General features: G+C 33.7%; 2 protein-coding genes and 1 pseudogene across 5 annotated transcripts; 2 read left to right on the forward strand and 1 right to left on the reverse strand.

Annotated features, from left to right (window-relative positions):
- Window positions 1-15,906: 15,906 nt before the first annotated feature.
- On the forward strand, window positions 15,907-69,470 carry NAALAD2 (N-acetylated alpha-linked acidic dipeptidase 2). Of its 2 annotated transcripts, XM_039848342.1 has the most exons (19): window positions 15,908-16,451; window positions 17,133-17,244; window positions 27,087-27,273; window positions 29,589-29,690; window positions 30,357-30,482; window positions 31,678-31,864; window positions 35,030-35,123; window positions 35,532-35,630; window positions 40,283-40,368; window positions 40,651-40,770; window positions 40,871-40,953; window positions 43,206-43,269; window positions 43,839-43,906; window positions 47,795-47,886; window positions 52,155-52,245; window positions 53,802-54,066; window positions 56,170-56,251; window positions 56,456-56,548; window positions 69,223-69,470. In XM_039848342.1, exons 1-19 carry the CDS (start codon window positions 16,370-16,372, stop codon window positions 69,413-69,415), a joined length of 2,226 nt encoding a protein of 741 aa, XP_039704276.1. In that variant the 5' UTR covers window positions 15,908-16,369; the 3' UTR covers window positions 69,416-69,470. The 2 variants fall into 2 exon arrangements, with proteins under 2 accessions (XP_039704277.1, XP_039704276.1); XM_039848343.1 differs by lacking the exon at window positions 29,589-29,690 and having other exon boundaries at window positions 15,907-16,451.
- Window positions 69,471-79,877: 10,407 nt separating this feature from the next.
- On the reverse strand, window positions 79,878-99,951 carry CHORDC1 (cysteine and histidine rich domain containing 1). 3 transcript variants are annotated; one of them, XM_039848345.1, is made up of 11 exons: window positions 99,753-99,951; window positions 96,419-96,468; window positions 93,268-93,324; window positions 92,121-92,278; window positions 90,090-90,193; window positions 89,406-89,461; window positions 85,813-85,883; window positions 84,756-84,861; window positions 83,359-83,478; window positions 82,871-82,933; window positions 79,878-82,614 (listed from the first exon to the last, which is right to left on the reverse strand). In XM_039848345.1, exons 1-11 carry the CDS (start codon window positions 99,814-99,816, stop codon window positions 82,468-82,470), a joined length of 996 nt encoding a protein of 331 aa, XP_039704279.1. In that variant the 5' UTR covers window positions 99,817-99,951; the 3' UTR covers window positions 79,878-82,467. The 3 variants fall into 3 exon arrangements, with proteins under 3 accessions (XP_039704279.1, XP_039704278.1, XP_039704280.1); XM_039848344.1 differs by having other exon boundaries at window positions 89,406-89,464; window positions 99,753-99,950; XM_039848346.1 differs by lacking the exon at window positions 96,419-96,468 and having other exon boundaries at window positions 80,572-82,614; window positions 89,406-89,464; window positions 99,753-99,890.
- Window positions 99,952-118,956: 19,005 nt separating this feature from the next.
- On the forward strand, window positions 118,957-119,075 carry LOC120590598 (uncharacterized; annotated as a pseudogene).
- Window positions 119,076-144,179: the final 25,104 nt, after the last annotated feature.

Here is a 144,179-nt window from a genome sequence, read left to right on the forward strand (position 1 = left end):
TGTAAGTTTCAGGTGTACAGTTTAACAGTAAGGCATATATACATTGAATTGTGTTCACTGCCCATAGTTAGATTTCTTTCTGTCACCACATATTTGACCCCTTCTGTCCCATCTACCTTCCTCCTCCCCTCTTTCCCCTACCCCCTGGTAACCACTAGTCTATTGCCCATGTCCATGAGTTTCTGTTTGTTTGTCCTGTTTTTTTTTTGTTGTTTTTAGGTTCATGTTCCGCATATAAGTGATATCATGTGGTTTTCAACTTTTCCTGTCTGGCTTATTTCGCTTAGCATGATTATCTCGAGGTTCATCCATGTCGCAGTGTTTCATCTCTTCTTATGGCTGAGTAATATTCCATTGTATATATGTACCACAGCTTCTCTTTTTTAAAGATTTTTAAATTTATTTATTTTAGTTAGTTTCAAGTATACAGTACATAGGTTAGAGATCTATATACTTCACAAAACGATCCCTTCAATTGCTCCCTCTCTCCTCTGGTAAAAATTATCTTCTTGACATGTTCAAATAAACTCACACTAGTGATGTAATCACTTCCAGCTGTGTAAATGTAAAAATACAAGAAAATGTGTCATATGCTTACTATTGCTCTGTTACTCCATAATCATAAAGAGAAGATATCATTTTAGTGAATACTTACTGCCCATTCTTTCTATTCAGCATAGAATTGAGTTTCATGATTTAATTGGACAACATTTTTTTAATAAGGGAGTTAAGTGCATTTACTTTTATTAATATGAGAATTTTGTTCAGTTGTATTGTGGTTATAGCATTTTATACTATGTGTTATATGCACGTATTTGTCTTTCACTATCTTGTTTGTATTTGTTGCTTTTGTTTTAGTGTTGAGATATTTAGGAAAGTTGGATTTTTGTTCTAATGGCTACCTGATATAGTTCCCTAGAGTCATCTTTCTTTAGACAAGTCATTGTCTCCGAACTAAGGCAACACTCACTTCCATTCTTTCTTCTCTTTTCATGTTTTCCTTCGTCCCCCAATTTGACATAATACCAAATTAAGTGTTTCCCTCGGTGGTAATAAATATGCCTGTGCGTCTACAAACAAAATTTTGACTCCCAGGCATTAGAGATGAGTCCATCAGTATGCTTATTCTACAAAATACCTTCTCATCCTCCTTTTCTCCCATTTTTCTTAATTCTACTATATCTACGTTATCAGAGCACCTAACAATTATATTCCTTTTTGTCAGCTAGATCCTGCATTTGCTTGTCTTCTTTAAAGTTAAACATATTTCATCCTTACTACCAGCACACTGGTGGAAGGAAGCTTTAAAAAAATACTGGAGGAGAAAACAAATAAACAACCAAAATGTATGTGATGATGAAATAGAAGGGCGAGAGAGCAAATGAGGGAATGGGAATGAATATGTTTATTCTGATCTGGGAGGGGATGACACACCAAGTATTGGCTCTAAGACAGCAGGCCAGGATGGTGGAATATGAACAGGCGGAGTTAATAGCTTTTCATGTGAGGAGGCAAGCACTGTCTCCAATAAAAAGTGAGCACAATCAAGCACTGGCAATGTTTCAGACGAGACTGGGTGCATTCAGGGTGGTATGGCCGTAGGTGATGTTTCAGATTGATGTGTCAACCTGGAGGCAGGAGTTTGAGAGACCTTTTTTAGCACCTATATTCCCAAGAAAATTTTAGATACTATTCACTGAGCAACTGTCTGCCGTGTGACAGATCTGAGAAAGCAGAATGACTGGATTAGTAATATGGGTCAGAAGATTATATATTGAACAAAGATTTCATATTTCACATCCACAGCATCTGATATTTCTGGAACTTAGAAAGTAAAGAAGTTATCTGTGCTTGAACTTGCTGAGATCTGCCTTCTCTTTCCCCTTGAACATATTTAATCTTAACCTTCTCTTTTCTTGGGCCTTGGTGTCCTCGTCGAACTCAACTTTTAATTGACTTCCTAAAGTTTCTCCTCAGGACACGGCTTTGTCCTGAAAGTAGTTAATTTGTTGAATTCATGAAGTACAGATCACTCTTTTATCTGCTTTTGCCATAGGAGTTGAGACCTGGGAAGCCCTTCCTGGCTTCAGCTGCTCTCAGGTTCTGAGCTCTCTGTGCCAAGCAGGAATCCCTGAGTTCGGAGATGGTTATCCATTAGCAACTGATTTCTAAGTTTCTCAGCTCTCAAAGCCTTTGAAAACCCCATGGCCTTTTCTAGCATCCTCCAGAACAGTCAGTTGGTGAGTACCCTGGGTCTTCCGTAGTTTAGTACCACTTGCTCAGTGTGGAGTTCATGGGGACACCTCATCACACTATCTTGTCATAGATGCTGCCTTGTTGTCCTACTTGCTCTGTCAGCTTCTGTATCAGATTTGAAGATATTAAAATTATTTCTGCTATTGCTATTGCAGAAAAATCAGACCGATGAGAAACCAAGGACCACTTGGAGAGCTGGAGAACTCAGGTTTATTATGCCGGCGGTCCCAGAAGAGCTAGCACTCTGATGATCTGGGCCCTGAGCTCAGGGATAACCTTGCTTTTATAGGGCTTATCCGTGCAGTTACAGATGGCATGCACCAATTGGTTAATTTGTCCTCAGCTGGTTACAGAGCGTGGGAGTTGCTATGGGTTACAGGCAGTTAGAGAGAACAAGCAAAAGGGATACATCTGTTATCTAGACAGAGCAAGCAAAGGGGAGGGTGAGTCTTCAGCTGATCTTGAGGTCACCCTGCCCTTCGGCCTATGCAGCAAGCATATTTACAGAAGCAGAACAAAGAGCTGATTATAAAGTTAGCCATTTGAGTGGAAAATTCCTCTTCATTGCTACTAACGTGTTGCAAAGAATCCCTATTAACATATTTAATATGCATATGATTTGAACCTGACATTTGAATTCAAAATTATCTGAGATACAGAAGACAGCCTCCTTGTCTTTCTGTCTTTGTGCATTACAATATTTTTGATAGAGAAAATATGTGAACAGTGTAAATGACCCATTAATCATTAATCATTAACTGAAATACTATGCAACTGTTAAGAATGAAGGAATTAATAAAAACTCACACGGACTAACTATACTAAATTTTTAAAAAGTAATTTATACAGCATGTCCTTAAATAACATCATTTGGTTCAACTTCATTTCATTATATATTGAGGAGGAAAAAAAAATTCATTGTCAGCTGGGGCCACTGTCTGTGTGGAGTTTTCATGTTCTCCCCGTGTCCCCGTGTTTGTATGGGTTTTTTTCTGGGTGCTCCGGTTTCCTCTCATATCCCAAAGATGTGCACATGAGGTGAATTGTGAATTGTCTACGTTGTCCCAGTCTGAGTGAGTGTGTGTAATGGAAGGGCGTCCTGGCTGGATCTTGCTTTGTGCCCTGAGCCATAGGGAGCGTCTTCGGTCACTTAACCTGAACTGGAATAAGTGGGTTGGAAAATCATTATCTTACTTGTTTTTATTAGTCTTTCCTAAATGTATGTACAGCTCACATTTATTTCACTTTTTAATATTACAAGCATTTTGGAAATTTGGTGATGTTTATGTGACTAGGAACTTCAGTTAGACTATGGAAAATTTAATACATCAATTTAAAGTTGCAGTTTCCAAGAACCTATGACAACATTAAAATATATATATATCTATACATGGACATACACTCAAAAAAATGAGTATAGGCATTAAGAAATATCTAGACTGAGTAAATGGTTCTATATTTTAACTTTATGCAATTGTATGTTCTCTGAATATTTTGTATGCTAGAAGCAGGCATTACTATTTACTTTTTAAATTTTGAGGAAATTGGAGAGTCACATGCAGTTGTAAGCTATGATACAGAGAGGTTACTTATGGCCTTCACTCATTTTCCCCAATGGTAGCATCTTGCATAACTATGGTGCATTATCACAACATTGATAAAATTCACAGACCTTATTCAGCTTTCACAAGTTTTATGTGTACTCATTTGTGTGTGTGTTTGTGTGTGTGTACTTTTAAATGTGTAGATTCACGGAACCACCAATATAATCAGGATACAGAACATTTCATCACAAGGATCCCTTACCCTAGTTCTTTATAGCCACAGCCAACTCCCTCATTTTTCCTTCTCGAATACCTGACAAGTACTATTCTGATTTCTGTCTCTACAATTTGGCATTTTGAGAATTTTTAATAAATGGGGTCATATAATATGAAACCTTTTGAGATTGCCTTTTTAAACCCAACATAATTCCCTTGGGATCCACCCAAGTTTTACATATATTTATAGTTCTTTTTTATTACTGAGTAGTATTTCATTGTATAAATATAACATGGTTTGTTTGACCATTCACCCACTGAAGGACATCTCAGTTGTTTCCAGTTCAGGAATATTATGAATGCAACCTATACATATTCATGCATACATTTTTGTATGAACATAAACCCAATTCATATCTCTACGATAAACATCCAAGAGTTCAATTTTCGGGTCATATATTTAGTGCATATTTAGTTTTATAAGAAACAACCATATGCCCTTCCAGAGTTACTGTACAATTTTATATTCCCACCAGCAGTGTATGAGTAATCTAGTTCCTTTGTGTCCTTGCAAGTATTTGGCATTGTCACAATTTTATTTTAGCCATTCTGATAAATGTGCAGTGATAGCTCATTGTGGTTTCAATGGACATTTCTCTAATGACTGATACTGAATATATTTCCCTGTACTTATTTAATATCTATCATTTTCAGTAAAATGTCTATTCATGTCTTTTTGACTATTTTATAAATAGATAGCTTGTTTTATTTACTGTTAAGTTTTGAGAATTTTTTATCTATTCTACATACCAGTCCTTTGTCAGATATATGGTATGCAAATGATTTTCCCCAGTCTGTAGTTTGTCTTTTCATTCTCTACGGGTCTTTCCCAGGGCAAAGTTTTTAAGTTTAATGAAATCCAATTTTATAAATGTTTTCCTTTTCATAGATTGTGCTTTTGCTGTCGGACATAAAAATTACTTGCCTGGCTCCACATTCCAAGGATATCTATCTCTATGTTGTTTTTGTAAAAAAGTTTTATAGCTTTACATTTAATTCTGTGATCCATTTGAGTTAATTTTTGTTTTTTAGCTGTGAATTTATTCAAAGCTCATTTTCATACCTATGGTTATCTAATCGTTCCAGCATTTGTTGAAAAGGTTATCAATTCTCCCTTGAAATGCTTATGTACCCTTAAAAAAAAATCAGTTGAGTATATTTGTGCAGATCCTTTACTTTTTAACAAAATAAAAACTTAACATTCACCAATTATGGAAGACTAATATATTTTTTAAAGGGGATAGTTCTGAAAACAATAAAACACCTTTTCATATCAAATTGGTCAATGTGCATAGCACTATTTCCTTTAAACATATTAAAATTAAAATTTAAATCACTAAAGTCACCTAAAACTGTAAGTAATAAAAATTTATTAAATTGCTTGATTCTATACATTGAATGAGTTCCGAAAGGCCCATTTTAACCAGGAATAAGCAAAAGCTTAGGGTAACCCCAACCCCAGAGATGGAATTGATGCACTACTGCCACCTTGTGGAAATATTTTCCCATTACAGGCTATTAAGAAAAGCAATGAGAGTGTGTAATCCTCGCAAAAGCTATTTTCTGCTTTCTCAATTCCTTAGATATGATAGAACTTTAGAGAGAAATTTTTACTTTCTCAGAAACAGTTGTAGATGTTTTCATGAAGGAACTGTGGCATTTGTGGTAATATATTTTAATAGTTTAATTTGTTAAATAATTTGTGTCAGATAATTCTGATTTAAAACTACAAACCGACCACGTTTTTTAAATTCTTTCTGAGAAAAATAAAAGTTGACTCTAAAAGCTATATGAAAGCTTTTGGCAAGTATGAAACTGGGGCGATCCCAGCCTCCAGGAGGGCTTCCAGACTCATTGTCCTCCCAGCCCTTCGACCTTCCCTTAAACCCTTTTTGCAGATGCAAAAAAAATTTTTTTTCTCCCACCTTCTAATTTATCCTGGCTGAGCTAATAATAAAATGAGACAGATTAACAGGAGAAAGTAAATAAATTTAATAGATATGCATATTTGAAAATGCCATAAGAATATGAGACCTGAGGATACTTGGGCAGTTGAAGCTTATATGCCATCTGGAGCTGAAGAGAAGGGTAGGTTGTGGATTGAGACTTCAAAAGGCAGGAAGGCAAGTCACAGAGATAGAAAAACAAATTTTTGGTAAATGTTTGCTGTACCATCTTTAACAATAGGACAGAGAAAACTTTAATCAAATGGGCCTTGCTAGGTTTCCCCTTGCCTATCACACTTGGTTCAGATTAAACCTACAGTTAGTTACCCATGATGTCTTCCTTCCTCGAGCAGGTCCTCTATCTAAATTCCTTTTAGACAGTTAGGGGGACAGAGTTTTTTTCTGAGTCTTTCTTAAAAATAACTAGCTTAAATAACCAGTATCTCACAAGGTATATATTACTTCCTCTCAATATAAAATGTAAACCGGGTATGAGGTGTTTAGCATTTCAGTTTGTTCACAGGATGAGACAATGAAGATCGAACCATGACAGAACTAGAGAAAGAATGGACTTCAACTTAGAAATGCTAGACATGAAGCTGGTTACAGCAAATCTGAGTCTTCAAGTTGATTCCTCCCATTGTGTAAAAGCAACTCTTTTTCTTTGGCTGTCAAGATCAATCATTCTAGACCAGTGGTTCTCAAACTTTAACATGATCACAATCCATCTAAGTATACACACAGAATACTTAGTTTCTGATTCAGTGGTTCTAGGATTGGCCTGAGAATTTGCACTTCTAACAAGTTGCCAAGTGATATTGATGCTGTTAGTTTGGTGACCTCACCTGAGAAACACGTCCATAGATAATACTCTTAACACATTTTTGTGTCTGTTTTGAGAAGGGGCGGGTAGTCTTGTCAAGTGTGAAAATTATAACACTCCATGGAGATGTGTTTTGGAAATGTAACTATAGGAAAAATAATGTACGTGGATGTTGGGCAGATAAAAGATAGACTATGTGGTTATTTGCTGGCATATTTTATTTTGGTCTAGCATTTGAATCCTTTCTTTCTGGAATATTTCACTCTGTGATTCTTCATGGTTTCAGAACTCTTTCCCTCTAGATGAGCTATAAAGTCTAGACATTTTTTTTTTTTTTATGCTCCTGGAAGCTAGGGCACAGGCTCATGATCAAAGTGTTCTTTTGATAGTGGAGGGGACAGTCTCCAGAGCAAGTACTACCCAATGTCCTGCTCCTACAGCCACACCATACTCACCAACTTGTTCCTGTGACATGGTTTTTGCCATAGTTATGGGTGCCTGGCTACCTTGATTTCTGCCCACTTAAATTTTTTTTTTTAATTTTGAATCTTGCTAGAAATTCTGTGAGCTGCTATTGCTTTTCTGTTCAAGTCAAGTTAGTGTATGTTGCTTGCAAAATCGAATCTGACATATACCAAAGTATTAGCCAGTAATGATGGTTACAGGTAATATGATTGACAGCAGAGCTCTTTTTAAAAAAAAAAAATTAGTATTTTGTTACACTTTACATTGCAGATTAAATTACATTGGACTCATGTTTTTTTCTTTTGGTATAAAAACTAAATTAAACTGAGTATAAATGTCAATGACTTTATATAGCTATAATTTTAGTTATCATGTTTCTGAAAAATTCTTATTGATATTTACCCCTTTAAAATAAACACCAGGAGAATTCTATTTTTATACAGAAAAAATTTGAAAATGTAAAAGAAATAATGGCAAATCAACTTTTAAAGGACAATGGTTTAGAAATATAGAATATAGAATAATCAGCTTCTAAAACATCTGCATTAGAAATCAAATTGTGTAAAATTATTACTTTAAATATGTAAATATTTGCAAATTGGAAATGGAGAAATTTGCAAAATGGTTGATTTACATTTTTTGACTTAAATTGGACAGATTTGGGTAATTGAAGAATGTCCCAACTCTACTTCTAAATACATATGGTGTGTGTATGTATGTGTGTGTATTGTGCTATTTCCACTAATTAAAAGTAGATTGAGTTGGAAGTGAATTGCTTTTTCTCTCTAAAATGAATGGAATCACATGCCATTTAAACTCCTATAGAGAATTTACCATGCAGGCTTTGTGAATAAGGCAGACAGAATTCTTCAAATTTTATGGTCTGAGCCCTGACTTTTCCCTAGTCAGATCGTTTAGTGAAGGCGTGCTTCATGTTGCTCACCAGAAGAGCAGGGAACACTGACTCTCTGCGATTTGACATCATCTAAATACAGGACTTCAAAAATTCAACAAAAGGAATAAGTTGAGAAGAATACTCACTATTAAATTCATTTTCAAACAGTCTATTTAACTATATTTTTATAGGACATGTGGATGAAAAAAGGCATTCTATGGAAAGTAACCTTTCCATAGGGTTAGTCTGATTATATTACAGGGTGGTCTGATTATAAAAATCCTGGACAGATCATAGTAGATAGCCGCACCCCAGCCTTAAGTAAGCTCTGCCCATTATTTCTGTTCATCTAGGTTAACACATCTTTGAAATAAGCCATAACTACCCTCAAGAGAACACATAACTGTCTTGTTATATAACCTTGTTAACTATCCTGTAATCAAATCCCCACTTTGCTTTCTTCCACCTCCATATAATCTTCCTTATGTTCTCTCCTTAATTTTAAGTGCTTAAAAGAAGCCGAAAAATTGTTATTCTCTACAGCATTTGAGATCTTGCTCTCCAGCATATGTCATCAGTTTGGCTCAAATAAACTCTTATAAAATTTTTCTACATGTTTGGATGTTTCTAATGTCAACAGACAAGTACCAATAATATCCATTAGGGTATTCGTAGGAAAACCCTAAGTTCAGAATGTCCTGAGTAGTGTCTGTTGGGATTCTGGTTTAACTCCCCTTTCTTTCTTTGCTCTGTTTATCTTCACACTCTGCCCTGCTTCTGTGTCCTATGATATGCAACTCCTAAGCTGGTGATAATGCTGGGTCAGAGCGGATATACTAATTGCAGAGGTGATTGTAATAAAAGTTTCACTTTAAAATATTTTACTGACTTTTGAAAGGCTTACAAACTTATAAAAAGCTGCAAAGATCATTTCTTTTTCTGGAATGATTGAAGAGTAGGCTGTTGACTTAAGCCCTATTATCTTTGAATATGTTAGTGCATATTTCTTATGAATAAAGACATTCTCCTACTTAACCACAACACATTCATCGAAACTAGGAAATTCATAGGTGCATTGCTATTTAATCCTCAGACCCCATTCAAGATTATCCAGTTATCCTAAGTAGTCACCATAACGAAATTGAATTCAGAATCTCAAATTGCATTTATTTGTCATGTCTCTTTAGTTGCTTTACTCTGAAACAGTTCCTCAGTCTTAATTTTCATGGCCTTGATACTTTTGAAGGTGAAAGGCCAGATATTTTGTAGAACATCTCTTAAAGTGATTTTGTCTGTTTCCTCATGATTGGAAATGGATTATATATCTTTGACAAGAAAATCGCAAAGATGGCACTGTTTTAATTGCATCTGGTCTAGCGGTGCATGATTTCGATGGGCCCACTATCAATAATGTCCATTTAGATCACTTGGTTAAGGCGGAGTCTGCCAGGTTTCCCCATTTTAAAGTTACCTTTTCTCTTTTCACTTAAGTATTTTTGTGGCTTGTTACTTTGAAACTATATGACTAGCTCATTCTTCATTAAACTTTTAAGTTTATTTATTTATATCATTTCAATTTATTCATTTATAACTGTTTCCTCATGATTTCCAATTTTATCCAGTGTTATAATTAATTACAAGCATCATATATTTTGATGTCAAATTGTTCCAAATTCGATCTGAGACAGGGCCTTCAAGTTGCCCTCTCATGTCCTTTTGATATGTCTCCATTATTCTCTGAGCACTTCCTTGATTTTCTGTACAAGATGTTTCAGAGTTATCTTGTATTTTATTTGATGCAACCTTGGAATACACCATTTCTCTGAAGATCCTTGGTCTATTTAGTGGTGAATGATATTTAAAAACCAGGATCTGGGAAATAACTGTGTTCACTTCTATGAAGATGTACTGCTCCCAGGTCCTCTCAGCAGATAAAGCTAGAAAATATATGTATGCGTATGTTCCTTTGTTTGCTTTTGTTAGATTATACCTAAGTGAGATCATATAGTATTTCTTTTTCTGTCTGATTTATTTCACTTAGCATAATGCCTTCAAGGTACATCCATGTCGTCATGATGGCAGGATTTTATTTTTTATCATGGAATAATATACTATTATATATACCTGCCACAATTTCTATATCCATATATCCATTAATGGACACTTAGGCTGTTTCTATATCTTAGCTATTGTAAATAATGCTGCAATGGACACAGGGATGCAGATATCTTTTTGAGTTAGTGTTTTCATTCTCTTTGGATAAATAACCAGAAGTGGAATTGCTGGATTATATGGTAATTCAATTTTTTTATTTTTTGAGTTTTAGTTATAGGTGAAACACTTTTTCTCTCGGGTGAGATGCCATTTGCCAGTGCCTGTAAGTATCCAAAGCAATTTTTAAAGTGAAAGATAAACAGGAATCACCTCACACTAAATTCTATATTTATAGATCAGTTTTAAATTTGGTTTCACCAAAACTAATCAAATAAGAAAAGGTATAAAATTCAGGAAAGCTGATTGTCTCAGTATAGGGTCTCTCTCCTTGGCTGAATTTTGCTGGGATACGGTGTCTTTTTAGACCAATAAATTACATAGAATCTTTCTTCTCTAAGCAATACAGAAAACACAATGTTTTGATATTGAGATGCCAGCTTTATAGTATGTTTGCTCACCACAACTTTTGCCTTTACAAAGATGATGACAAGAATGACCAAGATAATGGTGTTTTATCTTTCTGAATTGAATGGAATTAAGTTTTTAAAATATTTTTGAGGAAAAACTTGTCACAGTGTCTGCAGATGGCTATAATCATTTTCTGATTTTTTTTACACATCTAAAGTCCAGTTTTATTTAGTTGTAGGGCTTTTATCCTATTCTTCAATATGCAAGTTATACTCAAGTTTTTGTTTCAGCTTAAAGGAATTTTTATGAAATATTCTAATAAAATTCTTATTTATGGAAAGAGACTTTGAAGAGAAGTAAGTAAAATGTCTATGTTGGTTAGAGATTTAATTTAGTTGTGGACCTGTGTTATAGGAATTAGGATAGAAGGTTATTAAAATTTTGGTCTTGGTGAAAGCCGGAGAGCATTCATTGAACTGGTTATTTCACATTCCTTGGATCATATCACGGTTCTCTTACTCTTTGTTTTTTCTTTCCTTGATAGTTTCACCCTCTTTCTGTGTACAGAGTCTGCAATAACTTCACCGCTCAATCATTTGAAAACCTCTTTCAATTACTAATAACCTTGCTTGTCTGGGACTAAGAAAAAGAAGGCATTCTTTTTCAAGCTGGTAGTCGTCAAAGCTTGGCAAATGTCAGGCAGCCTTTCTCAGAATAGTCTGAGATTTAGAAGAGAATAAGTGCCGAATTCTAAATATTGGCAAAGCAGTTTAGGGAATAGTAGTGTTGATCTTTATTATGCATAGGCCTTGCAGAACAGGAATTATGTTGCTATTGTTATGAATTATATTGTCCTTGGTCATTCTAGCTGGTCAAGAAGAGCTACCAGTTAAAGAGTCCGATCTCACTGGAGTAAAAACATAAAATAATTTTAGTTTTAATAACCACCTGCAGTTGTAAAATTGTTAAATACCTTTTTCTTACTCTTCTGCCTTGTTAGGGACTCTTGAACCATACTGTGGAAGAAGGCCAGGAACCTTCTTGGCCATTTGCCACTACCAATGCCTCCTCCATCTGTAGACATATGGACTGACTACACTATTGCTAGGAGAGCACAGTCCCACAGCCCTCCCTTGGGGAGTGTCTGGTTCTTTGTGATGCTGGTGGTCGCTGCTGACGTGGGGGTTTCCTGGCCTTTGTGCATTTGACTTGCTTGTGTTTCCTTCCCTCAAAGGGGGAGGCAAGATTCAAAAGCTTAATCAAGTGGGTTTGGTTGAGAAAGCTTTGAGGGATTTCAATAATAACATGATCTGATTGTTACTTCAGGAAGAAAACTCTACAAAGTCAGAGATGGTCTGCACAGGAGCAAGAGTTGGGGCAGAGACCGCTTAAAGGGCTGTTACAGAAGTCGAGATGAGAGATGATTGTGCCTCAGATTGGAGGAATACTGGTGAAGCGACTAAATTCAAGATATATTTTGACTGCAGACACAATAGAATTTACTGGTCAATTGGATGCAAGGTGTGAAAGAAAACAGTGAAGGGCCAGAGGTGCATCCACATCTGCAAAGCAGACATTACAACAACTGCAGAAGGTGGGAGAACTTCTTGGTGCTCAGCTGGGGACAATGATAAGAATAAGAAGCGAATGATGTAATCAGAGGACGGTAGGAACTTCAAAAGAGAATACATAGCAAAATAATGTTGACAGAGCAAAGGTCCATCCTTCCTCTCTGACCCCATGAGTCCCCATGGGACTCATTTCTACTTCTTTATGAAGTGGAAATTTATCTGTTTTTAGGGACAGTGATATCATCAAATGAAAATAGGTGTCAGGTAAGATGGAATAGAATAAAGGCTGTTAGAAGCATAATCAAGAATCTAGAGACTTATTTATAATCCTACAATACTGAAGGTCCATATATAGAGAGACTTTGGATGTAAATAAGGTTAGGGGATGAGAGTTTTGGAAGAAAAATCATGAGAGGCGCCCTGATCCTAGCATTATTAGGTAAAAGCTATCATGGAAAATAGACTGAAGGCACATGTTGATAAGGAATGAGAAATACTGAGCAAGAAAATTTGGTTTAAAGGCCAAATAATAGAACTTACCAGTGCCAAGTTTCCACATGGAATGTTGGCATCATGGTACATATATCCTGTGTTGATAGGAGAGCATGAGTGGGGGTCCTCTCTCTGTTTTACACTTTAACTTGGTGGGTCTTTTCTAATTTATACATTTACTGTTGGGTAGAGTAATTGTGACATCAGAAGGAAATTATCCAATCATGGTTTTCTGCTTTTCTCTTAAAATTTCTTTCACTTATTAGTCTTTTGCCCTTTCTGTCTACACTTGTGTCTTACTTCTCACCTGCTCTATAGGTTATGGTATACTGTACAATGTACTAACATTCTAACATCTTATTTTAAGTTGAAAATGGATTTTTGGCAGTTTTGGGACCTAGGATTTTAAAAATACTCAACTAGAATGTATCTCTTGTCATGAATCTCAGCCATCATAACATCAACCTTTCACTTTTTCAGAAAGTGAACATTGCTGTCTGGATAACCAGATCGTCATGTCACCTTGTGACATCATTAATGGAGTCATGTTTATATCTGTACAGTGACTGTCTAGGTGATCCCTCTCATGAAAGATAAAGCAACATCTTCAAACAAAACATGAAATCTGACACAATTAAACGTTCCTTCTCTATTAAATCTTAACTATCGGTAAGTTCATTAAGGAACTTACGGATTCTGCTTTATTAGAACACATGTCACACTTTGTTTTCAAACCTCGCTGTGACCAATTGATGGGATTTGAACTCTGAAGTTACAAAATTGCCTCTTCTACATGTGAAAAGGGGCGGGGGGAGATTATGTAAGAGCAATTTAACTTTGTGAATGGAGAAAATAGCTCTGGCATGTTAGAGGCTCACTGAACAATGAGTGGATCAAATGTGTTTTATTGAGAGATGGATTTTCTAATACTGGAAGTTCCTTATACATTTTTTCATTTTAAAGGAAAGGTTGGAAGGGGTTGGCATAAATCAACAATGTTGCTCTAAGTGTGCCTGCAAAAAGCAAATATCTTCCAAGATACAAATAATTAGAAACTGATAGCAGCCTTTTGTTATAAGGTTAATTTAAATGAAATAATGGATCTGTATCTGTATTAACAAAAGGCCAAAGACGTACTGAGCCAGCTAACTGGACATTTTACAATGGATTGGCAAGATAAAGATTGTAGATGCCACCTATTGAGGCAGCGACAACCTTCACATTTAAGGTAATACTGCTCCTTCTTAGAAAACTTTACATTTAATTACATATTTAATATTTACGTTCTCATTGTATTATAGGCTTCCTAAAGGCAAAAGTCATATCTTCAAAAATTTTCACAATGTCTAGCATGCTGTAGCCTCTCAATAAATATTGATTTAAGAAAAATCTAATTTTAATTTGGGAAGATTAATCAAGTTGGGAAACTGCTAATCCACTGATTTATTCTAATAATCAAACTTTATAAAATTGAGATAGGAGTAGGAAAAACAAATTTCACAAATAAGTCATTTGAATCACTAGTTTCTACCTTTCTTTTCTGCAACAAACCTTTTTCTAGAGATGATTTCAATCTGCCTTTGGAGAGAAATGTAGTCAATAACCAATGGTCCCGTGGGTAACAGATAGAAAAGGCCAAGGGTCTAGAAATTAATAAATTACATAATCAGTCCTCAAAAGTTATATGTGTAACACCTTTTTGTGTGTATTAACACAAATAACATTTGACATTGTATGTGGCATAGAGAAGACCCCTTATCACCCAGCTGTTAAAGTAGAAACTGGGCTTTTACAGCATACGAATATTTTGAAATCAATGAATTCACTAAAGATATTTGTGTCAAAATTAACTATCAAGGATTCCACAAAGATTTCAAGAGAAAAATCATCAGATACATTCGCAAACAATTATAGTGCAAGAAAAAGAAAGTAGACTCTCTGGCAACTCCTTGGGAGCAAAGTAAAGTAACTTAACTATGTTAATCTAAAATAAAAAGCAACAAGCATTTATTTGATATCCAAAAAAATAGCTATTCAGGAGGCACTAATTCAGGCAGAATTAGTGTTCTAATTAGGGAGTCAAAGCAAAGGGTTTTTAAGAGAAAGAGAAAAGTAACTAATCACAGTAATAGAAGAAAGGAATTTCTACTGGTGCTAATAAGTCGAGAAAGGAATTTTTATTGGTTTGGATAAGCTAAGTTATTCTTTAGCTATAGGTATTGGTGCTAAGTCTAAAAATGTCTTGAACTTTCAGTCCTGTAGTCAGAATGTCTGCTTTGCAAACAGTTGTTTGGAATATCATGTCGCTTTGTCTCAGTCTGAAGGTTATTTTTCCCATTGTAAACATTCCAGAGTTTAAGGGGCAAGACATGTAAGGCAGTTCCTCTGGGATGGCAGCCCCAACTCCATTTTGAAGTGGCTCTATTTATATTATTTTTCACAGCTAAGATCACAAAGGGCCTTGGAGAATGCAGCAACGATTGGAAGTGTAACCACTGATGAACTGTCCCTTTCATAATCCACTCAGTAGGCATTTTTCCTTTGGCTGCAAAACTACTTTTGGTTGGATATGAGGTATTCAATCATGAGTTGCTAAAGATTTCCTCTGGGGTGAAATGGATAGGTGCAGGAATCCTGTTTACAAGGACCACCATTTTGCAAATTTTCTAAACACTTTTTTAAAAGAAACATCTATAAATGTCGGAGCAGGAGGACAGAGAGGGTGACACTTGTTGAGAACCTCCTGTCAGTTATGGAGCGAAGCACGTTCAATGGGTTAATCTTATTAATTTGAACCTACAACATTCTAGTGAGGTAGTGAAAAACCCCAGTCACAGTAGAAGAAACAGGATTACAGCAATTTGGAGGCTTGTTCCATTAAGGGGGAACAAAAGAACTCAATCCTCTATCAGTTTTGATGCTGATGCCTGGTGAAGGAACTCTGGTGTTACAGTGGAGCAGCCAGGACCCTAAATGCTTCCCGACCGTGACCAATTAGAAATCAGGACAGAATACGGTTGCAGCAGAGTAATCTACAAATTAGAAACAACAGGACTTAAATGTACTCTGCAGCTGAAATTCAGCGAGTCCTGGAATGGGAGTGGCAAAGAGGTAGTAAAATAGGTAGAGTGCTTTAGGAAACAAGTAGAGACATTTTCAGTGGCCCCACGCAGACTTTGTCCGGGTTGCTGGAAGAGCAACAGACTGGATCGCCTGCCAACAGGAAGAATGCTCCTTCCGTCTGGAGGGCTTTCTCTCTCCCCTCCAGGCCTCCGGGGGACCGAAGCAGCCAGGAGTTGTTTCATTCGCCTCTGCAGGGACCGGGAGGGCGGAGGCTGGGATTTGCAGAAGGTCAGCGGTGGCCACGCTCCGCGGGAGTCTGGAAGCTCACCGCGTCCCTGAGCGCGCTCTTTCTGTTCAGCTGCTGCCCCGAGGCTCGTTACAGCAGCCTGCGCTCCAAGCTCAGTCGCAAAGAAGCCATGGAGAAGTCCAAGGGCCGACTGTACCTTTGGATGTGCTTGGCTGCAGCGCTGGCGTCTTTCCTGGCAGGATTTTTGGTGGGTAAGTGTCCAAACCCCTTCTCTCTGAGCCCAGTGCTGTCGCTTTTCCGCTCAGAAATCCCGATCCGACTGTGCTGGCTTCACCCTCCCGCTGAGCTCAGTCGGGGTGGAGAACTCCGTGAATTTCAGCCAAACTGGAAACCGAATGGAATGCATTCGGGCCTTCTTAATAAAGTGTGACTGAAATCCAAATTTATTAACTGTTCACTGAGTTCAGGGTACTGATAACCGCTGATGGTAAGACAATTTTGAATTGTCGCAGTCCTCAGAGATGAAAAACGATGGTTTCAGTTCCAAGCATCATTAATGAGTCAAAACTTGCAATTAACATGGGCAGCACTGAAAAAACTTCTCTCCCTTCATCATTTGTTGAATATTTGTGGAATGCTCCCTGTGTGTCAGGTACTGCACTAAGAACTAGACCCAGGGGAGAACAAGAAAGGCAAAGGCCCTTGCCTTGATGGGCAACATGTGGGAAAATGAAAAGAACTTCATATAAAACTTGTTTTAACCACCTCAGAATTACACTACACAGCAGAGTTTGAAGGTTTTTTACATTTAATATGAATATTTTTATAAAGCTCACCATGATTTGTTTCTTAAAGAAGGGCTTGTTTGTTTTGTTTGTTTGTTTGTAGTTTTTATAAAAATCAAAAGCAATCATGTGTGTATTCTTCCCCAGGGTGGTTTATTAAGCCTCTCAAAGAAACGACCACTTCACTGCGCTATCATCAAAGTATACGGTGGAATCTGGTATCCGAGATGAAAGCTGAAAATATTAAATCATTTCTTCGGTAAATTAGTTTTGGATATTTGACCCTAAAAATAAAGTATTTAAAATATTGAAGAGTGAGAAGTGTATCAAAACTGGTGATAGTCTTTGTGTGAAATTATATGATACTATATTCACTTACGGTAGTTTTAAATGACCTTTTAAACTGCTCTTAAGGTAAAATCTATTTTAATGTTGCAGGAGTGTTCCTTTCCTAACTTCGTCTACAGAAAAAAGTATCTGATTGCTTTATGTTTCTTTACAACTTCATGTAACTTTGGGCTGATAATGTTATTCTTTGCTCCCCATGCCTGGATTTAATCAGCAATGTTATGTCAGGAAGACTTACGTTGTAAACTCTGATTTAGAGGAAAGGAGGTTAAAGTTTCAGATTGCCTGCCACAAATTAAACTTCTATCCCAGTTTGCAAATATAAGTAATACAAATAGAAGAAAATGGAAGCAAAAGAGTCAGTGCAAACCCACCAGTCTCTAAGCATGAAAAAGAGTGATATTTGGGGGAGTGATTAAGAACTCGTGTAAGGTAGTCACCATGACATTTATTTCTATATTCAGACTCTTAAAGGAGTGTCATTAGAAATACCTCAGCTTTTTCGAAGTATAATTTACACAAATAAACTGCATCATATATAACCTACATTTTGAGAGTATTGGCAGATGCATACTATACTCAACAAACTATCTTCTCAGTCATACAGAAAATTTACTTTATGCTCTTCGCAGTTTTTTCCTCCCTTCATCCATCCCCCTAGGCAATCAGTTTTATGACACTATGAATTCCTTTACATTTTCTAGGATTTTATATAAATGGAATCATACAGTTATGTGTTCTTTGTGTCCATTTTCACTCAGCATAATGAATTTGGAATTCATCCAGATTGCATATATCAGTAATTTATTGTTTTTTACCCCTGACTAGTATTCTATTGTATGAATATACTACAATGTGTAGTTGATGGGCTTTTGGGTTGTTTCTAGTTTTTGACTAGTGTGAATAAAGCTGCTATGAACACATGTTTACAAGTTTTTGTGTGGACATGTTTTCATTTCTCTTGGAATTGATGATAAATACATTTTCAACTTTTTAAGAAAATGCCAGATTTCAAAAGCGGTTGTATCATTTCCAATTTCTACGGAACATGTGTAAGTGTACCAGTGCTTTGCATTCTGGCCAACACTTAGTATTGTTAGTTGTTTTAATAATAACAATTCTAATGGGTGTATAGTGGCATCTCATTGTGTTTTTAATTTGCATTTTCTTGTTGTTAAGGATCTTTTCCTGTGCTTATGGAACTTTGTATATCTTATAAAGTGTTTACTTAAAAATTTTTCCATTTCTAAATTGTTTTCTTATTGAATTATAGTGTTTATTTATATAGTCTGGATAGAATACCTTCGTCAGACATGTGTTATGAATATTTCATTCTGTGCTATGGCTAGCCTTTCATTTGTTTGTTTGTTTACATAGTGTAGTTTTTGAAAGGCAGGAATTTTTAAGCCCAGTTAACCAATTTTTGTTTTACGTTTAATACTGTGTGCTATCTAACTTTGCCTATGAGAATTTGTGAAGATTTTCTTCTGTTTCCTTTTAGAAGTTTTATAATTTTAGCTTGCACATTTAGGTCTGTGATTCACTTTAAGTTAATTTGTGCATGGTATGAGTTGATGATTTCTTAAATACAAATATTCATTTATTCCCACAACAATTTTGAAAAACCTGTTCTTTTCCAATTGAATTGACTTGGCATCTTTGTTCAAAATCATTTGACCAGAAAATGTGTGGCCTGTTTTTGGATTTTATATTTTCTTCTGATCTCTTGATCTGTATGTCGCAATATCACAATATCTATCTTGTTTAGTGTAGTTTAATAGTAAGTTTGATAATCAGAGTTAACCCTCCAAATTTCTCTTTTTAAAAATTGCTTTGACTATTTTAAGTGATTTGTATTTCCAAATAAATTTTAGAATCAACTTATCCGTTTCTACCAAAAAAAAAAAAAAAAGAAAGAAAGAAAAGAAAAAGAAAAAGCCTGCTGGAATTTCGATTAAAATTGAGTTGAATCTGTAAATGAATTGGGAAGAAGAATAACATCTTTAAAATACTGATGCTCTCAGTCCCTTTATTTATTCATCTTAGGGGATGTTCTACAGTTGAACTTTTCACACTCATTGAAGGACACTGGCATTTTCCCCAGTTTTTGGATATTATAATTAAAGCTGCTAGTAACATTTATATACAGGTTTTATGTGATCACAGGCTTTCATTTCTCTGGGACAAATGCCCAAGAGTGAAAATTGATAGGTTGTACATTTTTAGTTTGAGAAGAATTTGCCAAATGACTTTAGAATATGACTGTATTTTAGATTTTCCATTGGCGTTATCACTATTTTAAATTTTACTCATTCTGACAGATGTATAGCAATATCTCACTGTGATTTTAATTAGCATTCCCGTAATGATTAATTAATAATATTGAACATCTTTTCTGTGCTTATTCATCATCTCTTTAGTGAAATGTCTGTTCATGTGTTTCGCCTATTTTAGTTTTTTTTTCCTTTTGAGCTTTAGAAGTTTTTATATTTTCCAGATACAAGTCTTTTGTTGGCTTTGTGGTGTACAGATATTTTTCCCAGTCTGTTATTTGTCTTTTCATGTATTAATAGGGTCATTTGCAGGTCAAAAATTTTTAATTTTAACGAGGTCGTTTATTGGTTTTTCTTTTTATGGAACATACTTTTGGGTTCATGTCTAAGAACTATGTGACTATCCCTAAATCCCTTTTTTCCTCTCTGCCCCATTCCCAAATTTTATAATTTACATTTTGCATTAAAGTTTGTAATTCATTTAGAGTTAGTTTTTATTTAAGGTATAAGCTTTGGTTGAGGTTCATTCTTCTGCCTGTGGATGTCCAGTTTCTAGCATCATTTGTTGAAATGCTATCCTTCTTCCACTTAATTACTTTTGCATCTTTGTCAAAAATCAGTTTGGATATGTTTTAGTTTTTTTTCTGGGTTTCTATTCTGCCTTGTTGATCTATGTATCTATTCCCTTCAGTACCACACTCTTATTTTTAATTAAATGTATTGGGGTAACATTACTTTATAAAATTATATATGTTTCAGGTGTGTAATTCTATAAAACATCACCTCTATATTGCATTGTGTGTTCACTACCCAAAGATAAATCTCCTTCTTTCGCCATGTATTTGACCCCCTGTACTCTCTTAATTCCCCACCTCCCTCCTCTCCTCTAGTAATCACCATACTGTTGTCCATGAATTTGTTTGTTGCTTTCTGTTTTATATCTCACATATGAGTGAAATCATATGGTTCTTGTCCTTTTCCATCTGACTTATTTCACTTAGCATGATACTCTCAAGATCCATTCATATTGTCAAAAGTGGCAATATTTCATTATATTTTTTATGGCCGAGTAGTATGTCACTGTACATATGTACCACATCTTCTTTATTGAAGGACATTTAGGTTGTTTCCATGTCTCAGCTATTGTGAATGATGCTGCAATGAACATAGGAGTACTGATATCATTACAAATAAGTATTTAAAAATTTTTTGAGTAGATACCCAGAAGAGGATTGCTGGGTCTTGTGGTAGCTCTGTTCTTAATTTTTCAAGAAACCTCCATACTGTTTTCCAAAAGGCTGCACCAATTTACAATCTCACCAGCAGTGAAGAAGGGTTCCTTTTCTCCACATCCTCTCCAACACTTGATATTTCTTATCTTATTGATAGTAGCCATTCTCACAGGTGTGTTGTGGTATCTAATTGTGGTTTTGATTTTCATTTCCATTATAGCTAGTAAAGTTGAGCATCTTTTCATATATCCGTTGGCCATTTGTGTGTCTTTTTTATTTCTCCTTTATATCTAAAGCAGCAGTCCGCAGCCTTTTTTGGCACCAGGGACTGGTGCTCCTATGAGAATCTAATGCCTGCTGATCTGAGGTGGAGCTGAGGCGGCGGCGATGCTAGTACTGGGGAGTGGCTGCAAATACAGTTGAAGCTTCACTGGCTCACCCGCCACTCACTTGCTGTGTGGCCTGGTTCCTAAGAGGCCATGGGCCAGTAGTGGTCCATGGCTTAGTAGTGGTCCATGGCTCAGGGGTTGGGAACCTCTGATCTAAAGGATTGCTTTGCTGAATATATTATTCTTGACTGATGATTTCTCTTTCAACATTCTGAATATTCGATTCTAATATCTCTTAACTTGTAAGGTTTCAGTTTAAAAATTCAATGATAATATAATGATGTTTCCTTTATAGGTTAGTCTTCCCCCCACCCAGCTACCTTGAAAATTCTTTGTCATTAGCTTTTGACAATTTTAATATAATGCGTCTTAAAGAGGTCTTTTGGGATTGAGATAATTAGATGTTTTTGTAGCTTCTTGGATTTGAGGGTTCATCTTTTTACATAGGTTCGGGAAGTTCTCATAGATTGAATAGGCTGTTTTCTTCTACCTCTTTTGGTATACCCATTATTCTTATATTTTTCTTTCTAATGTAGTCATAGTTCTTGTAGACTTAATTTTTTATTAACTCTCAATTCTCTTTTTCTACCCGATTCATTTCTAGATTTTTATTTTTAAGATCATTCTTTTTTCACCTGGTCTGTTGTATTTCCTAAACTCTCTAATTCATTCTTCATCTCATTTGAGTTCTTTAGCTCCAGAATTTCTGTTTGGTTATGTTATGTTTTATAGTTTCCTTCAATCTCTTCAGTAAAGTACTACTTTTATTCCTGAGTTGATTGAAATTCTTGAGCTCATTGAACTGCCTTTCTGAATTTTCTTGTATCTCCTAGAGCCTTTTTAGAACTGCAATCTTGAATTCTATCATTTAAATCACAGTCTTCCATGTCTTTGAGTTTGTTTTCTGGAGACTTTTCATTTTCTTTTTGAGCCACTTTATTAACTTGGTTATCTATGATACTTGATAAATTATTTCTCTGCCTGGGCATTTTAGGGATTTACATTTTTTTAAAATACTGTATTTTGCTTTTAACAGTTTAGCAAGTTGATAAGTAGAGATCTTTCTTTTGTTTTCTAATAGGTGTGATATAGTAACAAGTTTTTGTTTTCTCTTACCTGCACTGCTGGGAATTCCTGGATCTCTGTGGGGTGATGTCACCTTAGCCATTAAAAATGCCTTTTATTCCCCCAAAGAGGTGGGTGTCCCCTCTGTGACTAGATCCTCTGGGTCTCAGGGCACCACCCATCTGTGGTGGAATGTGATGGGGCTCCAGGCCTGTGAGTTTCCGGTGCTGCTTTCCAGCAACCAGAAGCCACCAGTTGCACTGTACTATCTGAGGTGTCAGTTGCTACTACCTGGTTCCACCAGACAGGGGGAGGTATGAGAAGGGGAGGCGGGTTGGCGCATCTGAGACTTTGCTTTTTCCACTCAATTTAGCCACAATGTGTATGGCTGCTCAGCCTGGAATGTTGCTTCTGCCCCTTCTCAACCTGCTGTAATCCCGACACCTCCACCGCTACTGCCTCTGTTGAAGCTGGGCAGGGGCGGTGGAGGAGGAGCTATAGTGGATTTGCATGTCTGTGGCTTTGTTTTTTTCCCTGGTGATGGCAGCCGCTCTGTCCTTCCTCCCCTGCTTGCTCAGATATGTCGTTTTGGATGTCTCAATGCACAAATCTCTTGAACATGTTTATTTGTTAACCAGGGAATCTTTTATTGAATTATAGTTGTCTGACTTTAAGGTGAGAGACCAGAAAGTCTGACATTAACCATGCTGCTAACGTCACTCTGTCCACACTGTCTTGATTATTGAAGCTATATCATAAGCCTTAATGCATAGAATGATTCCTCCCACTTTATTCTTTTAAACAATTATTTTAGCTATTCTACATCCTTTGCATTTATATATAAACTATAAACACATTTATGTCTAGAAAAATCCTTCCAGGGATTTTGATAAGAATTGCATTAATCTTATAAAGCAGTTTGGGGTACTTATCTTTACTATGTCCAGTCTTTCAATTCATGAACATAGGAAGTCTCTCCCATTACTTAGGTCATCTTTTATCTCTTTTATCAACATTTTATAATGTTCTGGATACAGATTCTGTATTTGTATGGTTAGGCTTATATCTAAGTTTTTTATCATTTTTGGGGGGCAAATGTAATTCATATTGTTTTTAATGTTAGTTTCCACGTTTATTGTTACTATGTAGAAACACCATTGGTTTTTGAGTGTTCTTGTGTCCTATGGCCTGTCTAAACTCACATTATGAATGTTTTGCAGATTAATTAAGATTTTCTATGTAGACAATCATGACATACTTAAACAAGGACAATTTCCAAACTGTATGCCCTTTTCCTCTTCTTTTTCTCCTCCTCCTCCTTTTTTTTTTGTACTGACTGGAATTCCAGTACTAAGTTGAATAAAAATGATGAGAGCCAACATCCTTTCCATGTTTCTAAACTTGGGGAAAAGCATTCAGAGTTTTACCATTGTGATATTATCTGTAGATTTCTTATAGATGTTCTTTATCAAGTTAAGAGGTGTCAGAAGCAAAACTTGGTGATGCTCTTGACCAAACATTGAAACTTATATCTGTTTCTTGTAGCACTGCTTTGTTTTAATGTGTAATATAGCATAAAGTGGTAAGTTTCATATGGATAGTTTGCATGATGATTGTCTCTTTGGAGTTGCCTTTTCTTTCTTTTACATCCAACTGAATACAGAAATTGCTTACCAAGAATGATGAGAGAATAAAGGTAGAGTGAAATACATTGAAATAGGAGCCCAATACTTGAATGAAGAGGAGTTACCCACAATTTTCATAGCACCTAGAATATGTAGAAGGTGGTGACTTTTGATATGAGCTTCAAAAGAGTTGTTAGTTTTGAAAGAAGTAAAAGGAAAAATATTTGGAAGAGCCAATGGAGAGTAAGAAGGACTCCTAGCTGATCTTTTAGCCCTGAGATTTGGGAGTGGGGGTGGACATGGGAAATAGAACAGTCTACAGGAGAGCTGGGTTCTCTGAAGAAACCAATTAAGTCAAGGAGGTCAGGCAAATATTCAGAGAAGGGAATAAGGATAGAGAACTGTTGATCAGAGATCTGGAGGATTTATGATCAGTGCAAGAGTCTAGGAGCATAAGGAGGATTCAAGATTGTGTTAAAAGAATTAAGTATAGTGGAAATTCTTTGATTTTTCTTCAGCCATTTTCTTTTTGGCAGAGCCTTAACTGTTGGGTGTTTGCCCTTCTTCAGGAGGGTATGTGTTCAGTAAGGATTATTTTCCTTCCAGTCTGAGGATCTCTTGATGGGTCTATAATCCAATCCTTATACCTCTCTTCCCTCTGGCAATGGTTGGTTTGAGAAGGGGTATATAACCCTATTATGCCTAATGAAATGGGAGGAAAATTCAGTGGATATCATCTATAAAAAGCTTTCCTCTGTTAAAAGAAATGCAAAAGAGGAAATAGCTGTTCTCGTTTGTACTTTTTTGTCCTGAACATCACAGTGTGAATATATATATATATATATTGATATATATATATATATATATATAATGCCTGTAGCATCATATATATATAATACCTGGAGCTATAATGCCCAACATGGACCATAAGGAGAAATTCAGATGTAAAGTCAAGGGTGTTATGCCCTGCTGCTCTTTTTTGGACTTCTGTATTTCATTTCAGTGTGTTCTCTAAAAGATGGGAGGCAAAAGTTCATGGTTAATCTTTCATTTGAATTTAAGGAAATATATATTTTTTCTAATTATAAGACTTTTATCTGCTCACTGTGGAAAATAAAACAATTACAAATGATACACAGTAGGAATTAAATATTTCCAACCTCACTGTTTTTATGCATATGAAAAAACTTTTGTCTATAAAAACATTAATGCTCTTTTTTTATAGATACTTTAAGATATTAAATACCTGTAACCTGCAATTTTTATTTAATATTATAGAAAGGGAAATTTTCACAAAGAAAAAGATGCTTGAGGAGTCCTAATGGATGATTAATAGCTTGCAGGTGGAAAAGACGAATGAATAGAGGTGATAGAGGAAGGTTCAGGTAAATAGGACATTTCTATTTGAGAGACAACCTTGTGCAAAGGCTAACAGGTGGTCACCTCAAGAGAAAAATGAGTATAGAGCAGAGAAGTTTATAAGGAGTGTGGTGGGATGTGAAGCTAAAAATGTTGAAGGGTGGATTAGATGAGAAAGAGTCCCATATGCCATGTTGAAGTATGAAGTTTATAATGCAGGGTGTAGGGAGCCAGAAGATTTTAAGCAATTAAAAAATATGATCAGATGAATGTTTTTAAAACATCACTATTTCTCAAGGTCAAACAACTGACTTTCAGATTCTAGTCTTGGCATTTAATAGTTATGAAATCATGAACAAGTTATTTAAGTACTCTGTTGCCTCATTTTCAAAATAGAGACAATGGAAGAAGAGTCATGAGGATTAAATGAGATAACCCATGTGAAACCACCTGGTCAAGTTCCTGGCATGTAATACGTTTTCAATAAACATTAACTTTCTTTACTGCTGATCTTTTTTGGTAGTCTGATAGTTAACTAAAAATCTAATTTACAAAAGTATTATTGCTCTACTGATAGGGAGAAGAAGTTTGGGAAACTCTTTTAAAATATTACTTCAAAGTGAATCTTTTTAAGAACTATATTTGTGAGATCACTTTGATGCTCCAGATCATTTAAACCAAGAACCAATTGAACATTGCCCAAATTCAATTCAATAAACATGTATTATATAATTCCTGGATAACAGGCAGGAATTAAGCCCTAAGGGATATAAAAATAAAAATTCATGGACTTTAACTTCAATGAGATAAATAAACAAGTGCATACAGTATGATAAGAACAATAGTAGACGTATATGTTAAGTAGACTGCCCAACTGGTGTCTTGCAAAGATTATGATTTTTTTCAAAACTTCTTCATTTACTAATGAGCAGTAGGAAGGTACACTGTTGATATAGAGGCATGACATTCATCCAGGGTGTTTTCTCATACCCAAGCCTTTGCTGATTGTGTTTACCATGGAATGTGTTCTTTTCTGGGGAGCATAATGTGAAAACTGCAGTTATTCATAAATATTTAAAAGCTGGAGTGGGGCAGAAAAATAAAAATTTCTCCTAGTTTTTTTAAGTTCTTCTGGCTGGACTAATAATCAAATTAACATGAGACAGATCAACAGGAGAAAATAACAAAATTTAATACATATGTACACATGGAGTTCCAGTGGAGCCTGATGACAAATCAGGAGTTAAGGTTTATATGCCATCTTGAGCTAAGGAGAAAAGGTGGGGGAGGGGGTTGTGTTTCGAGACTTCAATGGATAAGAAGGCAATTTAGAGGGAGATAGAAAAGCAAATGTTTGCTAAATAAATGTTTGCTGTGCCATCTTTAACAATGGGACATGGAGAGAATTCCTATCAATTAGTTTTGCTAGATTCCTCCCTGCCTATCACACTTAGTTCAGATTAAATTCTAGTTTCAATGATGTCTCCCTTTCTGGAGCAGGTCCTCTATCTAAATTCCTTCTAGGCAATAAGGTGGAAGGTCAAAGGTTTTTTCTGAGACTTTTGTTTGTTGGAAATAACCATCTTAAAATAATCAATGTCCCCAAAGGCACATTTTGAAGAGTGCCAAACTCTGTTCTCTCTCACTGACAAGTCTAGAAATTGGTATCTCTAGATGAGTTTTTTATATCTCTGATATAGAAATGAGAATGTAATGCCTAAAGTATAAATAATGCATCTAAAATAGTTCTTAGGCACATCATCTGAATATAGTAGTCTTTAACTCCACTTGTATTTTATTTTCACTTTAGTTCTTTTACAAAGCTCCCTCATCTGGCAGGAACAGAACAAAATTTATTGCTTGCCAAGAAAATTCAAACCCAGTGGGAGAAATTTGGACTGGATTCGGCCAAGCTGGTTCACTATGATGTTCTCCTATCTTACCCTAATGAGACAAACGCCAACTATATATCAATCATGGATGAACGTGGAATTGAGGTGATGTAAAAGTGTTGGTACTTCTTGTACTTTACAACTCCACCTCTTAATGTGAATTGAAATTTAGAGTCAAATAAAAAGAAACTTGTTAATAATGCAATGAAACTCATATTTTCTAGATAAGTTATTAAGTTACAAACTAATCAGTGTCTAATACAGAGAAAACTTTAATAGTGCAATGAAACTCATATTTCCTAGAAAAGTTAATAAGTTACAAACTACTTATTCAGTGTTTACTATGTGTTAGGCATAGTACTAGGTCATGAGGCCAGAATGAAGAGTAGGACATGGTTCCTTTGCTTAAACAAGGTGAGGCAGACATGGAACACATCATTTCAAACCAGTATGGTAAGTGCTATGAAGAGCATGGTTAGGGTTCTTTACAAAGAAAGGGCCACAGACCAGTGTAGACATAAGAACATTCAAACCTGTAGAGAATCTTTATGAGTTTATTTGAGCCAAACTGATGACATATGCCGGGTTGCAGCTCTTTATGTATTTAAAATTAAGGAAGGAACATAAGGAAAGTTACGTGGAGGTGGGAGAAAGCAAGGTGGGGATTTCATTACAGGATAATTAACAAGGTTATGTGCTCTCTTGAGAGTGGTTACTGCTTATTTCAAAGGTGTGTTAACCTAGATGCACAGAAACAATGGACAGGGTTTGCTTAAGACAAAGATAAACCTTTTACTTAAAAAGTTATATGCCTGGAATGTGACCTGCCCAGCTAGGAATTTATGATTAGAACACCATGTAAGATTATTTTCCACAGAACTCTTTTTTTCATTCATACCAGCCTGGGAGTCAGAGAAGAGTTGATGAGTCATGAAAAATTCTAAAGAATTTATCATGGAAAAGCAAGATAAGAGAATTCTAGGCAGAAGATTTATCATGGAAAAGCAAGATAAGAATTCTAGGCAGAAGATTATATTGGCAAAGGCTTGGAGACATATGCTAGTTTAGTATTATTGAGAGAATTTAAAGATTTTTCTGTATGTAAAGAATATAAAATACAGAATGAGCCATGATAAGAGATAAACTAGTATACAGTTGACCCTTGAACAACATGGGAGTTAGGGGTGTCAACCCTTAACCTATGTATAACTTTGACTTCCCAAAACTTCACTACTAATAGTCTGCTATTGATTGGAAGCTTTACTGATAGCATAAACGTCAAGTAACACACTTTGTTATATGTATTTTACACTGTATTCTTACAATAAAGTATGCTAGAGAAAAGATGTTATTAAGAAAATCAAGATAAAATACATTGAAAATGTATTTATAGAATGTATTTATTGAAAAAAAACTGCATATAAGTAAATGGACTGCACAGTTCAAACTTGTGTTGCTCAAGGGTCCACTGTATATGTTTTGGGGAAAGGTCATAGAAGGGCTATACACCAGTCCTAAGAAACTTAGAATTCAATTTCAGTCAATGGAAACCATTGACAAGTCCTAAGTAATGGAAGTGTGTGTCTAGAGAGGCATTTTAGATAGTTTGGGCAGTCTGTAGATTATACCTGACTAGGCGATGGGTTAAAATTGGAGTCTTAAGACAATAGTCCAGGTAAAAGAAGACAAAGCCCTGAATTAGGATGTTAGCAGGAATGAGGAAGAGGGATAGATTTGAGAAATAGTTAGGAAGCAGTATTGGCAGGATTTGATTAGTGTGATTGCCTGGAGGAAGGAGATGAGGACAGAGTCCTGGTGTCTGGTGTGTGGCTAGCTAGTGATGCTAATAGTGGTAGGGAATGCGGACCCAGAATCAGGCCTGGAGTGAGAGAAGGTAAATTCATATCTTGCTGGTTTTAGTTTGGACGTCCAAGCTGAAATGTGTATCAGGCCCTTAAATATACAAGTCTTGAAAGCTAGGCATTGTAAGCATATGGATAAAATTTTGAGAGTCAATGAAGGAAGAGAATATAAAATGAGGCTAGCAGTATACTGGGGACAAAACATAGAGAAACTTTATTTAAATGCAGTTGAAAAAAGAGGAGCCCAAAAGAAAGCTGAAAGGAATAGTTGGAAAAGGAAGAGAATCATGGGAGTACCACCCTTTGAAGCCTGTTTTTATGCTTCATACGGGAGCTTTTGTTTACCTGAGATTGCATGCATTTATATCAGTTTCTACTATTTTGAAGACAACAATAATGATAAAGCTCTTTTTTGTTGTTGCCAGTGAAATTTATCTGTTTAATAACAGAACCTAGTTTCAAGATGCTTAACCTTAAATGGATACTTGAGGCAAAATACATTATTCTTTAATAACAATGCAGAATATTTCCAACTTCATGTGTTTTGATGCTTGCTAGATTTTCAAAACATCATACCTTGAGCCTCTACCAGATGGATATGAGAATGTTACAGATATTGTACCACCATATAATGCTTTCTCAGCCCAAGGCATGCCAGAGGTAAAATAAAAGACATTTTCTTATTCAACTCTTTAAACCTTCCTTTGTTATATAAAACCTCTGTAGAGGACTAAGCCAAAATTAGGAAGATCATACATCCTGATCCATACTTTGAGGTTCAGTGCTATGTATACTCTACCTAAAAATAATTTAAGAAAAAAGAAAAAAAAAAGGATACCAGAAAAAGAAAGAAAATAAATACATAAAAATCAGACTCTATTGAAGCAGATGCTACTCTTTGAAATACAAAAAAACGTGCCTTTAATTCAGTAAGGGCGGTAGATGTTTTTAGAAGCTTTTTCCTTTGTAGTCTGACTTCAAATTACAGATTTATAGATATGATTTCACAGATCACACCACAGAAATTTAAAAATTAATACCATGGTTGGAAATTAAACATAGCTGGAATTTTAAAATGACTTTTATTTATTCTATTTCCTGTGACTCAGTATACACTGATAATTTCTGTAAAATAAAATACATGGTTTTCTGCATATATTGAAATATTTTCAAACTACTTCCATAGACTCAACATGGATCTATTTCTTAAGCCCAAGCCAGGAAAGATAATTTTTGATGATGCAGTGTCGGGGAGCAAACTTATTCTTTGGTTTTCTCTTTAATTATAGCAGTATTAAGTATTTTTCTCTTTTGTTTTCCCTATAGGGAGATCTTGTATATGTAAACTATGCTCGTACTGAAGATTTTTTCAAACTTGAAAGAGAAATGGGCATCAATTGCACTGGAAAGATTGTTATTGCAAGATACGGGAAAATCTTCAGAGGAAATAAAGTATCGTTATTTATTTTTCTAGAAGGAAGGAGATAAGATATATTCAGTTAATGTAAATGGTCAGCTTGCATCACAGTTTCCAAAACTGATTTCACCATATATATATATGGTGGAAAAAAATATATATATATATGTAGTTATTTCCATGGTTGCACAGAAAATCCTGTTATCTTACCTCACATATCTAGAAAAAATTATTTTAATAATTTTATTACCAAATAAATATTTGCTTTTTTATTTAATATAAGTAAAAGGAAATTTATGTAAACTAAAAAAATAAACTCCCCTGCATTACCCAGCTTCATTGCCCTGACATAGTTAATCTTAATAGCTCTTTCCAGACCTAATTCTATAAAATATGAATGTAAATATATGTCTCTGTACTAATTTTACATATATTATTTTATAAAGAGGGCATCAGTTACTGAATCATAATGGCTGAATCATAATGTATATTATTTCAACATTTTGATGGCATCATCAAATTATCCTTCAAAAAAGTTGTGACAGATTATACTCTCTAATATTATGTAAGAGTGCTTTCTGAATATTGGGATATGTTTTAGTTGATCAAATCTGATGATTATCTATCTTTTCCTGCAGTACTTCTGGTAATGAAAAATTCAGTATCATATAGGATAGATTTTCTTATTTGTGGTCAGTTTGGATTACAAAAATGTTTACAAAAACACTGTGGGCAATTTTTCACATAGAATTTTAAATTAATGTAATTCCACAAATATTGTAGAATGCTTACTCTATAATGTGCCAGATTTTGGAGGATGGATAGCTAAAAGTGATTAACACATGGTCCTACTTCTCAGAAACACTCTCAGTTTAGTAGGGGAGAAAGATATTTAAACAATATATTTTAAAATACTTTTATCCATCCTAAAGCAAAATTTTATACACAATATAGAAGTATAACGAAGGGAGACATTAATTTTGCAGTTTTAGGGTCAATAGGAATGTTTCACAGAAAAGAGGTGATAACTTGTTTGAAGTTATATAGAATAAATGAGAGTTATTAGGTCTACCAAGAGAAATTGCCTTCAAGGCACAGAGAACTAAATGAGTAACAGCATGATAAAAAGCATTGTTTAAATTTCCTAACATTATTAAATTGATTTTCTCTTAGATGAATAAGTCAATCATTTGCCATTTTTACATCATGAGTTGCACATTGCCCCTGCAGGTTAAAAATGCCATGTCAGCAGGAGCCATAGGAATCATCCTGTACTCAGATCCAGCTGACTACTCTGCCCCGGAAGTACAACCATATCCCAAAGGATGGAACCTTCCTGGAAGTGCAGCCCAGAGAGGGAACGTGTTAAATTTGAATGGTGCTGGTGACCCGCTCACTCCAGGCTATCCAGCTAAAGGTAATGGATGAGCCTGCCATGGTCCACCCATTTTTTCAGAAATACTACTTCCCCTTATAGAAGACATAAAAGCAAGCATCTATAGATAACAGTAAAACTGTGTGCAGTTATAATATTTTGGATGACTATTGCTAGGAATTCAGAGATATTTCCCTTGTATTGCTTTAGTTTTAAGTTTTAATGAGTTGTGGACATGGAGAAGGGAAGGTCAGCTCAATTCTCTCTCTAACTTTAGTAGAGGTTCAGAAACACAGAGCCTCATATCAAAGTAATACTGCTCTTACCAAACTAGAATGTGGGGTTTCTGTGATTTTATCCTTCTCTAGATCATACTTTTCTATTTTTAAAAATACCAATGAGTTTTTTGTTATTTAATATGTAAAATGTGAATTTTTTTTGTGTCATTTTATGAAATGTGAAAACCATCTCCATGATCAAGATAATGAACATATCCATTACCCAAAAAAGCTTCCTCTCTTCTCTTTGTAATAGCTCCCTCTCAACCCTTCCTGCCTCTTCCTACGTTCTGCCAATCCCTAGACAACCAATGATCTGCTTTCTGTCAGCATATTTATTTTGAGGTCTATCCATATTGATCTGTGTCAACAGTTCATTCCTTTTTTGCTGAGAAGCATTCCATTGAATAGATATATTACAGCTTGTTTATTCATTTACTTGTTGATGGAAATTTGGATTGTTTTCAGTTTTAGGGCTATTACGCATAAAGCTGCTTTGAATGGTTGTATACAAGTCTCTTTGTATACTTTTATTTTTCTTGAGTACCAACATAGAACTGGAATGGCTTCAATAATATGATAGTGGCATGTTTAACTTTTTAAGACATTTTCAAATTGTTTTTTAAAGTGGTTGTATCATTTTACAGTCCAGCAGCAGTGTAAGAATATTCCAGTTGTGACATCCTTGCCAACATTTAGTATGTCAATCTTTTTTAACAGTATATTCTAATAGAAATGTAAGTTCTCCAAGTTCCAATTCTTTTTCAAGGTTTTTGTGATTATTCTAGGTCAATTCCATGTGAATTTTAGAACCGATTTACCAATTTCCACCGAAAAGCCTCCTGGGAGGTTGAATAGTCTATAGATCGGTTTGGGGAGAATTGATATCTTAAACATACATACATATATACATACATACATACATACATAGCGGCTCTTCAGTTCCCTGAATGTGGTAACAACTCTTGATTTATTTAAGTTTTCTTTAATTTCTCTCAGCATGTTTGAAGTTTCACTTCACAGATCATGCATATCTATTTTCACATTTATCCATAAGCATTTCATAGTTTTATGCTGTCTTAAATTACATTTTAAGTTTCAGTTTCCAATTGTTTATTGCTACTAAGTAGAAATACCATTGTATTTCTAAAGTAAATATATTGATTGTATATCTTGCAAATTTGTTAAACTCATTAATTAGTTCTATTGGGTTTTTGTAGATTCTATCAGTTTTTACGCAGATGATCATGTCACCGGCAAATAAAAACATTTCTTTTGTTTCCAATCTGGATGTCTTTTATTTCTTTTTGTCTTATTGTATTGGCTAATACTTCTAGTATATTACTGAAAAAAGTTGTTAGAGCAGATACCCTTGCCTTGTTCCTGCCCCAAGGAGAAGTCTTTTTCTTTTAAGTATGTTTTTTATAGATTATTTTTGTTCGATTGAGGAAGCTCATTTCTATGCTAATGTGATAAGAGTTTTTATCTTAGCACATATATCTATGAATAATATTGAATTTTATCAAATGCTTTTACTACATCTATTGAAATGATCATAAGTCGTTATTATTTTATTAAGTTGCGCTGATTGATTTTTGAAAATTAAACCAAACTTTCCATTCTAGGATAAACTTCATTTGGTCACAATGCATTATTCTTTCATATATGGTGGGCATATTGTTAGATTTGTGTTAAAATGTTGTTAAGAGTATATCTGTCTTTAGTTATAGGGATATCAGCCTATAGATTTATTGTAATATCTCTGTCTCATTTTGGTATCAGAGTAATATTGGCCTCATGGATTGAGTTAGGAACTATTTTATCTTCCTCATTTTTTATGCAAGAGTTTACAAGAATGGGTTTGGTTTTGTTTATAAATGTTTGGTAGAATTCCCCAGCAAATTCATCTAGGCCTGAAGTTTTCTTTGTAGGAATACTTTTAACTACAAATTCAATTTATTTAATAGATATATGGCTGTTTAGGTTAAGTATTTATTCTTGAGTGAGCTTTGGTAGTTTGTGTCTTTCAAGGATTTTGTCCATTTCATCTAACTTATTGAACTTATGGGTATAGAGTTGTTTATAATATTCTGTTATTTTTTGTTTGTTTGTTTGTAGATACTAGAGTGATATTATCTTCTTTATTTCAGATACTAGCAATTTGTCTTTTTTCTTTTTTCCTGATATCTTGCTAGAGATTTATCAGTTTTATTGATCTTCTCAAAGGACCAGCTTTGCATTTTATTGATAATCTCTATCATTTTTTTTCCTATTTCTTAGATTTCTGCTCTGGTCTTTATTATGTCCCTTTTCTTCTTTTTCCTCATTTACTCTTTGTTCTCTAGTTTCTTAAGGTGGAATCTGATGTCATTTGTTTCTTTTTTCTAAGATAGGTATTTTAGTATTATACAGTTCTGTTTTGGCTAAAAGCCAAAGTCCCAGTGAGATCTTTAAGCCTGACAATATTTTTCAATATTTCTTTAAAGATAATATAGTGTTTGAATAAGATTTTTCATGTATTCCCAAGAGATCATAAATTCCCCTTAAATTTTTTTACAGTTATTTCTAGGTTCAGATTATGGGACACATTTTCCAGACATCTGGTAAATTGAAGCTTCTCTAAGGATTCAAGATATCCTTGAGGAAATAAATATTCCTGTAAAATTCAAGAGAATTATGTGAAATGTCAAAACAAGTTTGAGAATTTATAATACCTATAATTGATTTTATCTTAAAATGTAAATGGTTTAATTTCTTACTGTTGAATTAAATAGACCATATTAGATAAAACTAACACTGACTTTAGTGGAACTTTAAATTTTGTATATAATGTTAAACATATAGCAAATCTGAAATAGTAATAGAAAAAATTTCTTTATACCTTTCGCTCAGATTCTTTGTTTTCATTTTATGCAACTGATTTTTGCAGAATACTCCTTTAGACTTGATGTTGAAGAAGGAGTGGGAATGCCCCAAATCCCTGTACATCCCATTGGCTATAATGATGCAGAAATATTATTACGGTATAGTTTTCTCATTGGATATGAAATTAAGATATTTTGCACTAATGTATTCATTTCCTCTTCTAAAACCAATGTAGTTTTACTAGTAGTAAAGCCTTGTAGCTTAAGCTCCTGAAACAAGAGTAACAGAGCACACCTTTTTTATTTTCCTCACTATTTTGTTTTATTTTAATCCTTAGCTCTTATCACTAACATATGAAATGCTTTGCTTATGTATCTCAGTTATGGCTCTCTCACTAGGTTCTTAGCTTCACAAGTGAGGGGAGTCTTGATAGTACCTGGCACTTGGTAAATGCTCAATAAATATTTGTTAAATGTATGAATGAAATATCTCATTGTCATACTTGATGATTTTTTCTAAGAAATTGTGCTCAGCATTTTTCTGCCATTTTCATTTTCTCTTGCTAGCCATATGGGAGGAACTGCTCCACCAGATGACAACTGGAAGGGAAGTCTGAATGTGGATTATAATATTGGGCCTGGCTTCATAGGGCATGATTCTTTCAGGTAATTTTACATTACTTTAATAGCCTGAAAAAGTTTTATATGTTTAATGGAAAAAATCAAGATAACTGTTCTGCCAAGTATATTTTGCTTATCTTCTTTTTTCTCATTTTTCATAATGAATAAACATCTTATGTCGCTTAAGAAGTACTTAGAGAATGATGTATCGAATTTCTTCCAATAATGGTGCTATAACATTTATTCTATGAAGTCTCAAAAATTACTATACTTGAATTATAGGTTTAACCTTTAACTTCCCTTTTCACTTAAAGTTTTAAAACAGTTTTCATATAACTTTCAAAATGTTACACATGTGGAAACTTGCCAAAATATGGTAGAATGAGAGATGTCCCCAGATCTTTCCCCTTGAAACAACAATAAGCTGAACATCTAGAACGCAACAAAAAAACACCCAAATTGCACACCAGCATGTCTGAGCATGGGATTTGTGCATAAGAGCTATCACAGGTCAGAACTCTGTCAGGCGGTGGACTAGGAGAAACAAAGAAGCTGCCTCTCGCACTCAGAGCTACTTGTAGGAGGAGAAGGAGGGAAGAAGGTACAGCGAGTTACTTGAATAGCCTTGCCTAGGAAAGCTGTGAGCTCCATGCGTCCAGCGGCAGTGCCCAGGCATCAGCGCAGAAGGCAGAGAAAAGGAGACAGTAGAAAAGCAGGGATGGCAGAGATTTTTACTAGCTGCGGTTGCAAAATTGAGGCTGACCTGCAGCCCCCATCTCCCAACCCAGAGGGCCCCTCCCCACATACTCTCCGAGATAGAATGTCATATAGGCCCAGGGGAATCTGAGCAAACGCTACTGAAACTGTCGCTAACACTGACAGGAACTGAGACTGAGAGTAGCGAGTGTGATTAAACATCTATAAGGAAAAAAAAAGACATTATTAAGACTCTATATAAAGCAGAGATCCAAGAGTCTTAGATGCCATCTACTGGAAACCAAAAGAAAAACACCTTATTGCAACAGGCTAGGGACCATTATAAAATAAATCTTCTTTCTGAGAAAAAAAAGCAAAACATACTTCCATTAATACAAATATGAAGAAACAGTCCATTAAACACCATGAACAACCAAGGTGACAAAGCATGTCAGAAAGAAAGAGAAAAATCTCTAGAAAATAAGTTTACAGACATAGAAATATGTGACTTAAATGACAGAGAATTCAGGATGGTACTTCTGGAAAAACTCAGTGAGATCCAAAACGAATCATATCAACAATTTCAGGAACTGAAAAAACCACTAGATGAGCAGAATGAGTTCTTTAGCAAGGAGATTGAAACCCTCAAAAAGAACCAAATAGACCTTCTAGAGATGAAGAACACACTGCAAGAGTTGAAAAATGAAATAACAAGCTTGGAAAATAGAGTCAACCAAACGGAGGAAAGGATCAGTGATATAGAGGACAGAAATCTAGAAATAAATCAGAAGGAAGAAGAGATAAAATGTTACACATGTGAAACACAAGGCTAACTTAAGGTAAAGGAGTAAAAGAAAGAAAGGAGGCAATACTTATTCATCACTTACTATGTGGGGGGGTTAAATGAATTAAAATGGGCAAGCACATAACTATTGTAGGGCTCAATACACTTATCATTTTAATTGTTATTAACACATAGCACTGTTGCAAAGGAGGAGTGATTACAGGGTATGTGTTCATTGAGCTTAATTTTACAGAAAGAGTAAGTTTTCCACTGGATTGAGGCAGGCAAGAAGTGCCAACTAGTGAGATCAGCTTGAACAGAATTGCGAAACAGCATGTCGTTATTAGAACTTTAAGTCATTTTATTTGCCTGAAATGTAGAGAGAAAGGGAAATGTAATACTGATAAATCAGAGAAGATATAACTATTTTTATAAAACCAAAATTATTATATCAGTTTTGTTTGCTGACAGTTTACCTTAACAATGTGATCTTGGATTCTTAGAGTGTTTTTTAGTTTTCGTAATTTATTTTTCATTTCAGAACTTTTACACTATTAGTTCAATTTTCTTATTTTCCAGGAATTTTAGAATTTTTTAAAAATATAAGTGCTTATTTATCTCTATAATTCATTCAGAACAGAGTAACTTTAATATAAGAAATTTTATTGTATAATTTATTAATACCCTCCAGAGGTAGGAAAACATATACAATGAAAGATAAAGGACTTTCTGATTTGCAAACAGAAAACAGAATATATAGTTTCAGTTCTAATATCAGTCACAGTTCAAGAGAAAACTCAAAAACATAAAACTTCTCTGGTCACAATACCAAAAAGCTGTTCACCTTTCACTATTGACACAAAACTCTTAGTTGACTTGAGCTCAAAATAAACAAATACACAAATTAAGAAGATTGCTAACAACCACATTTTCTGTATATCTCATCCCCAAAAGATCTTGATAATTTATTAATCCATTTGCAGAGATTACTAAATTACAAAACATGAGTTCAAATTCCTAACCATTGCTGCCACCAATGGGGAATAATTTATCTACATAAACAAACTAGAAACATAAAACGCATAATCAGTAGGAAAAAAATTAAGTGAAACAGAGAGTCAGTAAAGTTAAAATTTTATTGCTACTTGGGATTTTACTTCTGAGAACCAAAAGAAGAAATGTCTGGGTTTAAGTTGCCCATACCTGGTCTGTGAGATGAATCCATCGTACATCTCAGTGGGATCCAAAAATGATAAAAGGTGATTTTTTTTTTTTAAGTAAAACCATACGTCTTATACAAATACAAAATAAAATGTGTCTAAAATCATATTAATTAATACGAGAAACTGAAAGGAGTTAAAATTAGTTGAAGGGAAAATTGAAAGTTGATACAAAAAATCAGCTCATCAGAAATGGTGAAAAACTGATTTAATAGCAGAACTGATTTCTTCCACACTGGGGGAGGGAAGTCAGTTGAATATTCACTAGACAGATTGTACATTTCAGTGAACATGAGTTATTTGCATTACTATCATGTGTCTACAGATTAAATTCTGTCTCTACAGAGTTGTAAAATCATCTGGCTAAAGACAATGATAGGCAGACAGGCAGGAGAAAGGAAGGAAGAAAGAAAGAACTCTGATGGATGAACTAAGGTCTTTCTCAATTTTTCCTTACAGGAGAATATTCATTTTACAAATACTTATTGAGCATTTACTATACCCCAGGCACCATTCTGGGTACTGGGGCTTCCGCAGAGAACAAAACATTCAAAAATTCCTGCCCTGCAGAGCTTCTATTCTAGAGTTCAGTTTATTGGGAACATGATGAGTTTGAAATCATAATAGGACAAACAAGTAGATATTTAGGCATTTCTGGAGTCAGTGATACTAAAACCTAGAAAGGCATAAGGATTAAAGATGTGGATGAGCTTCTTGGAGAATCTGAGCAGATAGCTTATGTTTATTTTCATTAAAAAATTTTTTAATTAAAAAGTTAAAAAGTATAGATTTTTTGCTTAGCCCTCATTGTTACATTCTTTCATTTTCTTCATTTAATGACATAATATTGATGAATTTGGGTTTCTTACCAATAGGTCTTAGGCTCATATTTTTAGAAACACTATGCTATACAATGTTTCTAATTTTCTGCTATTAAATTTTAGCAGCAGCAAAAATAAATTCTTAATGTCTTAAATGAAAAGACTACCCATTGATTAGTTTTTTCCCAAAGGCACTTTTAGTTGAATATTGCACATGAATTAAATATGCATTTGGAAGCACAATATACTTTTGGAGGGAAAAACCAGAATCTGCACTTAACAATATACAGGTTTTGACAGCTTGGTAGTTCTTCTATTAAAAAATGAACCATATATTAGAAACTGCTGAGATCCCCCTGCCCCCAAGTCCCTGCCAATAGATAAAAGCTTATATTGGTCCCTTGTGAAAAAGAGGCTCAAAATTTTCCATGTCATTTTGGATTCATGAAATGTGAATATTTTTTTTCTCTCTGAGCTTGATTGTATTTTGCCTTGAATTCTAATTTGGTTGATTGTAATTCATGAATGAATATTTAAAAGGCAGGCCCTGATCAGATTCAACAGTGATGGCCTGGAAGTTTCATTATATGGTTGTCATACATTTTAGCAGATGCTTCTCAAATTCCCATTTTAACAATAAAGTTTTATCATGCTTCTTATAGGCAGCAATTAGGCAGCCGTTGAACTGATATACTACTACAATTATCTTGAAAAAAAGTTACTGAATAGCAGCAATTAATGTAAATACAAGAATACATTAAAAATAGGCTTATTTGTTCTTAAATACATAATGAGCTGTCTTCCTTATTTTTGTAATTAAGTATATTTAAAATTTTAGAATACTCAAGACATATTAAATAATATTTTGAATTTAAAATAAATTATCAACAATATAGCTGTAAGGGAGGAAGAATTTAAAATATTGACATTCAGTTTTTAAAATTTTACTTTAAGGGCATGTTTAATACTTAGGAGTAAAATGTCATGATGTCTGCAACTTATTGCAAATGGTTCAACAATATTAACAATTATTGAATTTAAGTGGTAGATATATGGGAATTCATTGAACTATTATAGAGTTTTCTGTACTTTTGAGATTTTTCATAATTAAACACTGGAAGAATTCTGTTAGACATGATGCTCTATGTGAAATAATTTATTCCATTTGAATTCTAGGAAGGTTAAAATGCATGTTCATAACACCAATAAAATTACAAGGATTTATAACGTAATTGGAACTATCAGAGGATCTGTGGAACCTGGTGAGTCACAGAATTTTTAAAAATACTTTGTTTTTACAAAGATTAAAAGAGTAAGAGAAGATAAATTTTAGTCAACAATTGACTTTTTTTTTTCTGGCTGAAAAGAAACAACTAAATTTGAAAACAAAAAGAAAAGTACAGTCTAAAAGAAGACTCTAGATATATAGTGTTTATTTTTTTCTGTGGAGGAAACTCAAGGAAGACGTTTAATTTAAAAACATAAATTGCAAATATTTATAATGCACTCAAAATTGTAGTTCTTTTAAACACATTGTTTTCCAGACAGGTATGTTATTCTGGGAGGTCATCGGGACTCCTGGGTGTTTGGAGGTATTGACCCAACCACTGGGACTGCTGTTTTACAAGAAATCGTTCAGAGTTTTGGAAAGATGATGAGTAGAGGTAAATAATGTTTCTTTGGTAGGTAATGAAAAAAAGTGACTCACTTTTCTTTTATTTTTAGGTAGGTGTACCTAACTATGTATGTTAACAATGCTTACAGGTTGGAGACCTAGAAGAACTATCATTTTTGCCAGCTGGGATGCAGAAGAATTTGGACTTCTGGGTTCCACAGAATGGGCTGAGGTAAATAAGACAAAGAAAGTTATCTTCTTGGTCAACAGGAGAAAAAATATATGTATCTCAGGCTGATCACAAATAGATTCCATTACTTAATATGATTTTAATTTAGAGAAAAAGAGAATTTAAGAACTGGAGTTTGTTTTTACTTTTGCAACAGTTTGGCAAAACAGAATAACCTCTTAAGTACTCAGCTACAAACAAATTTATTTGTTGTCAAAATATTTTAGTTTCTCTTTGTATTAGTTTTAAGTAAGAAAAATGTGTAAGTTCAGAAAATAGTCAAAACCAGCAAGCTGTTTCTGACAAGTGAATTGACTTATCTTCAAACTTATACATATCCCTAGAGTTAATTTTCAAGTTTTTGAAGTTTCCCTGAAATTCTTCTAAGAAAATATAAGATGAGCTCTTAAGATGACTTGACTTTGATTATAATTTCACGTTTACAGATTTATATAAAATTGCAACCCTGGGTATATTTTACCATTCACAAAAGTACCTAAGTGTTTAGTATTAGATGATAATTTAGTACATAGAATTATTTTAGGAAATTGCCTTACTTTAGAGTTTACAAGATTTATTTTTTCTTCAGATATGATTGATTTTCATTTGTGACTGGCTCTTAATGTTTTATCCTTAAGTATCTCTCTTAGGCCACCTTCTTTTTTTTTTCTAGGCCACCTTCTTTCATCTTTTTCCATTAGGCTCTCTGTCAAGTAACTTAAAGCTGTTAAATGTACAAAGTAAGCTCATTTTTATAAAGGCAGACACAGTATTAACACTTATTCTCCCTTCACCATGCTCTATTTATCTTTTATAAGTCCAGATTTTATAATGTTGTTTCAAAGCATGTCATACATTTCTTGACATTGTCTCTAGTTCTTATAATGCTTTCTTCCTGACTCATTTCCTCTTACTTTACTTTAAAATAATATGAATCAAATCAATATGGGGGTAAAATCATGCACACAGTTGTTTATCAGTTATTCTTTGATTCCATTTATATTGCAAAGTTTTATTACATTAGTATTATGAACATGCATTTTTGAAGTAAACTGTTTAGATCAATCTAATTTCATTCATTATGGTTGTTTACTTTTAGAAATACATGATTTCTTGGGAAAACATGTATATATAAATACATGCCTCTGCTTCTATAATTTTAGCAGCTTAAAGATAAAAGGAATCTAAGATATAAAATAATATGCTTTGCATTAATTCAAATACGTATGGGTTGAATGACAATTTCAACACCGTTTTTAGTTTTCTACCAGAATCTTTATCATATTCAACAGCATACTTTCTGTTATAAATAAGTTAAGGAATCTTCCTTATTTCTAATGTAAATCTGTTATAATAGAAACTCTGACTCTATCTATATAGCTGAGACAACTATCATCTGGCCTGTGTGGGCAGATGCAGAGAAGTGGCATTCCTCATTTGTGCCATAAACTCTCACAGCTTTAAATGTTTTTTTCATTAAACAAATTTTTTTCTTTTTTAATAACATATTCTTACAAGGTTGCAAGCTAGAAAGAGAAGTAAAGAATGCTCTTAGCGTATTCCTATGTGTGTGTGATATTAGCCTTTATCTTTCTTGGAGGTGTGTGTGTGTGAGAGAGAGAGAGAGAGGGAAAGAGAGAGAGAGTCAGTCAGTCAGTCAGTCAGTCAGTATAGTGTTTGTCGTAATGTCCTTCCCTCTTCCTCTCTAGTTTTTCCTCTGTCCTCTTCTCCTTTTCTTCATCATATTTTCTCTTAAAAAAATAAACAGAAATTTTCTATTTTTTGCTTTTAAAATGACACATTTATTTGGGTATCCAATATCAATGGATCTCTCAAACTTCAATGTATGCTAAGATTGCCAGGGATACCTTTTAGAAAATACAGATTTCCAGGTTTGTCAGCAAGTCTTATTCAGTAGATCAGGGGTAGGGGCCAGGATCTGGGAGTCTTGATCTTTCATATTCTGGTTCAAGGATTTAAGGACCCACACTTTGAAAATACTTTTTCTCCAGAGTTCCCTGCTATTGCTACAAACAGTAACTACAGCATAATATTTTTCTTTCTTGTTTTAATGGCTTTAATGTTATCAACCAACCAGTTAGCAACATTTTCTCAGAAATTATGGTCCAAGGCATAGGTATTTACTTATAAAGGTATCTGCAACCACTTTCATACTAAATTAATTTGCTTATTTTGTTTACATTCCTACAATTATAAGTACTATGAATTAAGTAACAACTTTGCTTCAACTATAGGAGAATGCAAAAACACTCCAGGAGAGAAGCATTGCTTACATCAACTCAGATTCATCAATAGAAGGTAAATTTTATTTCAAACTGATATTAAACAGTATATCATATTTTAAGTCTGTAAATTCCAACTTATAAACTACCTAAGATTATTCTCTTTCTATAAGATGCCTCAATAATATCTTCGTTTCCTATTTTACCAGAGAAAATCACTATGATTCAAATGAATCAATGATTTATAACTAAGCAATTGATCCTAATTTTTAAGTATATTTACCATATTGGATTACTATTTAAAACTCTAATATTAACCACATTCCTTCTGTATAGATATTAAAAGAATTTGGCTAAAAGATTTTACAATTTACAAATATTTTACAGTTTCATACAGAAATACTTTCTGTATTAGTACAAATTTTGAAATAAGCACACACACACAGAGAAAAGCACAACCTGCAGACTTTCTTTTGAACCTAACATGTGACATTTGTGTCTCTAGGCTTTCACTGTATTTTGATTGAATGATGCCTTCTATTTGAAGTCTATTATATCTTATTTATCATTAGAAAATAAAGTTAGAATTAAACATAGATTGGAATTTCATTTGGAAATATTAAAATACTCTGTTTTACTTTTCAGGCAATTATACTCTCAGAGTTGACTGTACACCCCTTCTTTACCAATTGGTGTATAAACTGACAAAAGAGGTACATAAGTAGATCAGTCTTAATGTTTTCTGATGAATGGATAAGTACATAATACTTGTTTTCTTAGCAGTACTTATTTTTAAACTGATGACAGACATGGCTCATTTGTATAAATAACAAGCCAGAACAAAATCTCTAACACACCATATGACATTACAATGAAGATTGTATTGCTAGTTTCTCTGTTCTAATAATAGTTCTTATTAATAGTTCTTATGTGTACCTTGTAATGTATAGGGTATGTAATTTCACCGGGCAGAGGCATTTTGATATAACAGAAAGAACACTGAGCTGGAATGGAGAAACCTTGGGTTCAAAGATTGCCTTGGCTGCTCATTCATTCATTCAATAAATATTGAGTGATTACTAGATATCAGACCCTATAAAATGAATTCTAGCAGCAACAAAGATAAAATGACAAGGTCACTGAATCCAGATATTTTGTAATCTAGAGAGGATACAGACTTATAAATGAAGAATTATAATTCACTGGAATATTGGATACTATGTACAATGGAGAACAATTATGGACTAGAGAACCTAAAATCTTGGGGTAGCTGAGGAAGTTGGGAAGCATCAGAGGATGTTTATAAAATAATGAGCGCTTGAGCTATAAATGGAAGGATGTTGAAAGTAAGGGAGAAGGCATTCTAAGCAGAGGACATAGTTCTCCCCAAAGATGTGGAGGTATGAAAGAACATATTTCCTGACCTGCAGGTGTAGCTCAATATGCCCTAAATACAAAATGTTCATGGAAAGATGGTAAGAAAGGGGGCATGACAAATAGGCCAAGGAGTTCAGAAACCTGGTGATGGAAAAATTAATGAATCTTTAACGAGCTTGCACATTAGCACGTTTGTTCCTTAGAAAGATCACTCTATCAGTGTAGTGAGCAGGTTAAGCTGTAGCAAGCCTAAAAGCAAAGTGGAAATACTTTCCCATGCTGCTTATCACACAGGAGTATTATAAATACTAGTTATTGATATAGAGTACTCTGAAAACTCTAAAACACTGAGTCTCTAAAAATTATATAATCCACTCATTTTCTGTGAACTTCATTTAGTTCCCTGATATAAAATTTAATTATAAAAATGTTTTTGTCAATTAGGTCTTGCTTAGATGATAGTGTGAATGAAGTAGGTATCACTTTTCTGTAGATGCTATTTCCCAGTCTCTTTTAATCTTGCCCTTTCTCTTTTACTGTCTTTAAAAACTTGTTCTCCCAAATGAGTCTTCCATTATGCACACCGCAACTCTCCTACCATAGAGGGTATCTTATGTCTTTGATCTTTTCATTGGAATGTCCTGTGAGAAAAATCCTACCTAAAAGCAAGCTGTAAAGAAAATCCGTGTTGGGAGAACCCTTCTCAGGATATGCATTTATGCTTTGTGTAGTCCTGCAGAGCTGTCTCTTGCTCATGAGGTCAGGGATAATAAGAATTTCAGGGCCAGTAAGGGAGAAGTTTGGGTCTATGCCCTTTTGTACAAAAGCAGGTGCTTATTTATGGCCATGTGAAAACTCAGTAGAAAAAAAAGACTTTTTCATTCTCCTATGGCAGCTGCCTGATAGAAGCAAGAAAGGGGACCAGGTGTTGATATGGAGGAGAGATAGCAATTATGACAATGCATATAGTTGAGACAGAAAAGTCTCATTTAGGGCTTCCAGGCCAAAGAGACACAGTTCTGGTTAGTGCTAGACCGAGATAGTGTGATTCCAGAAAATAAAGATTTTGCAGGGAATTCAGTCTAAGCTGGATGTAGGAACTGGAGTAGGATTTCAGCTATTACAAATTGGCAGGAGCCAAGTAGAGAGTAGAATCCACTCATCTGACTGGAAATGAGCAGAACACCTCTGCAGCTGCCAAATACTGGCAGGGAAGGGGATGCTTCTATGCAGGGCTACAACTGTTTTTAAGCTGAGGACCTCCTACATGATGATGAAGGAATAACCAACTCTATATGAAGGCCAGAAAAGATATCAGAGGAGATGATGTTTAGATTAAGATGGGTACAATTCCTCCCATTTCCACAAGTGAGAAAACTAAGGTTTAAAGATGAGAAGCAATACACCAAAGATTATAATGCTTTCTGGGTTTCTTAAGTAGGGTCTCCTTGGGTCTGTTTTTGAACAAAGTAGAGCTATAAATTAACTTCAGCCAATATATGTGATAATATGGATCTAAAATAGACATGGTTAGACTCTACAGTCCACAATTTTCCACCCACATGGCGTTGCTTTTCTTAGAGTGTGGAAAGAAAAGTGAAGTTCATAAATATACTTTTTTTCCCTTATGAACTGATTCTTTTTATAAATAAGCTTATTTATTTAAATTAGTTTCAAATATACAGTACATTGGTTAGACATCTATAATGTTCATAAAACGATCCCCCCAATTGCTCCCTTCCTCCCCTGGCCTCCACTTAGCTTTCATATTAATGCTAACTGCATTCCCTCTGCCATGCTCCCCATCCCTGTGCCCAACTATCAGCTACTAATTTGTACTTCTTTAACCCTTCACCCCATTCTCCCAGCCTCCCAAACCCCCCTCTCCTCTGTCTGTCATCAAATTGTTCACTATATTTATGAGTCTGTTTTTGATTAGTTTGTTCTTTTTGTTCCTTAGATACCGTATATGAGTGAAATCATATGGTGTTTATTTTTCTCTGACTTTTTCACTCAGCATAATAACCTCTAGGTCCATCCATGTCATTGCAAATGGTAGGATTTCATTTTTTTTTAATGGCTGAGTAATATTCCATTGTATATATGAACCATAATTTATCCAATCGTCTTGATGGGCATTTAGGTTGCTTCCATATTTTTGCAATTTTACAATTTGCTATTGTACATTGTGCTGCCATGAATATTGGAGTGCATAGATCTTTACAAATTATTGTTTTGGTTTTCTTTGGATATATACCCAGAAGTGCAATTGCTGGGTCAAAAGGTATATCCATTTTTAATTTTTTGAGAAACCTCCATACTATTTTCCATACGGCTGTACCAATTTGCAGTCCCACCAACAATGTATGAAGGTTCCCTTTTCTCCACATCCTCGTCAACACTTACTGTTTTTTGATTTATTGATGATAACCATTCTGACAGGTGTGAAGCAATATCTCATTGTGGTTTTAATTTGCATTTCTCTGATGATTAGTGAACTTGAGTATCTTTTCATATGTTTGTGAGCCATCTGTATTTCCTCTTTAGGGAAGTATCTGTTCAGATCTTCTGCCCATTTTTCATAAATATACTTTTAATAAGGGTAGTAAAAATGTTTATGTATACACAGAAGCTCTTAAAATTCCCAAATAGAAATCTGAGGTTATGCAGTTTTTTAAACTCTTCAAATTCCAACTTTGTTTAAATACAATCAGACTTTCTAAAATAACATTCCTTCTCATCCCACCCACCTTACAAATCCAGGAATTATATTGACAATTTCAAGCTCAGCCTCATAACCTTGATCTGCTGCCCTGAGGCCTCTTTGCAGGTCTTCTTGGATAGAAGAAATTTACTAAAGTAAATATTAAACTAAATTTCCCCCCAGATACTTCTCACCAAAAGAAATTTAAGCTGCCAAACATTGAAGTGATGACATTTATTGCAAATCTGAAACTCTATTTTAAAAGTTTACCAAAATAAGCAGGAAATTTTATCCTAGGTACACGGCAAAATTACCAATAGGCAGGCATCATAAATGAACAAGAATTTGGGCTGGATATTTTTATTCCCATTTGCAAAAGCATATTTTTCTATGAAGAACATGATGAACAAATGTATATATAGTTAGAAGTAGAAGTTGATGTTAACAAGCATATGGTTTTATGTTGGCATAAATTTAGTTGCTTTTGCCACTAAAGTCCCAGTATTTCATTTCTTTCCAGATCTCCAGCCCTGATGATGGTTTCAAGGGTAGATCTCTTTATGAAAGCTGGTTGGAAAAGGACCCTTCATCTGAAAATAAAAATTTTCCTAGGTAAATTACTTGTTTGTATATTTTCTACCATAGAATAAATGATGAACTCCCCTTTGCCCCTTTTTTCTCCAGACATGCAATTCTCAGATGCCTCGTCAACAATGAGTAGTGAAAAGATAATCCTAAAGGATCCCTTTGGCCTTTGATGTGCCCATCAACCAGACAGCCAATCTTAAGTTAGAATTATTTCACCACATTGTTAGAAATTATTTTTCATCCCTGCATAAAATTTCTTTCCAATATGTATTAAATATATTAATAAATAACTTCAAGTGATAATGATGAAGTAAAAAAAGATGGATTATTTGCTTCTAAATTTAATGGACATTATCAACCACAAAATTGTGTCTTTACTTGTAATCAATTTATATTTTACATAAGTATTAATTTTCTATTTGTTCTCATTCATACAATAGCTTTCCTAAATTTACTTTATATTTGTTTTCTATTGCAATACTATTTCTTTTCTTTTTTATTAAGTTTATTGGGGTAACATTGGTTAATACAATTATATAATTTTCAAGTGTACATTATCATTTGACATCTGTATATTCTATTGTGTGTTTATCACCCAAAGTCTAGTTTCCTTCAGATACCATATATTTGATCCCCTTTACCCACTTCACCCTCTCCCTCCTCCCCTATAGTTGACCCCCTTTACCCTGTCTATCTCTTCCTCCTCCCCCACCCCACTAGTAATCACTACTCTATAGTCCTCTGGTAACCACTAGTTTATAGTCCATGTCCGTGAGTCTCTGTTTGTTCTACTCATTTGTTGCTTTTAGGTTTATATCCCACATATAAGTGATATCATGTGATTTTCAACCTTTTCTGTCTGGCTTATTTTGCTTAGCATGATTATCTCGAGGTCTATCCATGTTGTCACAAATGGCAGTATTTCTTATGGCTGAGTAATATTCCATTGTATATATGTACCACAGATTCTTTAGCCAATCATCTATTGTAGGACACTCCATGTCCTGGCCACTGTGACTAATGCTGCTATGAACATCGGTGTGCAAATATCTTTTCGGATATGGGTTTTCAAGTCTTTGGGGTAAATGCCCAGTAGAGGGACTGCTGGATCATATGGTAGATCAATTCTTAGTTTTTTTGAGGAACCTCTATACTGTTTTCCATAGTGGCTGTACCAATTTACAGTCCCACCAGCAGTATATGAGGGTTCCTTTTTCTCTGAATCCTCTCCAACATGTTATTACTTGTCCTGTTGATTATAGCTATTCTAACAAGTGTGAGATGGTATCTCATTGTGGTTTTGATTTGCATTTCCATAATAGCTAGCGAAGTTGAACATCTTTTTATATAGTTGTTGGCCATTTGTATGTCCTCTAGGGAGAAGTGTCTGTTCAGGTCCTCTTGCCTAATTTTTTGATTGGATCATTTGCTCTTTTGTTGTGATTGAGTTGTATGAGTTCTTTGTACATTTTGGATATTAGGCTCTTATCAGAAGCATTGCTTGCAAATATATTTTCCCATTCAGATGGTTGTCTCTTTACCTTGTTGATGATTTCTTTTCCTGAGCAGAAGCTTTTTAGTTTGATGTAGTCCCATTCATTTATCTTAGCTTTTACTTGCCTCGCTTTTGAGGTCAAATTCATAAAATCCTCTTTAAGTCCAAGGTCCTTGAGTTTCGTTCCTATGTTTTCTTCTATGCATTTTGTTGTTTCAGGTCTTATATTCAGGTCCTTAATACCTTTTGAGTTAATTTTGGTGTGTGGTGATAGACAACAATCTAGTTTCATTCTTTTGCAGGTGGTTTTCCAGTTTTCCCAGCACCATCTATTGAAGAGGATTTCCTTTCTCTATTGTATGTTTTTGGCTTTTTTGTCAAAAATTATTTGCCTGTATAAATATGGGTTTACTTCTGAACTCTCGATTCTGTTCCACTGGTCAGTGTGTCTGTTTTGCTGCCTATACCGTGCCATATTGATTACTGTCGCTTCTTAGTATAATTTGAAGTTGGGCAGAGTGATGCTTCCTACCTCGTTCTTTTTTCTCAGGATGGCTTTGGCAGTTCGGGGTCTTTTGTGCTTCCATACAAATCTGATGATTTTTCCTTTCATTTCTTTAAAAAATGCTGATGGGATTTTGATGGGGATTGCATTAAATCTGTATAATGCTTTAGGTAATAAGGTCATTTAAACTGTTGATTCTTCTAATCCAAGAACACAGACTGTCTTTCAATTTCTTTGTATCTTCTTTGATTTAATAGTCTTATAGTTTTCATTATATAGGTCCTTCACTTGTTTCATTAAATTTATTCCTAGATATTTCATTATTTTTGTTGAAATAGCAAAAGGAATTATTTTTTCCACTTCTTTTTCTGACACTTCATTATGAGAGAATAGGAACGCTATGGGTTTTTAAACGTTAATTTGTTAATTGTCTCTGGAGACTTTACTGTATTTGCTTATTGTTTCTAGTAGTGTTCTTGTGGAGTCTTTAGGGTTTTCTATATGGAGAATCATGTCGTCCGCAAATAGTGACAGTTTGAGTTCTTCATTTCCTATATAGATACCTTTTATATCTTTCTCTTGCCTGATTGCACTCGCTAGGACCTCCAATGTTATATCGAATAACAGTGGCGATAGTGGACAGCCTTGCCTTGTTCCTGATCTTAGAGGGAAGGGTTTTAGTTTTTCACCATTAAGTATAATGTTGGCTGAGGGCTTGTCATAGATGGCCTTTATTATGTTAAAGTACTTTCCTTCTATGCTGATTTTGTTAAGTGTTTTGATCATAAATGGATGTTGTATCTTGTCGAAGGCTTTTCTGCATCTATTGATATGATCATATGATTCTTATTTTTTGTTTATGTGGTGTATCACATTAACTATTTGCCTATGTTGAACCACCCTGTGCCTCTGGGATGAAGTCCACTTGATCGTGGTGTATAATCTTTTTAATATGTTTCTGTATTCTGTTTGCTAGTATCTTATTTAGGATTTTTTGCATCTGTGTTCATGAGAGATATCGGTCTGTAGTTTTCTTTTTGGTATCAGAGTAACATTGGCCTCATAAAATGAGTTGGGAAGTATTGCCTCTTCTTCAATTTTTTGGAAGAGTTTGAGGGGAATAGATATTAAATCTTTGAATGTTTGGTAGAATTCACTGGTAAAGCCATCTGGTCCTGGACTTTTTTGGTAGGTTTTTGATGATTGTTTCATTGTCCATACTGCTGATCGATCAATTTAGAGTTTCCAGTTCTTCTTGATTCAGTCTAGGAAAGTTGTACTTTTCTAAGTACTGGTCCATTTCTTCTAGGTTATTAAATTTGGTGTTATATACTTTTTCATAGTATTCTTGTATGACCCATTGTATTTCTGCAGTGTCTGTCATAATTTCCCCTTTCATCCCTGATTTTATTTGTGTCCTCTTTTTTCTTTAGTGAGTCTAGCCAGGGGTTTGTCAATTTTATTAACCTTCTCAAAGAACCAGCTCTTTGTTGCATTAATGCAATACTATTTCTAAAACCAGCTGATAATGGTAGTTTATGGCTTCATTCTACATTGCAAATAAGTCTATGAAAGTTTAAATGTGTTTCCATTATAGAAGTTTTGCATGCTTATTCAAAAAGAAAATTAAAAAATCCAAGGTCTCAATCTCAAAAACACATCTAATAATTTCGAAGTACATAGTTATTTTCTTTATGTATATGTAATTTTATATTCTGCTTTACTGATGTATGATGAACATTTTTCCATGGCATTATATTATTTTATGTGTCTATATATGTGTGTGTGTGTGTATATATATATATATATATATATATATATATATATATATATATATATATATATATATATAGTGGTTTCTTGATTACATGCAAAGGAATGTATTTAGATCTAATTTTGAAATAAGGCACATTTATATTTTTCATAATCTTAAATATAGACTTTCATGGCAATTTTCTTACTAGACTATAATTCTCTGAGGGCAGGGACCATATTTTATTTGTTGTTTCCCCCTCTAAACAAATACTATAAATGCAGAAAATATGGAAGAGAATAGTCACTAGGCTGCTGTCTTTGGTGGCACTGCCAAAATCTGGTTGTAGGCAATGCAGATTTATCACACCAATTTCCAGCAGATGACAGGGAAGTGTCTTGGGCGGGTGGTATACCTTTTCCTAATGCCTATATATGTACCATGAAATTCCTTGCTATTCTTGGATTAGTTGTTCCAACTATTTAACTTCATATTTATTTACGCCTTTTTTTGTGTGTGTATTTATTTTCTATATCTAGAATCAACAAGCTGGGATCTGGAAGTGATTTTGAAGCTTATTTTCAGAGACTAGGAATTGCTTCAGGCAGAGCCCGTTACACTAAGAATAGGGTAAGCCATTTTATTTTTTTGGATGCATAGTAACTCAACCACTATTCTTTTTGATAAGAATTGTCATTTAGTTGTTTGGCACAGGTACCAGATGAACATGTGGCCTGTGAAGAATTTCAGGAATAGAGAGACAGGCTGCATGTCCCTTTGTGGATGGACTAGTTAGTAATTTGGGTTATTTTGTGAATTTTCACTGCCAGCGTCATTCAATGAAGTGGTAGTTGACAGAGCAATGCCAGGGACTTAGCTGGTTATCAGTACCAAGTAGTTTGCATCCTTTTCCTGAGGCAGGCTTTGTTGGAAAAATCTCATTCGTCATCTTGTAGGTTCTGATGTGCTTTTCCTGAGGAAGATGTACAGATAGAGAACATATTTTGGTTATGGGGAGTGCTAGGCTAAGATTTTTTTATTGTTACTAGCTCCTTTTCACATTCCCACTACTGCCCGTTTTCTTTCTTTTTTAAAAAAATTTATTATTCAATTAGAGTTGAAGTTCAATATTATTTCTTCTTTTTAACTTGATACTGTTTTCTGTTCTGCACCGACTGGTCTGCATGATTGCCACTCAAATACATTGAAGATATGCAAGTACTTGCATATGCCAACATATACTATGTTTGCTACAATATAAATTATGTCATAAACCAAACTGAACTCAGATTTGTTTAGATTTTAATAATTTTCAAATCATAATTGCAAAATACCGTCTTGCTTTTATAGAATACATAGCCCTTGTAAATTTGACTATCCAGAATACAACTAAAGCAAGAACAGCTCCAGAGTAACCCAAAATAAATGCATGAATCTGTACACTAATACTCACTACACTTAGTACATAAAAGATGTGCTTCACCTCTTTCAAGGTCTCATTTTTATGCTCTGCCATCATTCTTAACAAAGTTATCTAGTTTCTAAGACAATGCAGATTAAGAGCAGAATACTAGACAGGAGATTGATACAGGGGTTCTTTTAGTGATATTAAAATCAGTAAGAATGATAGCCTTATAGCGATGCAGAAGATAGGTTTGCCTTTCCTAACTTTGTTTTTCACCTAAGTCAAAAAATATTTAAATAGAACACCACCATGTGATAATTTATGTTTCTATAATGGTAGCACTAAATTGTGTAATACAGATTGAATGGTACTTGGAGATGCACCGTCTGAGTAGACAGGGAAGATGCTTAAGAATTTAATCCTTCATCTATATAGGTACTTAGCTGTCCAGAACCTTTCATTCTCAATCAACTGGTAGATAATTTTCAACTCTGCTGATATACAATTGGAGTATAAAGTTCTTAATTTTAATGATCAGAAAAATAAAATTCTCAAGCAGCAGTATTTTGAACGAAGATTACATGAATTATAAAATGAATAATGGTATAATCTTAAATCGCTGAACATTTGTGGTAGTGTTTTAATTAATTTTTTTTTGCTTCAGTGTGATTAATTTGGTGCCATATAGTTGCATTTTTCCCTGCAATCATTTTTATTAGGAAAAATATTGTAATTCAAATATTTAATGTTTGTACTTGGTCTCCCACTTTTTTTTTTTTAGAAAACAGATAAATACAGCAGTTACCCAGTATACCATACAATTTATGAGACATTTGAACTGGTAGAGAATTTTTATGACCCCACATTTAAAATACAACTTTCTGTGGCTCAGTTACGAGGAGCACTGGTTTATGAGCTTGCAGACTCTCCAATCATTCCTTTCAACATTCAAGACTATGCAAAAGCTTTGAAAAACTATGCAACGAGTATTTACAATTTATCCAAGAAACATGACCAACAATTGAGAGACCATGGAGTATCATTTGGTAAGAAATGACTAAGTAGGTACTTTTGATGTTTGTAGGATGGATCCATTTTGCTAAGTTAGTGCTAGACATTGGTTTTCCCTATATTGCTGCCTTTAAAAATAATTTTACTGTTATAAGAACAATACTATAAAAATGTAACAATATTACACAAAATTTGGAGAGAAAACCAATTCTACTACATATATGTATTAAAATTGTTTATTATTGCATGTCTCATAGATGATTTTTTTACAAAATTTTTAAAGCTTTTCTTTGTATATCTGGCCATTTTGTGGTTGCTGTTCTATACTATATCTCCTACAGAACAGGGATGAAATTTAGTATAGTGTAGTAGCATTGAGCATTGGGTCTGGAAGCAAGTTTCCTGGTTCAGATCCTGGCTCTAATATTTTAATCACTATGTGATGTTGGGAAAGTTACTTAACCCCTCTATGTGTTAGTTTTCTTATGAGTTAAATGGTAAAAACATTTCTAAGATTGCTGTGGAGATTCATTTGGTTGACACGTAGAAACAATGAGGACTAACAGTGCTCATAAATGTTACCTACTATTTTATTGTAACCATTTTCTTTTATTCTGAGTATATATTCTTAGTATATGCTACCAAAATTATCAAATATGTACTGTCTACTATGTACCAAGTACTGTGATATTTCCTGGGAGGTATAAGGATGTTTAAGACAGTCATTTGTCCTCAAAGGACTTAAAGTTTCATGTAGAGAAGGAGAAGACAAAATGCAAGGGACAAGTTATTATAGAGATATACACAGAGAGTACTATAGATGCACTAAGGGGCCAGTAATGGTTTTTGAATATCATGTAAGAATTAGTAATCTTCAAAGAGTTATGATAAACAGCAGGTACTAAGATCTAGAAATAAAATGAAACACAGATAATTTAGAAAACTATAATAATGTGATGGGAGAATCTCTGCAATAATGGGGAAAACGGCGATGAAACTAGAGACATAGCAGGGCCTACAATAAGATGGATATTCATCATTCTGTGGCTATCCAGCATCTAGTTCTCTTCCTAAATGCCCCAATTTCCTTTTATCGATTTGTATAAGTCAGGATCCAATTGAGAAACCACACAGTTCCAGTGGAAGGACTCTTTATACGTTTAACTGATCCACCCATTTACTTTAAGGACCTAGTCTGATCTATGCATGCCTTTCTCCTCCATATTGCCAAACTCTTCATCTCTATTCATGAGTCTCCATCAACATTAAACATTCTTATATCTCTTCTATCTTAAAAACATTTCTTCTACTTGATGTGCCCTACTTCCTTCATAATCAAAATTTTTTATTTAGTGCTAGCTAAAAACTGTTTTAATAGAGGACTGAAACAATGATGAATGAATGATCTATACTGTTTTCTGTTCTTTACCTCCCATTAACCAAACCACTGTACTATCTTATGTTCCTACTACTCTACTGAAATTGCTCTTCCCAAATTTTCATTCGCTTGTGTCACTAAATAAATCAGACACATTTCAGTTCTTATCTGTCTTGATTTCTATGCTTCATTTGAAATTTAAAATTACTTCCTCAATACTTTGTCCTTAGCACCCATATCTATTATTGGCTTATCTGATTAGTACAGTTTAAAATCATAACAAAAATTAAAGTGGAAAGAATATCTAGGGCTAAGAAAGACCTTGTTTCTTATATTGAATGTACTTATTACATCGATTGTACCAGAGGTCTTCTAATAATGTTTCACTCAGTATTTCATTATAACAGATAAGATGCCTTAGGAATTTAACTCTTGTGTCTATCAATGAGCTTATGGTAAAACTGGTTTCATTATATGTTGCTTCACTTAGTCGCAGGACCTACTGACATTGAGGACTTACTGTACTTACTAGCAGTGTGAATTATACGACCTAGACTCTTAATAACTAATGTAGCCATTTTCTATTTTATACATTATTTCTTTGTTACGATATTTTTAAATAATTTTCATGGTACTGCAAGAAGACTCGGTAGGAAATGGTTTCAATATCAGCCTGGAATGGGGAGGGCGGGAAAGAGAACCAGATATATGAAGTACTTGTGCTTACTCATTTCTCTTCTGCTTTTCTATTTTTAAAAAGATTCCTTATTTTCTGCTGTGAAAAATTTCTCAGAAGCTGCTTTAGATTTTCATAGAAGACTTACAGAAGTTGATCTTAATAAGTAAGTTTCAAATATAAAGCCTCCTATTGCTTTGAAAAGCAATTTGGTCATTAGAATGAACTATGTATACTCACAAGCATTCAACTCTAAATCATTGCTACTCAAATAATGATCTGCAAACTGGCAACATCAGCTTGTCCTTATTTAATATTTTAAAATATGGTTCCATGATAAGGGTTATAATTATGTTTCTCATTGTCACAGTCCCATTGCAATAAGAATCATGAATGACCAATTGATGCTCCTGGAAAGAGCATTCATCGATCCCCTCGGATTACCAGGGAGGCAGTTCTACAGGTAAGGAAACAACAGGTGTTCCACTAAAGGACACCACATACATCACTAAGATCAAAATCAGCTTACCTGAAGTTGGCTTTAAACTATTTCTATCAAATGAGTGGAAGGTAAATATGCATACTGAGAGTAATGTGGATAAGATACATAACAGTATAATTTATAATACCAGAAAAAGTAATTTTATAGTTTATTGCTTTACTGCAGAGAGGTAAATGATAGCTGAAAAAGGACTTCACAACAAAAATATAAAAGCCATAGAAACTTAAAGGGGATCTCACAGGTCATGTGGTCCAGCCTTCTACATAAATCTTTTCTATAGGATCTCAGAAATGGGCAAACCTCATTTTATTGTTTTGAGCTTCCTATGTTGAATTTTTCACAATTTGAAGGCAAGATGCTCCACTGGCAAAAGGATCATGAAGCTCAGTTTACCGTGTGGCTCGCTTCGCCATGGTGGTCTGGGATTGAACCCACAATATTTCCAAGGCATACCTGGAAGTACTTACCTAGCCTCTAGTGATGGGAAGCTTACTATCTCATGAGGAGGTCCACTCCATTTTCGTAAAGATCTACATAATAGAAAGTTTCATAAAGATCTATTACCCTGTAATTTCCCCCCCACCCCCATTCTTTTGTGCTCTGTAAAGTCAAAGAGAGTAAGTCTAGATCTATTTCCATGTAACATTTTGGGTTTCTAAAAATGGCTGTTTCTCCTAAAGAAATATCCATTTTCTATATGACTTCTTTGTCGTTTCCTTTCAATATCTTACCTGCATGCTTTTGGATAGTCTCCAGTTTTTCAAGGTACCTCTCAAACTGTGGTTTCTTGGTGGAAATTAGAAAGGTCCTAGCATTTAGAATCAGAAAATTTAGTTCATTTCTACATGTGTTACTTAGGGCAAGTCACTTTTAGGTGTTCATCTGAATTAAGATGGTGAAAACTATTTTACAAGGCTGTTTATCAAATAACATACATGAAAAGTTCCATATGTTACCTTATGAATATTAGAGATTAGTATTTTTACCATTTCACTAATTGTAAATATAGGCTTTTAGAGCCCAGCTCTGCTACACACTGCAAAATATAACTTGGGCCAATTATTTAAGCCTCAGGTTCCCCAGCTGTAAATTGAGATTATAACTGCTTTGGTCCACAGGTTTGAAGATTTAAAGTAAGCAGATTTAGTTCAGAAGGATACACTCAGTAAATGGCTAATATGAACAAAAATGTTAATTGATACAAATAAGTCACCAATTAAGTTTACATATATTTTAATCCTCTTGTCTGTTATTAGTTTTATATATATTTATTAGCGAAAAAATCTCATGAAAATAAATTCACTCTATAGAAGCATATAGAAAAGGGACAGTGCCCCTTCAGTATTCTTATATATCCCACACCCAGTGTTAAAATTTGTGTGAAATTTTTAATGCATTTATGGGCACATGTACATATATTATGTATATATTCATGTATATTTACATAAATGAGACCTTATATCATTTTGCAACTTGATTTAAAATTATCAGAGATCTTTCCATGTCTATATACAGTTGATCCTTGAACATGAGTCCACTTATGCATCTTTTTCGATCCACTGTTGGGAGTTTGCAGAATAGCCAAGTGTATGCATTGATCTATGCCATTTCATACAGGGGACTTGAGCATCGTGGATTTGGGTACCGTAGGGGGCTCCAAGAACCAATCCCCTGCAGCTACCGAGGGTAGTTAAGTTTTTGAGGAGTCTAAGTTGTACATGGATTTCTGACTGCGTGGGGAGTAGTGCCTTGAACCTTCCATGTTATTCTAGAGTCAGCTGTATAGTTTTAGTTCTTCTCATCTGCTGCATAGTGTTCCATGGTATGGCTCACATATTTAGTTTTTTTACTCCTGAGTTTTTAGGTTTCTACTATTATGAAAAGTGCTACCATAGGATGTCCCTGTATTTTACTTGAATGTTTAATATCTCTGTAATAAGTAGCTGAGGTTTCAAAGTCAAAGGGTAAACACATTTTAAATTTAACAGTCAAACTGTCCTCTAAAAAGACTGCATTCTGTTTTAAAAATATATTTGGAGTTAACCAAATATTATGTTCTGAAGCCAGGGGAGAGGCGGTTCAAGATTGTGACGTAGGAAGATCCTGAACTCAACCCCTCCCACAGACACATTGAATCCATAGCTACATATGGAACACTTTACTCTGAAAAAGACATGAAAACTAGTAAGCAACTCCACATGGGGCAAATGAGAAAAAGGCCACATGAAGCAGGTAGGAGGTTGAGAGCCAATCTCACCATTAACCCCACCCCCAGTATAATGGCCCATAATCAGGAAGGAACTCACAAACCAGTTGCTTCTCCCTGAGAAGGAAAAGATTCATACCCCAAATCGGGTACCCTAACTATTAAGACCTGCACCTGAGAGATGAACTCTCAAAACATCTGGCTTTAAAATCAATAGGGCTCATATCCACGAGACTCAATGGACTGTAGCAAACAGAAATGGCTCTTCAATGACTCGTTGGACTCACCACAGGGCCCAGTGCAGAAGTGGCCCCTGGAAAAGCACCCAGATTTTATGTGAATGAGATTCATTTGCTAATCTTTAACATTGGCCAGAGAGGCAGGCAACTACTGGGATACTCTGGGCCAAAGGCCACTTTTCACCTCTCCCTTTGCAGAGCACTAGGATCTCCTGGAAGGGAACTTTTATCTGCATCTGGTGCCCTGAGATTTCGACTGCTGCCCTGGAGAATACCTCTTGATGGTTTGGCTCCAGAGGCCAGGGGGATTTGGGTTCCTTGGTCCCACAGGACTATAACAGAGTTCATTCTTGACCTACCATCAGCCCCAAGGTACTACAAACCCCCAGTCTTTCTGAGAAAGCCTACGTGTGGTTGTCCAGGAACTTTGGCCTGAATACAAGTTCCCAGTCTGACACACTTCTAGAAGCCCAGAGTTGGTCTCTGGGAATGGAGGCTGGTGGAAGCTATCTTTGTGCCCTCCTTCTGCCTTGCTCCAGCTTGATGACAGCTCCTAAGAAGGTTATACCCTTATCTGGCACCTCAATTTTTGCAGCTGCTGCCAGGGGAGACTTCTGCCTCACCTGGCTCTGGTGGCCAGAAGGGCTTACACTTGCACGTCCCACAGGTTCTTATAACCGATGTAAGATTGTGTATGAACTATACTTAACCAATGGAGAGAGTTCTTAAACAGCTACCACAGACAGCAGACCCAAAAGCTCAGTGAAAGAGGCATATAAGCTTTTCATCATAGTCATAGCCTGAGGGGCAGGTTTCCAATTAAACATGCATCTAAGGGCGAACTATAAACCTTACCAGACATGTTGGAGGGTTGGCGCTGTCTTCGTGCTTTCCCTCTCCTGTGCTCCAGCATATTATTATCTCTTGGAGAGGGGCTCTTACACTTGTCTGATGCCTTGGTTTTTGAAGCTGCCTCCCACCCCATGCCCCAGTTAAGGAGAGAATCTTAAAAGCACCAAGAGGAAACAACTTGTTACATACATACAAGGGAATCCCCATGAGACTATGAGCAGATTTTTCAGAAGAAATTTTCCAGTCCAGAAGGTAGAAGCACAATATATTCAAAATGCTGGAGGGAAAACAAACCTTCTAACCAAGATACTCTACCCAGCAAGGTTATAATTCAGAACTGGAGAAATAGTTTCTCAGATAAGCAAAAAGCAAAGGAGTTCACCACTAAACTGGCCTTACAAGAAATGTTAAAGGGAGTTCTTAAGGCTGAAAAGGAAAAGGGCTAAATAGTAACAAAACATATAAATGTATAAATCTTATTGGTAAGGCAAATATATAGTAAAGATAGCAAATTAATCACTTATAAGACTAGTATTTGGTTAAAAGACAAAAGTAGTAAAAATAACTATATAATTAAGAGATACTCAAGATAAAAAATGGTAAAATGTGACATCAAAAAACAAAAAACAAAAAATCTGTGAGGGTGGGAGAGTAAATGCTTTCAAATTTAAGTTGTTTGCCACTTAAAATACACTTTTAGAGGTGTAAATATTCATGTGTAAACCTCATGGTAACTACAAAGCAAAAATCTATAGTAGACACACAAATGATAAGAGAGAAATCTAAGCATACCACTAAATAAAGTCATCAAACCACAAAAAAGAAACAGGAACAGGGAAAGGAACAAAAAAGAGAAAGGAACAGGGAAACTATAAAACAGTCGTCAAATAATTAGCAAAATGGCAACTGAGTACATACCATCAATTACTTTAAATGTAAATGGACTAAAATTTTCAAATTGCTGAAAGGATGAAAAAACAAGACCCATGTATACAGTGCCTATGAGAGACTCACTTCAGATGTAAGGACACAGAGACTAAAAGTGAGGGGATAGAAAAAGACATGCCATATAAGTGTAAACTGAAAGAAAATGGAGTAGCTGTACTTATCAGATAAAACAGGGTTTAAGCCAAAAATAAGACACAAAGATGGTCATTATGTAATAAGAGTCACTAACTATATTAAGAAGATATAATGATAAATATACGTGCACTCAACATAGCACCTAAATATATAAAGCAAGTATTAACAGACCTAAGAGAAATAGACAGCATTACAATAGTATGGGACTCGGAGACCACACTTAGAGAAAAGGATAGAGCACCTAAACAGAAAATCAGCAGGAAACATCAGCCTTAAATGACACTTTAGACCAAATGGATCTAAAAGATACATATAGAACATTCTATCCAAAAGCAACAGAAAACATTTTTCTCAAGTGCACGTAAGACATTCTCAAGGAAAGATTGTATATTAGGCCACAAAACAAATTTAACACTTTTAAGAAGGCTGAAATCATATCAAATCTCTTGACCACAATGGTATGGAACTAGAAATCAATTACAAAACTGGAAAATTCACAAATACGGAGATTAGAAAACATGCTACTTATTTAATTTAGCATACCTTTTAGATTCATCCATGTTGTTGCCAATGGCAAGATTTCATTGTTTTATTGTATAATATTCCACTGTGTGGGTATATACATCTTCCTTATACATTTATCTATTGATGGACACCTAGGTTGTTTCCATAGCTTGGCTACTGTAAATAATGCTACAATGCATATATCTTTTCCAATTAGTGTTTTCATTTTCCTTGGATAAATACCTAGAAGTGGAATTGCTGGATTGTATGGTGTATCTATTTTCAGTTTTTTGAGGAATCTTCATACTGTTTTCTAAAGTGACTACTCTAGTTTATAGCCTAACCAACAGTGCACAAGGGTTCCTTTTTTTCCCACATCCTTGCCAGCATCTGTTATCTCTTGTCTTTTTGATGATGGCCATTCTAACAGGCCCGAGGTGATATCTCATTGTGGTATTGATTTGCATTTCCCCGATGATTAGTGATGTTGAGCATCTTTTCATATGTCTGTTGGTCATATCTGTTATGTCTTCTTTGGAGAAATGTCTTTTTTATGCTAAGTGAAATATGTCAGGCAGAGAAAAAGACAAATACTGTATGGGTTCACTTCTAAGTGGAATCTAAAAACAAAACAAAAACATACTCAGAAACTCAGACCATAAGAATGATTACCAGAAGGGAGGGGTGGGAGGATGGGTGAAATGGGGACAGGAATATGGTCAATAATGTAGTAATAAGTTTGCACAGTCACAGATAATTACTAGAATTAGTGATCGTATTGTAAGGTATAAAAATGTCAAAGCACTATATTGTACACCTGAAACTAACATAACTGATATAAGATTGTATACCAACTATACTTAAATAAAAAAATTAAAAAGTAAATAAATATACCACGGGGGAAAATATTTAAAAAAAACATGCTACTGAACAACTGATGGGTCAATGAAGAATTTAAAAGATGAATAAAAAATATTTTGAGATAAATGAAAATAGAAATATAACATGCCAAAATTTATGGGCTGCAGCAAAAGTAGTTCTAAGGGGGAAGTTCAAACTGATAAACGCCCACCTCAAGAAAGAAGAAAAATCTCAACATTATACCACAAGGAACTAGAAAAAAAAATAACAATCAGAACCCAGAGTTATAGAAGGAAACAACAAAGATCAGAGCAGAAACAGAAACTAAAAAAAACAGAAAAGATCGATGAAATTAAGATCTTATTCATTTAAACAAGATAAAAAATACACAGACCTTTAGTTACGTCCAATAGGAAAAAGAGAGGGCTCAATTAAAATCAGAAATGAAAGAAGAGACATTACAGCTGAGACCACAGAAACACAAAGAATCCCAAATTGGACAACCTAAAATAATATAAATTCCTTAAAACATACAAGCTTTCATCACTGAATGAGTAAAAAATGTGACTATACAGATTACCAGTGAGAATGAAAAAGTAATCAAAGTCCACCCAAAAAACAAAAGTCTAGGACCAGACAGCTTCAGTGGTAAATTCTACTAAACATTTAAAGGATTAATACCAATCTTCTCAAACTCTTCCAAAAACAGAAGATGAGTTCCAAACTCATGAGTTCAGCATTACCCTGGTACCCAAACCAGACAAGAACACAAGAAAACAAAATTACAAGCCAATATCCCTGAGCATAGGTGCAAAAATCTACATCAAAATATTAGCAAATCTATTGAGAAAATGCAGAGATGAATATAGCCTATTGTGCAACCATGGTTTCACTTTTCAAGATATCCGAAGCATTTCATTTCTTTCCTGTTTTATTGATATGTAGCTCTGTAAACCTACTTTTGTTGTTTTGATTAATTTTATGAATAAGAATTGGAAATGTTTTCTAAAAAAATATATTAGCAAATCAAATTCAACGATACATGAAAATGATTATCCATCATGGTCAAATGGGATTTATTCCAAGGATGCAAGATGGTTTAACATATGCAAATCAAAATGATGCACATTAACAAGATGAAGGATAAAAAATCATATCATCTCAATAGATGCAGAAAAAAACATTTGATAAAATTCAACATCCATTTATGATAAAAACTCTCAACAAATTGGCAATAGAGAGAACACATGCCAACAAAATAAAGACGATATCTGATAAGCTCATCACTAACATCCCACTCATTGGTGAAATGCTGAAAGCTTTTCCTCTAAGATCAAGAACAAGAAGAATGCCATTCTTGCCACTTTTATTCAACATAGTATTGGATGTCCTAGCCAGACCAATTAGGCAAGAAAAAGAAATAAAAGGCATCCAAATTGGAAAAGAAGAAGTAAAATTGTCACTAATTGTGGATGAAATGATTTTTATATATAGAAAACTCTAAAGACTCTACCAAAAACTGTTAGAATAAAATTCAGTAACATTGCAGGGTCAAAAAAAAAAATCAATATACAAAAACTATTGTGGTTCCTATACACTAACAACAAACTGTCAAAAAGAGGAATGAAGAAAACAATCTCATTTATAATTGCAACAGAATAAAACATGAGAAATAAATTTAACAAAGGAAGTGAAAGACCTGTATGTTGAAAATTACAAAACATTATTCAAAGAAATTGAAGACGACACAAAGAAATGGAAAGATAGTCCATGCTCACAGATTGGAAGAATGAACACTGTTAAAATGTCCATATTACCTAAAGCAATCTACACAATCAATGCAACCTTTATCAAAATCCCAATAACAAAAAAATGCTCACCTTGTATGGAACCACAAAAGAACGTGAATAGCCAAAACCATCCTGAGAAAAAGAACAAAGCCAGAAGTATCACATTCCCTCATTTCAAACTATACTACAAAGCCAGAGTAATCAAAACAGTAGGCCACTGTCAGGAAAACAGACACATAAACCAATGGAACAGAATTTAGAGTTCAGATATAAACTCACACATGGATAACTAATTTACAAAAAAGTAACCACGGGAAGTCTCTTCAATAATTGGCATTGGGAAAACTGGACAGCCACATGTAAAAGAATGAAACTAGAACGCTATCTTATACCATACAGATAAATTAACTCAAAATGAATTAAAGACTCAAATATAAGACCTGAAAACAAAATACACAGAAAAAACATAGGTATTAAACTTCAGTATTACCAAACTTTTTGTAAATTTGATTCCAACAAGGGAAACAAAACTAAACAAATGGGACTACATAAAACTAAAAAGCTTCTGCACAGCAAAGGAAACCATCAACAAAACAAAAAGGCAGGCAACCAAATGGGAGAAGATATTTCCTAATGATACTTAGAGGGTAAATCTAAAATATATAAAGAACTCATACAACAATAAAACCTGATTAAAAATGGGCAAAGGATCTAAAGAGACATTTTTCCTAAGAAGACTTACAGATGGCCAACAGGTCCATAAGATGTTTGACCTCATTAGTTATTAGGGAAATGAAAATCAAAACCATATTGAGATGCTACCTGTCACTTGTTAGAATGGCTTATTTCCAAAAGACAAGGAATAAACAAATGTTAGGATTTGGAAATAAACGGAACATTGCTGGTGGACTTGTGAATTGGTGAAGCCACTATGGAACAGAGAGAGAATAAAGGTTTCTCAAAAAATTAAAAATGGAACTACCACATGACCCAGCAATTCCACTTCTGGGTATTTATCTGAAGTAAATGAAAACACCAATTCAAAAAGATATATGTACCCCTATGTGAACTGCAGCATTATTTACAATAGACAAGATATGGAAACAACCTGTGTCTATCAATGGATGAATGGATAAACAAAATGTGATATTTATTTGTATGTTTACATGTATGAAAGTAGGTAAAGATATAAATACACATAATGGGATATTGTTGAGCTATAAAAAAGAAAGAAATCTTGTCAATCTTGGATGGACACATAGGGCCTTATGCTGAACAAAAGAAGTCAAAGCCACTACCATAAAAAAATCACTTACACATGGGATTAAACAAAAAACCAAGTTCAAGATATAGAGACTGGTGGTTGCCAAAGGCTTTGCGGGGACAGGGTTGCCAATGGGTAAAAGTGGTCAAAAGTTACAAACTCCGAGTTATAAAATAAGTCATGGGGATGTAATGTACAGCGTGGTGACTGTAGATAAAATTGTACTGCATATTTGAAAGTTGCTAAGAGAAAAATCTTAAAAGTTATCACAAGGAAAAAAACTTTTAACTATGTATAGTGACAGATGTAAACTAGACATATCATTTGGAAATATATACAAGTACTGAATCATTATGTTGTATACCTAAAACTGACATTGTTATATTTCAATTATACCTCAATAAAAAATAATTTTAAAACATTTCATAATGTTGTTTCAGTCTGCAGTGGTATGGAATTTTTTTCCTGATTGTAAAGATTAATTAATTAAATACATATTACAAACTCAATTTTCTCAATAACTCCCTAGAGAAATGTAGCTATAATACTAATCCCAGCTACTGAGAATTTTTCATTTCTTTAAATAATAATTTCAAAATTTCCCTCTCATCTGGCAATGTAGATCAGGTTAAAAACAAACTTGTACATTTTTTTTAAAATGTGAGATCAAAAATTTTTGGTACTTGTACTGTGTCAATGCCATTTTCAACTTCTGTTACTTCATGAACTTCAAGAAAAAGAGATGACCAAATTTATAGTTAAATAAAATTTTTCTACCATTTAGACTTGATAAATATTGGATTTAAAAAATCAGTAACCCAATGTGTACACATATATGTATTATATAGGTATATATACATTATATATGTATGTATTATGAAATCATAGTGTTGAGATTCATAATGAATGAATCAGGAAAAATTGCACATAGTTTAAAATGTTTTACTGTGGAATATATTTAAAACATTCACCTTAAAATTCAGAAGTATAAATATAGAGTGAAAAGCATGCTGGAAATTAATTTCTGCAAACTTAAATGAGTTGTGGCTAATACACTGAAATTATTACAACAATCTATTTCTTTCACTATCCTTCACTGAGCACATTTTACACATTCTAATACTACTCGTCATTTTTTTCTCTAAGGAAATTTCCATAAATTGCTTTTTGTAGACAAAATAATAGTGTCATCCAAAGACATCTATTTCATAATATCCAGAACCTCTGAATATGTTAAGTAACATGGCAAAGAGGAATTAAGGTAGCAAATGGAATTCAAGCTGATAATCAGGTGACCTTATGATAGGAAACATTTCCTGGATTAGAGGGGTAGGCCCAATCATGTAATCATAAGGTCCCTTTAAAAGTGCAAGAAAGAGAACAGAAAGTTAGAATGATGCCATATGAACTCACTTTGACCTGCTCTTGCCAATTTTGTAGACAGAAAAATGAGGCAGGCCTACGGAAGCTAGAAATCAAGGAAATGGATTCTCCCCTAAAACCTGCACAAATGTATATGATCCTGCTCATACCTTGATTTTAGCACATTGAGAGTCATGTTAGACTTCTCACAGAACTGCAAGGTTAATAAAATTGTGTTGTTTTAAACCCCTTAGTTTGTGGTAAACTGTTACAAAACAGAAAATACACTTTGTAAAGAGTATTAAATAAAAATTACTTTTCTTGTAAACATCAAATGAAATAAGGTATGCATAAGTGTTTAAAAGCTGCAAAACATTTGATTATGAAAATATGAAAACATTTTCATTATGTGCTGAGGGAAAAGTCGAAAGAAAAAGAGTATTATTGTCTACATGCAGAATGTAGTCTACGGTCTGCTATAGTTCTTGATGCCTCTTGAAAATGTTCATTGTGGAGAGTGATACATTTTCATGATACACTTGAGAACTGGACTAGAGTTTGAATTGTTATGGGGCCAGAACAGTTTTTGGGGTTTGCCATTCATGAAAGGGTATTTGAATTGGTTAAACCTTGTCCGTTGTCAGATTCTTTTAGCTAACTTCTTGCTTTTTTAAGTATAGTGGGTATACATTATTATTAGTTTCAGGTGCACAATATAGTGATTCAACATTTATACACCTTACACATGATCACCACACTAAGTCCAGTAATCTTCTGTCGCCATGCAAACTTACACAATATTATTGATTTATTCCCTTTCACCATTTTCCTCATCTCCCCCACCCTGCTTGCTCCCTTCTGGTCACCACCAGTTTGATCTGTTTGAGTCTGTTTTTATTTTTTTTAGATTCTACATATAAGTGAAACCATACAGTATGTCTTTCTCTGTCTGACTTATTTCACTTATCAGAGTACCCTCTAGGTCTATCCATGTTGTCACGAATGGCAAGATTTTCTGCTTTTATCTGAGAAAATTATAGAAAGGATTTAGCCTTAGAATAGCTAATATTTACTAAATGTCATTTAGTAAATATTAGTAAATATTTAGCATTTACTAAATGTCAACTTATACTGAGTGGTTTCCATCCATTATTTGATTCTCACAACAATCCTTTGAGAAATATTACTCCCACTTAAATATTATTTAACACGGGGTGTTAAATAACCTGTGTGTGTGTCTGGGGGGGGTACATGATAAATATGATAGTACTCTGATTTTAAAACACAGGCATTCTGACTCTAAAACCCACTTAGCCACTACTCTAGGCAGAGCCTATTTACAGTTCTTTTACACACATGGGGCAAGTTGAGAAGTTAAGTAATTTGACAAAGACCACAGAGGTATGCCAGGTCAATGATTCCAACGTTTTACTCCTGTATCAATAATTTTTTATTATACTCCCCCTCTACAATTCTCCAGAACAGGGCAAGTATACCAAGGAATACCTATTACCTATATCTTTAATATCTCAACTCATATATAGGTCACAATATCAATGCTTGTATAATTGTTTTAGTAAGATCCACTTGAGGCCGTATTAAGATTTAAAAGCCAAGAGTGATAAATCTTGATGTACTTTGGGAAATCTAAGTGATCAGCATTATAAATTTCTCTTTGATCATTAATACTGATTTAATTTCTCTTACTGTCTCTTGTATCTTGAAGAAGCTGTAAGATTTGAGCATTAGACCTAATTCCAGATAAGATTGTTTAACAAAGTATGTCCCCTTCTGGAGTACAGTATTGGAGAAAGAATAGCTTGATTTCTTGAGGTATTTAGATGAAGTTGGAAATCTATCTCAAAACCTTCCTTCTATTATCAGAAATTAACTCTCTTTCTGGGCAACCCATATATAACTGTTTCACCTTTACAGAATGGGCTTCATTATCCTTATCACTTACAATATTGTGTGAATACAAACTTCTTTAACTACTGCTTTTTAATGCCTGAAGAGTACTGAGAACAACTGTCATTCTTGAATCTCTAACAGCAGCAATACAAAGAAAAATAATTTTTTCCAATTTCCACTCTCCCTCTCATTAACTATAACCATAAAGCATACATTTTATCACTGTTGATGTCCGGGCAGTTAGACAACTAATGCACACAACTTACAAGAAACTAGTTCCATTCCAACTGAATGTGTTGGCAACATAGGATTCGTGAGACCCTTCTTAAACAAATGAATATAGTAAGCTCCTTTCTTTGCTTAAAATTATACCGTTACATAAGTATCTCAAATCAATTATATATGTCTTCATTTTAGAGTAACAAAAGTGAATGCCTGGAGAAAGAATACCTAATATAACATGTGGTCTAACAAAAGGAAATTAGTATAGAGAAAATGCATACAAAACAAATGTATATTCTTTAGCTCAACTTGCCTTCTTTTATGTTTTTTTTTCCTAATAGGCACATCATCTTTGCTCCAAGTAGGCACAACAAATACGCTGGAGAGTCATTTCCAGGGATCTATGATGCTATGTTTGATATTGAAAATAAAGCAGACCCACATTCAGCCTGGAAAGAAGTAAAGAAACACATTTCTATTGCAGCCTTTACAATTCAAGCAGCAGCAGGGACCCTGAAAGAAGTGGTACAGTAAGATCTCAGCCAAGTGGCTAGTCAATAAAAGTGTTACTGAAAGTCCGAGGATAAAATCCATTTTTTCTTTTATGTTTGATTTTAGACTTCCACCTTGTTCATGTGCAGAGGTTTTTGGTTCTTTAAAAATTCGTAACTTCATCACCAAAGAGTTAATCTAACAAAACAAAACAAAACAAAACAAAACAAAACAAAACAAAACTCCAGTCATGTGGCAGAGGCGAAGAAATTGAAAATTCTCTAAAATAAAATCCAGCAATGAACTTGAACTCTCAGACATTGCTGGTAGAAATGTAAAATGGTATAACCACTTTAGAAAAGTTTAGCAGTTATAAAGTTAAACATATACTTACTTTGACTCCAAAATTACATCTCTAGGTATTTCCTAAAGAGAAGCGAAATGGGATCACAAAAAGACTCTTACATACATGTTCCTAGCACCTTAAAGTGGATGACTTCAACGGATAAATGAATGAATTATGGTATATCCACAATGGAATACTATTCAGCAATAAAAATAAGCCAATACATGTAATATTATTAGCAGATATTGTTGAGGGAAAGAAACCAGACACAAAAGAATATCTAACATATATAGATATATGAAGAGGCAAAACTAATCTATGGCGTTAGAAATCAATTAGATTACTGATTGCCTGGGGCAGAGGGGAGACTGGTTGCAAAGTAAGGGGCAGAGGGGAGACTGGTTGCAAAGAGGCATAAGGAAACTTTCTGAGATAATGGGAGTTTTCTGTATCTTGGTATAAGTGATGGTTATACAGCTGTATACACGTGTCAAACCTCATCAAAGTGTAAACTTAAAATGGGCGAAAGTTAAGCCTCAATAAATTTGATTACACCACCTCCCCCCTCAAAAAAAGAAAAAGAAAAAAAAGTCTGGTCATGAATTGGTATAGCACACCTTCTCTTATAAAAAAATCACTGTGGAATGCAAATTGTAAGGAAAAAGTGAATAATATAAATACTTTTAAAAACTTTACCTCTAATGAATAATGTATAAGTCTGATAGGTGAAGAAAATAGTTGCCACAAATCTTTATACTCTAATCAAGAAGCTATAACAATCGTAAGTATATATGCACTCAACGTTGGAGCACCAAAATAGATTAAGCAAACACTAACACCTAAGGGAGAAAAACAGTATAATAATAGTAGGAGTTTTCAATACCCCACTGTCAGCCATTGATAGATCATCCACACAGAAAATCAATAAAGAAACATTGGAATTGAACCATACTTCTAGAACAAATGGACTGAAAAGACATCTCTGGAACATTTGTCCAACAGCAGAATACATATTCTTAAAAGTGCACTGGAACATTTCCAAGATAGATTATATGACAAGGCATAAATCTCAGCAAATTTAAGACTGAAATAATACCAACTATCTTTTCTTACCACAATGGTAAGAAAATAGAAATCAATAAGAAGAATGCTAGAAAATCTACAAATATGTAAAACTAAACAATACACTTCTGAACAACCAATGGGTCAAAGAAAAAAAATCAAAGAGAAAAGAATAATAAATGGAAATACAACATAACAAATATGGGATTCGGCAAAAGCAGTTCTGAAAGTTTATAGTGATAATTGCATATTAAGAAATTAATTTCAACCTACGTTTATATCTCAAAGAACCAGAAATAAGAAATTAACTAAAGTAAGCAGAAGGAAGGAAACAATAAAGATCAGAGTGGAAATGAATGCAATGGAGACCAGAAAAAAAGATCAACAAATTGAAAGCTGATTCTTTGAAAAGATTGACAAACCTTAAGCAAGACTGAGAAAAAAAAAGAAGACAAAAATTATACTCAAAATTAGAAATGAAAAAGACATAACAATCTACAGAAATACACAGGACTATAAGAAACTATTATGAAAAATTACATGCCAGCAAATTAGATAACATAAAAGAAATGAATAAATTTCTAGAAACCTACTAAGACTGAATCAGAAATAGGAAATTTGAACAGACTAGAAATGAGCAGAGACTGAATCAGTCATCAAAAGCCTCCTAACACAGAAAATCCCAGGAACAATGGCTTTACTGGTGAAGTCTATCATATACTCAAAGAAGTGTTAACATCAATCCTTATCAAACTCTTCCAAAAAGCTGAGGGAGAAATACTTCCAAACTCATTCTATGAGGTCAGCACTGCTCTAATACCAAAGCCAGATAAGGACACCACAAGAAAAATATAGATCAATATCCCTGATGAATACAGATACAAAAATTCTCAACAAAATATTAGCAAACTGAATTCAAAACACACAAAAAAAGATTATACACCATGACCAAGTGGGATTTATTCCAGAAATGCAAAGATGGTTAGATATATGAAAATAAATGTAACATATATTAATAAAATGAAAGATAAAAATCACAGATGCAAAAAAAGCATGTGACAAAATACAATATCCTTTCATGATTTAAACCCTCAGAAGACTGCGCATAGAAGAAACATACCTTAACCTAATAAAGGAAATAAATGACAAACCCACAGCTAACATAATAGTTAACGGAGAAAAACTGAAAGCTTTTTCTCTTCAGAAGATCAGGAACAGGACAAGGACGCCCATTCCCACTACCCTTAGTCGATATAAAACTGGAAGCACCAACTAGAGCAATTCAGCAAGACAATGAAATAACAGGCATCCTTCACAATGAAGATGGAATCTCACCCCTCAAAAAGGATGTTCAAATAGGGAAGGAAGAGGTAAACCTGTCACTATTTGCAGATGCTAATATTCTGTACCTAGAAAATCCTAAAGACTCAACAACAACAACAACAACAACAAAAACTTGAAAATAATCAATGATTTCAGTAAAGTTACAGGATACAAAGTTAACATACAGAAATCAGTTACATTTTATACACTAAGGATGAAACAGCTTAAAAAGAAATAAAACGATCCCATTCACAACAGCAAAAAAATGATAAAATTCTTAGGAATAGATTTAACCAAGGAAGTGAAAGATCTAACAAAAACTACAAGACTGCTGAAAGAAATCAAAGACTACACAATTAAACTGAATAACATCCCATGTTTATGGACTGGAAGATTAGTTATAATGTCCTTCTTACTCAAAGTCATCTATAGAGTTGACGCAATCCCTATCAAAATACCAATGGCATTCTTCAGCAAAATAGAAAAAACAATCCTGAAATCTGCATGGAATCTCGAAAGACCCCCAAACAGCCAAAGCAATCCTGGAGAGAAAGAACAAAACTAGAAGTATCACATATCCTGATTTCAGCCTATATTACAAAGCTACTGTAATAAAAATGGCATAGTATTGGCATAAAAATTGACATTGATGAATGGAATAAAACAGTGCACCCAGAACTGATCCCTGCTTATACAGTCAACTAGTATTTGACAAGGGAGCAAAGAGCAACCAATGGGGGATAGATAGTCTTCTTTAACAAGGCAATGAAGAAACTGCACACCTATCTTCCACCGCGCACAAAAATTAACTTGAAATGGATCAAAGACTTAAACATAAGACCTGATACTATAAAACTTCAGAAGAAAACAGCTTCTCAACAGCCATATGGAACACCAATCCCCATGTTGGAGGTTCCTAAAAAATTTAAAAATAACCATTTCTAGGTATTTGAGGAAAATGAAAACACTATAGAAAAGATATATGCATCTGTGTTCACTGCTGCATTATTTATAATAGCTGAGATATAGAAACAACCTGTCTATCCATAGATGAATTCTAAAGAAAATGTGGTACATGTATACTGGGAGAAATGAGAACATTCTGCCATTTGTGACAACATGGATGCACCTTGAGTATATTATGCTAAGTGAGATAAGTCAAAGACAAGTACTGTATGGAATCACTTATATGTGGAATTTTAAAAAGCCAAAGTTGCAGAACAAAGAATAAAAATGGTGGTTACCAATGGATGGGGGTTGGGAGAACAAGACAGATGTTGTTTAAGGGTACAAATTTACAATGAATAGTAAATAAGCCTTAGAAATACAATGCACAGTATAGTGAATATATACAAAAATACACTATTATTAAGTATTGTAATTATCAAACTTGCTAAGAGACTAGAACTTAATTATCCCAGCTACCAAAAAAGGATAATTATGTAATAAAGGTGCTAATTATCACAATGACAATGACATTAAAATATATAAATGTATCAAATTAACATGTACATGCTAAATTTATACAATGTTGTATGTCAAATATATTTTTAGAAGACAATCTAGGTGCTAGCTTTATCTTAGAGTTCCTAGCACCCAGCACGGCACTGCTTTAAGTCCTCATTAAGCTTCAAACATACACAAATGCACAGAGAACATAAACTCTCCATGTACCCATAACCTAGTTCAAAGAATCATCCCTCAAAAAACAAACAACAAAAAACTTTTCCCCCTAAGCATTTGAGAAGAGTTGAATTAAACTGTTAATCGTTATTCTCCTTTCATGTGATTCCTTGGTCTGTGTCCTGAGAGATTATTTCTCATAAGGATACTTGGGAAATAGCAAAGAAATTATTTTGCTAGTTAGTGCATTACCTGTTACTGACTTTAATTTAAATAAGCCATAAATCCTTATTATAATGCAATAATTTAGTCATTTAAAGAATCTAAGCTTAATAAGTTGTTTAATATAAATGAAAACTAGTAAAAAGCATTTTATATATTTTAAACATTTAAAAAATTTGTTAGAGAAAATTTGACAATGCCAGTATATGTGACAAAGATGTTTATTGCAGCATTTTTTATCATAGTAAAAAAGTAACAAACTAAATATTCATCAATGGAGAATTAACTAACAGTATAATAACAATCATAAAATTGATAAAAACATTTTTCATTCTTATGGTACGTTCTCCATGAGTTGGAAAAACATGGTGATAAAACTGAATGTATACACAAAATGTCGACAGTGCTTATATTGGTGGACTTTTAGATGATTTTTACTCTGTATTTTTCTGTATTGCTTGAATATCTTACATCAGAATATATTCCTTTTATATAAAACTACAATATGGCTCTTTCTATTTTGGAACAGAAAAAAGTACATAAATTTCTGGGATGTAATAAAGTTAACAAATAAAATCTTTTTGTATCTTTGTAATTTATTAGTTTTTCTATTTGTGGGATATAAATAAGACTCTTTTACATATGCATACATAGGCTATTTTAATATTTAGCTTAGAATTTCGAAAATATCAACTGACTCTCAAACTTTCAAGTTTATACATGTAGATGAGAAAAAAGACAACCAATTATCCTACGACTCTTACGTATAGAAATAACTTAACTTTAGTGAGTCTTTTGGTCTTTTTTTCCTCTATCTTTATAATAAACTATATTTGACTTCTTCCAATCTCCAATACTAGTATTCTAAATTCAGGCCAAAAGTACCTTTCACTAAAATGAAGCAAAATCTCCTTTCACATTTTCCCACTGCCTTTCCCATATTGTTTCACAATTATACTACCTTCAGCAAGAATGATTTTGCTAAATTTATCATGCTATGCTCTACTTAAAAACCCTTTAATAGGGACTTCCATTCCCAGGGATGATAGAGTAGGTATTGGCAGGCAATCACTCCAGCTGCAAGTAGAGAAAAAAATGAATGTAAGATATTTTTAAAGATATAAAAAAGCTGTGGAAGCAATGATAACTAGAGGTACTAAAACCCTTAAAGTCCTTCCTAAATAGCAGATAGCACCAACTCTATACATCACTGGGGACATTTCAGTTCTAGGCATGGGCTAGATTAGATTTGGCATGGACTGAGGCATATTACAGGGGGTGAAATCAGCATAGATTCTGATGGCTGTATTAACTATCATGATGTACTGGAAATCTAGAGGAGCCTGAAATCAAGGCTGAGATTTTTTGTTTGCTTAAGGGCTAAAGACAGAAAGATTAGCAAAATTTTCTTAAGAGGAAATCGCCATCTCTCAATTCCAGGTCTTTTCACATCCTAGTCTTTTCTCCATGGAATCCCTTTCCTATTCATCTGGTTAACTCCCACCCTTTTTTTTTTTCCCCCCAAGGCTCTGGTATCTATCCCTCCAAAAATCCATCTATAAAATCTACCAAATATGCTTCCACAGTAATTCTTTACAAGTTTATCTATAGCAGTTTTTATTTAATGACCTCTTTTCCTCTGCTCCTTAGAAGCAGAGGCCTGGGTATTTGGTCAATTATTCCCGGCACACAGGAAGTGCCTAAAGTGTTGTTGAATAAAATGAAATAATTAAGTAGAGGGAATGCTACACTACTGAAGATGCTCACAAATATTTATTAAAAAGATTAATAAAATCAGTAATTTCATACCTACCAACTCAGAAAAATTCCTTTGAGAGAAAAAACTATTAATAAACCTAAAGCTCAGCTAGCCTCAAGATTAGCTGGCAAAGTCTAATAACACGTAAGTACATCATCCATGTACACTAGAGATCTCTTTGGAAGAAGTGTCCTGTAATTTATAACATAAATTTTAAAAATCTTTATAATTTGTTGGGGCATCTTCCCTAACTTTTCACAATTAACTTATCTAGGTTTACATGACTGAAGAGTGAATTTGTTTGCCAAATACACTAATACTTACTTTTAATGCAATGTTCCTTTCATCCTATTACACCAATATGTTAATTGTCTAAGTACGTCCTCCAAATATCTACTTCTACAAATACAGAGACACAGAAAATTGTTCGAGTCCAGATAATAAAGCCAAAGTTATTATTTACATATATAAGACCTTAGAATAAATTGCCTGTGCAGGACAAATTCATTGCCATTGGACTTTTGATTCTGTCTTGCACACTCCATCCTTAATTCCTGTCAATTGCCCATCAGCCCTTTAGAGGTCCTTATCAAAAAAGTTAATGGTTCAATTTACTGCAAAAATTGAAAACAACTTTTCACAGTAAGTCAGGCATTAGGTACTAAGGAAGAAAAGACTAGACAGTAATAAACAAATGACAGTTCCAATTTTAGGTTTTGCAAAGTGACTTAGATTGCCTTCAGTGTCATGGTGAAGAGTTTACGAGCTTTGGAGTCAAAGTCCCTAATTTTAAAATCTAATTTTAGCATCATGTTACCCATGTGATCTAAGTTATGTAGCTTTCCCTTGCCCGTTTGTTTCTCTATCTGTAAAACAGGAATAATAGTCTGTAATCATGCGGGTATTCTAAAGATGAAATGAAAAGCTATTAAAGGCACTTAGCAAAGTCCTTGGCACGTTCTAATTGCCAAGCTATTGAATAAAATATCAGCTATCATTATCTCTGTAGCTCTGAATTATACTACTTCCTAAATTCCTAAGCCTAAATCGCAAACAGAATTTGTGAAGCATCCTAATAGAATCCAGTATATTATAAAGTCCTGTTATTAGACACCCACTTTTCCTGAAGGTTTAAAAATATCTGCCTGTAAAATGAGAATAGAATCTCATCTAAATATCTTCTAATTCTGATTTTCATTATCTTGACAATGGTTTTCTCCCTTAAATTTGTTCCCCTCCTCCACTTCTGACTCCACCTTTTCCTGCTTCTAATTCAACTAGTTTTATTATGGGCAAGGAGGAGTGGGACTACAAGAATCCTTAAGACATCAAAAACAGCCAAGTTGGCTTCTAATACGATGTCCACAGTCTGGGATCAGTCCGTTATTGGAATCCAGCTTTCATTAGTAGGGAACCACTTAAAGTTTTATACACAATTCATTAGTAGGGAACCATTTAAAGTTTTATACACAATTGTAATTATAAGGAACCCATTAATTTTAATAAGCCAAGCTTAATTTATCGAACATTTAAAACCTGTGGATTTGACACAATCTTTACATTTTCCACTACCTTAAGAATATATCATGCTAACTAAAATATTTATACTGAATTTATGTTGTTTTTGTCCATCCAGCCTTTCTTCCCCATTCTTCCGGTAAAAAACTTTTCTTTCTTATCGGGTACTTGTTACAGGTGGTTTAGGTGGCACACACTGCATATTCAGGGTGTAAACCTGAACAATCCTTTATCAGACTTTTTTAATTAGTTTCATGTATACAATACACTGGTTAGACATCTATATAGTTCATTATCCAATGCCTTTGTACTCTTACTGTAGTATATTCAAGGCAGAGACTGTCATCGTTTTTTGAATGAAAGCAAGATGCCTTCAAAAGTTCAGAATGCCATCAACTTTGCATCTTCAAAATCAACTAAATGGTGTATTTGCATTAGTACCTATTTACTTATGATTTCCAAATCCTGAGAGCCAGACAAGGACTCACTATAAGCTTCAGAACTAATAGCCTGGACTACTTCACCTGGATGTTATAGATTCCTTGGACTCAGTTCTCTGTGAAAATCACTTCCTCCAAAACCTTTTTCTATACTATCCTGTTTATGCTCTCCTTTTGTTCCAAAATCTTGGAGTTGTCCTCAAATTTTCACCCTCTAGTCTCTAATTCCTTTTAGTTCAGGATTCTAAATCTCCTTTAATTTATCCCCTTCTCTTTCTACTGCTTGTTTTTCGTGCCCTCACCCTAACTGGTTTTTCTCTTTAAACCACTCCCAATTGCACCTTCTATCAAACTGATCTAAAATGAAATGCAAGCCTTATTTCAAATATATGAAACAACTGCAATGGAAGAAACAAGAGGAAAATGTGCTCAACTGAGTCTAGAAATGAGTAAGAATAAAAGCCAAAAACAAATCAGTAACAACTACATATACATAAGCACTGTACTCTAGTTAATAAATTCGTTTGCCGTGGGAGGTTAATACTTCTGATACTTTATATATGTATACTGGAAATGACAAGTAAATAGATAACAGAAGGCAGAAGCCAGGCTGTTCCCTGTAGGAGTAGGAAGTTACAGATAAGCAAGGAGTAGACACTAGAATGATCTACATTGTAATGTGTTAGTGTCGGAGACATAAGTATGAACTCATGTTTAGCTTAATATAGATACAAATGGCTGCTTACATAAATATTTAGATATGTGTACAGACAGGTTAATATATACACATGTTTCTTTGCTATCAGCTGAGTGTTCCTGCAAGCAAAAATACCTCGGCGGCAATGAGTATACCTAACATCCAGATTATGGTTTCTAACGCCGTTCTCCAATAAAAAAGACCAAGGATTCTTGGAGAAATGGCTGATGGGAACATCTTGAAGTGACAGAAATTTCAAAAAATTTAAAAATCCTTCCCCCCCAAAATACAACAAACCCGCCATGACAGAACAGAGATATGACAAAGAAATACAGGAGCCAAATGAAAGGTCACAATAACCAAAGCTGGAACAATTTGAGAAACAAAATCAAGTAATACTGGATAACTCAAAATATAAAATACTGTTCATATGGACATGATTAAATAGGGACAAGAGGCAAATCCACCAAACACAAAAATTCTAAATTATTTCTGTAGATACACTGCCCTCAAGAGGTGGACTATAATTCCCCACTCCTTTTTGTGTGGGTTGCACATAGTGACTTCTTTCTAAAGAAAGAGAGGAAAAAAGTAACTTTACATTTAAAAAACGGACAAATACTACCTTAGCCAGGTTGACAGTATGCACCCTTGATACCACCAATGAGAATAACACTTTTACCTCTGTAGTTTTCTTAAAATACTAAGTTTAAGCATAGGAAAAACAACAAATTCCATTTGAAGGACATTCTACACAATACCTGACCAGTACTCCTCAAAACTGTTAGGGTTTTGAAGAAAGTCTGAGAAACTGTCAAAACCAAGAGCCCAAGGTGACTAAATGCAAAATGGTATCCTAGAACAGAAAAAAGACAAGTAAAAACTAAGCAACATAAAAATATTTAAGGTTGAAAGTTTTATTTCACTTTAATAGACATTAAAGGTGGCCTAGTAAACTGGAAAACAAAGTCATTAATTAGCATTTAATAAAAACATACTCGTGCTCTTTAGGAAAACTTTTTGAGGGCATTCACAACTAAGAACTATATAAAAACTTAAAATCAAACAATAACTATGTAGAAGAAAAACTGCAAGCCCAGTTATTTCAGGGATAATGCTACATGTATAAAACCCCAGGCACCTACCCTTAGAAGGCAAGCCATGCAATAATTCCAGATGAGTTTAAGGTGTAAGATACTTGGGCAATGAGGAAGCAATCAGCTAAAGAATCAAATTCCCAGTTACCCAATGAACAATTAAATGGTTAAAAAAAAAAAAAAAAAAAAAAAAAAAAACAAAACCTAAAACAAGATGGACTTAGCTTGCATTTTGGAACTGAGGACATAGTGTTATGATATATGCAAAAGAATCAAAACAAATACCAAATATAAATGTTAGATCAAAAAAATTTGCAATGAAACAAAAAAACCTATTACTGTTCTAACAGGTAACTTGAAAGTATCTGGATGCTAAAAATAAGTTAGAGTACATACCCAAATGCCTTAAAACTGACACCAGAGCATTAAAAATTTTTATTGTGGGTATATGCATGACAAGCATTTTCAGACTAGGGAATGTTTTTTGTTTTTTTTTTAAAGCAAGGGGCAGCAGAGCAATAATCCAAAGTCACCTTAAATTATTTGTAAAAATTAAGATTCTCTTTACCCTTATGTGGCTGAAGAATTGGCTAAAGAAAATCAAACAAGTTGTACTTAATAAAAATTTAAAATCTACGGCATAAAATATAAATTCTGACAAATTCTGTCAGGATACAGTTACGAATTACATCATTGACCTATAAGCATTTGTCTGTTAGTTTGATTTCCATTTATATTAATGGTTTATACATTCCTTGCTTAAATTAAAAAAAAAAAAATGCTAGGTCTCAAGAATTACCCTTTAATAGTGTTCCACTAAAAACAGATGGTCAAAATTAATGTTCTATTTTAGTTCATAGTATTGTACCAAGACTTAGCTTTATAAATGTTCTGTGGTCATGTAATATTTTAACATAAAGGGAATATTAATATAGGATATAACGAACTTTGTACTTCTGTTTTGCAACTCTTCTGTAAGTCTAAAATTATCTAAAAATAAGAGGTTGATTTAGCTATCATTAGTTACCAAGTGTATAATAAACCTAGCTTTGACTGCTTTGCTGTAAGTACTCTGAATGCTGAGAAAAACGAAGCATGTTTCTAGAGAAACTTAACAGTTAACCATTTTTTATTTTTTTGACAGACTGATAAAACACATTCTTACCTAATTATAACTATCTATATATATGAGCCAAAGATAAGTATCATTTAGATTTTTTTCTAGGCAACAAACTCAGAGGTTTAATAAGGAAAGAAAGAAAAGGGTCACTAATATAACCAGACTAAATACATAAACTGTATCCAAGAAAAAGGTCAGTGCTTTGTACTTAACTCTTAGGTGTATGTATAATCCACTTGCTTTAAATAATAGTTCAACTGCACATACATACTAAGATACTGCTGAGGGGAAAACAGGCTCAAAAAGAAAACCTCAAGAAAGGGTCTATTAACCATTACCTCAGAGTTAAATCAAGTATCAATCTCTCCCCTGAACAACAGGATTTCATGTCTCAAATGAACTCAGGTTCCTAAATTATGAAAGATAACTTTTAAAAATTTAAATACAACTCAAGTATTATAAACTTATATACTCTATTTGGGTCTAATTTTTACTGCCCCAAATGTCCTGCCATGGTATTTCAGTGTCATGAAAGCCTGGTTGTTGTTGTTTTTACGCCTTTATTTGTAACAGAGCTAAATATTTAATAATTACATAGTTGCATCTAATAGCTATTTGCTAAGGTAGTACAGTGATATATATTAACTCTTTAACACTGTATTCTGCAAATTCTCCTAAGAATTCCACTAATATCAAAAAAAGAAAAACACTCAAGGGGCTTAGGAAATAATCATTTTAATCTATGTAAGCATAATTCATGCCCAAACTTAAGTTCTGCCAGAGTTTTGGCCTTCATAACATTTATTTTTCATTTTCTTTCTGAGCTCTGTACTACCTCAAAGAGTAAGTTACCCTTCAATGGGTTCAATTAGCATAAACAATCTAATTCTGTGGTATTTATTTAATAAAGTACAATAATCAACATTATATCACTTAGAATTGTCAAATTTTTCATGAAAAACCCTCCAAAACATTTAAGCTATTTAACATATAATACAATTATCATAAAGCAAAGTTTAAATATTTAGTTTTCTTATACACTAATGTACTTCCCATAAGCTTTTAAATATAATTTTATATAGTTTTCAATCAGGGAAGCCAGATATATATTTAATTTCTTTACATGTAATTAAAGATTGTAAGAGGGTACAGACTATAATTCAGATACAATTTAGTCATAACACCATACCAAGACCTTATAAATAATCAGGAGATATTTAACATTATTGCTTAGTCTCATAAAATAGGAATTTTAACCAAATTGATACCTCTATACTCTTATTTATAATGTTTTCCTACATCATACTGCTTGGCAAGTAATATAGGTAGATATAATTTTTCATTTCAATTAGTTGTAAACAAATTCTAATTTGTTGATCAATGCATATATTCCTCTTTATCTATTTATACTACCTTAGAATCCTCCTACAGACAGTAACTGACTCAAGTGGAAAAAACACTGCAGAACTCTTCCTTGAAGATTTTCAAGTATTATAGGAACACAAACTTATGAAAAAAACTAATTAAAAATTTGACAGTCCATCTTGCTTTACAATTATGGAATAATAGAGATATAAACAAATGGTACTTATATATTTCTCGCTTAACATATTAAGAAGTACTGTAACTGTTTATGATCTATCTTCTAGCTTCAAGTATAGGACACAACTACAGTTCTACTAGTGAGGAGAAATGAATAATCAATCTTAGGTAACTCAAAAGAAAAGTGGGAGGCACAAAAAGATAATCTGACTTTGGCTTTTAAGAATCTACTGTTGACCCTGAAATGCCAGATTCAACAACAAAACAAAAGATTACAGCAGCAAGCTACATCACCACATATTAAAAATTCTGAAAGAGGCAATAATTTTTATTCCCTCTCAACTCTCATTCTGTTTTATCTTCTTTTTGTTTTTCCTGGTTTTGGGTTGCAGGCAGTTCAAGGCTTGCCCACTGCATAGGTTCAGCTTTTCTCATGGTGATTTCAATCTTTGTTGCAGTCATAGTTACAAAACTTCGCTTTACATCAATCACCTGCAACATATTAAAGAGAATTACAGTAAACCTGGGTGGTTTTATTAGTGTTAGAGGAAAATATTGGTCTTGCTTATGTTTATAATAAAAAACCCAAGTCTCTTAATGCCATTTCTATACCTAGATTTCAACTTTTTGGTAAAAATATAAGCACGTCATATACCTACTTTGCATCAATTACTAAACTTCTTCCTTTTATTGTACAAACAGTATTTTAAATTGTAAGAAAAAACTCTCCTGGATACATGATACTTACACCCCATAATTTAACATTTTGGTGAAATTCCTTCTCTCCTTCGAATACAATGTGTACATTTAACTGAAAAAGATAAAGAAAGTTGAATAATTGATCAAATCCAAACTGAAGGTTTATGACATAAAACAATGATTATATAAAAAGGATACACTGATAAAAATCATTTAAGCTATTTTAATAAACTGCCAATATTGTATTTTATTTGAGAAAACCATAAACGAAAAAGAATTAACCTGAAGTTTCACACTGAGAACTAAGTACCATATTAACTGATAAATCTTCCAGGCTACGATAATTATCTCTGGAATGCTTTAGAAATACCTCTATTATGCAGAAATTTTCATTAAAATAGTTTCTGTGAAAGTAATTTGGAACTATATTTTCAATTGGAAAAAAGATCTTAAAATCAGCTCGAACAAGAACATTACGTCAACATTAAGAATAATGCATAAAGCCAATTTTTACTCAGAGATATTCCGTGTACTTACCAATGTACTATTAGCTACTACTTGACTAAGTTCTGGAAGGGAATTTTTAGCATATACTGAAATGGTGACTTCACCCCCAGTCTGATGCCAGTCATGTCTACACGGAACGACTTTTTTCCCCTGTAATATAAGACAAACTTTATGAATTTACAAAGCGACATATAAACTGACACATATAAGTGAGAAAAAAATTACCATCTGGGAATCTGGGAAAAAAAATAACTGACTATAACCATCTGCTATTGTTATTAATTATTTTCCTCTCATACTATGCAAAAAAAAAAAAAGGGGGGGTGGGAATTTGTGGAAGTAATCTTTTTATTACGATTAGGGAAATAATTATTACCCTACCAGTGGTACATTGCTTTATCAGTAACTACTTGAAAAAGAGACAAATCATGATCACAAAAACATTTCATCAAGGGTTAGATTCTGAAAACTTACATATAACAGAAAACAACAGCCTATTTTTTCGAACTAAATCTTTCAACTTTTGGACCTTGGAGAAATTACAGGGAGACTTCACTTTTGCTTATAAAACTAGTTTTATGGTAGATGCATTATGATAATCTCCAACTATGTGCTATTAAAAAAGCAGAAACTATAAAATACTCAAATATAGAATGAATTCTTAAAGCAATATGAAAATTTACAATTACTTTATAAAAGACACATATACTGAAAAGTTCATTGCCTTGCGGTTAGTAGTGCCAATACAGCACATAAAACTAATTTATTATGAAACACATAAATAATAGCTATCAAACATTTAGCAATAAATTGCTTTCCTTCTCAGAACTTAATGGGATTTGGGGGAATTATCTGTAGAATCCAGTCTTTTTAAAAGTTGTACAGAGAAGCAGAAACTGATATTTTATTTATTTTATTTTTGGTAAATTTTCCTGTGGCAAGCAGAGGTATATAAAACAAGTCTGCAATCCCCCTCATTGGCTACTAGATGACGTCAACCATCTGTAAATGGTTGAATGAAGTTCTAAGTCGGCAAGAGAATCAGAAGTCTAAGTGATCAATAATATCAAATGAGTAAAAAAGTGATTTTTATGAAACAAAAAAATGGGAACAGGCTATGGAATTACAAAAAAATATGCTCTAATTTTGGCAGGCTTAAGTATTTCACAAACACTTATATGGTTGCATCATCAGCATATGTAATGGTTGTTTTGATCAAAGGGCAGGATCTGAGAGACTGACTCAAATTTGTTTTTAGGCCATTCAAAACTTTACTGTGTGAGGAAAGAAAATTGTTTTTGAAAATCTATACTGTGTGAGGGAGAGAAAACTTTTTTCTTTAAATCTAAAGACAGAATACACTCAAATCTTTTAAAAATGACTCAGATGAATACATCCTAATGCATTATTTTGAAAAGGTTACTTACAGCATCCTTTGCAGTCCACAGGTGTTTCCCTGTTGTACAGCCTGCTTGGGCTAAAAATGTATTAAAATCAGAAGTTTTTCTTCTACAACAGCTCCAGTATTTCATCCTTTAAATTAGCAGAGAAAAATTTCAGAAATAAAATCTCACAACCAATTAAGTCCGGAAGTATTATCGTGACAGTGATTCCAAAAAAATATTAAGTGCGAACTTTAGGACCTTAGAAGTGTCTAAGTTATCAAACACTTAAAACTTTAATTATTATCAGAAGACTAGTAATTTTAAAATCAGATGAAATTTATTATAGCAATTTTGGAGCTCCTAAATAAAGATGCTTAAAACCAAACACAAAATTCTGAATCAGCTTTTCACTGATAGCTTGCATTCCACTGTCTTGAAGTTACCAAAAAGTGGTATGACCAAAAATTTAAAATCCTCACATTTGAGTAACCCAGCAAAGTGAGACTAATTCAAACAAACTAAAAAATAATGTTTACACAACCTGTGAAGGTCAGTCCCACAGTAGGTGAAATCCACTATCCCTTGAGAAAAATCTAACCCCGGAAGACAAAAATTATAGTAAACCTTTGGGTTTGACTCCTGAAGAATACTGGAAACAGAGTGGAAGATTTTAACACAGTACCGTGTTTTTACAAACTACAGGGTAATACAGAAGAGAGGCTCTCAACTGAGGGCTGTAGAAAAGTATGAGTTTTCTTGGATGCCAGTGTAGGCATTTTAGTGCTCAGGGTCAAAATTTCTATATGTCCTAAATGTGCAGGACAGTCTTTCAAACAAAATACTACTTAGCCCAACAAAGTATCACATCAAAGTATAATGGAGAAACATGAGGTTTGAACCACAATGGCCACTTAACTGTAATACTATTTCAATTTCTCATGTGTAAAAGAAGATAAAACTCACATTTCTGGATTACTGTAAAGATTATATAACGATGTAAATAAAATATCTAATTACACTGCATGAAAAATAATGTATAAAGGCATATTAACTTTTCTAACTTGTACCATAAAGTTTTTATTAGTCATATATAAGTTACCCTTCATGGAAAATAGGTACTCCAGAATGATATACACAGACTTCTTCTAGACTCTGTAGACCCTGATACGTCTAAAAGAGAAAAAAGAAAAAAATTAGCTTCATATCTCAACGTTACATTTCGCACATTATTTGTAGTATTGATGACCTCTATGAATTATGAAAATGCTCAAGAAATAACAATAATCACTTAGAACATTCATAAATTCACCCTGGGCCATTCTAACAAGGAATGAAAAATGATTCTTTTTTAGATATGTTTACGTTTCAGTTCCCTATGAAAAAAGGCAAACAGAAGAGTAGGCAACAGGATGTATTACGATGCTTTTAGACTTTTGGGCATGAGGTCACATCCGAGCACATTCAGGTATTTAAAATTTACAATATAATATTAAAACCAAGAGATTAGTAATCTCAACAGAAATACAGCATGATTTATGTGCATCGATTCTGTGTGTGCATTATCAATTAATATGGAAAATCTAATAAGCAATTCTGGAAGTTTTAGAGTGATGATTTCTTATCCCTATGAAGGGTAAAATGAGCTGCAGACCTATATATATATCCAGGGTTTGTCTGGAAGATCCGGGCCCACATTGCTGCTGTAGGTGAAGGCTCTACAGATGAATTCACAAAAAGTTATGTTAATATAACACAGATGAGGCCAGTAGTATAATTCTATTTTGGTTATTTATTACAACCACCTACGAGTACAGAAAATAGAATTCTGTACGTTTACTTTTTGTAAATCCAAACTACTGGGGGTGTATATATCCTAAAGATATTCCATAAGCATGTAAACTCAGTATATTAGATTCTGAATTTATCACTGTTGCCTCTCGAACCTACTTGATGGCACCATATCCACTCAGTCTCCCAAAGCAAAACTGTTAAGTCCTCTTCAAATTCTCTTCTTCCTCCACCCATATGTAGTCTATCACAAACCTGTCAATTTGTCTTAAAAATATCTATCAGTTTAATCTGCTAACCTTCTTCATGATCACTAGCAGATTTTAGGCAATGAGACTATACTAAGAGATTCTAATTCATGGCCCTGAAATTAGCAGATTTCTTAAATAGGGCACAGAAAGCACTGGTCGCAAAGGAAAATATGGGTAAATTGGATTTTACTAAAATTAAAAAGCCTCTGTTTATTGAAAGCCATTGTTAGTGAAAATGTATAATGTCTCTTTGATAAAGAACTTGTAGCTAAAAAAATATGAAGAAGTCCTAAAATCAATAAGAAAAAGCCAATTTAAGAGAAAAATAAAAGATTTTGGACATTTCACAAAAGATCCAAATGATCAATAAATATAAAGAAAGTACTAAATTATCATCTGGAAAGTGGGAATTAAAACCACGATGGAAACACTACACATCCACCAGAATGGTTAAAATATAACAGGCTGATATTATAAAGTGATACCAAGGTGTAGAAAAAGGAAACCAGCCTCACAAACTGCTGGTACGAGTGTAAATACAACTACTTTGGGAAACTATATAGACATATCTGTTAAAGCTGGTCATATACACACCCTATAATCCAGCAATTCCATTTCTAGTCACATCTTTAACAGAAATTACACCTGTCCCAAGTCATGTTCAAAAAATGTTTAGTATCATTAATCAAAAAAATTTAAAGAGCAGTAGAAGGGATAAATTGGCATATTCAAGCAATGGTATATTTTAAAGCAATGAAAATGTACAAACTACATGCAACAAAAGTAACTCTTAACAAACATCTTATTAAGGAAAGGAAGATAGACACAAGGATACCTATTCTATGATTCTATTTGCATTAAATTCAAAAACAGGGAAAACTAATCTATGTTGATAAAAAGAAAATGTGGTTACCTTTGGGAGAGAGAGAGTGAGGAGACATATGAAGGGTTCTAGCGCTTTATGAAAATTCCTTGAGCTATAAATCTACATTTGTATACTTTTAAATGTTATATTTCAGTGAAAAAGATTTAAAAATTTCTTTAGTGGCCTCCATAACCCAAAGTAAAGTCTAACTCTTGAGGATTATACAAGTCTTTCAAGATCTGACCCCTACACTTCTCTTTTAATCTCAACTTCACACCAGCAAATTCTGTACCATTATTATTAACAATTTATTGTTTTCTGTATACTACTGCTATCATCTCTGCTTGGGAAATCTTGCCTTTTTGTCTATTTAGAGAATTGTCATTTGTTTTTCAAAATTCATCTGGGATACCTTCTGTTTGATCTTCCTCTACTACCCTACCACTTTACTTGCACTATCGCTCCTATTGCAAGAATTAATCTTTTATCTACTACTTATACCTTATAAATATGATAAACATATGAATACATTTATATTTACATCCCTAAATGGCAACGCAATCTCAAATTTAACATGAGTGAAAACCACAAACCTGCTCCCCCAACCCTGTCTTCTCCTTCTTGGTTAACGGTGCCATCCATTACCTAGACACTGGAGCTATAAGCCCCTTTCCTTCACTTCTGGTTCATTACCAAGTCCTGTTAATATTTCCAAATATCATTCATGCTACATGTATTTGCCATGTGCCAGGCATTGCTCTAAGCATTCAAAATACTGCAAAGAACAAATTCCTTTCTTTGTAAACCTCACATTAAGGAGGAAAAGGAAAGTTAGATGTGACAGATCATAAGCAAAATCAACATGCAAAATAAGTGACAGGTCATAAGGAAGTGCGTGCTAGGAGGAAAGAGAAGAGTAAGAGTGCAAATGCTGAAGGGTATGCAATTTTACATACTGTAGGTAAGAAAAAGCCTCACTGAGATGTCTGATCACCTCCCACATTTAAGTACTTCTCAAAAACATACTCTCCAACTGCCTGGTCTTCTGCAACAGCATACTAGCTGGTTCCTTTTTCCAATTCCACTCCTGCCCCATTATGTTTGCTATTGGCAGCCAAAGCTATATATTTTAAAACCTCTCCTTAAAACGGATAGCTTCCCATTATACTTAGAATAAAGCCCAAACCCCTCATTATGGCTTTTAAGAACCTCCATAATCTTGCCTACCTCTTATCCACTACTTACACACCCTTGCCCAAGCCCGACTAACCTTTCTCTTAATTCCTTGAAAAGATAAGATCTAAAAGCTCTACACATACTACTCCCATATCTACTCCAAGGTTTATAGAACCCATCTGCTACATTCAGATTTTTAACTTAGTGTAAACACTTCAAAAGACCTCTCTGAAATCTTAAATAGCTTCTCCCTATCCTCTTTTCTTCATAACTACGTGAAATCATATTTAATTACCTATTTGTTCTCTCTCTCTCTAAACTAGAATACCAGCTTAGCAAGAGATTTTTGCTTTAATACCACGTCCCCAGCCCTCAATGTGTGACACGTAGTAAGTGCTCAGTAAATGCTGACTGAATTAGAATTATTTATTCCCAAGATTCTATCAGATATGATACTCCTCAGTCTCTTATCCATGTTCATAGCCCTAGCTCACAGCATAGTGCCCAACATGTAATAGGTATGCAAATCTGTGAACTGAGTCAGTAAACTGCAGTTTTTTTCAAAATTAAAGTTTTACTTCCATGACACAACACAAATTTTACAACATATACCTTTGAACACCCTCCATTTTTACATGAGGTCCCAATCTTAATTTCATCACTGTCTTCTTCTGAAACAAAGGGAAAAAAAATCAAATAAGAAACAGTAAAACAGAACTCTTTACTGTAGTGCCATTCTTAAAAGGAAATATTTCCATAAAACAGGCATTTAAAAAAATAATCTAAATGCAAAAACACTGACATTTTAAAATAAGAACGTTTTCTCTGTGTTCCCAGGCAATGTATTTAAAAAGCTATTAAGAAGGCAACTATCATGATTAGGTTTTGCCGATGTACTCAACATGATATATGACATTTCTATTCTATAATACAATACTATATTCAATATCTTAACATTATAAAAGAGAAATGAAAGGATACTTTCCTCCCATGGTATCAGGTAAAGATTAGAAAACACCGAATTTTTTTACCTCATGGACAATGTAACATTTACAATTATTAAAGAAATTTAACTCACTGTTAAAAAGTAATGAATCAAAAGAAAAAATTTAACAAACTCTCATTCTGAATAAGCCACGTAGTCATTCTGTGGTATTACTCGCATTTAGAAAACAAATTAAGTTCTTTACTACAATGTGTTACTTTTTCAAATATACATTCATTAAACTATATGGCTTCTGGTTCTTTTAGATAATTGGTTAATTATACAGAAAAAAATACAAAATAAAACCTTACCTTTCTTATTTTCTTCGTTCCCTGATGATAGTTTAAGTTTATCAAGTGCTTGTTTTAGGGAGGCAGATACTTTCAATTCCAAATTTGACATTGGTTCATCTGGGCTGGAGAATTTTGAGACTTTATTACCATTAATGATATACCAAAATATTCCTTTGTGCTAAAATAAATATACTTAAGAGCCTATTTATGAAGAGCCCAAATACTTGATGAATCAACTTTTTCCCATTAAAAAGTATTTTACAAATAACCGCTATAATGTACTGACATTTCTATGTTTTAACAAAAAAGATTCTGATATTACAATATTAAGTCTTGACTAATCATGCTATTGCCAATACATTAAATTATTAATCAGGGCTAATGGGAAAAAAGTAAAGATTAGGAATCCAAGTTTGTCAAGATGAGTAACTCCAAGGAAGTTATTGTAATTTTACATTCTATGCCTAAGCAAAATGCTGAGTATATAAACAAAAGGCAGTATGTACTAAGTGAATCCACTTAGTGGAGACATTCTACTGGGAGATAATTCACTTTGCGTGAACACTGGTACATACATCTATAAATTCGGATACAACTGTATCGCAGACAATTTTAATGGAGCTAAAAACACAGTAACGACATTTCATAACATGTACAATTTTTTAAGACAGTAAATAAGTATTAAGAATACTAATAAATGCAGCAATAAAAATAGAAACTATAGGTTATTCATTCTACATCCTTAATAAAATAAAACTAATGATGTAGGAGGCATTAACAAAGTACATAAAAAGCTATCTTTGCAATACCACCAAATGAATTTAAGATGTTTCCCTCACTTCCTCTTAAGTGAAACAGTCCATCATTTAAAGAAAATATTAACTCATATTGTCAATTATAGTAGAGTCCACTGTAATACTTAAGAATGAGCTATGTCAGAATTGTCTTTTTCTGATTATTTTTTTCTACCTGCCAAATCAGCCAGCAAGACATCTGATAAAGTCTCTCATAATTACGAATAAGGTGAAGATGGAATAAAATCATGCTATGTAGTTTGGTTAAACAAACAAACCTCAAGATGTCTCTTAGGGTTCTTATTTTGGTTTAGTATTAGTCAATATGTTATAAATTTGTTTAAGTAAGATCAATAAAGAAAAAGTTAGAAAAACCCTAAGTCCACAGAGTGAATAAAATGTCAACAGGGGGCACATATGAAGCCAAAACCCATCTGTTTTTTAATTCTTATATTTCGGTTCTAAAACAATTTGATACTCAAGTGTGACATGAAAAAAACCTGGTATAATAGTGGTACCCAATATGTATGTGTGGAAATGTAAAATTAAATATAATCTAGTTGATCAGAAGGTGAGTATGGAGTCTGTATAATTCTACTGCAAAATAAGCAAAAGGCCTTTTAAAAGTACTTTTAACAGATATACAATTTAAATCAAAAACATAAAAACTTGTCAGTGATAACGAGATTAACAGTTTCCAGGCATCTGAAAACAGATGAGTGACAGACTTGTTCTAACTGGCAAAATATGGACAAAGAAAGAAATAATTTGGCTCAACACACAGGAAAAATTATACACTGATTTAGTAATATAATGGACTACTATAAAAGTAAATTCTTCTTCACTAGAATTATTTGAAAGTAAATATTCTTCTGTCAAGAATGTCCTAGAAGATATTTGAGAAACAGTAGAAGAATGGAAAACAAGACCTCTAAGTTCTTTTTCAACTCAAACTGATTAACCAACAAGGACAACTCCTTTACAGAATTTCACTATGCCACAGTGAAAGATACAAGCCAAGTCATAAGAAGTATGCATGGCTTCCTCACCTAGCCATAATGATGATGATGCAGTGAACAAGTCTGCAATGGATTTTACTGTGTACATGCCCTTAGCTGAGGGGGAATAAAAATGAAAGGCATAGCTAAAATGGTTCAAAAGTTGGTGACCTACACTGACAGCTACAAATGATATTATACAAAATCATAAAAGGAAATACCAGAAACAAATAATATGCAACTGTAAAAAAAAGTACCTTGGCCTCTTTATTGCTTCTACTGGTTTAGGGGCCTGAATGATGTGCTCCTGAAATTTGGGTTTCAATTCAGATAGTTCTTTCTTCTCAGTAGTCTTGACTTCAGGTTTGACTGGCTCAGGTGGCTTTTCATTATTATGTCTACCTTTTGTACAGCCCTGTTAGTGAAAGGTATTAAGAGTTATCCTATCATCTATTTCACATGCCATGAAAAAAATACTATTTTTCAATTCTTTATTAAAAAATCCTCTTTTGTATGTTTTCTCCACTTTTATCACATTATTTTAAGAAACTAAAAACAGGAAAACAAATTTGCTCTATTTGTAAATGAGCTATTACACGAGTAATGCGTTTTAAAAGACTTTTAAAAAATACTTCATAAATATCTACTTAACTATTAAATGTACAGCATAAACTCCCTTTATATGGGAAACAAATTCTGGAGATCTAAGAGAATTCTACAAATCATTTATAAAAAAGGGCCTCAATGTGATCCTCAGTTCGGCTACTTACTGGCTATATGACCTTGAGCAAATTAACCTTTTTAAACCTCAGTTTACTCATCAGTAAATGAAGATAACAGCACTTTGAGAGGATTAAAACAACAAAATTAAGCAACAGAATACTTCGTACATCTGGCAGGTGGCAAATATTCAATAAATGCTAGCTACCTTTTCCGTATTCCACTGATTCATACTTACATTTTAATATCTCTGAAATTGTAAGATCAGTGGCATTTCAATGTTATTTCATTAACAGCTTTAGTTTTCTTTCTTAAGGGTATACAAAAGAATGGTGTACTTCGATAGTATTTTAGATTCAATAAAAATTTATTGTTCCTAATTGAAAATGCATTAAATTGTTGCCTACCCTTTGCTTCTTCTTGATGTTCTTTTACGACTACTAACATCAAGCATAAACCTAAATTGACAAGTCAGTAATTCATATCTTGAAATCTTCATTTCTAAAATATTAAAATTCCTATTTTAATGATTGTAGACAGGAGGTAAGCCCCATTTTAAAAGAAAGGTACTATCTGCAAGGTAACAGGAATTCATCAATAGATGTCCAAAATCAGATCCCTCAAATCTGTAACTCCCAATATGTAATTTTCAGGTGATAATCTAGGAAAAAAATTAATACTTACTACAATGCTTAAAAAATCAGAAAAATCAGTTGTTCTTCTTCTACAGCAAGACCACCCCTATGAAACACAAGAGAATAAAAACTGAAAACTATCTGCATGAGAACCACACGCAGTGAAACAGTCCACTTGCACTAATCTACTTGAATCCAGAAGTGGCTTGAATATATATGTATTTCACAGTTTTGAGGTGTCTGAAAAAAACAATTAACGAATGTTAGAAGTGATGTGTAGTGAGATCTACCTTAAGGAAGCACCTTAAAAGTAAAGAGAAATTGCTTCTGTATTAAAAATAGTACTTGATTTTAGAAAACAATTTATAATTTCTAAAAACAGCCTATATTTTAAAAGACTTAGGAAGTGAAAAATGCAGTAAGTCTGAGATAATTACAATAATTAAGTTTCGAAATGAACTCATTGTAGCTATTCCTCAATAAGCTTTCTACCTATTTTCAGAACAGATTAATTAATGCAGCCGCATAAGCAGTGCGAGACCTTTGAAAGTTAAATGATCTTTTCAGTGAGAAACATAAAAATATAGAAATTGTAATGCGGTGCATAATTTCTGAACAAAATATCAACTGGCCTACCAAAAAATAGCTTTAAGTTGTCATCTATAACTCTAGTGTAGTGCAGAGACTAAGGAAATAAAAAGGCAGTTTCAAGACTTGGGGTGTCTCAAATAGACTAAGGGCTAGCTTTACACATACCTATCTGGGCCTCACTATTTTTCTCAATATACTGCTTGAAGAATTTGGCAGTGATTTTTTTTTTCACAATATGCACTTAAAGGTTTTTTTATGTTCAATGTGCTATAATTCAAATTTTCCTTTATTTTGATTCTTTTATTCTGAATTGAAATATAGATGAAAAGTTACAACAACTAAATATAGGGTTTAATTAGCACTGATAATATAGTCATCAGAAAAGTTATTCTAAACAAGAATTACATCAGGTATTCTGGAGATACTGGGATACATACATAAAACAGACTAATTGTTCCTGAATGCCAAACTGGGATCCATAGTTCTCAGTAAAATGAGAAAAGGAAGGATAATTTTAAGTATGTGTGTGTAAGGTTGCTGACTTTTCTTAAGTAGGATTGTCCTTTTCTCTGAATATGCCTCTTCTAATTTGAACATTAAAGTGTTCTGTCATTTGTTAATGTAATATTTAATGCCTTAATTGGTCAAAAAGAAAACTGGCAACAACAGACACTAGATACTATATCGACGAATTTCATCTGAAATTTACTGGGCTGTGAAATCCAAGAGTCTTGGAAAATCTGGATATTCAAGAAACGTTTATGGAGACAATAATAAGCAAAAGAATTAGAGAACAGAAATACTTAAAAGTAAAATCATTAAGATTAATCAATCTGAGTGATTAACAGTTGTGCAGTAAAAACAGAGAGATGTAGACTAAATGACCAAAAGTTAGTGATCATTACTAACAGCGACAAAAGTGAGAGGCAAAGCTATTTTTGGAATGAGTCCACTTCAGATAATGGTTCACGGCTGCCAATGACATACAAAAATGGAAATATGTTCTAGAAGCCATTGGCATAGAGGTGACATTTAAGGGTAGGAATGAACTAAAATGAGAAAAGAAGCAGCCCAAAGACTGAGCAGTGAAGTCTGATTATGATTTGGAGATAAGAGGAAAACAGCATAGAAAAAGAAGTGTACAAGAAAAATAAGCATAGAATAAAAAGCAGTGCAAGAAAGAGAAAATTCCCCAATCCTGCAAAAATAAATATTCCTACAGAATCACAGTTTCCAACCTCACAAATTTGGAAAAAAGGCTGAAAAGATGAAAGTAGGAGTCAGGTCTCAACTCGCCCCATTGAATATTTGTTTTATTTTCCTGGTTTAGAACCAGACTAACACACTTATCTCCTTGTACATCTTTGTTTATACTTGGCTATCTAACAGTTAAATGTCAAAAAAGTCCATCTACTCCCTGAAAGGTATAATTAGAAACAGTGTGTGTGTGTGTGTGTGTGTGTGTGTGTGTGTTTTGAGATCCTAATAATATAGCGTAACAATATTGGTCTTGCAAGTTTTATTAATTTCAATTATGCATGTATCAGACAGACCGATTTGTCTTATTTCTTTAAAGAGCTACTTCACATATAAATCTCTATACTAGCCTACCCCTTCAAAATGTAATTTGAATGTTTTCTGCAAATTATCCTAAAAGTTTTAAACAGAATTTCATAATTATTAAAGATTATTTACCTAAAATATCCTAATAGCATCTTGCCCAACCATAAAGCAATAAATTTGTCTATCATCTTTGACATTAGAATAAATAATGGAAACTTTCTATTTTAAGGGCATGTATCCCATCAATTAAAATTAGTACCTTACAAAAAAGGGGCACTTTTTCAACAGAATTAACAGTGATCTAAAATGTTTGATATAGTACTTTTATAAAATAAGATATGCTGAAAATCATTCCCTGTAATTTTTTAAAACAAAGGTCAATTATAATAAAAAAAAACTCAAAGGGAACTGACAATATTTAAATATTTAGGACTGTGTTTATGTTCCTAAGAACAAGTAGCAACACCTAAAACCAAGGCAGCCATGCTGCAACATTCTGAGATACACAATGGAAAATGTACCATATTATCATAAATTCTGAAAGATCAACAGAACCGAAACGAAAAACCTGGTCAAACAACATTCTATTATTTCTCTATTTCTCCGGAACATTAATGAAGTACAGCCGGAAAACAGGTGGCATCTCTTTTTCTGTAAACTTACATGTCAGTCTTGAGATGGGCACCATTCTCAAGTGTTTATAATCTTTCCTAAAATTCAGAGCTGCTCTTATTAGACGGCACCTGTCTAATAGACTGAGAGCTTAAGATTCAATACAACTACTTGTATTTCTCCTCAAATTTAGGAAGGTAAAGAAACGTGGAGTAGAGAAAATGAGAACTGAGGTAGAAATAACAATTTTATTAAATAAAATTTCCAGTAATTTGCCTTTAGTGGAGTACTTGATTAAAGCACCCCAAAATGGTCCTTAAGAAAGCAGAAAGTCACGCACTGTGGAAAAAAAAGATGAGACAATAAAGATTTAGTATTATATCTCTAAATTTACTATACAAATATGAAGACAATGAAATATATCAAGTTCCTACCTTTAATGCATCATGAAAGACTGGAACACCTGGGTGGTATATGCAAGCATCTGTTCAAAAACAGAAGAAAAAAATAATACCACTTTATAATAAAGAAATATTATTATTTCCTTCAGGTGTTAACATTAACGCTTTTTCCAAACCCAGGTAATATTTTTCTTTTCCTTAAATATTCACTAATGCTCTAGTTTGATGCATGACACACTGTGCTTAATTTAACACTGAATTAAAATAGTAATAGTTAAAATTCTAATTCAAGAGTGTTAGCTATAAAAATAATACAGAATAGTTCAAGTACAACAAAATAAATTCTATTTCTCTAATCTTTGTAGTAAAATTTGTTTAGTATCAAAACTACAAGCTCCAAGATTCTGGCCATCATCTTTCAATTCTGTTTTTACAAAAATACTATCAAACTTATGTGTTCTCATGTACATTGATCCATAGGTTCCCTAAGAGAGTCCCTAAAAAGATATTTTGGAAGAACAGGTTCAAAATTTTAAAAACTTATGTAATATCTAATTGCTAATTTAACTTTCCTAGACAGGTATCAATTCCTAAATATAAACCTCATTAAAAAGAACTTTAAATTATACTTATTGTTATTCTGTATTTCTTTATACCATCCTCATTATACCATCAATTTTTACTTAATTCGTATAAAAAGAGGCTTTTAAAGTTTGCAATATGAAGTAGTACATTAAACAAAAATAGAAAATAGACATTTATTCACTGAGAGAATCATGAGCTTAGGAAAAAAGGTGAGCCCTCAAACTGCACAATTTTCTTGTAAGGCTACTTTGCTCAACCTTCATGTCTGTTTAGCTTTCAGCTGTCTACAACCCGATTCTTGGTATTGCCTTAAAATGATTAATCTCTGGCACTTAAGGAAATCTTACCCCTGTATTAATAGCCAATATGGTTTCCTTAGTTAGTGACCAGGTGTTACATAGACACTAATGGTGAATGGAAAGTGTCAAGTATTTTCATGACACAGTAAATAAAGAAATAAAGAAGCTATTAATTAGAGATAGTAGTAGAAGGGCTGAAGAAGGAGGTTCAAAGTCAAAATAGAATATGCAGCCGGATATGAAGCTGAGAAGGGAATCAAAGCAGAGAACAGAGTATTTTTAAATACCAAATATTCATAGTCAGAAACATAACATGAATAACGTAAAACGCAGTAAGAAGCATAATCATAATGGTCAGTTTTGGCAGAATGGCAACAGCAGTGAGTCAGGTCTTAACAATACAATTAGTATAAACAAAATCAGAAAATCACTGCTTTCAAAAGTAAGTAACATGCCAGCGAACATTCTCCTCTCTAGCCTTTATCGGGATTAATAGTTTAGCTCAAAGTAATTATTTTATGGGTAAGAAGGTACAAGTTGGAAGCGGTTAACAGCCAAGGGTCTGACCCTGGCTCAAATTCTACCTGTGCCTCTTGGTAGCCATTTCAATTTCCTCATGTATCTGGATTTAATAAAATACTGTTTGTGAAATGGTGCTTTTTCCAGAATAACTAACATATATAAGTTCCTAATCATTTTCCTTTAAACACTATAGCTGTGTTTCAAACTAAAATGTCCTATCAGCTTACAAGGGAGTTTTGTTATTTTTTAGTCAATACACAAGGTCAAATCTCTCCTGTATAAAACTTTCTCCTAAATACGTCCACAGCTTTGCCATTAGCTCTGGCTTCTACTCCCTATCTCCATCTGCTTAACTTTCCATTCAGTCAATCAACTTCTTTGGGATATTTAAGTCTCTAAAATTACCCCCATTTTGCTAAAGCAAATAAACTTTCAGCAACCTTATTAGCGCTCCCAGCTGAATTATCGTACTGTTGAAGACTGTCTACAACTCTGGCTTTCTTGCCCACCCAACCCCCAACCTCTTTCCTAGGTACTGTACCATTTCATACAGAGTTGACTTCCAAAAACTGGCTGTATCTCTTAATTTTACCATGGCATATAACACCCTATAAATAAACATAGTGCCTCATACAACAAAGCACCAGCCTTTTCTCTTTATTACTGGAGTATACACAGACGTACGCTACCGAAAGCAAAGGACTTTAAAAAAGACCCTAATTCCTCGATTATGTCGTCCACTGAAATTTCACAATTTTCCCCTTGAAAAACTTCATATCATAAAAATGTCAATGACAGTAACTAGAATATTGTACAAAGACTGGACATATCTTTTCTTTAGAATTCTGCCAATGGTCTTTACCATTTTAAATGATGTCACAAATTCACCTGTGCGCCAAGATAAATATTTCAGACATCTGAGAGGTGAAAAAGATTTTAAAAGGCATCGAATTTAATCTCTTTCACAACGAGGACCCATGATGCTATCATGTTGAACTTGGCTTTGCTAATAATGCATACTTCATAGGGTTATTGGGAAGATTAAAGTGAAATAATGTAAAGTGATAGACTGGCATGTGGAAAACAGGACAGTAAATGCTAAATTTGCATAAGCGGTGTCAAGTTCCACAATACTCAAATAATCAACTCATTTATCTCATTCAGCAATCAAAATCAAGTTTACTGTTTTTTTTTCTATTTCTCACCTACTTTAGTCACTATCTCACTTTTACATCCTTAACAACACCTTGGTGCTGTGGAGATAATTCAATCATTTTATCCTAAAAATGGCACGGTATTAAAATAGGAAGACCATCGCAAAAATATCCAGCACAAATACCGCTACTAAGTAGAGGATAACGAATGTACCACCCACCGGGACGGGTGTATCACAACAGCGCAAAAATATAGAATGATTTTCCTAACCAAGTACACATTTTAAAAAGTTTGGAAGAGTGGGTCTATCGAACAGGCCGCCAGCCAGCTTTCAGACAAATTCCTATACTAATACAACGGAGACGAACTTAAATACTACGGTAACCCGCCCGCCGCCTACCCCTCCGGCGTCTGTCTCTTGCACACACACACACGATTACAACAAATCATCCGCCACGCGAGGCCAGTAGCTCCCGGCTAACCTCGCTCCCGGGACAGAGCGGCTGGGGACGAAGACGTTCTAGCCCCAGGCGAACGAGCGCGCAGGGCGGCCCGTGGGGAAACACGTGGGCCCCGGCGAGGGCCGGTCCGCGGGTTCGGGACACGGCGGTGGGGGGCCGGATGCCGTTACCGGGGCGCCGCCCAGGCCCTGCGCACACGGGGGCGGCAGCGAGGACGGCCTCGGGGTGACGCCGAGCAGGGGCCGCGCGGCGACGGCCGGAGGTGCCCGGGGCCCCATCGGGCCCCAGGGTGTCCCCGGGATGAGGTGCGGCGCGCAGGGCGGGCTGGCGGCGCTTTTCTCTTACCATCGGAGTTGGTCTCGGGATCGAAGCGCTGACCGCAGCCCCGGTTGTAGCACAGCAGGGCCATTTCCTTCCCTGCCGTTAAGAGTCAGACTCCAACCCCGGGAACCGCAGGAGGCTGCGTCTGCAACAACCGGACTGACGGCCCGGGCTGCAGCTTCCGGAAACGGCCGCCGTCGCTTCAGGAACCTTCGCGAATTTTCCGGTCGCGCAGGCGCAGAGGCGATGAGAAGAGGCGGAGGACGAGCAGGAGGCGGGGCGGTGGCGGGGCCTCTGGGGGGCCGGCGCCGCTGCTGGCGGCCGGGCGCGGAGGGGCATCTTAGGTTCTCGCAGAAGAAAAACCCTAAAGGCAGAACGTGAAGGCGTCCGCGGTGGTGTCGTTCTGTCTCCAGATTTCCTCACGCCTTATTGGCTGTGGGTGTCTGGCGCGGAAGATCCTGCCCTCGCGGCCCCACCTCCCAGCATCCCTCTACTTTGGGGACAGCAGTGTCGATATGTTTGTACCCTGGTTACTTGAGGGTAGTTAAGTGCAGAATCGTACAGAGTTTCCGAATCCTCTGCATAGAAGTTGTGCGGTTAGTGAATGATGAGAGGAATGGTGGACGACTCTCCACGTGTGAGTGTGTCTCCACTGTCTTTATTCGGAAGCACTGAAAAAATGTAAGGCATTAGGAGCAATTTTAATAGCAGTCATTGAGGTCAAGTCACTGTGAAAATGCAAAGCACTTAGAGATCAGAATATCAAAAGTACTGATCAAATACAGTGCTAGAAATGGTCACTACTGCTCTAAGACCTTGGGGTAACCGTTACTATTTCATAATAGCTCCCATTTAATTAGTTTGTCGGTACTTAATTCTCCAATCCTGGAGCCCTTAGGAAGAGTTCGTCAAGTGCATTGTAAAAAGTGTAGTTATACACTAACAGGCGCACTCAAACAAATCTAGCGCTAAATTTCCAAACTTGGGGCATTTGAAATAAACGCAAACGCGTAAACATAAAGCATACAGAACAATCTTAAAAGATCAGTAGTTCGTAAGTAGAAGTACAAAACTATACAGTGTTTTTAGCGATCCCAAGTGTTTCTGAGAGATCGGCTCACAGTCTTCCAATCCCAGTAAAAGACTTACCATTTTCCCATATTTCCCCCCTTTCTTTATATTTAGAAGTGTTAGGTTTTTATGTAGTAATCCCAACATAGACACATACAGTATTGTATCCTCTTATTTAACCTGAGTATTTATTTTGTTTCGTACTCATTATGAATGATGACGTAGTATTCTGTTGAATTAACTGCAATATAACCATTTTCCCTTTAATCTCACCAACTTCATTGTACATAAGCTTCAATAATCAACTTATTGTATGTTGTTTTCTTATTTTAGATTTTCCCTCAGGATAATCATTGAGAAGTGGCAGTACTGGAGTAGACAGCATAAGCCTTTAAAAATAATTTTAAGGTTTTAGAGATGTATATTGTCAATTGTTTCCAAAAGATGATACCAGTATGCAATTTCACTAGCCATGGATTCAAGGAATAGACCATAGGAATATTATTAATCTTACACAGAAGTGGAGAGATGGAGAAGCTTAGAAAGTTTTTATTTGTGGCTAAATCCATTGTCTGAGTATACTAGCATCGCTGCAACATTACTAGGACTATAGGCAAATGGTTGTAATGTTTATTGTCAGTTTTTTTCCAACTATAGCTTTTTAAAATCAGAAACTAATAAATGCTTATAGTAGATAGTTTGAAAATGCAGAAATATATTAAGATCAAAATCCACAATGATTCCACCACCCACCATTAAGTACTGAAACACTAAAATAACTCCTTGATAAATTAATTTCCACTTCTTTTTCCTAGGCATTTATTGGACTACCAGGTACCAGGAATACCACAGACTGAGAAATTTTGTGGTGGTAATATACATAATTTGTATAGTCTTTAGTTCCTGGCCCCTCTCCCAGCAACAGACACGTACTGCAACATAGTATCTTGAGATCATCCCATGTTATAAACACAGAGCTATAGAGTAGTTAATAGTGGAGTTTGGAGTCAGACCAAGATTAAAAAATCCTAGATCTGCAATACAAAGATAAAAAATACTTTTATCATCTCAGGACATCTGTCAGGGCTTCAATTTTCTCTTCTGTAAAATGTAAATAATTTTGTATAGACCATGTAAACTTTACTAGTATTAAAAGCATCTAAATAATTTTAAGGCTCTTAGTACATTGGTTTGATCATTGTACAAGCTCAATAAATGAAAAATATTTTTTCTTTGAAATGTGCTACTGTAATAGTATGACTGGATGGTATTCAATCTTATTGCTACAAATATCAGTATCTTAGACAACAAAAGGCATTTCTGTGTTGCCATCGAAGTGGTTTCCAATATTTTTCTTTTATAAACAATAATATGATCATGAAGACATTAAGAACTATGTACAAGAATGTTCAGAGTAGCATTATTTATAAAAGTCAAAGACTGGAAATACTCCAAATATTAACTAACTATAAAAAAATATGCACAATTGTGGTATAGCCATACAATGTAATAATATACAAAAATGGGAGTGAATGAACTACAAATATGAAATGGATGAATTTCACAACGTTGAGTGAAAAAAGCTAAGAGAAAAAAATACATGCAGTGTAATCCATTTACATAAATTTCAGAAACATGCATAAATAAGTTATTATGTTTAAGAATGCATGCTAACATAATAAAGCCATAAGGAAATATTAAGAAGTTATCATAAATGCCAGTATAAAGGTTAATTTTAAGGATGTCGGAGATATTTCTGAGGTTCTGGCACATTTCATTTTTTTAGATGGTGGATGTTCACTTTATAATGATTCATAAAGCAATGAACTTATTTTATGTACTTTCTATCTTATTATTCCCATATCATAGGAATGCAAGGACTAGATATTTAAGTTGTTGAAATTTCCAGTGGTAACTTAGCTTTTAAATATTATAGCATAAATTTTTATACAAAACATTAGTTTGAATAATCAAATTAGTTGCAGATTGTGGTAGATTGGTTGACTAGACAAACAGCTGAAACTCTAACTTATTTGCTGTGAAGGGCCTTTGGAAACTATATGGAAGTAGATAAACAACCAGTAAATAAATGTACCATTATTAACCTATTATCCCAATCCAGAGACATGGCATAGCCAACAATGAGCAGTCATCTTTCATTTTCCTTCCTGATCGGATGTAAGTCTTGAATCTCATGTAGGGTTACTTATAGACCTGACCCGGACACCTATCTACAGCAGGAAGTCCAATCTCAGGAATTGAAAAGTAATCTTACTTATTTTGATTAGTCATGCCATATTGAACATATACATTTACCGCAATTGTTTCCTCAGATCCCATTAAAATTGTGGTGAAGGAATTAAATAGACAGACAGACAGACAGACAGATCCCTCCTTCCCTCCTACCCTCTCTAGAGAGAGATAGGTATATCTATTTAGCTATATATATGTATATATATCCACAATGACAAAGAAATTTGAATAGGGTACTGCAGCAGACAAATTATATCAGCAAGTTTAGATTTGTTTACTTTTGTCTTTATTTTGGTATTTAGGATGGTTTGTGTTTTTGTTCAAGGGGTTTTTTTTGTATACTAATATCTTTATTTAATTAACTAACTGCTGTACTAATTAAAATAGAACTCTGTCAGAATTTACAAATACTTTTTACATTGAATAACTGAAAATTAAGTTCAGAATTTTTTTTTTTTTTTTGCAGTGGGAAGCCTGTGTTGAAGCAAGAACAAAGTTAGAGAAAAGAAGAAGGTAAAACCTCATCATGGCAGTACATATTTTCTTTTTGCTTCCCTGAACCAATCAAACTTTTAGAAATGTCCTGAACTTATTTCACTCACTATAAATGTCCTATAATAGTATTGCATATTTTGTAAATGAATCTCCCAAAATTTGTTTACTCTTTTTTCTTTAGCTAAAATAGTTAATAGATTTGGATTGCCAAAAACCCTTTAGCTTTTGAAGTTCTTAGTGAATTGCAATTTAAAAAAACATGACAAACAAGAATACATTGAAACTTATCCCCACAAAGCAAGGGAGGAAAAAAAATAAGAGGACTAGATGTGATAATTTTGTATATTAAAAAAATACATTTGTTTATACATTTTAGTATGTGTGTGCACACACACCACACACACACACATACACACACCACACAGTTATCTGGAGTACAACTTTGGTAATGTTACCCATATTTGAATTTCACCATAGGTAGCAATCCCGGTGAATGTAATTTATCAAATTCTCTTATCAAAATTGTAAAGTATGTTTTCTTACAATAAATTCTCATTTATTGTTTTTACTTTTTAAATTTCCACCTAAGATAGTGACCTTACTGTTTTATTAGCTTCAAAAAACGGGAGGTGAGAATCATACACTTTTTATGTCCCATCTCACATTCTTTTGCTCACCATTTTCTCCAGTCATTGTGATGAACTTGAAAACATCTCATTTCATCTGCATCATATACCTTTTGCTGCTCTATAGTCCCAGGCTTCTCTGATGCCAATATGAAAAATGCCTGATAGAGTCGAAGTCAGCCATTCAGATGCTTACCAAACCTGGAGGTGGGCGGAGTAGACATTTACTGGTGCAAATCTTGAACGATTTCTAGGTGAGGACTGGTGGATGAATGCTTCTGATTCTCAAGTGGTCAGGTAGTCTACAACAGGTGTACCCAACGAAGGTCAGTACACTGGTACCCGTCCATGGCCTATTAGGAACCGGGCCTTACAACAGGAGGTGAGTGGCAGGCAAGTGAGCAAAGCTTCATTTGCATTTGCAGCCGCTCCCCAACATTAGCATCACCACCTCAGCTCCACCTCAGATCATCAGGCATTAGATTCTCATAGGAACACCGGTTCCTGGTGCCAAAAAGGCTGGACACCACTGGTCTATAAGGCTTCTTAGAGGAATCGAGTCCCAGCTACTTACCACAGTAATAACATTGCTCAATAATCTATCCTAGGATTCAATTTTCTCCCTTCCCTTCTCTTCCCAGTTATCCAGTCGTCGTCTTTGGAATAACTTCTTAGGATAAACTATCTGTTTACAAGCTTTTGTCTCCTGTTCTGCTTTTGGAGAGGGACCAGGCTGAAACAAATTGAAATATGTTGAAATACATGCATTCTTACTGAATATCTTTTTTAAATTAAAGCTTCAAAAAATGAAATTTATCCTATCTCAGAATTTTATAGACCAAGTTCTCTATTAATAGGAAAAGGGGAGACAATCCTATAGGCTGAAAGTTTGAAGCTGTTGTAGAATAGAAGGAATGATTTGCTTGTGCAATAATTGCTGGTACTTTCTTAAGAGTACATTTTCTTTATTGTCTAAAATGTCAGCTTTTCTAAACAATTTCAATTTTCATTAAGCTTTGGCCCTTTCGATGCTGTACCTGAATGCTAAATGATTTGTTTTGTACAGATTTGAATAAACCAAAATTTAAAAATGTGTTGCCGAATCATTTATTTTTAGCCCACTTTGTTATAATCTTGTAAATACAGAAATAATCGCTAAAACTTTCATTTTCTACAAAATTTCATATGCATGTTTTCAATTTTGGATTATTCTAGACTATATTTTTTCTAAAAAGAAAGCCCATCTTAATGATATTTTCTTCTGTATCTTCCTTCCTTCCAAACAAAAAAACTTATGTAATTTGTCATAGTGGATAACAAAGATGTTTTTAAAGACCATCAGGACATACAAATTCACTTTATACATCCAACTAAAATGTAAGATCTTTAAAGCAGGGGATTTTGTCTCTTTATTCACTATTATCACTATTATATCCTGAATGCTTAGAACAATGTCTGACATAAGATAGGCACTCAATAAATATTTATTGAATACATTGAATGAATGAATTTATATGTACTAAATGGGAAAAGAGCTAAAAGGTGGCAAATTCACAAATTATTACTGAGGTTTTTCTTTAGCTTGTAGAATTTGGAGCAAAACTGAACAAAATATAAAGAAATTAATTTAGAGATATTTATATTACCATTGACAAAACAATATTAAACTCCAGAAAGACAGTGATAAAAAGTCCACATATATGCAAAGTAAGTTTGTATGAAAGCAGCAGAAGGGATACTTTTAAATGTTTAATAATTAAGTTGAAATTTATTTCTTTAAGAAAAAGCTGTGAACTATGGATAACTATGGACTCAGAAAATCTTGCAGTTTAAACATTGTTATAAAATATAATTTTTTTTACCACAAGATGGCAGCAAAGATTTATTTTAGAATCATTAGCTACCTTCAGTCATACCAAATGTAGTACATCTTTAAAAGCTATAGTGTATGTAGTACATCTTTAAAAGCTATAGTGTATGAGGAATGTAGAGGATATATATGTTTTTGATTATTCCTTGGAAGTATCACTTCATCAGAAAGGTTCTACTGGTGCCTAAAGTTTCTATGACTCATTCTACGTGCCTTCTTCCTTTTAAACTCTCCACTTCTATTGCATTTTGTACGCACTCCCAGATTAATCTTAAATTATAAATCCAACTATGTCACATAAAACAAAACAAAACTTTCAATAATTCCCTAAAAGAATAAAGAAAATCCTTTATTCACTCAACCAATTCAGTAACTATATTCTATTTACAAGGTACTGTGATAGACATTAGGAATAGAAACAAATGTATGAAGCTTTCCATTTTGGGAATTATAAACGTGTAAAGATACAACTTCAACAAAGCACTTACATAGAGAAAAGTCTGATTTGAGGACTTTTAAGGCTCAGAAGAAAAATAGGAGTGAGAGATTAGTTCAATCATGGTCACCTGGGTCTGGAATTCAGGTAAAAAAATCTGAGCTTGAGAGCAGTTTGGGAATCATCAACATAAAAGTGTAATTGAAGAGTATATAAATATAATTGGTGAATTATTAACTTCAATTTTAAAATTTCTACATGATATTGTAAAAGTATTGAAAAACTATAGAATTGATTAATGTGGAATTTACCCAGAATATATCTATTGCCTGCTAATATTTTGGTTTATATTTTTTTCAGATTTATCTCACACATACCCACAACTTATGTGTGCATACTCTGAATATTTATAAATACATAAGAGGTCACAAGTGGGGTGATAATACACATCCTGTTTTTGTAACTGCAATTCACTTAACAGATAGTCAAGAAAGGGGAGATGGAGAGGACAACAAATGAGACAGAAAGAAAAGTCAGGATACCTTATGAGAATTGAGAGAATAATGTCACGTATGACAAGAATTGAATTACTTTTAAAAATGGAATAATTTAGTGTCAAATTCTTCAGAGTGATTAAATGAAAAGAGTACTAAGGACAATCGATTGGATTTGGCAATTAGTATCCTGGGTGGTGACCTCTGCCAGAACAGCTTTAGCCTAACAGCTGTGGGACAAAGAGGGATGAGAAGCAAAGAAGGGGTGGCAGTAATAGTGAACTTTTCCTATGAGAAGATTCCTTTGAAAAGACAGGATGTTAGCAGCATAGAAAGGCTGAATAGAGATAGAACACTTATTGATTGGTTTATTTATTTAAAGTAGAGGAAATTAAAGCATGAATATAATTTGTAAAAACAGCCTGGAAGACGAAGGTATCTAAAATGTAAGTAAAATTAGGAATAACTTACAATAAGATTCTGGAAATGGTCAGATGTGGTCAAAGACTAGGTGAAGCATTTGTTTATACATGGAGAGAAGGTTGGGTTTTTCTCCTTTTGAGTCTGGAGGAAATTATGTGAAAATGAGTGTAAGTATAAACAAGTTTTTGGTATGGAGATGGAGAGTTCATATTCAAAGATCTTCACATAATGGTCTCAATCTATTTTTTTATTAATTCACTTCATGTGGCTTATACATGACTCAGATTGAATTACTACTGCTTGCCCCAATATGTGTCACGATTTCCTTACACTTTGTTTACTTCATTCTCTCTTCTCTGATCTCTCATTGTTTAAAGCTTATATATCCTTCGAGGTCTATAACAAATTACAGGTCGTACCTGGAGCCATCCTCACCACATATCTAGTTCAAGTGTAACTTCTCATTACTTGAAACATATAGGTTAACTAGTCAATGTTATCTCCAAAACCAAAACCAGTATAGAATACTGGAAGGAAACAAAGCAAGTGTAAGACGAGTGGGTGGTGGTTTAGAGAAGAACCGTCTAGACCACTCACGGTCTAACAACTTCAGAGAATCTTAGGGGGAGTGGAGCGGATTCTTTGTTTTAATCTGGCTCATTAGTTTTAGAAAACTTATTCAGGTCTCTTAAAATTTAATTCAAACCCCAGCTTTTTGAAAACACAAATTTTACTCTCATTATTAAATATAAAATACACATTAGAGTTGACTGTCAGTAAGGAAATGTTTATTTAACTTTTGTTTCTGTTTAAGTTTCCCAAAGGTAATTCTAAAATTGTGTTAAATTCTCTATATAACGTGTGACTTTTTATCAATATAAAAGAATAAAATTAAGAAAAATAATAATGGCAGTTGGATATTATAACATAATAATCGAAAACAAGTAATGAGGACATCCAGGATTTGGATTAAGAAGACCTGACATTGAGCCCAAATGCATAATCTTGCACATGTCATTTCTCTGGTCCACATGCTTTCTAACCTAAAAATAGGTTAGGAGTATTGATCGAAAAAGTTTTTGTGAAAATGTGTTGCAAACCAAAGACTTGTAAAAGTATTATTAAAGTTTTTTAGAAGCATTTATGTAAAAGTATGTCATGGTTTTTATTTAAGGAGCTTTATTATAATTACACTATATAATGATAAGTTTTACGGCTTTCGATGTCTATATGAACAGCAATTTGGTTCTTATTACTAAGCACAGGTTTGACAATTAAAAGTCCCTAAGCAAATGTTTGTTAAGTAAATTAACAGTGAATAATGGGCTCTATCCTGAACACTATCAAAAAAATTTATTTTAAGCATCAGAAGGTCATTACTACATTCAAAAAATATATAGAATATTTTGATTCGTTTTTAGCTAATGGATATTTAACTTTAGATTTTGATCCTGAGATCATTTTGCCCCTTGTTTATGCATATAAATATTTTAATTAGATTTATTACAAAAATGACTTTTTGTGTATGGATATATATTTAGAGGAAAGATGTCATTATATTGGTTTAATTTGTTGATCACTTTCTCTACACTGTTAGCCACACACAATTTTGCTATTTTCATTTTAAATTTATTTTCATTAATATATTTTTTCTTATAAAGTTTTTAAGATTTGATTCACTGTTTTAGGCTTAAATTGTTATTATTTATAACTCATGCTACTGGGAATTTTCTTTGGTGATCATTCTATCAGATTCAGTGTGCTTGCATCAAATTTTATATGTCATAATGTTACATTTTGAGTTTATTTATTTGCAAATTTTTTGTCTACTTATTTGTACTACTCATACTTATCAAAATTTTAAAGTCTGAAAGTTTATGTGTTAGCTAATCTTAAAAAATCTCTATATACAGAATTATTGTCTTCAGATAGTTTAAGATTAAGCTAATGTCCAGAGCTGATTTCTTATAGTATTAAGCCAATTCTTACTTATTTTTTTAATCATTCTGTGTTTTAGCAATGTTTCTAATTCAATTTTTTACTATATTTATAATATACTTTCCTTAAAGTCTGCAAAATGAGTCAACTTAGCAGATATAATTTAAGTAGACATTAAAAATCACATATTTGGTCAATTATCTGTGGTTCTGAATGAATATTCTTAGGCTTTTCTCCATTTCTTTGAATAGCTATGTCAATACAAATTATTTTATGGGAAATATTATAAAAAATACGTATTAGTTGGTCATGAGATAATTGAATGAGGATTTATAAATATCAAAGCAGAATGTTTAGAGGACTAAAGAGAAATAATATTGTAACATAACACAAATTTTAAATAAATATAGTTTCAGGAAAATGTTCTAATACTAAAATCATGCTGTGAACTATCCTCCCATGGGAAATGTGAACACTTTAGTTATTCAAAACCAGCCTGGAAACAGCGTTTAAAAATATACCTTTGGGAGTAATTTTATACAGTGGTTGAGTCGATTAGGAACCTAATAGGCCTTTACCATATCTACTTGGTATGACAAGTAAAATAGCAACTTTCACATAGTACTCACCATTGGAAAATAGAAATTAAATAATGTGACCAGTGCAAGTAACATGACTCTTTAACCAAAATGCAGTCACAGTTTACTAACCTATCACATAAGAGGAATAATGATGATTTTTCAAAGAATTTTGAAAATAAAAAATGTTATGAAGTGTTGTCAGGCTCTATTAATATTTTTATTCACACATATTACTTCTCCAGAAAAATAATACTATAAGCTGAAAAGTGGAAAAGAAAGGGGACTAACATAATGAAAAGGAAAAAAAAACAAATAGTAGGGAAAGCAGAAAACATCTGTTAAGCACTCACAGGGCATCGGGCTTTAATGGGACCAGTTTAAGGAGTATTTATTTATATTAAAATAAAAAAAAATCCAGATGTTTCTATTTCAAATATGTCAGAGAAGTATGCTCTGTGTTTTGTGAACTCATCTTTTATTGGTAGCATTATCATTTTCAAGATCTCATGTGAAGGATATTTCCTTGATTAAGCTTTTGAATATCTTTTTCTTAATATTTCAGTTCATTTTTCATCATCAAAAGTAAGTGAATATGTTGAAAGACAAGGATGTAAACTACAACTTTGGATATATAATATTTATAGTATCCATATTTATTAAAAAATGAAAGTTCAGGGCTCTTTGAAAACAGCAAAACCCAACTAAATAATGTCTAAATATGTGCATGTTTATGCTAGAGTTGAGCTATGTAAATACGATTTCTTAATTTTTAACAAGAGCTGAGAACATGGGATCATGCTATTCTTTTACATTCATTACTACATAAGACAACAAGAACAATTCAGTGCTCTATTTCAGGCTCTTTACATTAAATAATCCTCACAAAAACTGAGATGGGTACTTTATTATCCCAATTTTTCACATTAGGAAATCAAGGCATAGAGGAGTTAATTGCCTAAATTATCACAGCTGGTAGGTCATAAAGACATATTTAAACCCAAGTCTTCTGAATCCAGAGCTCATGTCTGGAGCTCTGTCTAAAGCATTTTAAAAGAAGCTTATTCCATAGTATTTGTGAGTTATAGAATTTATAAAACAGAGTTGTAATATATTTTGTAGTTCTTGTATAATTAATTTGAAGACATTTTCAGGTAGAAATTGGCTAGCATTATCTTCTCAGTAAGTGTTCTATTATAGCCAAAGGTAAGTCTCTTACTTTCATTCGTAGGTGTCTAGTACAATGTCATTATATAATCCTGTGAATACCTATTGCATATTTGTCGAATAAGTTATACATTAAAATTTCACAGAGAAAGTTGCTCAAAAAAAAAAAAGAGTGGGAGAAATATTTGAAAGCTACTTTTATTCTATGGAAAAGTTTTTTTAAAAATTACTTAAAATTTTTATTTTGAAGTATTGAAGATTCACATCTACTCTAAAAAAAATAACGCTGAGAAGTCCCATGTACCCTTTACCTGGTTTCTGCCCATGGTGACATCCTGTAAAACTATAGTATAAATACTATGATGAGGAAATTGACATTGATGCAATCCACCCATGTTATTCAGATTTCTCCAATTTTACAGTTTACTTATTTGTGTGTGCCTGTGTGTGCATTTAGTTGTATGCAATTTTGTCTCATGTATTAGTGTATATAACTACCATCACAGTCAAGGTATAAAAAAGTTCCATCACTGTAAGTGTACCTATTATACCCTTTTAAAATCTCTTTAATCCCTAGCAACCACTAATTTGGTCTCCATCTCTATACTTTTGTCATTTCTAGAATGTTATGAGTAGAATTTTGTAGTATAAAGCCCTTTAGGATTGCTTTTTTTTCACTCAGACTAATTCCTTAGAGACTTATCCAAGTTGTTGCATTACTTCATTTTTTTTATTGCTGAATAGTATTCCATGGCATGTATGTGCTACAGTTTGTTTAATCTTTCACCCACTGAAGGACATGTGGGTTGTTTCCAGTGTTTCGCTATTATAAACAAAGCTGCTATTAACATCTGCCTACATGTTTTTGCATGAATATAAGTATCCATTTCTCTGGGATAAATGTTTAAGAGTGCAATCACTGAGTCATATGGGAGTTTCATGTTTAGTGTTACAAGAAACTGTCCAAATGTTGCACAGTGGCTGTACTATTTCATATTTTTACCAGCAATGTATGAGTGATCCAGTTTCTCTACATGCTCATCAATATTTGGTATTATTATTTTTAATTTTAGCTCTTCTGATAGGTGTGTAGCAATATCTCATTGTGGTTTTAATTTTCATTTCTCTAATGGTAAATCATGTTGAACATCATTTTATGTGCCATCAATTTATCCTCTTTAATGGTATACAGAGGGCAAGATTTATTTTCCATTTACGTATACTCTTTGGTGAAATGTCTGTTTTTCTCTTGCCTATTTTCTAATTAGATTTTTCTTTATTGTTGAGTTTTGAGAGTTCTTTATGTATAATTCAGATACTTATCATTGGTCTTTTATATATTCTAGATACTAGTTCTTTGTGTGGTTTGCAAGTATTTTCTCCCAGACTGTAGTTCACCTTTCAAATCTCTTATGTCTTTTGTAGAAAAGTTTTTAATTTTGATGAGGTCTAATTTTCAATTTTTCCTTTATAAATTGTGCTTTTAGCATTAAGGATTCTTCCCATTACCTTAGATCCCCAAGATTATTTTTTCTCTAAAAGTTTTACAGTGAAGTTTATGATTCATTTTCAATTAATTTTTAAACTTTTCATAAAATGAGACCTAGCTTGAGTTTTTTTTTTTTTTATAAAAGTTTATCTTTCTTCCATAGAATCATTTTTTTCACCCTTGTATTTGTAAAAATCTGTTGGACATAACTTGTATAGGCCTATTTATTCTTCATTCTATTCCACTGATCTATGTAAACATATTTTAAGATATAGTTAATACCAAGAAAAAGAGGAAATTCTAGAGCAGAGGTCGGCAAATATTTTCTGTAAAGGTTCAGATGGTAAATATTTTTGGCTTTGTAGTCTTTGTCACAACTACTCAACTCTGTTTTTATCAGGCAAAAGCAGCCCTATATAATATATAAATGAATGGGTGTGGCTGTATTTCAATTATACTTTATCTACAAAAATATACAGTAGGTTGGATTTGGCCCATAGGCTGTGGTTTATTAATCTCTCTTCTAGAGAAGAGAGTAATAATTGAGATAAAAATCTAATTGTCTAAAAAGTATTGCATATTTGTAAAATACTGCTAAATTCCTTCCTACACTACAGTTTTTAAAATGCTAATGGTCTTGTTATCATCTTAGTCAATATTTCTCAGTTGAGTAATGTATGAAACCATTTTAAAGGGAAAGCAATTTTGTATATTGTTAATTGTTATTAAATTACTTTTTACTATGGTATTACTTAAATATGTAAAAACAGAAATAAGTATAATTTTCTTTTGTTTATATCTCATGTGTTTATAAGCAAAACTATGAAACGTAAGATAAACATTAACAAAATTAATTTTATGTAATGAATGAATATCTTGTTCAATATAAATACTTTCCTCACGTTGAAAATTATACCAACTCTTTGAAAGCAAAGACTACTTAGTTTGAAATGACTATGTGATGACTCAGTTCTCCGTAACTTTTTTCTACTGAATTACTTTGAATACCTTGTTCATTCAATACATTGATGTGATATTTGGCTGTCACTTGGCAAAACTCATTGGTTATATATAAATGGTTATTTTCTTGTTAGACTCCGACAATTAAAAGCTCTTCCTTTTTATACCATAATAATAAACACAAACTGGGTACCGAATTTATGAAGCAGCTCTTAGGTTTAAGATGGTCTTCAGATGATCCAGAATCTACTTATATTAAATATCAGATAGATTAAATGGTATTAACCTATAAATATGTTAATATAATGTCATTTAGGAAATGCTTACCTTGAATCTTTCTATTTGAAAGCTGGCAGTACAGTCTTTTGTGAAAATAACATCTCTTTAAACATATCTATAGACTTTTAAAAAAATGGGTATGTGTAATTTACCTACAGGTATTTGCTTTGGTATATTTCATTTATTCTGAAGGATTCACATGGAATCATTGTCATCAGAATCTGAATTCAAGGTAGTACTATAATGTTCTAAGATGTAGTATAATGCATTTTTGTATTATTATTTACTGAATACCTACTGCATGCTAGTATTGGAAGTGAAAATTAATGCTTGGTCCCTGCCCTTGAGCAGGGACCAGTTTAAGAAACAAACCAGTCAGGTATAAGAGTAGTATTTTTGAATAACTTCAATAATAATATTAAAAGGACTTAACTTTGATATGTTTTTCAATAAGTGCATTATTACAACTGAGTAAAAAATTGCAAATATGAAATTTAATTAACCCTTTTTCAGTGATGGCTTGATAATTTGGGCTTTTTCTTTTTCTCAGTCTAAGCCATTTAATTGACAGCATATTACTATAATTTTATAATTACTTGTTCTTATAATAAATGACTCATAGAAACTAAGTGCTTATAGATAGTATCTTAATTGCTCCAATAAAAGCTTTGCAGTCTTATTGTTTTTTGAGTGTCTTATTAATTGTTAATGTAACAGTGAAGGTATACAAATATGATTTGTTTGGTTATGATTCTTAGAAAGATATGGCATAGATTTGATCCTTAAAGACGTGGCTTAGTCATTTTAAAACCAAAAATAAAGGTGTCCTGGGGGTAGTATGAATAATCAGAGTGATTAAATTAGAGGGGAAATAGAATGAGTTTCGAGAATATGTGAAAACTTATTGACAAATGTACACTTGCTGCCTAAAGCTATATATTAATATTTTAATTATGCATATGAATAATATGTAGATATATGAAATAAAATGATCTTAAGTTACACAGCTTAAGCAAACAATTGTTCAAAAACATTTACTGATTCTTCGCAATTTTATTAATGTAATCAGCAAATTTTAGTGAGAGCCATTTTAATTTGATTCAGAGATGCCTTGCCTCCACATTGTAACATGTTGAAATTGAGGTACATGGTATAATCCATGTTAAATTTTCAGCCTCAGTGTCAAAACTTTGGTAAAGCATGAAGCTGCCATGTGGTCCTCTCTGCCTGCAAACTTAACTATGTGTAGGCACATATTTATGTAATTGTCAACTCAGATTACTCACAAATTGGTAACCAACAGAAGATTACATTTTAATTTAATTTGAAACAATAATTGCAGCCTAGAATTCATAAAAATTTTTTATTACATTGAGTTGCAACATTGAAATAAAAAGTATTATATTCAGAAGATTATCCATCCCATAAATGTACAAGGTGCAAATTTATTATAAATTGAGCATATATTTGTTGTTGAAGCATTATTTGCAAATTTTAAAGCACCAACTGAGTGATTTACAGTACCTAATTAGAGAAAAAAATGCACAAGAAGATAAAGCTGAATTTTATTTTGTCATTGAGACACTTGAAAAGGATTTCTGGTCATACTCCAGGTAATGCAATTAAAGATAGGAGAAATTGCCAAATCTCTTGGAAAAGATCACAGAATTTTCAAAACTAGTAAAGGTTGTGTGATGATTCATACATCATGAAAATCTACTCAGATACTGAGCATGTGAATTTCAAAGGCTTCCAGCTGGCTTCTAAGAGAAGCTGTTAACTTCCAAGGACACATATAGGAAGAAAAGGAAAACTTGAATTTAACAAAATGGGAAATGCAGATGAAATCTTGATATTCTTTGACATACCCAAAATTACAGTCTATGCTAAATGTGCTTATGCAGTCAGGATCATGAGCATAGAATGTGAAAAGCAATATTTCTCTGTTATGTAACTGCATATGCCTGGAAGTGATTCAAGAGAAGCTCTGGATTTTGAATTATTAAGAACATTCTTATTTCTCCAGGAGAAGGAAGTCTTATTACATAGCTAATATCCAAAGGCCTCTGGACTATAAATAGGATGTCTCACTTGTCTCCAAATCCAGATAGTAATTCCAACAATGAGAGTGAGAATGAGAACAAGAACAAGAGTGAGAGGAATGCTGAGAGTGAAGAGTAAAATGAATAGATGGCTTCCAATACTTGAGAGTCTAACAGAGAAGTCAGCAGAAAAAGGCTGTAAGAATGGAGGCAGAGAGAAGGGAGGAAAATTGCTGGAGTAGTGTTATGGAAGCAAAGCAAAAGTAGCGTTTCAAGAAAGAGAGGGAGATCAACTGTTAAATGCTGCTGAGCTATTGAGTAGGATGAAAACTGAAACATGTTCAGCTTTGAATTTAGTTGCAAGAGCTAACTGAAATTTATGGAAAGTGGTTTTCATGGAGTAGTAAAGCAGAAGACAGATTAGATTGGTCTAAGAAGTTAATGGGAAAAAATGTGGGGACTGAAATTAAATAATTTTTCTGATAAATCTAAATGTGTGGAGGATATGAACTGAAGGAGCACTTGGGGGCGACTTTTTAAAAAAATTAGATGAAGTAATTTAAAGATAAAGTTATAGGGGAATAGAGTAATTCACTGTGATTAAAATTGCAGGTTGTGACTTATTAGTATTTTGTAACATTAATTTAATGAGTGGTGACCAGCATTTAAAAAAAAAAGGAAAAATATTAATGTATCACGCATGGTAAGGTAATCTTATAAAATTTTGTTTGGCTTATTTGCATAAATTGTCTACTGCAATTCACTGAAAGATATTTTGTAGATTTATACATATTTATATATATATTTATATACATATTTATGTATATTATATATTATGTTTACATATAGTACGTATGTATAATATATATATATATATATATATATATATATATATATATATATATTGGGTTGTAATGTAATATATATTTCTGGTTGTGAGTCACAGTAAAAAGAAACCTAAAGCATTAAATGTTAGCATAGATTCTGGAGAATGTGGGAGGGACAGGGATTCAGATTAAATGTAGAGGAATTGGCCTTCAACAGGCAGAGAAACATACTTTTTTATATCAGGAGTGCAGGAGAAGAAGATTGGTACAGATGCAGGTTTCTGACAGATTTAGCAGAAGAGTGTTGAAAAATTGTCTGATGGCTCTAATCACTTTAGTTAAGCACAATGCAATTATCTGCTGAGAGTAAAGACTAGAGAGGGTATCATGGTTTGTAAAGAACAGAGGAATTCTGAAATATTTGTTATAAAAATTAGATCAAAATGACTAGAGAATCATGTATGTTAAGACTGTGGGTTGTTGATTGAATTTTTAGGAATACCAATTCACTTAGGAGCATTCTGCTATCTGAGAATATAATACAGACACAGGTAACAAGAAACGTTGAATTCAGGACTGGGTATTTTTAGCTGGAGGCTTTGAAAGAACAAATGGACAAGAGAGGTTAGTGTATTGGTACCAAAATGAATGAAATGAAAGGTTTTAGAATCAATGAAGTATATAAGAAATTTGATATTTTGGAAAAGAGAGGAGTGGTCAATAGAGATGAAGGATCAAAGAAAGATGAAGAACAGTGAGAGCTGAGTTTCCTTAATAGGCAAATGAGAATTTTCATAAGAGTGCAATGTTGGCGATTTTGAGAGTTCAAATGTTTTTGGTGATTAGTTAAAAGCTTTGGTGGAGATGATGTGAAATATACTATGAATGATAAGAAAGTCAGGAAATCATTAAAATATGATATTGAATGGGTTGTCCAAGTGAACATTGAATTTCCCGAGGTGATGGCATGAATCAAGAAGGAAAGAAATATTCTGATATCAAAATCTTTAATGAATGAGATGAAGTAGCCAGAAAGTCGGTAAATGACAAGACTAAGAAACAAGAGTTTTAAAAAATGGCTGGAAGAGCTTTTATGGAGCAAGGTAACAGTGAGAACTCAAGCCCCACTTCTAACCTATGAGCTACGAAAAAGCGCCACCCTTGCAATCAGTCTCCACAGATTCCATTGCTGGCTTCATCTCTCTGTACTTCTGTGACCTTGAGAAAGTTCTTAACTTCTCTACGCCTCAGTTTCGCATCTATAAAATATAGATAAAAGTATCTACCTCATAGGATTGTTTTAGTAATTAATTTATGTATAGTATAATTATCTATCGTTTACCCTAGAATCTACAGTGTCTAGATTGTCACCATTTGTTAAATGGAGAAGATCCTCTATTCCTTTCAATTTAAGGGATTTACATAATTTTAAGGATTATTATCCTCAGTCTAATATGTGGACTTTGCCTTATAAACATATCATATTGCTTTTAAGAGCCTACAGCTTGATTGAATTTACCATTTTGAATTTGTCTTTCTTATGATACAAAAAATGAAATCGTGATGAGTCACTAAGCACCAATTAATGGTTTTATTGTGCATTAGTATAAATAATTTTATTCTACCTAAATTTAGAACAATTTCAGTGAAGCTTCACACATTTTGTTCTTTGTATTAAGTCCTCAGTGAGGCAGAATATCTGGTTCATCCAAAGTGATGCACTTGAGAAGAGGCAGAGAAGCACGGCAACTTACTGAAGTTCTCCTCACTATATCAGCCCTATATCAGCCCTCCTTGACTTTCTCTTATAGCCCTCAAAATTAACTGAAATTAGTTTCAGAATTGTAAGATACAGTAGCTTCATGAAGAATTCAGAATCTGCAGCATTTATTATTTTTTTTCTGGGAGCAAATGATCAGCTGTAAACCTTTCCTCTGTGCAAACGAATAGACGTTTCAGAAAGTACAATCTTCTGAAAATAATCAAGTACCTTCATAGAGCCATTTGCTTTGATAGACCTAGGGCTTGCAAGTGTCTTTTTTTTTTTTGTAGCAAAAACCATATTAAGCATTTGTAACTTAAGTATCTGCTAAGATTCTTGTTTCGTGATTCACAGTTTATAAAAGGATTCTAATGAATATTGATAGTTCCTATTCTTTGTCTTACACTCTGCCCCTTCTCAGTGTGCTTTGTTAGAGTTCCTTAAGACTTGATCTGGGCCCTGTTAAGTTCTTTGCACTCACTCCTTAACTGTTCTCATTTCAATATATTAATATTTGTGTCTACAGCCATGCCACCCTGAACAAGCCCAATCCTGTCTGATCTCCGAAGCTAAGCAGGGTCGGGCCTGGTTAGTACTTGGTTGGGAGACCACCCAGGAAGACCAGGTGCTGTAGGAGTAAAAAATAAAAAAAAAAAATAAGGGATTGTAAGCTGACAAGGTCCTTGCAATCCGTGAGGTCAAACAAGGGTATTTACATTTATGTTTATATTTCGAATCTCTGTAAGATTCATACTCATATATTCAATTGTCTTCCTGACATATCTACTCAAAAGCGCCAACGGTGTCTCAAATTTAACAAGTTCAAGAACAGATTTAATCATTTCCTTATTCATCAATCCCAGTTTCTCTGTCTTTTCCTCACATTATTTGGCAGCACCATCTATTCACTCTTCCTCATGAAGAATAAGTTGAAGAATTTCTTCTTCATTATTTCCATCTATCCCATTAGGAAGGCCAGTCAAATCCATTTCGAAGATACATTTATAATACCCACTCCTCTCTATCTCCTTTCACCCATCAAAACCAAGTCACCATCATCCTTTTATAGATTACTTTTCTCCTAACCGCACTGATTTCAGTTTTAGTCAAGCTCTTCTTCCCAGAGAAAGAGCAATTCTCTTTCTCAATTATTTGCTCTAGTAAAAGTCTAAAGTGGGGCTTCATGAGCCTGGCCTGAGTCACAAGGGCATCCCAGAACCAAGTACTGTACCAGAGAGAAACATTGCTCTTATTTGTCAAGAGTAGTTATATGTGTCTTCACCCATCTTACCAGTTCTTTTGTGGCTGCTTTTTTATATCCTTAGTTATAGGACTTCTATTCAGCTAGCCTTCGGGTAGCACAGTATTTGCCTGCTCTTCTATCTTGACCAGAAGTCTAATTGGGGTCTTTAATTGAGTGGAGGCAGTGGAAAAGAAGATAAGGAGGTGAATCTTATAGCTATCATGCAGATAGAATTGTTCGAAAATATGTTAAATATTAACCCAATGCCAGTCAAATGATAGAAACAATACATTACAGTTTCATTTTGATTTCTCTAGAATTGACCATACTTAGTAAGGAAAATAAAAATGGACTTAACTAGACCAAAATAAAATAAAGTAAAACTGGGCTCAAGTAAGCCAGTTTCATGACTATATTTCTGCTTGGAAGATTGGGAGTAGGAACCAAAAAATTACACATTATACATAAATAGGTACATTTATGATCTACCTTAGGTTGGACATTGGAAAATTTGGATAAGATATCATGAAAAAAGAATATGAAAGTCAAGGATTTTTGAAAGAGCCTAGCTGAAAGTTAGCCAAGTGGTCAAGACCAAGTTGGCAGATATTAGAGGATGTGATCCTTTGTAAACAAAAAGCATTGTCCATGATTAGAGACATCAGTTACCTGGGCCCCTTAAAAATGCCTTTCTGTGCAGTGTGAGGAAGAGTATTGGAGGAATAATTATGTTTGACTTTGACAAAGCTACAGTTGGTTGATATGAAATGTTTCCCTGCCTTTGTCAACAAACACTACATCCAGAAAAATCAGATTGAGTAAAAAATTGAAAATAGCCTAAGAATGTTTTGAATACATTACTAAATGCAAGATGAAATTCAAACACCATGTAAAAGTACTAGGGGGAAAATAAACCAGCATAATAATAAATGCAGTGACATATTGTAAAGCACTTATTTCCCACTAAAAGAAGATACTCTGTTAGAGACTTAAAGAAATGCTAGTGATCTAGTCTCAGCAAATATTATTGTATTTTTCATTATAGATTATGAAAATTTCATTTACAGAGTATCCAATATTTTGCTTTTTTTCACTGTTCCTCTATATTTACATATTATTATGCTCTAAGAAATAAAAAATCATATTCTAGATAATGTACACTAATGTGAAACAATCATTTTCCATGATTTGTCAATGAGTTTGTGGTTCACATTCTTTCCTCACATATTTACCTATTTCTACCTATCTAAATAAATATTAGATTTTTATAAAAACTTGCCGTGCATATTTCAAATATGTAAATACCTTTAATTTTACATTTTTTCAGATATTGCAAAAATATCCAATTAAAGAAATTGTGCCACTCACAATAGGTACATTTTAAAAAATATCATCAAGCCGATGAACTGATTGAAAAATAGGAAAATACTTTCTTATTAGAATGATTCAGAGCTATACTTTTGATGTGTAGCTTCCAGACAGAAAAGGAGGGAAGCTTTAGCATGATGAAAAGACAGGCAGAGAGCCCAATCCACTGAACCTGTTCATATAGAAATCTTCCCATCATCTTCTTCCACGGCCTGCAAAGATAGATCCATCAGAAAGCAAATTATGAGTGACCACTCTTCAGATGTCACCAGCACTTGTAAAAGATTCCTTTTGAAAATTTAATCTTTATTTAATGTTTATTGTTATGTAGATATTGTTTGGATTATTTTTCTCTAAATTTTTTCTGCACTTCATAACACAGAACACCACCTACTACTTTTCAACATGGCGTCCTGAGGAAAGCAGTCAGCTGGGAAACCTGAGTTCAGTCCAGGCTCTGTCACTAAGGGTTGTACGATTTGGGTCAGGTTGTAATCTACCTAAAACTCAGTATCTTTGCCTGCGAGTCTCTTAGTATGTAGATTTTGCACTATTTTATAACTTGGTGCCATTTCTAAAACAAAACAAAGCAAATAGAACAAAAACCAACATATATATATCAAATATTTTCATTTAAAATGTTAAATTATTTTGGATCTTTTGGGAGAAAAAACAACTACTTTGTTGGTCATTAGCCAGAAATTCATTCTTCTCCAAGATTAGTCTCTGGGATACATGTCTCCTGAAGACTATGCTAAAAATTCTCAAGAAATAGAATGTCAAAGATACCACTTTTACGCACATTCTTAATTCCTTTCTGAGACTTCTATGCACAATCCTGTCTACTCTCTTCTTCTTCAAAGCGACTCTCATTCTTACATCCTAGACCAGGTCAACTGTACAGTTCATCTCTTATCTCCTTATTCCTGGCCCTATCGTAGATCTCTGCTTGACTTTTCCAAGCAGAGGGCTTCCTAAGCAGAACACACACTTGGCTTTAACACTCCACCTACAAAATACAGAAGAAAAGTATTCCACTGTAAGCGAGAAGAGAACTCTGATCTCTTTACTCCCAACAAAATTTTATGCTTTGTTTGGTGGCTAAGTTGTTTGCCTTTTAAATGTCATGCCAGAGCTTTATATGTCATACACACGCAATGTCTTTTATATATAATCACCTTATTAAGTATGCTATCAGAATAAATATTTTATAGCTGTGTTATAGAAACATAGAAAGCTAGGAAACTAACCCAAGAAGGCACAGTTGAGAACCGTGGAGCCTTTTGAATTTAGAGTGAAAAGGGTAAGGGTATAGGATAACAAAACTGTCCATGCAGAGATGTGGCTATTTTTGTTTACCTGAAATATCTTAGTTACTTATGATTAAAATCATAACTGAAAATCTGTTCAGAATTTTATATTTAGATAACTTTTGGTACAGAAACTTGCCAAAAGCTTTGTTAAACATTCCAATAAATTACATCAAATAGTTCCCACTTACCATATTTATATTTTATCATCTCACACAATTAGAAAAGATTACATATGCATGTTCCTTATAGGAGTATGATCATATATTTTGTTCGATTGTGTTAAATACTTTGGGAGATACTTTACACATATTATTTAATTCTCAAGACAAAATATAAGTAACATTTCCATCTTTAGGATGAAAAAATAGAGGACCAGGTAATTTAAACTACTTGTTCTAAGTCACCCATTTTTATGTAGTGATAGTAAGATACAAACTGTTTCACTCTAAAGTTTCTTTTATACTATTCTACTTTACCATTCTGCCATAAATTATTGCATAAATGTTCCTTGAATTCCACATCATGACCTGTTTAAAAAATGATGACATTCATTCATTTGTAATAAAAATAATATCTACTCTTTATTGAGATAGATATCAAAGCAATGCTTTAATTATATAATCTAATTTAATCCCTACATCAACCTTGTGAGGTAGATACTATTCCTACATTACAGACAATTCCTACATTACAGACAATTCTATGTAGGAATAGTGTCTACCTCACAAGACTTAAGGCTCAAAAGACTTAACTGACTTGTTCAAGGTTCCATAGTCAAAATGCAACTATTTGATATTAAAGACTATGCTTTTAACCATGCAGAAGCAGCTCAAAAAGTGCCAGGGACAAATGAGAAGGAAGTGAATTGACTAGTTTCAGGGTAAGAGCTGGAGGGGCGGGGTGCTATCACAGGCAGGTGCTATTGTTCCATTGTTGATCCCTCCCTCACCCATCCAGCAGGTGCAGGCAGGCACAAATCTGAGCCCTCCATTAATCTGGATAATACCATTTGCTTCACTCTGGTGCTTCTCTGAGATTCTGCCCCACCTGTCTTGTGTGCCAGGCCTAAGCCACTTCCAGTGGCTTTCCCAATAATTGGCCTGCCTGGACTCATGCTGTAGACTTTCCTAAAACCTCTCAAAGATTCACACACCACAAACAAGCAGCAGGTGGCCTTGGCATGCCCTGTACCTCTTGCTAGGTGGTTCCAAGCCTGGTACAAGCAGTGACCAGTGTCAACTTGCATTGTAACTCCAGTCATGTGGCCCCAAGCCTGGCTTAATCTTCGGCCAGTGTTAGCTTGGAACGTAGCTTCAACTAAGTGGCCACAAACCTGGCACAAGTGGTGGCTGGCCTTGGTTCATGTTGTGGTATACACCAAAGGGTCCCAAGCCTGGCACTAGTGGCGGCTAGGCTTAGTTCATGGCATAGCCTCTTCAAAGTGTCTCTAAGCCCAGAACAAGTGGCAACCTATTACAGATCACTTTGTAGTTCCCACTAGCTGGGCACAAGTGGCAGCTGGCCTTGGTCTATACTTGGTCTATACCCCTCCCAAGAGGCTCCAAAACCAACACACCAGATGGCTGGTTTCAGAGCACCCAACCAGCTCCACAAATGACACATCGGAAGAGTGGACTCTGCTAGCACTAGAGCCCTGCAAAAGTGAGCTCTACTCCATGTGGTCAGCCTCTGCACAACAGCTTATCTCCTATAGTCATAGCCAGCCTTCAGTTAGTTGGCCTGAGATTTAATCCCACCTACTGACATGCCAATAGCAATTAAGGCTCAACCATAGCAGAAGAGCACACACGACCCGCACACTCCAGAGATCAATTAATGGTTGCCAGAAGGGGTAAGTGAAAAAGATGAAGAGGTTAAGAAGTACAAATTGCCAGTTATGAAAATAGTCATGGGATGTACAACATCAGGAATATAGTGAATGATATTGTAATAATTATGTATGATTTCAGTGGGTACTAGCTTTACTGAGATGACCACTTTGTAATGTATTAAATATCTAATTACTGTGCTGTCTACCTGAAACTAATATTATATTTTATGTTAATTGTAAATGAAAAAAAAAGATAAAAAAGACTCCATTTTTTTCCCCTGGATTACTAGCTTATTAAGAAAAAATTGCTCTATTTCTAGTATATTTTTTTAAATTCATTTTAAAAGCGCTCAAATAAATCTTTCTAAGCTATACTTATTATATTATGCTTTTGTTTAAAAATTTGCATTGGCTTGTTATTGCCTTACAGTAGATTTCAAAGGGATGAGCATATTTAAGTTAAATACAAGATGATTCACTAGGATATGAGAAGAAAAATATTAAATAGTTTCGTATTTGCAGAAATGAAGAGTATATGTTTTACAAGTGAATAAATATAAAAGTGTGGAATGAGATATTTTTCTAATAAAGGTACATAATTATTAATAATTGGCAACTGCTGTTCTGTACAATGACCTCCAGGTTACCTAATCAGGTTCTCATTTTCTCTAGAATCTTTACCTCATCCATCACTTTCATGTTATATCTTCATTCAGTTTTTATTATAGTCAAACTTTAATATATTTTAAACAGAAATTCCCTACTTTTCTAAGTGTTTATTCTTTCTGCCTGAAATGTTTCCTTTCATCCCTTTAGGCTCCAGTCTTAACTATTTTTCAAATTACAGCTAGATGCTAATTCTTCTGTGAACATTTTAGCAGTCAGAATAGTTTTGATTATAAATAACAGAGAACTGTTCAAATTAGTATAATTAATAAAGGAAATCAATGCTCCAGTCATTGAAAAATTAAGATAAAGGGAAGGCTTCACGTGCAGTTTCTTCAGGCCTCGAAGCCATTTTCCACGATTCCCTTGGCTCTCCATTGCTTTGTGTAATCTCTGTCCTCAGGTTGTTTTCCTTCATGGTTACACAATGTTGCAGCAAACATAAGCCTTACATTTGTATTCTACAACACGTAGAGCAAGAAACAGAAATCTATGCTACCTCGCTTCCTGCTCCAATTCAATATTTCTTGACTTTACACTGAATTCACTTGGATCATCTTCTCATCTTCTAACCTAACTTAAATTAGGTTAGCCAGGGCCTACTTCTGAGTTATAGTCAGTGTCCACCTCTCGAACTTTCAGGTCATCAATTTCCTGGCTGTTTTATAATGAACATTTAAAGAAAATGTTCTGAGTAGGTAAATAACAATTTCCACTATAAGCCTCAAGTCATTTACCAGCTGAAGTTGAACTCTTTATTTCCTGAATTACTATGATATTTTATTTATATCTTTCCTTTTATCCTCATTTTTTCCCTTGTATTATTGCAATTTTCTTTTATATCTACCAGGCTTGAAGCTGTTTGAGGGGCAAGTACCCATATCTGATTTATGGTTTTATCCAACTTCTTGCTGTCTAGCATCTAGCATATGCTTTATTAGATTACTATATGTAGAACAAATGAATTCACAAATGAATGAACGAATGAACATAAAATAATTTCCTTGAAATATAGGTTCCTTTTAGAAGATTTCAAGAAAAGTGTGGCACAACATATTCAGATATGGAATATCATATTTATTAGAGAAAAGCTGGAGGCAATTATTTCTACTACAATTTCCATTTCAATAGTCCATTTATTTCTTGAAGATTTGATCTTTTGAAAGCACGAGGTATCTTTTAAATGGCTTCTTCTTAATGACATATCTTTTGTAATCTATAGGTAGCCCATAAAAAAAAAAGCTACTTGCCCAGAAGGAAAAGAAAGGAAAGTATAAAAGCAATTAGGAAGGATGCACATTAGCCTGCCAAACATCGTGCCTTTCTGAACAGGAAGAAATTTGACCTTGGACAGTTCTTACTTGCATTTAAATGAAAAATAATCACTTAAAACTATTAGTAGATAAATTAGTTGATCTTTTTTTGAGAAGATAATTTCTTCTCATCAGAATTTTAATTAAATGAATGAAAAATACATAGTTTTTAAGCTTCCAGGTTCACTTTAGATAAGATTTTATTTTACCTACTATAGAAACTATAGTTAATGAAAATTATTTTTATGTAACTTATCAGACATCTTCTCCCCTGAAAATGTTTCATTCAAGCAAGCATTAAACATTAAATCCAATTGATCCCAAGACCAATTTATACAATGGCCTATTTGAATACTCCACACTGGTGTATCATGGTCAAAAATTGAACCCAGGATATGTCCCCATCCAACCAGCTTCTCTTCTAATTTTAGCTGTCTTGATAAATGACTTTTTTATACACTTAGTTGTTCTTTTCAGAAACTTGGGAGCCATCCTTGACATTCCCCTTGACATTCATTATCAAATCTTGCCAATTCTACTTTCCAAATATGCAAAATGTGTCCTAAATGTATTTACTTCTTTCAACCTCTATTGCTACTACTGAAGGCCACCATGATCAATTGCCTGAAATTATACATATAGCCTCCAACCTGGTTTTCCTGTTTCTAATCTTGTCTTTCTCCATTCTAATACCCACACTTTCACCAGTGTTAAACTCCCTCCCCCGTTCCCCCTGCCCCGCCACCTTAAAGATCTCTAGTAGCTTTCCATTGCTTTATGGATAAATTTATAAATTCTACAAGATTTAGATAATATAATTCCTGCCTGTTTTTTCATCCTCATCTTTCACTAACCTCTCTTTCTTCCTTACTTTTTTCCATACACACCAACTTTCTTTGTTCCTTAAATGTACTAAGGTATTTTGCCTTCACAGCTCTTGTGCATTGTTTCATACATGTAAGATATTCCCCACATCACTTTCTCCTCTTACACACACATACACATTTCTTCCTAGCCTTGCTAATCTCTACTCATACTTTGAGTCTCAGATTAGATATTATTTTCATTTGTTGGAGAATCTTTCTCAGAATCTTTTACTAGATTAAGTTAATTCCCCCTGCTATACACTCTCCTAGCTCTCTATTCTATTACCTTTTTACTTAAAAGCATGTAATATAATCATATTATTATTTGTGCACTTATTTGTTAAATATATTTTTTCATTACACTATAACCACGAGGGTAGGCACTGTGTGTTTTGTTCCTCATTGTATCCCCACTACCTAACATAATGCCTAACATTTAGTATGCATTCAATAAATATATTGAATAAATGAATAATAAAGGCATTACTGAAAAAAAGATTTACTGAATGATTCTTTTTGCTAAAGGGTAGCTCATTAACAAAGATAGACAAGATGCGGTCACTTAGGAAGGGAAAACGTGAGGCAATAAGTCACAGCGAAAGGGTTATCTACTTGATTTTTAAGAAAATATGGTCCATAAATAACAGCACTTTTTCTCTAACTTATACCTTCCAAGCACTGATCTTGACTTTGCTCTGTGTAGGTTTCATAAACTGGCATTCTCTTTTCATCATAACCTCTTTCTAAATTGTGCTCCATGTGATGTCACTCAAAAATTTCTATTAATTTTTTTTCTTTGAAATATCATTTTGTTTCCTTTTTAATCCCAATGGCAGTAATGTATTACAGAGCACAATTATATTATCCTAGTCTTCTGCAAAAGGCTCTGAAAACATCTTCCTACCCCTCAATTCATATAGCATTCTGATGCCAGATTAATCTTTGTAAAACAATTCCCTGTTCATATCACCCACAGTTCAAAAGTCTTCATTTGTTCTTCATCATTTTGTAAAATAAAATATCACTTTGCTTTGACATTAATAGCCTTAGTCCCAATTTTCCTCTTCTATTTCTACTTCAATTCTTTGTATTCACTGATACTAGTCCTTATATTCTCACATCCACTTGGAGCAAAGTAAGAAAAAGAGGGAGGTTAGTAAAAGGTGAGGATGAAAAAACAGGCAGGAATTATATTATCTAAATCTTATAGAATTTATAAATTTTATTCCTTCCTTTATTATTTCTTAGAATTTCTTCCTTTTATACTTTGTTTTTTTACTCCAATATGTATTTCTTGACTACTCTTACAGACAACAATTTCTCCTTTCTATGAAATTTGTTCTCATCTCCATTCTGGGATAATCACTTGATACTATATAAATTTTCTATCATTTATTTTTATTTTATTATGAAAGAGCTAAACCCTCAACTAAATGATTTAAAAACTTCATTATAATCTCAATATCTAAGATAGTACCTAGTAACCTATTTCTTGTCTCTTATAACTCATTGTGGTACTAGCATTTAGAATGCTACTTACTACATAACAAAGGTTAACAAATATTTATTGCTGATAATGAAGGGTATTACTTAGGAAGAGGGGGTAGGCAAGATGAACAGCATATCTTGAAGAAAGCAAAGCATGTAGAATATTGCTAGTGGAGAGGCTAACCGAATTCAATAACTTTGGGAGTCCTAAAAGTTTGATGGTATCATCTTTAGTTGAATTGTTCCCTGATGTAAGAAGGAATGAGGAAGGGTCATTTCAATGCAGAGAATGGCATAACCCAAGGCTCAGGGGGTGGAAATGTGTATGAAAGATGGACTAATTTGATAAGAAGAGGAAATTTCTCACTCCATGTGGAGATCATTAGACTGTTACCCATTTCTTTTTAGGGAAAAAGTGAAGTTTCATTTATGTGAAAAAAAAAAAAAGCTTGGAGGGCTGAATAAAAAGAACCCTACTGCTTATCGCACTATCTTTCTCAGAAATTAAGAGATTTTGGTTAAGAAAAAATAGAATTGGAATATTTGTAGGTATTTAGCAAAATAAGTAAGTACAACTATACAAACTGATGAAAACCTGAGCCAACTTCCCATATTCTTATATCCACATAACAAATTGTATTTCATTTGCCTAAACATATAAATGAACTATTTCTTGATATTTCTGTGTTATAAATATTGTTGCATTACACATCTACACCATTACTTTTATTATTTGGATTTTTTTTCCTTCTTCAGTGAGATGTTGTTATTAATCAATATTGAACTGGAAAAGAGTAAAGAAGTTAAAATCCATGGAACTCAGTACTTATAATAAAAAAAAATTTCTTCTTTATTCTTATATTTTGGGATAAAGAGTCTATAAAATCAATAATTATGAAAGTATATTCTTTTCTGGTTAACAAAACTCTAGCACTTCAAAACAATTTACATTGGTTTCATAATGATAAACTAATAGCTTGCTCAGATAGTCAGAATAGCATTTGATAATTTGATATACTCTCTTTCTTGGATCCTTAATATGATTCTATTTACGTATTTACATACCTTTTAGATGTTATCATGTTGATCTGAGAGGCTTGAACATTAAATGATGTATTCTGTAAATAACTTTGTCATGTTTTAAGATTGCTTTCTCAGGGTTTTTTTTTTTTAAGTTTTGTTTTGATTCTTTTGGTTTTAATTCTACTTACTTGAAAGCACTCCTAGATTTCTGCTTCAGGACATACTAAGTAATGGAAGAATGAGTTATGAAAAGCAGGCAAGACTTCATATTATCCTACAAAGTGACAATAATCAAAACAGCATGGTATTGGTAGAAAAACAGACACACAGAACAATGGAACAGAATTGAGAGTTCAGAAATAAACCCCCATATATATGGGCAAATGATTTTTTACAAAGGAGTCCAAAAACTTACAATGGAGAAAGGACAGCCTCTTCAATAAATGGTGCTGAGAATTTGGAAAGCCACATGCAAAAGAATGAAACTAAAAGGCTATCTGTCACCATACACTAAAATTAACTCAAAATGAATCAAAGACCTAAATATAAGACCTGAAACAACAAATTGCATAGAAGAAAACATAGGTACTAAACTCATGGACCATGGATTTAGAGAGGATTTTATGAATTTGACTTCAAAGGGAAGGCAAATAAAAGCAAAAATAAATGAACGGGACTGTATCAAACTAAAAAGCTTCTGCACAGCACAAAAACTATCAACAAGACAAAAAGAATGGGACTCTTTGAATGGGAGAGGATATTTGCAAATAATGCCTCTGATAAGGGGCTAATATCCAAAATATGTAAAAGAACTCATATAATTCAACAATAAAAAACAAACAATCCAATTAAAAAATGGTCAGAGAGCTTGAACAGACACCTCTTCTAAGAAGACATACAAATGGCCAACAGTCATATGAAAAGATGCTCAACTTTACTAGCTACAAGGGAAATGCAAAGCAAACCCACAATGAGATACCACCTCACACCTGTTAGAATGGCTGTCATTGACAGCACAAGTAATAACCAGTGTTGGAGTGGTTGTAGGGAAAAAGGAATCCTCATACACTGCTGGTGGGAATGTAAATTGGTTCAGCCACTATGGAAAACAGTATGCAGTTTCTTTAAAAAATTAAGAATTACAAATGATCCAGCAATTCCTCTTCTGGGTATTTACCCCCAAAATTTGAAAACATTTATCTGTAAAGATATATGCACTCCGATGTTCAATGTAGCATTATTCATGGTGGCCAAGACATGGAAATAACCGAAGTGTCCTTTGATAGATGATTGAATGAAGAAGATGTGGTGCATACATATAATGGAATATTATTCAGCCATAGAAAAAGATGAAATACTGCCATTTGTGACAACATAGATGGATCTCGAGATTATCACGCTAAGCAAAACAAGCCAGACAGAAAAAGCTGAGAACCATATGATTTCACTTATATGTGGGCTATAAAACAGAAAGAAACAAACAGAGACTCATGGATATGGACAACAGTTTAGTGGTTACTAGAGGGAATGAGAGAAGGTAGATAACCGTAAATGGGGTCGAATATATGGTACTGGAAGGAAATTTGACTTTGGGTGGTGAACACACAATACAATATAATATGACATTATTGAATTGTACACTTGGAACCTATATAATTTTATTAACCAATGTCACGTCAATAAATTTAATAGTACAAAAAGCAGGCAAGTAGGTAACTTTCATTTTGTTTTGTTTTTGCTGAAAGTTTGAGCTTGGGGGCTTCCAAGGCATTCAAATTATTATGCTGGCTGCTTTTTCACAGACATAAGTATCTAAGACAGATAGCCATAAAAATCATTCACATTGTTTTACTACGTCTCCACCTTCACTGTAGTGACCAATGTCACTGGGGATGATAAATTTATATTTTTTCTCAATAGCCTAAGTTTTCATGCTATAGTCATAGTCAATGATATAACCAGGCAGGCCAAAGCAGGAGAGTAAAATACATGGTCTTGTGATAATCCCCTCCCCAAATTTGTGACCTCTCAATCACTTTTTGTCTTGAAGCAGGAAATGGTGACATTATAACATCATTTGTGTTTATATGGTAATATCATTGTGTATTTGATATGTGGTCATATGAAGTTGACAAGTCATCGCTTTCTAAAAGCTGGGATGGTGACAAAGTGAGAAGACCTTGGGAAAGTCCAAGGCTATCCTGGCAGACAAATTAAGTCTGTCATGGCTTCCTGCCTCCAAGTGTAAGAGAGCTGGAAGGCAGAAAAAAGTGTATGATTTAACTTTGTGTCAAAGACACACATTGCTAGTTGAGTAAAATCTTATTCTTTTGGATTGCTTTTAAGAACTTTGGATAGCACTGAAATGTACATTACATTTCTAGTGGCCTAGCTGATATTACTATAGTTTGAAAGGTTAAATGCATTGAATGCCCATTTAAAAGGACCTAATATCCTGGAAAGATGGATTGCTATTTCTGGTTGAAATTAGATTTTAATAGGATTCCAAGAAAAACAATATGCATTTTAATAAGTTTCATGACATGGCAACATTTTCAAAATGCAAAGCACATAACAAGAGTGATGGTGGTGTTTGAATCAGCATACGTAACTTGAAAGTTCTGAAATATTATGACAGCCTACAAGATGCCTAAATGGGATCCTGGCTTTATCTTTATAGTAATAAATAAGGACATTTCAAGATTTATAGTCAGGGTCTCAGAAACATGGGATGTACACTATTAAAAAATGTTATCCTAACCCTGGGGAGACAGTGGTAGGGAGGAATTTAGGGAGCAGACAATGTAGTGGGAAACAGATGCATTGCATGTATATTATTATGGAACACAGATTTGTGGTCTGAGAGAAATGCTTTAAATGCTCTGTTCTCCTCCTATATCCCCATTGTCTTGGTTAATGTTTAGATCAGGAGTTGGCAAATATTTTCTATAAAAGGATAGAAAATATATATTTTTGGCTTTCCAGGCCATACAGCTTCTGTTATAACTAGTCGATTCTGCCACTGTAGTCATAGACAATACATAATAAAATGGAGGTGGCTGTGTTTCAACGCAACTTTACTTACAAAAACCAGCGACTAGCTGGATTTGGCCCACAGATTATTGTTTTCTCTTGTCTAGGATCTTATTTACCAAATCACATCTTGCCTGAACCATGACATTAGTCTCCTTCCTATCTATGAAAAAGTATTTATATCTTCATTCATTTATTCAAAAATTTTATAGAACATCTAATACATACTAGATACCATGTCATATGTTGGTGAATCAGTAGTGAAAAAGATAGATGATTTTCTTTAGCAGTTTTTGTTTAAGGAACAGATGATATGTAAACAAAGAAGTAAACAAGATTTAAAAAATCATTTTAAGTATTACACAGGAAATAAATACTATAATGTGAAAGATGGTAATTGGAGGTAGGAGCTCAAGTTTAAATAGAGTGGTCAAAAAATGCTTTCAGAAGAAATTGACATTTAAGCTGAAATCTGAATAATAGAAAAACCAGCCATATTATGAGTCAGGAGAAAGGGCATTCCAGGAAAAGGAAATAAAAAGTATAAAGGCTCTGAATCTGAAGGTGCTTGATACGTTGAGAATAGAAGTCTCTGTGCCTAGAACATAGGGGAAAAGAGGTACCAAATGAGCTTGGAGATGAAGACAGGATGCAGATCATGTAGGGCCTTGTAGGTTATGGTAATGTACGTGAAATGTTTTCTAACTGCAACAGGAAGCTGTTGAAAATGTTTTATCAGGGAAGTAACAAGATCTTATGTATCTTTAAAAAATTATTCTGATGCTAGGAAATAAATGGAAGGGAAGAAGCAAGAGTAGAAATAAGGAGATTAGAAGTTTTTGCAATGGCTCAGATGAGAGATTCTGAGAGTGGCTGTAGTATAGAGACAAGAGGTTGGATTTGATATGTATTTTGAAACACAACAGTAGAAATTGCTAATGTATTAGGTGGAGCATTTAGGAGAAGAGAGGAGTCACAGATAACTCCCCAATTTTTGCATTGAGCATCTAGAGTGCTGGTGGTGACAGGTACCAAGATTGAGAAGATCAGGAGAGTAATGGATAGGAGAGAGGTAGAATAAATCAAGAGTTTTGCTTTAAATAAGTTGGGTTTAGAATGTCAAGGAGAATTTAAGAAAAAATATAAAGTAGAAAATTGGCTATATGTTTGTAGTTCAAGGTAGCGTTCTGCACTAAAATTTTAATTTTCAGTGGTATTACATGTAGATGGTATTTAAAACATTGGGCCAGGCATCTGTTTCTGGCCCAAATCGAGTAAAGGCCTGGATTAACTCATATGCCTTAAACAAATAAAAAACAGGACAAAATACAAGAAACAGTGGTATTCAGAAACTGAACAACCAGCATCCTAGAGAAGGAAAACGAATTAGGTGAATCCTACTATTGATCCAACTTACTGCCTTAACATAATTTCTAGGATGCAGTCAAGGAGAGGGAACCCAAACAGAACCTTCAAGTTGCCCTAAGTTAGGGAAACAGAGTTGAGAATGCAGAGAAAAATTTATAGAGCAGCACGAAGGAGAGATGTGGATAGGAAGCCAGAGCTCTAGAAGTCAGAAAAGCATTCCCTTTGAGTCTTCAGCTGAGTACTGATCAGCAATTGATGTGAGAAAACTACCTGAGACTGGGGAAAGAGGTACAAGTTCTCTGATACTCCTTTCTTCCAAGAGGTAGACCTTAACAGTGAAGAAACCTGGTCAATACAATCCTTATCAAGTGATTGGAGTTTTTATCATCAGTAACAAGACATATTGATATGACGTACTGCCTGATGTGATGCTATGAGAAGCACACTTCTCCTTTGTGGGATGATTTTAAAAAATCTACAATGCCAGTATAATCATGAGAAAACATCAGACAAGCCTAAAGTGAGGGATATTCTTCAAAGTTTATGACCAGTATTCTTCAGAAGTGCAAAGGTCATGGAAAGCAAAGAAAGATTGAAAAACTGTCACAGGTTGAGGGGACTAGAGATTAACAACTAAATCTAATGTGATATCCTGAAACCAAAAAAATGAACATTAGTGGAAAAGCTGGGAGAATCTAGAATAAGTTTGTAGTTTAGTTAATAATACTATAGGGATGCTAAATTCTCACTTTCAATAATTATGTCTTAGTTATATGAAATGTTGAAAAGCTGAATAAAGGGTATAAGAGAACTTTCTCTACTATCTTTGCCACTCTTTTGTTAGGTCAAATATTTCACCATAATTCTTTTAAAAAGCAGTAGTAAGACTTTAGAAACAATAAAGCAGAACAGATATCACTAGTAGATCCTCTCTAATTAACCACATATACACAAAATACAATGATATTTATTCTGTCCTTTAATATAAATGCATTGGGGACCTGTAATGGGCCAAAAACTAAGCTATGACTTGATTCACAGAAGCAAATGAAAAATACATGTTCTTTTAGTCGCCAAAGGGTATTATGAGTGTTATATTCATGGGTAGAGAGAGACTGAGGAAGTTTGAATTTTTAGTAATGAAATTGGATTGGAAGTTCAGTTATGTGTCTTTTAATCATCTTCGAAGTCTGATTATTTTCAAAGTTATGTTTTGGGAAAACCGAGATTTCCTAGAAAAATAACAAAACTGTGTAACTGAAATACTTTTAACCTCTAATGTTTGTGCAAGAATCCTTTTTGACTGGTCTTTGATGATCTCATGTATTGTAGGCCCTTTCACTGCCTGAGTGAATATCCGGTTTGATCAGAGTTAGTAGCAAGACATTAGGGCAGGCTTGCCAAGGTTTCCCAGGTGTGTGCTGAGTATTCTTGATCAATTAACCAACATTAATGTTGTGCAATCAATATCTGTGTATATTCTGCACCACTTTCAACATTCCTATTTTGTGTCTTCTAATTAAGGAACACATTCATTAGAACTACTTTTCAATCTTTTCTCCTCTGTGAATGGTAATATTTAAAAGGATTATTAAGTATAATAAAATAAGTAGACTGAATTTTGAATGAATGAAGGAAGAGGTATTTATAAGAAATGGCATGCTCCTGGAGTTCTCCTGGGATTTTTTGCTGGCAGCATAGTCTGTAAATATTTAATATTTTCCAGAAACTATCCTCAGAGGCTCAATCCATTAACTCAAGTACATGCTACAAAAAACAGATTCGTATATTATTAACAGCACATGGACAGAGGAAAGAATGAAAATGATTTTTTTTTTTTATCAAGTACCATGATTTAGTTATCTCTGTGTTCTATGGATTTAGTTCACTACATGGCAATAGTAAAAGTTCTAAATTCAATTTTTTAAAAAATTAGTGAATGAATACATGAATATATCAACCAGGGTTTTCTTTAAAGAACTTCAAGCATCACGACCTTTTCTTTTGTCTCTGGGAATGTCCTGGGCAAAGCCATTACAATAGATTAGATGATGCTCTTCAACTATTTCAGGAATGCTTCCTATATACCAGTAGATGGCAGTCCCTCTTCACTTCTCGTCTTTCTTTAATCTAGAAAAAAAGGGAAGCAAGGATTGAAAAAGAAAGGGATGGAAATGGAAACAGATAAAGATAGATTTTTAAATGCCGTGCATTGTGTTTATTTAATTTTTATGAATGAATTTTTAAAAATGAACTGTTAAGAAGCACGGAAAATTAAAATATGTCTCAAGTTAATTGGAAATAAGCCATCAAACACAATTGACTTTTTGTTAGCTTGTCAAATTTCATACCAATGTGTTACATTTTGATTAAATGATATTTTGTATTTCTTTCTGGAAAGAGGCTCATCAATAGCCATGTGTAATATGTGGTTTTCCAAGTAACTGTCATCCAGTTTCTTGCCATACTGAGTACTCAGGTGAGGCAGGCTTCAGTTTTCAAGGTTTTTGGATTCCATTCTGTTATCAGCCTGGTACCTTGGAGAGTGCTTAGGGAAAGTCTCAAATTATTTTTTTGTTTAAATGTTTAAAATTTGTTGAGCTGCTTAGGACACTGCAGACATCGGACACTGCAGACACTGGACAAATACATGCCCTGGCACTGAAGCATTATTCGGAAAGCTACCCCAGCAGGAACTTATACATTTTCACACAAATGCCCAATATGTGAAACACATTGATGCATTCAAATTGCATCTCTGCTATAGTAGTTGCTAGGGAGCAAGCTGAGATCACCAATTTTACTTCCTTTAGAAAGTATCTTTATTTAAAATCTAAATCATGGGGTTTCAGAATAATTTCCTCAACCTCTTCCCTCTGTTCCTAAAGCACAGCAGCAGCAATGTGTAATATCCTTCACACTTATTCCATCCATTGGGGGGGGGGAAAAAAACAAGACTAAACCTGGGGAACAATTTGGAATTTCAAATTCTGGGTCCAGTTTCCATGTGATTTTTTACATGTTCTTATTTAATCTATTCTAAAATTTGTCAACAGCTAAAAACATAACAACCTTAAATGTGTTCTAAGCATTAACCATTGTTAACTAGAGAATACAGGTCATGGTTAAAAAAAATTCCTTGAAAAGGGGTATATTCTCACATATTTTACATAAAATTAATTCCTCTAAAAATCACTGCTATGTGGATGGTTTGTCTAATTTTATATTGTATTCAGATCTGTATTTTTACTTAGCTGTTAATATTTATGGGAATTATAAACCAACTATATAGTTATAGAAATTGGAAATGGTAGGAATGATATAAACAAATAGCAAAAGACATAGAAAGACACTTCATATTCACAGTGAATATATGTGTTTTCTCTTGACCTATCTGGAAACAATAGTCAGAATACATACAAGTCAACCTTTGCAGATATATATATATACTATTCTAATTTTTGGTATTTGTGTATGTTTCTCCATTAGACTTTGAGTCAGTTGAGGGCAAGAGACATTCACATGAATTTACTTATGCAATCACATTTTCATTAGTCTCACTGTATACTTAATTTGTGACAGATTAGGGATAAAATGATAGATAAGATGTAACTTCTGCCTTTAAGAAGCTTAAAGTATGTAAAGGTCAAGCAAAAACATAAAAATAGGGTCAATAAAACATAAGTGCCATGTTGGAAGCATGTATGGGCTGCAGTGGAATCACAAAAGATAGAGACTTTATGTCTACTGGGATGTAAGGTCGAGTGATGGAAAGCTTAATTAGAGAAGAACTCTTGAACTACTTTGAAAAATGTCCAGGAGTTCATTAGATTGACAAACTGTGAAATAAACTATTCTACACAGATGAACCAGTGTGAAAAGGGCATATGTAGTGTGGTTTATTTAAAAATTGGAAATAATTTGTGTGAAGCAGTGCAAAAATGTCTGTAAATATAGATAAGAATATGGTAAGAAAGCTTTTTCTATCATATTAAGGAATTTGGACTTTATTACATAGAGCCAGGAATGGGTCTTATGCAGGGAAGTGACAAATCCTATTTACATTTTTGAAACTTCACTCTAACAAAGGTTTAGTGGATAGATTGAGAGGTGAGACTTTGGCAACAAGGAGATGATTTGGGAGACTGCAATAGTTTAGGCAAGAAATGGAAGATGAAATGAATCCATGAGAAAAGATAACAAGATCAGTTTTAGATAGATTTAGATTGAGGTGCCTGTTGGGCTTCCAACAAGAGATAAATGACAGCATTTGAAATCAAGGGAAAGCTCTGGATTAGAACTGCGGCCTTGGGATCATCAGTAAATAAACTGTGATTGAAGCTATGCATATGGATGAGATCATCTAGTGAGAGTGAGAAGAAAAGAAAGGAGAGAACATTGGAAAATATAACAGTTATTGTATAAGTAGGAGCTTTAAGATGAAAAATATTTAAAAAGATGGGAACAGCAGAAGCGAAAAAAAGATGGGCTTATAGAAATGAAGGTAGGAATAATCATCAAGAATGACAAATACAGCATAGAAGTAAAATAGGGAAGAAATCGACAGGAATCTATTGAATTTGGCAATTAGGAAGTAATGAGGATCTTCTATTTCTGCTGCTAGTACTCCTGCAAATCAAGGAAATTAGTACCCATTTATGTCTGTGTTAATTTTACCTCTGTTCTGGCTGATGGAAAAAATATTATTTGACTCTTCGTTTTGAAAAAGATGTTAGAAAAATGCAGACCCCGGATAGATATTTAGGTTTAATACATTAATTTATTCCCATATCAATAATTTAAACAAATAAGAGTCTCTTTTTAAAATTGGATGTCAATTTTTTTTGTCCTTTCTTCTTGTGGTTTGGTCACTAATACATTTATTTGATTTATTTTAGGTTAAACTGTAGACATAAACTTCTACTACAAAAGAAATAAACAAAAATGGATTTTATATAGAGCCTGACTTAATTATTGTACAAGAAGTTTGATGCCATTTATAAATAACGGCACTACATACTATAATACTGCATCTTGTAAAACGAAATGGCAGAAAATTAAAAACAGATTAATAACATGTTTAAATTAAAAAATCCCTTATACTCCAATACATTTAACCAAATATAGATTAACTCTGAAAAAACCTTGACCGCTGCAGTTTACTTAGTTGTGTTCACATGCCATGGTATAACTAGAGCAAAGCCTACAATTATGCAGGTAGTAAATGTAACAGCGCTCCTTAAAATTCAATTGTACATGGCATGATATAATTGCATATACTTAATTCATTTCATAGTTATATCAACAATTATATTTGGATTTGTAAAGAAATGCAAGATTTTTTTTTTTCCCCCTTAAAAGTAATTAAGACTATTATTAAGTACCTGTTGAACATATTATAGTGGATGAAGTGCTTTGGGGCTTGAAGTTGACTTAATAAAGGCTCTCCCTCAAATGGTTTATAGAGGAGAAAGACTGACATTAACAAAGATTGTAGTAACTTTGTCAACAGTCCTCTCAGTGCCTCTCTTTCTTTCACTTTATCTTTTGCATATTTTTTGCTGCTTCTCCCATCCTCCAGCTTTTCTGCTTTTTGTATTTACCTAATTACCCACTGCTTTCTTCCTGTTCATCCTTTTCAGTTTTGCACTCATGTATAAACTATATATAGCTTTTCCTTGATTTAGAAATGTTTTCTTTGTTCTTGGTGAGTGGGTGTATGAGACAATTAAGTGTTGTAAAGATGCTGAAGGAGAGAAGAATGACAAATGGTAGGTGATTTTATCATGAGGCTAAAAAAATTGAAGCTTTTGATTTTAGTGATAAGAAGGTCACTGGTCAGTTACCTTTGTAGTTAAAATATTTCGAATTGAATATAATGCTTGGGAATAGATGTTCAAGGAATGAATTTGAAAGAAATTAAACAATAGACATTTATTTTAGCCTAGAAAATGTAATAAGGAGTAGGAAAGCAATGCTCTACCAAATGTAAAAGACAAAACCTCAATCCACATTTTTCTAGAAAAATAATTTCAACAAGAAAACAATTTGAGAAATATATATTTTAACATGTCTGATTCTAATATTACTGTATAAATTATGTTTCCTCAAAATTCAACAGGTATTTTTAGAATCTAAGTTTCCTAAGAGTATGATAAATCTCCATTTCACCAGTATGATTTAGGTTAAAGTATTTTGGTTAATGGAAAGTTCTTATTAACTGAGTCTTGCCAAGTAGCTCATATTTTTCACTGGGGCCTAATGTTTTCAAACTTGAAACAAAGAACTAAAATTTATTAAATCCTCCAATAATTACTGATCCTTTACCACACCTTCTTGAACATTGAAAGTATAGAATTCTTCAGGCCTTTGTTTTATGTTCCATCATTTTTTAAAACTGTATCAAATTTAATAAAAGAATCATTATTATATTTTTAAAGAAAGTTGCTTTATTTATAATTATACAGTAATTTTATAAAACACTGTAATTCAGGATTGAATATCTTGATTGCAGAGACCTAGCTTGTTCCTCTTTGAATCCTCAGCATAGTTCTTTGTATATACTAACAGTAAATATTTACAAAATACTGAATTTGTGACTTTGGACTTTATATCTGACACAGGAAAGTGTCTAAAATCCAAAAGGCTACCTACTGACAATATTTTCTCAGTGCTTAAAGAAGATCAAGAAATATTTGCTCTATGAAAGATATTGGAAACAAATCAATAAAGTCCTTATCCAACATTGCTCTGAACTGTTCAAATAGCTACATGTAGAATTTCTGGTTCTCGGTCTCAGGAATTCTATAACATGGCTGAAGATAATTTAGAGAAAGTACATGCAGCTTTTATTAGTAGAGATCAGAAATAGGCTGATTTTAACTGACCTTATAAAAAAGACAATGGGTAATGTTAACATCGACTTATTTACTTGGAATAACTCCTTCAAACTTGAAAGAATAAACGAGACAAATGAGAGCAAGTAAGTAAATACTAAGGGATGTTAAAGTCTTAAGCGTGGATTAGTTCAAGAAGATTTTAGTTAAGTTAATAAAGGATGAAGTCAAGATCAAGGTAGGAAATTATGACTAAACTTTTTAAGTTTTTATTAAGTGGAATTACTCTGCTTCTTTACTAAAATGTGTTTAGATGGTACCATCAAAGAAGTATTCTTGGGTTATATACTAAAATGAATTATTCTGCCTACTATTAGAAATATGCATTTGTAAGTAATTTGTTAAATGTTTGCAATTAGATGATGGTAATTTCATCATTTAAATTCTAACTCCTATCTTTAAACATGCTGTGTGGAATATCTCTTTTCTGTTTTAATTAAATCTGTCAATCGCATAACTTTTTGATCACTTTTGGGTAAAAAAAGTTCAGTCCAGTCTAGATCAATTTAAATCATATTTTAAGTTCATAGTCTTCCTTCTGCATCATGATAGTTAAACCTCAGCCTGAAAGTTTTGGTGTGAAGAAGGGCATAATCAGCTCTTTCACTCTACTCCTGTGTTTTCAAAGATCAGAGATGAGTAAATGGGCAGAAATCTTTTTACTTAATTAGTGCCCTTATAATCCTCCTGGCTTCCAATGAGACGGGTATGGCCAGCTTCTAAACGGTGACTCTTTTATGTGAAACATGTATAAGATCACTGGTGATTCCTGAGGAGGCTTTTCATTGAAGAGTTCCATAATGTGGAAGCCATTCTCTTTATACCTTTCCTCAGCTCTCTCTCCCAGCAGCATATCATTTCTCTTGCTGCTGGAATCAACTTCTGAAGAGGCTGCTCAAGCCCATGTACCTTCTTATCTGGCTCATGGAAAACTCCTACATCCTTATCATGCCAAACAGTTTGAATGTTGGATGTCCCTCTGCTGTCTCCTCTCTTCACTTTGCACTGTCTCTTCAATTCTCTCTTCCTTCTTCACAAATGATCATGAATGATCACATAAGCAAATGTCCACCTAGACAATAGGATGCCATCTCATCTCCTTGCGTGCACCTCTATGTCTAGAAATAGTTCTCTGAGAAGCTCCTTATTTATGTGAGAGGAGCAACTTTTATCTTCATTTTGTGAAGGGATGATGTAAAATTTTACTAGGATATATACACTTCCTACAACTCTGTTCATGGACTCTTATATTTATTTTCTCTCATATAATCTTTTAAAAATTAAAAAAAAACTTTTCAGTTAGAGTTGACATACAATACTATGTTAATTTCAGGTGTACAACATAGTGATTAGACATTTTTATAGTTTACCAAATGGTCATCCCAAGAAGTCTAGTACCCATCTGACACCATACATATTTATTACGATATTATTGACTACATTTCCTATGCTGTACTTTACATCCCCATGACTATTTTTATAACTGGCAATTTATACTTCTTAATTTCTTCACCTTATTCATCCAGTCCCACACTCTTTCCCATCTGGCGGCCATCCATTGTTCTCTGTATCGATCTCTCATACAGTCGTTAAAGGTGCCGGCGAATTGATGGTATCTATCTCTCTTAGTACACCCTCCTGGAAGCTCTCTTTAGAATGCCTATGGTGGTACTTGGAAGCAATTCTAAAGTAACAGGAAAAGTCAGATTAACAATTGATTACACGTATATTGAGCTGGAGATCTGCAGGACCCCTTTTTCTTCCAACGTATTTTTTTCATCCTCCAGCCCCAAATTTTCAGATACAATAAATTATTTGAATAATGAGCTGTTTTTAATGAGAGATTTTAGATTCACACTGTCCTCTATGCTTTCTCTGTTTAAATTTGCATGATTCATCTAACACTTAAATTTTAACCTTTTTAAACAACAATTTCTTGATAAAATTATTCATTTAAATAGTTGTTTTCAACTTCTTTATCCTTGGATACTTATGGTTATATTAAAAGAAGCATACATTCTATTACTGTGAATATTATTATAACTAGTATTTATTTAAATGTTGGAAAACTGTAGTTCATCTCTAACTCATAGCGTATAAGGGCCAATAGAGTGTTTGTACATCTATGGCAAAAAGATTAAATTTATATACTGTTCATGCCTATAACACTCTTTGTAAATATGTATTTTGTAGTGCTTAAAGTAAAAACAACTTTTCTCTCCCTCCAAAAAGAGCCTACTTCTACGGAGACTAAGCTAAGAACATTTTTCCTATTTAAAGACAAATCTCTTACTTTGAAAAGTAAAATATGATAGCTTATTAAAAATCCAGTTTATTAAATCTGATTGAAGATTCAGTCCAAAGCTATTTTGAAAGACAAGTATTTTAATTTTCATGCTGTAGTTTTTATTATGTATTTATTTTTATGCAGCTGTCTTTCAGTTTTGTGAAATACTCAAGCAATTGTTGATAGGTATGTTTAATTTAGAAAGACTGCCTTCCTTACTCAAATGATCTATTTCCGCTGAACTGCCAGTTAAAGATGACCTCATGCTTTCTGACATGTTATTAGTGATTGATTGTTGAAGGAATGTTGATATTTCCTTATGCTGTTTATTTTCCTTCTTTATATATCATATTGACCTTATTTTCTTCATCTTTTGCACACTGTTTTCTTTGAGTACATAAAATAAATGCTCATAAAATCAGTTACAGATTATACCATGGGAAAAAATCCAAATGTAAATTAGCTTCTTTACAATGATCTTTCTTTTCTAAAAATATAAAAATAAAAATAAAAAGCCCCCTTTTTAGGTCAAAATTTTCTCTTATTCATTGCTCCTATTTATTTTGTCTTTGAGTTACTATTACTATATACTTAACATAAAATACTCTAAATTTTTTAAAATATTTTATTTTTATAGCATGTGATCTAACTAAAAGTATTTTTCAAGTTTTAAACCAACTTAGTGACATCTTGAAATCATTTAATTCATTCGTCCTTCTAGTCAACATTTTTTTTTTTAAACATCTGCTATGTGCCAGCATTGAGGTAGATCCTGAAGATGTGCTGATAAACGAGAGACAAGGTCAAAGTCTGGTTGCGGATTTAGGTAAAGAAAAACAACTAGTAAATGTATAAAGTACAAAATTAGACATTGTGATGTGTGAAGAAAATAATCACATGGTTCTTATAGCACTCAGTCCAATGAAAGTTTTCATGATATGCATCAATTACTTGGTGTCAAGTATACAAAACACATACACAAATATTCTCACTTCCCTAGTAAGCCTATAGTTTACCTGAACTTAAAAAAAAATCCAGTCAAACAG

The sequence above is a fragment of the Pteropus medius genome, unplaced genomic scaffold (assembly GCF_902729225.1).
Source record: "Pteropus medius unplaced genomic scaffold, Ma_sr-lr_union100, whole genome shotgun sequence".
In the NCBI taxonomy this organism is placed as follows: domain Eukaryota; kingdom Metazoa; phylum Chordata; class Mammalia; order Chiroptera; family Pteropodidae; genus Pteropus; species Pteropus medius.

Excerpts from the sequence above, each read along its gene's own strand:
- NAALAD2 (XM_039848342.1), top strand. The coding sequence starts at position 16,370 with ATGGAGAAGTCCAAGGGCCGACTGTACCTTTGGATGTGCTTGGCTGCA. Across the intron at positions 30,483-31,677 it reads AAATCTTCAGAGGAAATAAA|GTTAAAAATGCCATGTCAGC; the intron begins GTATCGTTATTT and ends TTGCCCCTGCAG. Across the intron at positions 31,865-35,029 it reads TCCAGGCTATCCAGCTAAAG|AATACTCCTTTAGACTTGAT; the intron begins GTAATGGATGAG and ends TGATTTTTGCAG.
- CHORDC1 (XM_039848344.1), bottom strand. The coding sequence starts at position 99,816 with ATGGCCCTGCTGTGCTACAACCGGGGCTGCGGTCAGCGCTTCGATCCC. Across the intron at positions 92,279-93,267 it reads CTGATTTTTTAAGCATTGTA|GGCTGTACAAAAGGTAGACA; the intron begins GTAAGTATTAAT and ends TTTCACTAACAG. Across the intron at positions 89,465-90,089 it reads GAACGAAGAAAATAAGAAAG|AAGAAGACAGTGATGAAATT; the intron begins GTAAGGTTTTAT and ends CCTTTGTTTCAG.